A 144,179-nucleotide genomic window follows, 5' to 3' on the forward strand; every position below is an offset into this window, starting at 1 on the left:
AACATTCATAAGCAGAACAATGTGCTATAGAAAAAAAATAAAGGAGAGAAAAAAATGAATCTTTAGTTTATATAAGATTAGCTGTGTGTGGTGTCAGACATTGTATAGCGTCTGGAGTTTTGGGGGGGAGCATCTGTTTTCTTTTGTTGGGGAAGTCATTAATAATTTTAAATGAGATTTTTCAATGGATAGGAGGAAGTGTTGTGTACATGTTTTCATTGGAAAGGTATTCAAGAAAGAGAGTGTCTGTAATTCCAGCACTTTGGGAGGCTAAGGTGGGTGGATTACCTGAGGTCAGGAGTTCAAGACCAGCCTGGCCAACATAGTGAAACCCCATCTCTACTAAAAATACAAAAATTAGCCGGGCATGGTGGCAGGCACCTGTAATCCCAGCTACTTGGGAGGCTGAGGCAGGAGAATCGCTTGAACCCAGGTGGTGAAGGTTGCAGTGAGCCTAGACGGTGCCACTGCACTCCAGCCTGGGCAACAGAGCAAGACTCCATTTCAAAAAAAAAAAGAAAGAAAGAAAGAAAAGAAAAGAAAGAAAGAAAGAGAATGTGAATAATGAGGGAAAATTATCTTCTCATGAGTGAGAGTACTCAGGAAGCAAATAATGATGAAAACTGATGAAAAACAAAAAGATTGGCCACAAGTTCCAGAGCTGTTTGGAGGTCTAGAGAAGGAAAGGGCATGACTTCAGGGGAAATGGATTATCAACAGAAAAATTATGAAAGAAGAACAAATATCTTTTCTGTATTCTTTGACTCAGTCCTATAAATTGCTCCTGCAATTGCTATCTCTACAAGATAGGAATAACAGATTTCTCTACTGTATAACTAACAAAACTAAGTGTTGCATAGATTTAACAATTTCCCTTAGTTGACAAATGATGAGACTGAATTTCAAACCCAGGGAGCATCATGGTTGAGGATGACCTGTGATCCAGAATTATATTTGTACCATTTGGACTATTTCAAAAATCACAGATCAAAGTTGTATTGCTTTAAAAGTAAAAAAAAACAACAACAAAAACATATATGTGAAATTATTACAAGTCTTAAGTAAGTAAATGTTGAAGTACTATATAACATATCAGGAGAATTAGAATGAAAATAAACTTCTGATTTAGTTGTCAGAGCACTTCTTTAAAAGCCAAGCAATCTCAGGATTAATTAGGTATAAACAGGATTAGGGAATTATTCAGCTATAAAGTTATGATACATTTTCCCTTTCTTTGCATTAAATAATGATGCAAACTTCTTTAATTTTGCATATTTTCAAATTAATTTTCACAGTCAAATAAAGGCTATTTCTACACTTATCTATCTGAGCACTAAGACTGCCTGGAATATTATTATTGAGGTTCTAGAAATAAAAGGCAGAATTTTGCTTTCTCATACCTATCGTTCCTCTGATGGGTTGACCTCATAAAAACGAATGTGCAAAAAGGAAAGTGTACTTTGAAGTGATTTATTAATTGAGCTTGTGTGAGACATAGTTGTTTAAAGCTGTTTTAAAAAATTCAGATTTCATCTTGCTTTGTTCAATTTTCATGCTGGTAGAAATGTTTAAAGCTGAAAGGTTTTCATTTGTGTTTCTGCTGACTTGGACATTTCACACAATAGGCCTTGTTATCAAGGGTCCGATCATGGTCAATGCAATTTGCAGTGTTAGCTAATTTTCTAAACTAGTAGTGAATTTAAAATTAATTACAGACCATTTTTGGCTCATTAGTGTCCATGTTTTGTGCCTGTTTGTTTGTTTTTAATTGAGTACAGGGGACAAAGACAAAAGTGCAGCTTTCTCTCATATGCAGAAATAAAGTGGTACAATCTTCAACTGAAACAATGAATATAGTAGCAGCAAAGACAATAGAGTCATATGATTTGGCAATGGGAGAACCTATGCATCTATCCTATTTGCTACTTGTACATCTTAAAGCATGGAGTAAAGTGGGAGATATTAAAATAATCAAGTGAAAAAAAAGAAAATAAGTTTTGCAATTTCATGCATATTTACTAAAAGGGGTCAAAGTTCTAAGCATTCCATATAATCAAATAATTTATTAGGTTTGTGAGGTTAACTGCTTACAGCTAAGCAACTTGTAGCTTAATTGCTTCTTATACTACAGGAGAGTTAGAAATATCTTTCTGGCCCCTATCCCCAAAGCGGGAAACCCAGCCCGAGGCACTGAAAGTGCTATACAGGAAACAGTAGGTAGCATAATTCAGCCATGTCAAATTAATGTTGCTATCCTGGGAAAATAGATAGCATAATGAAGGAAGAATAAGGACATTTAGGAGAGAGAGTCCTTCAGTAGGACATCCCTATTGGTTTCTATTTACGTGCAGAAAATAAGGATTTGTCTCCCATTAAAAATAATATTCTGGAAATTAATTCTGAAAGACTAGATATACATTTTAGATTTACCCATTCCTACTTTGTCTTCATTATCTGGTTACTTTTCTCTATTGTAGCTAAGTTTCCAAAAGGAGACAGGGAAGGAACATTATATATAACTTGAGCAAGGAAATGTTGAGTTGAATATATTTCTCTGTGTGGAGTTCAACTTATAAATCTCCTTGTAAGCCAAATCTGTGACTGCTCTTTGCTCCTGCGGTTTGAAGCCATCCGCACTCCTGGAAGATGATAGATTATCAGCAGAGAAAAACAGCAGGTTTGTGTTCACAGTGATAGATAATGGGTGGAATTAAAGTGTGTTCCTGAACTTGGTTGAACAACCAGCCTCATCACTTGAGACATTTAAAAATACCCTGTATAAAGAAAAAGAAAATGCCCTTCAGGGTAAATCATTTCCTCTATGCATAGATAATCTGTCTTTTCAAGATTGTTCTTTGCATGAAAAGTGGAACTAATGGTATTTCAACAGGAGTATAAGAAATCTCTTTAAACTCACAAAAGAATAGCTAACAACTATGAAGTGAGTGACAGTGGAGAAATGACAGTCTGTCCTCTAACACTGGGCATGCAGTGACAGGACTAGGAAAGGCTCAGTTTTACCCATTGCTTGTCACTTAACTGAACATCTAGTGGCGTGCTCTATACTATTTTTTAGCACCATTTTTACAGCTCATAGAAAAATAATAGAAGCTAGAGGTCATGCCAATAATTACAAAATGATCTATTAATAAAATGGCAAATAGAGTGAATTTTATTATTCTATAACTGATCATATTTTTCCATAGTGTGATGACGTGTCAGAATTACCTCGTTGATGTATTCAACAAAATACACAGTCTTGATAAGTGAGAGTTCCTAAGTCACCACTGCAAAAATACTCAAAGTAACAGTTTTCAAACTATTTCATATGATTAGTACAACTAGAAAATTATATTTATTCAAGTATTAAAGTATTAGTTCTATTTCAAAAGCAGTCTTAGACACAAGGGCAGTGATAAAATAGGCAGAAAGCCATCTTGTCCTATTATTTGTTTTAATCAGCAATAGCAAATGAGATATGACCTGTTCCAGATATTTGGATTTCTTAATGTGTTGTAGTAAATAGATTGTTGTTCATATTATAATAGATTGGATTCACTGAGCAGGGAGGGGAGACTGCATTATAATTAACATGTTGCCAGAGGGATTACCACAGAATATTTCCCCAGGTTCTTAAATTCCTTGAGCCAGAGAGTTTATTGTGTTTTGAAAGATTTATTTATTATTAGTGAGAAAACTTCTCAGGGGGTTTGATGTTCTATTTTCCTTTCTGAGAAAAGCTCTAGGGCATTTGATACTACCTGTTCAAATGCATGGAGGTATACCTATGGCTAAGAGGAGCTTAGTTCTATAGTCCAAGGAACCACCAAATGCTGCAAACATATGTCATCAAATTTGTATAAATTTTAGAATATTGTATATAAACACATTCTCAAAAAACTTTGTAGTCAGTCAGTTTCTGAGAAAGAAAGTTTGTATTAGAAAAACTTGTTGTAGCATCTTTTCCTGATACCAAAACTTGCTTTTACTTCCCATTCTCACTTTCCACAGTTCTAATCCCAGTTACTTTGCCAGGGATAAGGAGAATTTATCCAGGGCAAGGATCACCTTGCTGTTCCATATCCCTTCTTACCATTCATCTCTGGGATGACCCTGACTCCCTTCCAGGTTAATGACTGAAAGAGGAGAGATATAAGAAACCGGAAGGAGCTTATTGACAGGCACAGGTGTAATCTAGTGGATGGTGCTCTCTGGATGTGTTTGTTTGCTAATACCAATATGCCCTGCTAGATGCCTTCCTAGATTCCTCAGGTACATGCACAGCTGGGAACTTCTGATTGAGGTGCCTTTGAGGTGGGCAATACTGTTCTCACGTAGTCCATTTCACTCCACATATGACCCCTCCTTCAGGCCACTACCATGAGCATTCAAAGGCCCATCACTCTATTGGGGTCATATAAACCTACTAGGCAGTCACCTGTAGTAGCATTTAAAAGGGCTTCAGGCTGCACATGGTGCTTATGTTACTCACCAGCCAGAGAGCATCACATACCTTTCTTCTGCCTTTAATGAGATTTGTTTCCATTGTAGCCTCTTACCTCTGCCATTCAGTCTATTCCCTGTGGACTTTTTAAGGCACACATCTGGCATCAGCTTCTGTACCTAACAAACTTTAAGGGCCAAGTCCTATCACTTGACTTATATCAAGAGGGGAGAACCACCTCTTTTTCTTTCCCAGTGCATGGGGGTGTGTTTGTGTGTGGGTGTGTCTATGTATATCCAGCAATGGAGGGAGGGTGGATGGTAAAGCGCTCCAGAAAATTTATCTACACCCTCAGCTTGGAAGAGGGTGACAGGCTGAGTTGCAAATCCAGTCTTGCCACTCTCTTAGTAAGTCTACATACATAGTGCATCACCTCATATTGGAATGTGGCCACATATAGCATGACGGGAGGCACCTCTTCACAGAGCAGCAGGAGAGAGAATGAGTGCCAGCAGGAGAAATGCCAGATGCTTATAAAACCATCAGATCTTGTGAGAACTCACTATCACTAGAACAGCATGGGGGAAACCACCCCCATGATTCAATCACCTCCAACTTGTCCCTCCCTTGACACATGGGGATTATAACAACTCAAGGTGAGACGTGGGTGGGGACACAAAGCCAAACCATATAATTCCATCCCTCGCCCCTCCCACATCTCATGTCCTCACATTTCAGAACACAATCGGGCCCTTCCAACAGTCCCACAAAGTCTTAACTCATTCCAGCATTAACCCAAAAGTCCAAGTCCAAAGTCTCATCTGAGACAAGACATGTCCTTTCCACCTATGAGCCAGTGAAATCGAAACCAAGTTTGTTACTTCCAAGATACAATGGAGGTGCAGGCATTGGGTAAATACAGCTGCTGCAAATGGGAGAAATTGGCCAAAACAAAGGGGCAGTCATTAAACCTTAAAGTTCCAATATTATCTCCTTTGACTCCATGTCTTACATCCAGGGCACGTTGATGCAAGAGTTGGACTCTCATAGCCTTGCATAGTTACACCCCTGTGGCTTTGCAGGGTAAAGCCTCCCCTCCTAGCTGCTTTCCCAGGTTGGCATTGAGTGTCTGTGGCTTTTGCAGATGCGCAGTGCAAGCTGTCAGTGAATCTACCATTCTGGAGTCTGGAGGATGGTGGCCCTCCTTCACAACGCCACCAGGCCCTGTCCCAGTGGGGACTCTGCATGTGGGCTCCAGCCCCACATTTCCCTTATGCACTGCCCTAGCAGAGGTTTTCCATGAGGGCTCTGTCCCTTCAGCAGACTTCTGTCTGGATATTCAGGTGTTTCCATACATCCTCCGATATCTAGGCAGAGGTTCCCAGCCACCAAGGCTTTGGGCTTGCACCCTCTGAAGCAATGGCCTGAGCTATACCCTGGCCCCTTTTAGCCAATGCTGGGAGGCAGGACACCAAGTCCTGAGGCTGCACAGAGCAGCAGGGAGTCCCTGGAGTCAGCCCATAAAATCATTTTTCTCTCCTTGGCCTTCAGGCCTGTGACAGGAAGTGCTGCTATGGTTTCTGAAATGCCCTGGAGACATTTTCCCCATTGTCTTGGTGATTAACATTGGGCTCCTTGTTACATATGCTAATTTCTGCAGCAGGCTTGAATTTCTCCTGAGAAAATCTTTATTTCTTTTCTATCACATCATCAGACTGCAAATTTTCCAAACTTTTATGCTCTGCTTCCTCTTGAACACTTTGTGGTTTAGAAATTTCTTCTGCCAGATACCCTAAATCATCTCTCTCAAGTTCAAAGTTCCAGAGATCTCTAGGGTGGAGCAAAATGCTGCCAGCCTCTTTGCTAAAGCATAGCAAGAGTGACTTTTACTCCAGTTCCTAACAAGTTCCTCATCTCCATTTGAGACCCCCTCAGTCTAGACTTCATTGTACATGTCACTATTAGCATTTTGGTCAAAGCCATTCAACGAGTCTCTAGGAAGTTCTAAACTTTCCCACATTTTCCTCTCTTCTTCTGAGCCCTCAAAACTGTTTCAACCTCTGCCTGTTACCCAGTTCCAAAGTCACTTCCACGTTTTGAGGTATCCTTATAGCAGCACCCAACTTCTGGTACCAGTTTACTAGCCCATTCTCATACTGCTCTGAAGAAATATCCAAGACTGGGTAATTTATAGAAAAAAGAGATTTAATTGGCTCACAGTTCCGCATGGCTGAGGAGGCCTCAGGAAACTTACAATCATGGTAGAAGGCACCTCTTCATGGGGCAGCAGGAGAGAGAATTTGTGCCAGCAGGGGAAATGTCAGATGCTCATAAAACCAAATCTTGTGAGAACTCATTATCATGAGAACAGCATGGGTGAAACCACCCCCATGATTCAATTATCTCCACCTGATCCCACCCTTGACACATGGGGATTATTACAATTCAAGGTGAGATTTGGGTGGGGATACATAGCCAAACCATGTCACTAGGTTATTCATTATAGACAGGGAATAAATGAGAGAAGACATTAAGAAAGAGTTCTAGGTTTCCGTCTTCAGTAACAAGACAAAAAGTGGTGCCATCAATTGAGATATGGAATATAGGAGGAAGAACAAGCTTGTGTGAAAGATGATAGTCAAGGATCCTTTTCATTGTGTAACAAAGACAGATATGTGTTTATATACATATGTGTGTAATCTACACTCACATTAACTGTATACGATATAGATTTTTCTCAACTAATTTTTTCTCTCACTTTTATAGAGATCCAAAGTTGAAAGACTTTCACAAAGAAGCACAGGAATTGGAGTCTTATCTTCATTGTAAACTGCAGGTAAGATTCTGGTGCTTAGAACAGAAAAACAAATAGTAAGCATTGACTACATTTCAATGGAAATGACTGGAGTCTTCTAAATTGTTGCATAAAGACTTTTAGCTACGGATTATAGGCACATAGCTGAAATACTAGCTTAATACATTATTTTGCTTCAGATTGGGAGGGCAACTCAACTGAAGCTCGATAGAGTCAGTATTTTTAAATGAACACACTTTACCATTGCAATGGCTATTTCCATTCAGCTAATTTAAAATAAAGGAAGTATAGGAATTTGACTTATTAACAGGGAATCAACAGTCTTTAGTCTGGAAATCTTTTCTTGTGAATTAACAATTAAGTGGTTTAGTTGAACCATGGCTAAAAAATCTCAGGGCATTCTGAAGACAAGGGGATTGGCCCCTTTTTTCATACTTCCATCATCTCACTAATATTGCATATGGTTTCTGACTTACAGTGGTTTGATTTAAAATTTTTTACTTTACAATGGTGTGAAAGCAATGTGCATTCATTAGAAACCACACTCTGAATACTTATACAACCATTCTGTTTTTTTACTTTAGATATAGTATTTCATAAATTATATGAGATATTCAACACTATTGTAAAATAGGTTTTGTATTAGATAATTTTGTCCACCTCCACATTAATGTAAGTGTTCTGAGCACGTTTAAGTTAGGCAAGGCTAAGCTATGATGCTGAGTAGTTTAGGTATATTAAATCCAATTATAATGTTTTATATTTTGAGTTTATGATTGGTTTATTGGGATGTAAGCTCCTCATAAGTTGAGGAGCATCAGTATATAGAGAAGGTCTCAGAGGCAAAAACAAAAAGAGCAATTTGTTGATTATAGAGCTCATTGTACTTAGATCAGGAATGAGCTCAGTTAAAAAATAATATTTATTCCTGAATTACCCAACATGTCAGTGCCTGATTGCAGAAATGACCTTAATTCTTTATAGCTACTCCATTCAAGTGGTGAAGTTTATTCTTCCATTCCTCTAATCTGGTTGGCTTTGTAATTTGCTTTGGTCAACAGAATTTGGCAGAAGTGATGTACTGGTTCTGAGCTCAGCCATCAGGATATTGTGTGTGTTTTCTCTCCTTTCACTATTGACCAGCATTTGAACAAGCCTAAACTAATTTCTGCATGATGAGAGAATGGTTTAGTTATTCTTGTTGCCCCCGAGAGATGTCAGTGGTCCAATATTCAGACATGAGTGCTACACTATCCCAGCTAGTCAGAACTAGCCATCATACTGGCTGACTGCAGATACATGCATGAACCTAGCTAAGATCAGCAAAGGCCAGCCTAGATCAGCAGAATCATTCAGCCAACCTGTGTAGACTCATGAGCAATAATAAACAGTTGTTTTAAGCCACTAAATTTGGGCGTGGTTTGTAACATAGCAAAAGCTAACTGATATAGGAATTATTCTTACCACATTGTTGCCTTGCTTAATTTGCCCCAGTCTGCTGCTTTTGGAGGCATTTAGACTAGGTCTTATTGCATATATATATAAATGACGGCTATATGAGCCAGTTATCAGAATAGGTACAAAGTGGCAGTTCTCACGTAAATAAAACATTCTTATTTTGACCACAACTCTAGCTTTTTAAATTTGTGTTTTATTTATAATTTATTCTAAATTCAGCAGATATAACATAAATAATCGGGGTGTTATTTTCTAACTTTAGAAACTTAGAAATATAATTTGACTATGGTATCAATATTCTTAAAACATGAAATAAGATAATTTGTTTCATTGTTTGCCTTATATTTTAGAATTTATTTAAAAAACTGGGGAAAATTAAGGAATTTTTGTCCATATTATTTATTACAGCTATGTGATAATACATTTCATCCTAAAATTGTATTCTGACCAATATTAAAGAAAAAAATGTGCATTGAAAGACATTTTTAAAAGAATAGATGAAGAGATAGAGAGTAATAGGGCCACTATTTACACTCATGTTATACTGTCCCTTATTAGTAGTTTAGATTTAGCTAATTTCTATTGGGATCAGCAAAGAGCACACTGTGACTAATTATCTAATCTATACCTCCAGGGTTTTAGTTATGGTCTCTTGTTCAATTAAAAATACTCACATGCAATTCAAGATTTTTTTGTAGCTTTTCAAAAAAGTATTTGGTACATTGACTAATAAGCACAGTTAGTTATATCAATTGACACAAGTCTTATTTGGAACACTTCCAAAAAGCAATTGCCAGTATTAAAACAGATATTCTCTTTCAGCGGAAAGCATTCCTTTTTATTTATGACAAAACTGTGGATCAAATTCAACTGAATTCATTCTGACATTATTAACACAGTAAAATTATTTTGGAAATAATAATAAAGCAATAAAGATTTTATGATTAATTAGCATGAGTATATCTTTGGTCATCTTTCACAGTTTCAAGTCTAAAATGAGCTAACATAAGCATATTATAATTTATTCCATGGCAGACACTATTATAAGTGTTATTAATATTAGCTGATTTAATTCTCATCAACAACCTTACAGTTACTGTTATTATGTTCATGTTACAGATGCAAAAGTTAAGACAGGAGAGAGAAAAATTAAGGCAAAGAGAGATAAAGAAACTTGACCAAGGTTGTATGGCTAACAAATAGCAGAACATGGACGTTAACTCAGGAAGTCAGAGTCTATCATCCATATTTTTAATGACTATTCCTCAAGCATGTTTGCTTCCTGAGTTCATCAGATTGTGGGTATCATTAAATATTTGGTCTCCCATTCCAGAAATGAGACAACATTTCTTTTTAAAACTAGGAGATAATATTTTATGTGTGGGCTGCTTTTACTCTTTCAGCTTTTTAATGCTAGTGTTCTCACAATACTCAGAATTGATTTTATCATCTTTATAGACATAAAAGGAATGCTGGATATTAGATGAAGCCTGGAAATATGTTTCAAATGTTTGAATATTTAGTCTAACCCATGTTAGGTACACAAAAGTTCTTGTGTACTTGAGTAAATAGCATTATCTATTTGCTGTAGTACATAATGTATATGCATATGTATACACATGTATTTATTTAAAACAAAATGTAACAGCACCAAAAACATCCAAATACTCAAATATTCGATTTGCCTAAAACTGAAAGTGAAGCAACAGATGGAGGGGAGGATACAGAGAGTCGCCAGGGGTGCTTACTAATTATCATGTACTACTCTAGTCACCAGCACTGTATATAAATTGTCAGTTGTGTAGTATATTTATCACTAATGGCATCCTTTATCTGCAGGCTGTTTTCAGAAGCTAAGTACTCTGCCCAAACTATTAACCACTTCATTTAGCCCAAAGTGGAAAGGGGGCTTTGATGAGTACAAATATATAGAGGTAGCAGTCAAATTCATAATTTAGTAATGCATCATGAATCCTTAACTTTCCCATTTAAATATTCTACTTTGAGGGCAAATATAGGTTCTCTTTCAAAAGTACAGCCATAAAATATTATCTCCAGGAAATAAAAAATTATTCTAATATGGAATAGCACCAAGGTATTATTTCTCAGTCAACTTTCAGCTATATTTTTCCTTAGGGTAATATTTAATGTTGTCATTATAAAATACTTTGACAGGACATAATTTATGTAAACCTAAATGCTGCAAGGGATTTTTTAAAAAGATATACTCAACTTTATTGTGGAAAAATCAAATTGGCTTTTTTAAACATAGGAAGTTATGTATAATAGAAGGAAATATGACTAATATCTAGACAAAACAATACATTTTTGGTTGAAACAACATGATTCCTGCAATATTATATTCAGAACACATCCAAACTTTGTATGTTAAAGTGGAAAATGTAGCCAGACGATGGCTAGAAATACAAATGTAGAATCATTTAGAAACTAAATATTTTTTAAGAGATTGATACTAAATAGCAAAAGAGGTCGTGTTTGGAACAGTGGGTATTCTGGAAACAAGTGTTCGAAGACTCAACTCGGTAAAAGTAAGAGCAATAAAGATCCTGTTTGGGTAGTATAATAACAGTGGTGGAGGGATGCCTGTCTGTTCTGCCACTTGTGGCAGGAACAGCCTCAGAGTTCTTGCCTTTTTTCCTATGGCTTATCTCCTGACTTGCACCTTTGAGATCAGAATTAGGAGGAAAGAATGAGAAGTTTGCTTACCTTTAGGGACATTATACATCCCAAACACTCAGAGAGAAGTTAAGCAGATTGTCAGTGTTTCAGAATTTCTTTTTTTTCTGGTAGTATTTGTAGCTTACACAAGGATCAGTGTGGCTTATATGAAGTCGGTTGGGTTTATTCTGATGGTTTACGAGCTTATAGTCTGCCAGAGCAGTCAATAACAAGTAATATAAATTTGCTACAGCAAGCTGGAGCAAAACAAAAAGCAAAGTTGTTATTGTCTACATTTCAGGAGAAAACCTGAAGAAAGATTTTGAAACGAACAATGAGAAAATGTGAAAGATAAAAAAATCAACATGAGGAGGGAAGCTCACTAAAAGGGAGACACAAATAGCTAGGATTCAAGGAAATGCAAATTAAATCATAAATGATATATTGTCTTTGCCCATCAATATGAAAATATTTTTAAATGGTAAATTAAAATATTAAGAATGGTATAGTACAGGGGTTCTCAATGATTGATCCAGGAACCTTTGGGGATCCCCAAGAACTTTTCAGGAAGACTATAAGGTCAAAGTATTTTCACAATTATATCATGACACTATCTGCCCTCTCACTCTCATTTTTTCCCAACTGTTCTGTAGAGTTTTCCAGAGGTTACCTAATGTGTGGCGGGTCATCACTTCGACAACTAACAGAACGTGAGCTTGTGTGTTTATATTTTTCTAATTTGAATTTCTATAATGGTAAACAAAGACAGTAAAATCTCACATAAACAAAAGCCCCCTGGGGTCGTCAATAAATGTTGAGTGTGTAAGAGACCAAAAAGATTGAGGGCTGCTAATGTAGTTATAATGAACACATGATTTTGTAGAGAGTGTAAACTACTTAATTTGAATCAGGAATCTTAAAAATAATCATTTCCTTGGCCAGGCATGGTAGCTCATGCCTATAATCCCAGCACTTTGGGAGGCCGAGGCACGCGGCTCACCTGAGGTCAGGAGTTCGAGACCAGCCTCAAAATGGAGAAACCCCGTTTATACTAAAAATACAAAATTAGCGGGGCATGGTGGTGCATGCCTGTAATCCCAGCTACTCAGGAGGCTGAGGCAGGAGAATTGCTTGAAGCTGGGAGGCGGAGGTTGCGGTGAGCTGAGATGGCGCCATTGGACTCCAGCCTGGGCAACAAGAGTGAAACTCCGTCTCAAAAAATAATAATAATAATAATAATAATTTCCTTGACCTAACGTTCACTTATAGCAATCACATCTAACATAATAATCAGAACATAGACTAAATATTATTTATAATAAAGACATCACAATATTAAAATAGTAAAGTACTGCGATTTTCAGAAAAAAGGAAATGTTTTAAGAAATGTTACTAACAGAGAAATCAAACTTTCAGGGATTTAGGAAATGATTTAAACAATTGTTTTAAAATAATTATGCATTAGTAAAATTATTGTAGTTTATTTGCCTATCAAGGAAACAGAATTCTGTAGTGGTTAGAAGCATGCCCTTGGTAGGCAGGGTGCCTGGGAGCTTACCATAGCTTAAACAGTTGGCTCTAATGTGACATCTAACATGCAACAATCTCTTTAAAGCTCAGACTCTGTATCTGCTAATTGGGAACTATCATCATAATGCCTATCAAACAGGGTTGTTGTATTAGATGAGATGCTGCATGTAGCATTTAGCATGAAGCTTGATATATTGTTCAATAAATGTTAACTATTGTAAATACCCATGTAAAATATTGGAAACTAAACTAAAAAAAATTATTCATTTGATAAATGTTTATTAAATACCACCAATCTTCCATGCACTGTTCTAGGTACTTGGCTCAGATCTTTCAACGAAAGAAACAAACTGCTATGCTGGAACACACATTCAATACAATTTTCTTTAAATGATGGGGTTGTAAGTAATTTTCTTTTTCCTATTGATGTTAGTATATTTTCCAAATTTACTTCAATGAACAGTATTAATTTTAGCAGAAACTGGAAACATATATCCAACATAGAAGAGGTGAGTAGCTTCTGTTCTTGATCCATTTTTCCATTTTTAAGTTCAAAAATCTTAAATCTGTAAAAAAATTATGTGGTTTATTTTCAGAAAAAGAAAATATGTATATATATAGAGAGAGAGTAAGGAGTTATGATTGGCAATACTACAATCTCTAGTCTTTTCAAAATGTTAAAACCAGTGGAATTAAAATAATTATATCAGACAAATCCAATTTAGTGATAGGTGTATTCTATGTTAAATAAAAATCATATGGCTAATTAAATAAGAACATGGTATTTTAAGCTTTCTGAAAAACAGTTTTCAATATTGACAAGATATGAGAAAAGTTTATACCCTCTGACAAAGTAATTCAACTTCTAGGAATTTATGACAAGTAAATTATCAGAAAAGTTTGAAAACACTTGGGTAAAAAGATATTTATCAAAGCACTGATGTCTAAATGGAACCAAAACACATGCACACACAAAACAGAAGTAGGTAGGTAAAGAAACAACCTAAATATCAAACAAAGAGGGAAAAGTTAAATTAATTGTAGGACAGCCATAAAACAATCTAATATAGCCACTAAAATAAACTTTGATGATGCTGAGGAACATTTCTAAAGATAGGTAAATGTTCGTGATATAATATTAAATAGAAACTCAGATTGCAGTATGGTATAAAATGGGATCTCTATTACACAGAGATGTAGAGATGCATACTCATTAACTGTCCCAGCCCCATATGCTTGGAAAGAAAGCCTGAAAGAAAAATGCTCTCAAATATAACAACTTTCTTTTCAAATGTTTTAATGTAAGCATATATTATTTTTATAATCTGTGGGCATAAGAATGAAACCACCTTTAACACATCATTTATCCTGAAGACTATGTAGTTCTCTGATTTTTATGTTAGAACTATGCAATAGATCTTTTTGAAGGAAAAACAACATCAGGGTTGCAGTTCCCATGACAAGACTGTTATCTACAATCCATCTTTCATTCTAGACATCCATAGCCAACATGCCACTAAGTCCTGTCATAACCTTCTACATATTTTCAAGTAGCTCCCAGTTTTGTCCTCTCCCCACCCTATATTCTCCTGGTTAGCATGGATCTAAAGCCTCAGCCTTTTTCATCTGATGTATTGCATCTAACTACTCTCCCTATCACATTCTCACCCTCTTCCATCCCCAACACCAAGCCCTCCTCCATAGAGTTCTCAGGATGACTTCTAAAACACACCCATCCACTCATGGCTCTGCTTCACTCCCTTAACTAAAACTCTTCAAACATTCTAATTACATCTGGAATAATGTTCATGCAACAAACAAGGCTGTTCGTAATCTGATCCTTGCCTACTTCCCCAGCTTCATGTCTCTCTTTCCCTACCTGCAGTCTACCAAATTATTTGCTTACCCAATCAAGCCATATCTTTCACTCTTCCATGCCTTTGTCCTGCTTATTACTTCTCCTGGAATGTGTGTCAGCACCAATTTAGCTTAATTAACAACAGCTTAGTGTCTAAGATTCAGGTAAAAACTCCCTTCTCCATAAATGCTTCTGGGACACCTCCTAGGAGTAATGTGGGTGTTCTTTCTCCAGAAAACACCACCATCATAACTTAGCGTTTTCCCTGTGGCATTATGATTGTTTACTTAGCAATCTCTCTTACAGCATGTTTAAGCCTCTTTATCTCTAGAACTTGGAAAAGTATCTGGTGCTTTGAAGGTGCTCATGAAGTATTTTGACTTCATAAATATTTTACATTTTCTCTGCTTTGTTTCTCTTCTGAGCCTCTTCCTCTGGGAGAAGGTACTGCTATCAAAATATACCAAAAATATGGGTGCATGGTTAAAACAAGCTAGCTCCCTTAAAATATGCAGCACCACTGAGGAGGGGAGAAAATGGAGGGACTTCTTAGTGAGTAGGGACTAGAGGCACCAGAGACACTGGGGTGAAAACTTCAAATATACAAAAATAAACAGACAAGTTTAGACAACTCTAAATAGGGAAATAATATTCACAGGAAATATGATGAAGATTTTATATACTCAACTTTAAAACCACTTAGTACTTAGAAGAATATAGAGCAGGAAGCCCTTAAAAAACTGGTAAGATGCCACCATAAACACTTTATGTTAAAAAAAAGAATTAGTAAACATATGGAAATACGTTGACTCTCAATAGTGATAAAATAAACACATTTAAAAAAAGTCATAATTTTTTGGTAAGATACCAAAAATCTGAAATAATTAATATGTTCTTTGTTTATGGGAATGGATTGAAATTTTTAACTAATACATTTTAAATTGATAGAACTCTTTGGCAAAGCAATTTAGTCTTGTGTTTAACATTACAAAAAAAATGTTTAGTCTCTTACCCAATAATCTTAGTCTTCAGAAGTTCCTTGCTTGAGAAGGGGTGAAAAAGAGTCTCAATATATACTCATTAAGTATTCTAACTAAAGATGTTTCTTTTATAGAGTACATGCATTATGCCTTTGTCAAATGACAAGAGAACATCCTGTTTTCCTTATTTTTTTACAGGCATACCTTGTTTTCTCGTGGTTTGCTTTATTGTGCTTCACAGATCCCATTCTTTGTTTTTTTAAATTTTTTAAAATAGAAAATAAATGATAAAAATATTTTTTAAAATTTATAGGCCTGGGTGAAGGGGGGCTTCTCATTACGTTGCCTGGGCTGGCCTCACAGTCCTGTGGTTAAGCAGTCTTCCTGCCTCAGACTCTGGAGTAGCTAGAACTACAGGCAAACACCACTGTACCTGGCCAGATACTGTTTTTTACAAACTAAAGGTTTGTGGCAACCCTGCATAGCCAGTCTGTTGACATCTGATATGGTTTGCTCTGCTTCCTCAGTGATAATGTTGAATTGCAATACTCAGTGTTGGGGGAGGGACGTGGTGGGATTGGATTATGGGGGTGGATTTTCCCCTTGCAGTTCTCATGATAGTGAGTGGTTTCTAATGAGATCTGGTTGTTTACAAATGTGTAGCATTCCCCTCTTTGCTGTCTCTCCTGCTGACCATGTGAATATGTGGCAGCTTCCTCTTCACCTTCCACCATAATTATAAGTTTCCTGAGGCCTCCCCAGCCATTCCTCCTGTATAGCCTGTGGAACCATGAGCCAATTGAACCTCTTTTCTTTATAAATTACCCAGTCTCAGGTAGTTCTTTCTAGCAGTGTGAGGATGGACTAATATAGCACCGTTTTTTCCAACAGCATGTGCTCAATTTATGTCTCTGTATCACATTTTGGTAATTCTTGCAATATTTCCAACTTTTTCATGTTATATCTGTTATGGTGATCTGTGATCAGTGATCTTCGAGGTTACTATTGTAATTGTTTTGAGGCACCACAAACTACACCCATATAAGATATCTAACTTAATTGATAAATATTGTGTGTTCTGAGTGCTCCACCGACAAGTGGTCCCCTATCTCTCTTCTCCTCAGGTCTCCTTATTCTCTGAGATGCAACTGTATTGAAATTAGGCTGCTTAATAACCCTACAATGGCCTCGATGTGTTCAAATGAAAGGAAGAGTAGCACATGTCTCACTTGAAATCAAAAGCTAGAAATGATTAAGCTTAGTGAGGAAGGCATGTTAAAAGTCAAGATAGGCTAAAAGCTAAGCCTCTTGTACTAAATAGAGAAGTTGTGAATGCAAAAGAAGAGTTCTTGAAGAGAATTAAACATGCTGCTCCAGAGAACACATGAATGATAAGAATGCAAAACAGCCTATTACTAATATGGAGAAAGTTTTAGTGATCTCAACAGAAGATCAAACCAGCCACACAATTTGCTTAAGACAGAGCCTAATCCAGAACAACGCTCTAACTCTGTTCATGTTCTATGAAGTTCTATGAAGGTTGAGAGAAGTAAAGAAGTTGCAGGAAGAAAGCTGGGAGCTAGCAGAGGTTGGTTCATGAGGTTTAAGGAAAGAAACCTTCTCTATAACATAATATTGCAAGGTGAAGCAGCAAATGCTAATGTAGAAACTGTGGCACATTATACAGAAGATCTAGCTAAGATCATTGATGAAGGTGGCTGAACTAAACTACAGATTATTTTTATTTTTGTTTTCTTTAAGAGACAGTCTTGCTCTGTAGCCCAGCCTAGAGTACAGTGGCATGATCATAGCTCACTGCAGCTTCAAACTGCTGAGTTCCAGGGATCCTCCTGCCTCAGCCTCCCAAATAGCTGGGGCTACAGGTACATATTACCACATTGGGCTAATCAAAAAAAAATTGTAGTGATAGGATCTCTTCATCTTACTTAGGCTGGTCTTGAACTTCTGAGCTCAAGCAATTCTCCCTTCTTGGCCTCCCAAAGTTTCTGGCCAGCAACAGGTTTTGAATGTGGATGAAAGAGGCTTAAGACGGAAGAAAATGCCATCTAGCACTTTCAGTGCTAGAGAGGAGGTCATTGCCTGGCTTCAAAGCTTCAAGCACACGCTTACTCTCTTGTTGGGGTTAGTAAAGCTGGTGACTTTAAGGTGAAGTCAATGCTCATTTACCGTTTTGAAAATCCTGAGGACCTTAAAACTTGTCCTAAATTTACTCTGCCTGTGCTCTCTAAATGGAACAACAAAGCCTGGATGGCAGAGCATCTTTCTAGAGCAGGGTTTATTAAATATTTTAAGTCCTTTGTTGAGGCCTACTGCTCAGAAGAAAAGATTCCTTTCAAAATATTACTGCTTACTGACAATATATCTGGTAACCAAAGAACTCTTATGGAGAAGTACAAAGAGAAAAATGTAATTTTTATGCCTGCTAATACAACATCCATTCTTCAGCCCGTGGATCAAGAAGCCATTTTGACTTTTGAGTCTTATTATTTAAAAAAGGCTATAGTTGCCATAGATGTCGATTCCTCTGATGGATAGAGGCAAAGTAAATTGAAAACCTTCTGGAAAGGATTCACCATTCTATAACAGATGTCATTAAGAACATTCATGATTTATTGGGGGAGTTCAAAATATTAACATTAATAGGAGTTTAGCAGTTGATTGCAAATATTGTGAATGACTTTGAGGGGTTGAAGATTTCAGTGGAGAAAGTAACTATAGACGTGGTAGAAATAGCAAGAAAACTAGAATTTGGAGTGAAGCCTGAAGATGGGACTGAATTTCTGTAACTCATGATTAAACTTGAGTAAATAAGGAGTTGCTTTCTATGGATGAGCAAAGAGAGTGGTTTCTTGGGATGGAATCTACTCCTGGTGAAGATGCTGTGAATATTGTTGAAAGGACAACAAACAATTTAGAATGTTACATTAACCTAGTTGATAAAGCAGGGTTTGAAAGGATTGAACTCTAAGTTTGAAAGATTTTGTACTGAGGGTAGTTTCATCTAACAGCATTGTGTGCGATGAAGAAACCTTGAAATAGGCTATCAATGCAGTGTTGTCTTATTTTAAGAAACTGCCACAGCAATAAAGTTTTTTTAGAAATAAAGTATTTTAAATTAAGGCTACACATTTTTTTAGACATAATGCTACTGCATGCTTACTAAACTAAAGGATAGTGTAAACATAACTTTTATATGCACTGGGAAACCAAAAAAAATTTGTGTAACTTGCTTTATTGTGATATTTGCTTTATTGCAGTGGTCTGTGATCCAACTCACAAAATCTTTCAGATATGCCTGTAATTTAATTTGTCATTATTTCAGATTAGTATTCAAGTGGCTTAATTAGACTTTCCTAATAAATTCAGGATGAAAATCTTTTTTGTGTGTTTTAAAACTGTCTATAAATTTCCATTTGAGGACTATACCATTACAGACTGAATTTCTTTTTGTAACATTTTAAGAAATCATCATAATTGTATTTCTAAACTAGATTGTGAGCTCATTGCCAGACTATCCCCCTCCAGACAACAAAGTTTCTCTCATTTATCCTTAAACCTTCTGTGCCTAGCCAGCTGTCATGGAGAACACACATAATACGTGTTTGTTGACTAACATATGAAGAAACAATTTCTAAATATTAATCTCTTCCATTTGGAAATTTTGCTTCCTATTTTCTTCCTACAATATATCTTTGTATTTTAGAGTGGCTGTTCCTATTTAAATATACTCAGTCCCTAAGGAATTGGTTCTACCTAATTTTATTCAGATGGTTCCAATCTTAAAAACAAACACAATTTTTCAAGTCATCTACCGTTACTAATTTTTGGTAATTTTCCATATTTCCTTTTCTTTATCTTAACTTCTGAGATATTTTAAGGCCTAGTTTTTTTTAAGTCAGAGCTTTGTCGACAGAATGAAGATTTGGGAAGGATTTTAGAGTCCCAGTAATTCAAATTTAGAGATGTAATAACTGGGTGTCAAATAATTTGTTCACAATTTACAAACAACTTGTGGCAAAGTCAGAGCTAGCGCCCAGATCTAGATAGCATTGCTGCAGTCTTCTTCCCACTAGAATACTAAATATTGAGTTGTTCTCTGATTTTTTTCTTTTAACTGTTCTTTTATTCCAGAACAATATATAGAGGGCATATTATTGCTTGGCCCTGTGAGGGTCCCCAGTGTTAAGCAAGAGCAGATGGGAAGGTCAGCATTTGATGTGAAGAGACCCACTTGGCAGTGAGGTATATGGAAATGTTCTCTCTCTCATGTGTCATACTTCTCAGATCTTTTCAGATCCGCTGTTTGGTGTCTTAAGCTGATTTAGCATAGTGTTCTACACTGAGTTTCTTCACTATTTTTTAAATTATAGCCTTCCCTTGAGAAACTTGATTAATTCCTGTTGCTGAAATTATCACCTTAGTGCAAATGACATATGGTTTCATTCTGTTTCTAGTCTCCCTGGTTTGGAACATATTTTTGAAACACTAATAGATTTTTTATATTAGAAGCCTCTTAATACTTTGACATTAAACACAGGCATTAAAAAATGTAGCAGTGTTAATTGAGAATGGTAATCAGGATGTCACCACTGGGTCCTATTTCCTGCGAGTTAATGTTACTCAATTATGTCTGCTGTCCTTAGAATGAAACTTTAACAATGAGCTATTGTTTTAATTTCATATTATTTCTACATAAAACTGTGCTCTTTATAGACTCACAGTATTTAAAGTTTTCAAAATATAAGAAATACTTAACTGCTACTACAGTTGATGTTAGTGTCTATCAACATTCTCAATGTCTTTATTTTTAAGCTTCATCTTTCTAAAGGGGTATTTTAATTGTTAAAGGCAGAGACTTGTTGTAATATTCGCATTTTTATTATTTTATTGTATCTATATTATTTAAAGAATAATGTTTGCTCTTAAGTTTGAGAATTCAATTAAATATTTTTTAAATGTCAACCAAAAAAACACCAAATAGTAATAATAATAGCTGATTGCTATTATTTTTTAAATATGCAATTTAAAAATTAGAACTTAAATATAAGACCCTTCTATAAGAAATTCACTTTATCTTCCCCTATTCTACCTTACTGTTTACATCTCTGAAGTATAAAACTGGTGCCAAGGGTAGAAATATCAGCGCAGTTGAGAGGACTGTTCAAAAGAGACATTGAGTTCATTGTAATGAAAATCATCAAGGTCAATGCTATTTGACTATAGTAGAATATTCTACAACCTGTATCTTTAAAACCAATGATGACAATGGAAATGGTGGGTACAAAATCCACTCCTGGAATTCTGTGAAAACTGAGTTTGATCCCAGAAAATCATTTGGGCTGATTTTTCTTTTCAATATTTGACCCTGGCTCTTGCCCATATTTTTCCTCCCTTCCATTATAGTTTTGTTTTGTTTTTAGAGGGGGACTTAGGCATCTCATGCTCTGCTTCCTCAGTGATCATTTTCTTTCCTCTCAACTTTATTCCTTGACTTATTGCCATTTGGAGTCGGTCTCTCTCTTTACTTGCCCCAGTTCAACTCATGCAATGTTTTCTAGCTTTGTGCCTTCAAAGACCTGTCTTTTATTTAGCAAAATTAACCTAGAGAACAAATACTTTGATTCAGGTCCCAGACTGTGTAACAGTTCAGAAACTTTCAGCTACAAGTTACAGAATACACCAATTTATAGTGGCTCAAACATTAAGGAATCAAGAATGTATTTCACATAACCACAGTTCCTAAATAGAACAAGACATGGTGCAGCATGATCAGATGCCTAGGTATCTGTGTTTGCTCCAACATTCTGTCACGCTTAGTGTCAACTTCACACTGAGGCTAATTTCCTTTGTGCTTGCATAATAAAAGAGAACGATGGTAACATTTTTGGAAAGAAAAACTTTCACAAATATGCTCATCTGACTTCTCATGTCTCACAAATCTAGGCTGGACATTGGGAATAGGATTTCCGTGATTGATTTAGAAAATTCATTGGGGTATCAACGAATAGCATAAGGACTCCCGAGAATAGACAATGTCTGACTAGTTCATGACTGTATTCTCAATGCTGAGATTTTTCTGGCACATTTCAGGGCTTCACCATATCATTTGAATAGATATTCAGATCCCCATGACTACTACATATGGTAGGTAACTACAAGACTTCCAGATAGATGATAATGCTCTCAGGAAATCGGCTGAAAGCCGTCTGTCAGTTATCTCCCTGTGCAATACTTAGCTTTTCAGATCCCTATGCATACATTAAGCCCTGCCTTGATTCCTAGACCAACATGGTCTTAAGAGTTTAATCCAGCCTTTCTTTTGTATTTGACTCCTTCATCATCATAATGGAAGTAGTAATGCCCACCCAAAAAGTGCTTGTGAGGATTAGAAAAAAAATGTGCACAAAGCAATTGGCACAGCAGACATATAGAACGTAGCATTCTGATAGATGGTAGATTTCCTCTCTGAATTTTTTAGTATTGAACTAAGCAAGATCGCTATGTCCCCACAAGCTCAATCTCATTTTACCAGTAATATTTGTGGGAAACTTGACTTGAGACCATGGACGACAGAGCTGACACTTGGGCCTCACATAGTTTTGAGCCTTCTGTGATGTTGTTGCTCCAAAGATGTTTTTGGCGCCAGAGCATCTATAGCCAAGGTCCTGGCTATACTTGTCATTGACCTCAGCTTCTGATTTGGTTTCCATTTTAATTCATGCTCTCATTGCCTGTGTAATTCCCTGGTTCCTCTGGGACAATAGCCTTGCTTTGCTCCTATCTGCTCTATTATGTGGGAGCTGGACACTGCCTTAGAACTCAGTTGGTGACTTGGGCTTCATATTCAAGGACTGATTTCCTGAAGGCCATATCTTCTTCTCTACCTGTTCTTTCAAGTGCCATCTAGTTAGATTTCTCATCCTTTTGAGTGTCTATCTTGCTGGTATATCTTATGACTAAAGCGTCAAACCTCAAGCCTAGGTATTGTTTGAAAACCACCATAGTTTGTAACTCTAAGCACTATGGACTCTGCACAATGGTTAATAGGTACCAAACTGAATTGTTGCATTCAGCTTTCCATTGGGGATATTTAAAATTTCAGTTTTTGGCTCTGTCTCAGTTTGGGTTGTTATCTAGGCATTCACAGCCCGTGTCTTATCACCAGTTTTGCATACTTGACACACTCCACTCTTTCTTTAAATGTGCATTGATGTAAAGTTATAGAAATTACTTCTCAAGGCTTACTTTTTAGAGAAAATATGTAAGACTTCAAGTATGGAAGAAAAAAACATAGAAAGAGACAGAGGGAGAAGAAGGTAGAAGGAAAAAGGGAGAAATCTTATAGTTATAAACCTTGTAGTTTTTTTTTTTTTTCCTGTTGTTGTTGATGTTGAGACAAGGTCTCACTCTGTTGCCCAGGCTGGAGAGCAATGGTGGCTACAGCTCAATGCAGCCTCAAACTTCTGGGCTCAAGAGATACTCCCAACTCAGCCTCCCAAGTAGCTGGGACTACAGGAGCACACCACCACTTTGGGCTATTATTTTGTAGTTTTTGTATAGAAGGGGTCTTGCTTTCTTCCCCAGGTTGGTCTCAAATTCCTGGGCTCACATGATGCTCCTGCCTTGGCCTCCCAAACTGCTGGGATTACAGGTGTGAGCCACAGCACTTGGTGGTAAGGCTCGTGGTTTTTAGTATTAACAATTATGATCGGTAATCTCCAATGTAAGGCAGTTTTTAATTATTTCTATCAATGCCTTTCTTGAAGATTTTTTTGGAAGTGAAGACAATGCTGAAAAAATAATTCTGCATATCTTAGTTACAAGTAGCTGAGATTTTCTTACTGTGTAGGGAAAGCAGATTTAGGGTTTGTATAGTAGTAAATAGCTGATAACTAAAGGGCATCTCATCAGGTATAGTACTAACTACGGGTACTTTCTGCTCAGTACTAAGGACAGAAATATTTGATATATCTGCTTTCATAGTATCTGATAATGTATTGATTTGCATTTTATGTATCCCTCTCCATCTACTTTTATTTTTCTTTATTATCTTGTCAGGAATCTGTTTCTGTGGTTTGACTAAAAGTATCTTTTGGATTGCTATGGGTTATAAGAATTATGAGAGAGCTTCAGGAAAATCCCCTACATGTGTCATAAGAGCCTTTCTTATTATGAAAGGTAGACTAAATTGACAAGGCCATGACTCTTGTTCTCAAATAAGGTGACTTCTGTTTGTCTTCTAAGATAGTCTATACAGAAACCACACATACTCTGTGAACATAGCTGCATGTATGCATATATATAAATTACATATGAATGTACATGAATAATATATATTAATTGGCATGCTTAGATTGCGTATATATCCATATGCTATTTCTGTAGTTAGACCTATTTATATATGAAGCTGCCTTAAATTCTGTTTCTTTCTTTTGTACATATTTGCTGTCTTTCCCAGGCTAGTCTCAACTCCTGGGCTCAAGTGATCCTCCTGCCTTGGCCTCCCAAAGTGCTAGGATTATGGGTGTGAGCCACAGCACCCAGTGGTAAAGCTTGTGGAAACACACTGAGTAAGAAGCAAATAGTTCCAAATAGTTCCAAAACTATTCCGTGAAACACACTGAATAAAAAGCAGCTGAGGCGAGGCGTGGTGGCTCAGGCCTGTAATCCCAGCACTTTGGGAGGCCAAGGCGGGCGTATCTCGAGGTCAGGAGATGGAGACCATCCTGGCTAACATGATGAAATCCTGTCTCTACTAAAAACACAAAAAAATTAGCCGAGAGTGGTGGCACATGCCTGTAGTCCCAGTTACTCAGGAGGCTGGGGTAGGAGAATCGCTTGAACCCAGGAGGCGGAAGTTGTAGTGAGCCAAGATCACGCCACTGCACTCCAGCCTGGGCAACACTAAATCTGTATCATTTTTAATATAAGTACTCTATGGAGGTCAAGGGTCTTGCTATCTTTGTTCATTAATAAATCCAAAATACCTAAGTAAGTGATTTATGTACTTTGATTGAAGGAAAGAATGTTGTCGGTGCTTTATAAAATGTTTGGAAAAGCTTGTCTATCTGTGTTCTAATAAAAGAGAAAGGAGGTTGCGATTGATATATTTTTACTCTTAGTGAAATGGTGGTAGTGGTTAGAACATCTCCTCCCTCATCCCAGCCATCCAGTCTTCTCACAGGAGCTTAACCTATAGGTCTAGGGGAAAACCCACTGCTGCCAGCCTGTAGTGCACTTGGAACCCACAGGATCTTGGATCTTGAGGCTCTTTAGAGAGTGACTGACTCTTACTCTCAGCGACAAATCTGAAATCCGTGTGGGACATGCCTGTCTCTATGTTTAATAGAAAACAAAGGGAAACTAAAATCTCCTGATTTTTCTATTTAATTATAAATGATTTTTGTTGATTATGATTAATCAAAGTAAAGTCTAACTCAGGGTGGATAGCCTTAATATTGTTAAATTTATAAGTAAATTCATATATAAAAACAAAAGGTTTGCATTTTTGAATGGGTGATGGAGTATCCAGGTATTTCTTAATAATGGCTATGGATTTCAGAATATTCCAGATCTAACTGTGTGATGGGAAAAAAAAAACAGACAGAAAACAGTGTCAAAAGTCTAAGTGCAACATTAGAAAAGCAAAGCTAGTAAAAATAATACACATATGAGTTCCTGGGACTTCTGGTGCCAATTGAAAAGAAAACAAAGTAGATAAATATGTGATTGGAACAGTCAGCTGCTTCTTATTCAGTGTGTTTTTTTTAATTTAATGTACAAACTTAGTTCCAATTACAATACCAGAACCCAATTAAATATAGGTCACTCTTGGTGGTGGGAATTTAACTGGTAAGCTTATGTCTAACTTTTCATTTTCAATACAGGAATTTGGAGTATTTAAATAACCCTTTTCCTTACTCATATATTGCTCAATTACTAACTTTATTTGCAGAGGTCAACCCACTTCTGGTTATACAGATAGGAAATGGTAGAGCGCTGCCTGCAAGCTTGCATTCTTGATATGCAGTGACTGCACCCTCTTCCTTTTTTTATGGCTGAGGACATTGCTGGGCATTCTACAAAAAATTCGACTGGAACCGGTCCTCAATCGGCTGTCTATATTTGACTTTAGTAACACACCCTGATTCCAAAAAAAAATGCTGACATGTGGAAGATTAGCATGAAGGTGAGAGGGAGGAAAGAAATCAAGCCAGTAAGCCCTAAACTTGTGTGTGTTGAATATTTCATGGGGAACTGCATATGGGATTGTGTTTTTTTAAAGTATGTGTAACATCTGTTTCTTTTTTCCACTGAAATCATGCGCAGTGATTTTTTTTCCTACTTAAAAGCAGATTTTCTATTGTTTCATAAATAATTTTGCATTTGTACCAAAGGCATTTCTATTAATTCAATATGGTGCAATAAAAGTATTCTGTGGAATGGATTTGACCATATTGTTTATTGATCTCTTCTCTTATTGGCTTTATGTTCATCTTCTGCCAAATATCACATTAAGTTTTTCATATTCCTCTGAACACAGATATTAGATATTAAAGGAACCCCTACTATTTATGTCCTTACCTCCCCCTCCCACACACCTGAGGTTTTGGAAATCAGTAAGTGGGAGGAGAGAAATAGAATTTGAGGCAGCTTCATTTTTGCAAGGCCAGAACATATATACATACACACACACACACACACACACACACACACACACACACGTTTCTGCTGCTACTCTCCACCTAACAAAGGAACAACATTCTTGTATCTGAGACTCTCTAGGAAATAAAAGACCAGCAGAAGGACTCAGTGCCATCCTTGAGGTTGCATTTTTGTCACTCAAATTGACTTAAAATGGACTTGAAGTCTTTTTGAATATGTGGGAAGAAAAAATGGATTTAAAGTTCAACTTGTCAGTTTTTAAATTAAAAGATCTATTATTGTTTCAATTTTATGATAACTCTGACTTCTTTTTACACTTTCAGTCTTCACTTCCGTTATGATTCAAGATGAGGACCTGAATCAAATGGCTTTGCTCCATGATCAAGCTGAAGACATGTAGAGGGTGCTAGGACTGTAGTGTACATGTAGGTACCCTTGGGGATGCCAGACCTATATGTCTACCTGTATGCTAAACTTCTCTTCTGCTCCACTGTTAACTCAAAATTAGCAGGCCTTAAACTGAAATCAACATTATTTCCCACTAAACTAATATTTTCTTCAACCTTCCTTAATTCTAACAATAGCCTCATTACTTCACTGTTTCTGCTACCACCACACTTCATCTAATCCTCATGACTTTAAGGCTTGAAAAATTCACCTCATTCATACATTCTTTCCTGAACACCTAATCCCATTCTACTATGTAATATTTATTGTCAAGAATCACTTATTTAGCATTACAACTTGTTGTCATGAATTGCTATTTATTTTTGTACTGATGTGTGCTATTGATTAGATTGTTCATCTTGAGTAATAGGATTATGTCTGATATCATTTTGCTACCCTCCATTTTGTACAATCACTTTGCCCTATGCATATTACAGATATCCAGTAAATGTTTGTTGATGATGTTAATGATCCTTTAACTTCATCTGTGGGACTCATGGTCAGCTTTTGATGACTTTTCAGATCTGCCTTCTACAACAAATGTTGCCTTACCGTGAAGCCTAAGTAGTTTCTATGTCCTCTTAAATTTTTTAATACTTTTAACCAGTCTAACCTTTTCTTGACACCACTCTTGCATTATAAATAATCTCTTCCTCTCTCTGTTCTTTTAAGTACTCTGGGCACAAAGTATAGTAGTCTGTTCTCACACTGCTGTAAGGAATACTGAGACTGGGTAATTATAAAGGGAAGAGTTTCAATTGACTTCACAGTTCTGTAGGCTTAACAGGAAGCATGGCTAGGAGGCCTCAGGAAACTTACAATTATGGCAGAAAGAGAAGGGGAAGCAGGCACCTTCTTCACAAGGCGGCAGGAGGGGTGTGCAAGAATGCAGAAGTGCCACGCTTGAAAACCATCAGCTGTCATGAGAACTCACTCGCTATCATACGAACAGCATGGGGGAACCGCCCCCATGATCCAATCACCTCCCACCTAGTCACTCCTCTGACACATGGGGATTACAATTAGAGATGAGATTTGAGTGGGGATACCTAGCCAAACCCTATCACGTAGTGAGTGCTTATAATAAGTATTTATGATTAACTGGCAACTACTCCCTTGAAAACATCTAAGTCCTTTTCTAGTTCACCAGTCTGTAGACAAATTGAAGAGTTGTGCTGTGATACAAGTAGGTTATCAATATCTGAAAAGTAACAGGAGTGTATATGAAACCATTGTGTATACTCCATAATTCCAAGAAAGTATGTCTAGATAAAACTCAAACTAAAGGGCTATTTGGAAAGCTCAATGAGAGTTTGCCAACCAGCTGGAGCAGGTGACCTATCTCCACTACGGGTCATTACTTCACGTACTGTGCTCCTATCCTGTATGCATCACTCCTAGGTATGTGAAGCTTGATACACATTTTTTCAGGCCAACCACTAGCCTGTATATAGAAAAGATAATTCAAAACCAGTAGGACATACTACCAGATTAACAGTCTCCATCATCACAGACCTAGGCATCCCAATGACTAGACAGACATTTTTGCATGACTTCATTCACTAGTTCGTGCCAAAGAAAGACAACAGAAGAAAAGATCCCATGTAGACAGCTATGCCAAATGGATGTGGCGCCACTGCTACCCAGGAGTGTCGTCCTGGTAAACAGTCCTACGGAGACAGCCAAAGGGTGGGGCAGCCTAACATAAATATAGATAATATTTGTGGTTTGACTCCCACACAGTTATGCAGAAGACATTATGGACTGGCTTGCCATGTGGTCTGGTATTTTTAAAATTACTAAGACATAAATAAACATATGACCTAAATGCAGAAATAGGGGTCTCTGTCCACCATGTGCTAGAAAAATATCTCAGGGTCTCAGGACTAAAATAAACAGAATTTCTACCATATGTTAAAACTATTGAATTTTGCCCAATTCAGAATAAGGCAAAGCATGAGTAATTACTTTTTTCTCTCTTTTCATTATAGCTACAGGGCAAGAGTATGAAAGATGAACAATTATACGATGCTCTTAATTGATACAAGAAGTCAATTGAGTTAACTCATAGAAAACCAGTTTCTATTTCCCCCACACTTCTTTGTAGAAGAAATTTGTATGTTGAAGATAATTACTTGAACTCTCCTTTTCATTTCTATACTATAAAAATATCAATAGATTTTTAAAAATATTTTGAGAAGATGCGTAAATAGAAAAAGGAGCAGTAAAGAAACAAATATCTCCATGTAGAAAGACTTTAAAATGTTTGTGTTGGTATTGTTTAAGTTATTTTAAGAGTATCTTTTGAAAAGAAAAACTAAGAATAAAATGGAATAAACTGGGGAGTGAGCATAGGCATCAATTAAGTATGGTTTCCTAACAGATTAACAATAAATACATCAATTAGTATTTATGAGGGTTATTTTGCTCTAAAGGAATAAATGATTTTTTTCATTAAAGTTCGAAGAATATATGTAACATCTCTAAAGCAAAATTACATTTCCCTACATAGTTTGTAAGTAATTGGAGTATGTATAGTGTCTCCATTGTTATCCCCCTAATCCATCTTCCTAATTTGGTCCTCATGTTTAGATCTCTTCTGCCTTAAAGAAATACCACTTTTTTTTCTTTGGTGGTAACTAGTCTGAGCACGTTATCTTTCCTAGGGCCTGAAACAGCACAGAGAATGTTGGCATTTTCAAGTTATAGATTAGATAATTACCACAAAATAGTATAGTGAGAAAAGTTCAAGTTTTGCACCACACAGAGAAGAGTTCAAATACAAACATCACACTGTGGCTTTCAGCATATCATTCCAATTCTCTGAATCCTAATTTTTTAATTTGTACAATGATGATAATAATTTGCAGCTTTGTTGAGATAATTTATAAAGTGTATGGTACATGATAGGCCCAAATAAATAGTAGCTCTTATTATGGTATCGGAGAGAAGTATGCTGTAATTATTTGCTTTATGTGTGGCTGTGGGAAATTTTCTCATTATTCCTAATTTCTGTGTTTATACAAACAGGAAAAATATATTAATACCACGTGAAATACAAAGCTGTTTGTAGAAATTCAATAGGAATATGGACAAATCAACTGGCGAATAGTCCTATTAATACAATCAAAAAAAGAAAATAAGTTACATGTTAAAAGTAGAAAGAGTAAGAAAGTAACTATGAAAGTCATGACTAAGAATTCATTTTAGGGATGGAGTAACCCAGTTTTTATACTATACAATCTAAAACTTTCAGAAAATCATTTAGCTTTTCCCTTACATTTTCTACTGGTCTAAGGTTCCTTTTTTATTTTTCAGCCCCCCCCAAAAAGTAGATATTAAGATGATGGTTATGTTATCAATGTGTGAGAGAGAGCTTTTTAAGAAGTATAGCAAAATTTATACTACTGAGGAGAGAAGATAAAGCCTTTTAAATTATTCATATTGATAGAAGTTTGGCTACGCAAAAACTTTGCCAAAATAAATTTAGAGGCATTAAATCTAAGATTCTTTATTGCAATTTTAGAATTAAAATTCCACAAGAAAAATATTAGAAAATTTAGACTTCCTTTTGGAGATAAAGAAGTTCATTTTGGTTTGCCATTCCTATTCATCCTCCTGTCTTTTGGTCACTTATATTGTGTTGGTATTACACTATTTTTGTGTTTTGAAAGTATTATTTCACAAATGAACACATTAAAAGTGTCACTTGATAACTATATTATTTCACTATGCATTCAAATAACAGTGAGAAATATTATGACAATATGTGAAGTGTTTCTAGAGTTGTAGAGATAAATTGATCAAAATAAGGAGATCTCTGCATCTACCCAGCATGAAAACACCTTTTAATTTAAGCTGAACCGATCTTCTAAGCATACCTGAGACAATTTGTTCTACTCAGATCTCAGTCATGCTCTCATCCCAATTAAAATGATGAATGACAGAAGTTTTACAATTGTGAAAGAAAATACATATTGTAAAACAATATATGTCTAAGGTATGTTTTTATTGTAGTAAAAAAGCCTTTAAAATACTTAGTGCAATACGACATGGCTTTTTTCCATAATTGTTTGGAACTTGTGTTTGTGTTATTCTTCTCCGTTGGCACACTACAGTATTTATATCAACTTGACTTAACCTGTGGGCAATTTATCAGCAGGCATAGGCTTTCACACAGTGAGTGCAACCTTTAATGGGGAGTTATTATCAACATTCTTATTAGTAATATTTATATAGTGCAATAAATATGCTTACTTCTAAACTGACGTCAGCAAAGCAAGTCCTTGCCCTGATGATCTAGCTTTAGGGTGCTGTTATTCATTAGAAATCACATTTGTATACATGATTTGGACAAAGCCATGCAAATACTTCTCTATTTATCCTTCTGATTTAAGTATCCAGCAGCCAGTTATTTGAGGTGCACACAAAGTAACTTGAATGAAACCCACTACTTCTAAATACCCTAACTCACAAAGAATGAAGCCCAATTCTGGTTGTTTATGAATTATCCTGGCTAGCTTACTATATGGAGGTGAACTGTTTTACTGTTCAAGCCAGGACAATGTTGATAGTGCAAGGGGCCCTCTCATTAACAACCTGGAAGAAAAACCATAAATCAGACTGTCTCATGCAAATCAGACACCTTTTTTGTCGGCTTTGTCATCTTTGCAGCAACTTTATTAATAAATGCTTCTTCACCTCTCCTACTAGTCATCGTGTGAATTCAAATTAGGAAGCTTCAGCTCCACCATTTACTGGTTGTACAACATTGAGAGCTCAAGTCCTCTAAGATCTCTTCACTCATCTTTAAAATTGACATGATAGACTGGAATTGATGGCTCATGCCTATAATCCCACCCAGCACTTTGGTAGGCCAACGTGGAAGGATTGATTGAGGCCAGGAGTTCAAGACCAGCTTGGGCAACATAGTGAGATTTCGTCTCTGCTAAAATAATAATAGCAAAATGAACATAATAATGTGGATGTTGTTGTATGCAAAGGGCTTATCACAGTACCTGAGATACAGTGAGTACTCAACTGATAGTGATTACGATTATGACCATTTCCCTTGAGGATCTCCAAACTGGAGGTATTGATGCTGTCATTGAGCAATGTAGTTTATGAAAGTTGTAGTCCATGGCACTTGCCTGAAAGACAGGAGGTAAAATCTGGATGGTATTACTTTAGAAAGCACTCATTTCTTTGTGTAACATTAACAAAAGAATAGATGTCTAAAAAATTTTTTATCAAATACAGATATTCCTAGAGAATTCCTATGGCTTTTCCCCACACTTTCAAGACACATGTGTTTTCTAATACCTTAGGAGGCTGGCCCTTAATAACACAGCAAGATAAGGTAAACACTAACTAAGCATCTTTCCAAAATAATAGTTTATGATGAAAAATATGAATCTAATATTTACAATTCATACAATGACATGGAAAGTTTATTTAACTGGCCCTAGTTTCTGTCTATAAAATGTGGCTTATTAGAGTGCCTCTCATGATTCAGTATAACAATGCATGCACTTATCATAGCATCTAGAATATAATAAGTAATCAGCAAATATTAGCTATTCTTTATTATCTGTTCTATGTTTCATCTCACGGGATTACTTCTCTGTTTAACAAAATGATGCTTACTATATCAACATTTCTTTAATTTAAGACACATCATTATGCTATATGCCACTAAAGTAAAATAAAAACCACTATTACTAACTAAATTATCTGACACTATAGATTATAGTACACATCACAATTTCAAAAATGTTAAATATGAATTTAAAATGTGCATTTTTGAATCAATGAATGTAACAGACAATTATGCCAAACAATCTGTTTCAATGCATTAATGAAATCAAACTAGAATATCTTCTTAAACATATGTGAATATATATATATGTGCTTATATTAAATGCATCTGAAGATCTTTTAAAAATGCAGATTAGGAATCTGAAAAATCAATTTCTAAATTAGATTCCGACTTTGGGGTTGACTATGATGTTCTGCTTAAAAATGCAGATTAAGAATCTGAAAGAAAACCTATTTCTAAATTAGATTCTGACTTTAGAATTGACTCTGATGTTCTGCATTCTTAACAAGCAGCCAGGTGCTGCTGATACAGTTGGTTGGGGTCTACACCTTGAGTAACAAGGAACAACAATTCTGGCCTCCTAGCTAATGGTCATTTTCTGAAGATAATGCTCTCATCAGAATGATGGAAAGGGTGTTTTCAAACTGCTTGTGCCTCATAGATAGACTATCTACTACATATGTTCTTATCCTCCATCTCTTTCTACCACTCATCTCTTTCTCTGCCTCCCTGTCTCGGTCCCTGTGTGCCTCCCTGTCCTTTTGTCTGTCTCTCCTGCTCTCTTGCACCCACGCCTGCATCCACACACACACACCCCACACAGCATATACATACAAATACACACACATGAAAACATAATGACCCACAGATACTTCAGTTCTGAGCTACACTGTTTTTGCAGATCCCTTTGTGTCAAGATGTGAACATCCTCCCTTTCTTGAACAGAAAACACTAGGAAAGAACAATGCACTGGGCAGAAAGCTCATTTTAACAGTAGCCTTTTGTTTGGTATTTAGTTGATATTCTAACAGAATCTGGTTTATTCAGGGACAGCTAAGCTGGGGTTACTACGAGTCCTTTGCATACTTTCAAAGGTTTTGCCTAACAGCAAGGCAATCAGTTGACCAGAGCTGACGATGTTTTATTTGACCAACAGATGGCAGTAGCAGTCTCTTTTTTTCCCTGTTGAAATAATCAGAAAATTGAAACTAACCTGTTCATAAGGTTTTTCGAAGAGCACTCATCAACGTTTTCTAGGTTCTTTGAATTCTTAGCTGATCTCAAAATGTTATCTCATTCTTTGAGCACTGGACCACTTAATCACTCTTATAAAATGTAACCATATTTTCAGGAGACATGTTACCTACTAGATCCATATTTGTCTAATTCAAATGGAAAACTAGGAGACCGAGACTGTCTCATTTCGCATATGCATAATTTTTTACTTTATGCATCGGGATATTCTGACTACACTAAAAATACATTTCTTTAAAGCAAAAAGGAAAACTTACATTTCTGAAAATTACATATATTTGCAAATGAGACAGTGTAAATCATCTCACCAATCTCCATCAAGATCAAATTTTCAGATCTAATCAGTTGTAAACTTCAAGGATATCTAATGTGTTTCCATCTATAGTGTGTCTGAGAATATGTGTTACTTTTATTAGTAAATTTTGACTTGATGTATCTTTACTGAAGCATGCTCATACTCATTTCACCACATCTTTTATGTAAAATTTGGAAGGACTATATTTGAATATCTTTTTGTGGAGTTTCACATAAGAGATATAGAAAATATTTTTTAATCTTCACTGTTCTATAAAATGGGGCATGTGTAAATACAAATGTTATAACTGTAGAATGCTGTATATATACATATAGATAGGGCGTTTTAAGTTAAAAATAGCAAACTTTTAAAATTATAGACGGTTAAAATAAATTATACATATATACAAAATTCCAGAATGACATACATATAAAACAGTTTTCTATTTAACATTTAACTACCACATTTAAGAGCATCATAATTTACCTGCTAGCCTTAAATTTAAACTCAGAATATCATTAATACATTTAGATTCATTTTCATTCTCTCCTTTAAGCAAACCAGTAAATATTTATAATTTATCTGTCTTGATACCTTCTCTCCTTGATACCTTCCCTAACTCCTGGCTAGAGCTTTGTGTTGTTCAGTTTTTGTCTTCTACATTTTCCATGTCTTTATGCACTTGTCGGTTTTGGGGCTCAGTCTTGCTTTTAGATAATTCAGAAATGAAAATAACACAGAAACTCTTATATTTATTCTCCATGGATATCTCAGTATAGGTTAATGGAAAGACTGAATGTTGTCTTCTGAAATTGTGAATAAGATAAGGCTGTTCATTTTCACCTCTCTCTCAAGTTAGTACTGGAACATCTAATCATGGCAATAAAGCAAGAAAAAGGAATAAAAAATACACAGATTAGAACAGAAGAAATAAAATTGTCTTTATTTACAGATGCCATGTTTATCTACATTGAAAATTCCAAAGGAACTATAAAAAATGCTCCTAGAACTAACAAGTGAGTTCCACAAAGTTGCAGAATAAAAAATCAACACATTTCTCTGTTCTACAATTACTATGAGGAAGCTAAATTTAAAACACAGTGTCATTTATAATTACTCCAAGGAAAGTAAAAAAAAAACTTTTTATGGTAACAAATCAAAGAGACATACTATGTTCATGGATTGGACAGCTCAACATAATAAAGATGTCTATTATTCCCAAATAGATTTACACATTTAATAGAATCCTGTAACAATCTCAGCAAAGTTTTTTATACATTTAGACAAACTCTTTGTAAAATTTACATGGAAAAGGCACATGGTCTAGATTAGCTAAAACCATCTTTAAAAAGAAGAATAAAGTGGGAGAAATTACTCTACCTAATACATAAGGCTTATTGCAAGACTGTGTGGTACTAACAGAAGGACAGACACATAGCTACATAGAAAGAATAGAGAACACTGAAAAAGACAGACAAAAATAATGCCAAACTGACTTACACCAAATGTGCAAAAGAATTCAGTGAAGAAAGAACAGCCTTCTCAACAAATTATACTGGAGAAATTGGACATCCATAGGCAAGGAAGTGAATCTCAACCTAAAAATCACACCTTTTATCAAAAATGAAATCAAAATTGGCCATGGGCCTAAATGTAAAATTGAAAAGTATAGAACCACTAGAAAAAAAATAAATGAAAATTACTGGGATCTACAGCTAGGCAGAGTCATCTTAGATATAATACCCAAACATAAAATATAAAAAAATATTGGTACATTGAACCTCATCAAAATTTAAAACATTTTCTCTACGAAAGACACTTTGAAAGGATGAAAAGAGAAGCACGAGACTGAAAAAAAAACTGGTATGTGAAATACAAGAACTTTCAAAATTCAGCAGTAAAAGCCATCCAATTAGAAAAAGCCAAAATCAATAAACAGACATTTCACTGAGCAGGATATGTAATTCTACGATTATCTCAGAATTAAAAGTTTAATTTTAAAAAGTTACAGGAAAAAAAAGGAATTTAGCTAGAGAAGGTCAATTTTTTTCTAAATAAAAAATATCACAGAAACAACAACAAGAAAGCTGATTAATGATATAATAGGCATAATATTAAAACCTTGGTTATAATAATAAAAATAATAACTTTCATGATCTTCATGATTTATAAATGTATTCACATAAAAGATCTCATTCTAATTTTTACAGCAACCCTAAAAGTTATGTGGATTTTTCCTATTGAAACAGAACATTGGAAAGGTTAAGGTCAAGAATCTTGTCCTGAAGTCAGCAGGTAAAAGAGCTGAGATTAAATCCCAAAAAATTTTGGTCCATATATTCTTCCTAGAATAAAATGAAGGTATTTCCACTTCAAATTTAGTTGCTTTTGAATCAAGAAGGAAGATACTAGTAGTAAATTGAAACCTATGAAATAACTGCTAAATAAGTTAGGTACAAGCATCCTTCTCCAAAAAGTATATCTGTATTAAGTTATTTTTACAAAAACATCAGATGTCTATTATCTACTATTGTATGGATGCTGTGGCCAAATCAAAAAACAAGTATAAAATAATTTGCAGTCTATATAAAATAATTTAAGGAGGAAAAATAGATCCTTTCACACAAAATATCTTTTTACCATCCTATTATTATTTGTAAAAATCCTACCATTCAATGTATACTTTTGATTATAACACTGAAGTCTTCTCCAAAAAGTAATGTCCTCGTAAATGTTACTTGTGTCTCATACGTTTATCTCTTGGGAAGGGTAATATGATATACCAGTAATGTTAGTATTCTCAGAAGAATTTATTTTTTTCTATAAAGGAGTAGGGTATTGAAGAAATAAGTCATAAAATTGATAAGTTTGATTCAGGGAAGGAGCCAAAACATTTCCGTAAAGTTTAGGAAGATTGGCAGAAGCATAATGGACCAATGAGAAGACTTAAGATCTGCGGCTTTCAAAATACTGTCCTCACCTCCAAAGATCTAAGTCTTTGTTTGATTCATGTAGGCCAGTAAAGAGTAACCCCATAGAACTTCATTTGTTTGTATTCTAAGGCCAATGTACTTACTGTTAAGGACAATTAAGGGAGATATGTTGAATTGAGGAGGATAATTACCAGTCTTTGAAATAGGATTACCAAACTACTTTACAAAGCTCCTACTACAAATACTTATCGATCTTCGGAACTACCATTTTCTGGAAGCACAGTTTGTTTTATTAGTCATCTTGACCTTTAGCTGGCTAGGGTCTTCAATTTTTTACAAAATGTGTTTGTGTGTGTCTGTGAATGTGTTAGGTTACAGTGAGCTTAGCTTTTTCTTTATCAGTTTAGGCTTATTATGGATTATCATTTGATTAACAATACATGGTGAGAATTGCATATTTTTGACTTATAGTAATTGAAATTTAAGACGTATACATTGTGGTTAGAATATATATATATATATAAAATATACATAATAGTGCCAAGGTAAATAGATACATCATCTCTTCCACTTCTACCTCTATGAATTTGTGCCACTTAAAATGTATTATGAAGATAATTAAAATAAAATTCTTGAGTTTTAAAAAAATTTTTATAGAACACTGTTTCATAAAATAAATGCGAGTGATATGGTTTGGCTGTGTCCCCACCCAAATCTCATTTTGAATTGTAGCTCCCACAATCCCCATTGTAGCTCCCACAATGTTGCGGGAGGGACCCAGTTGGAAGTAATTGAATCATGAGGGTGGGTCTTTCCCGTGCTTTTCTTATGACAGTGAGTAAGCCTCACGAGATCTGATGGTTTTATAAGAGGGAGTTTCACTGCAGATGTTCTCTCTTTCCTGCCACCATGTAAGATGTCCCTTGCTCTTCCACCGTGATTGTGAGGCTTACCCAGCTATGTGGAACAGTGAGTCCATTAAACCTCTTTTTCTTTATAAATTAACCAGTCTCAGGTTTGTCTTTATCAACAGCGTGAAAATGGACTAATATAGCAGCACGTAAACGGAGTCGAAATCTTCCTTTGTAAATTAAATAATGATTAAGTAAAAATAAGCAAAAAAAAAAAAAAAACAAAACAAAGACAACCACTGAAATGAGTTGTTAGGAACAAGTTTATTACAATTTCTTTTTTTTTATTATTATACTTTAAGTTTTAGGGTACATGTGCACAATGTGCAGGTTAGTTACATATGTATACATGTGCCATGCTGGTGTGCTGCACCCATTAACTCGCCATTTAGCATTAGGCATATCTCCTAATGCTATCCCTCCCCCCTCCCCCGACCCCACAACAGTCCCCAGAGTGTAATGTTCCCCTTCCTGTGTCCATGTGTTCTCATTGTTCAGTTCCCATCTATGAGTGAGAACATGCGGTGTTTGGTTTTTTGTCCTTGTGATAGTTTACTGAGAATGATGATTTCCAATTTCATCCATGTCCCTACAAAGGACATGAACTCATCATTTTTTATGATTGCATAGTATTCCATGGTGTATATGTGCCATATTTTCTTAATCCAGTCTATCATTGTTGGACATTTGGGTTGGTTCCAAGTCTTTGCTATTGTGAATAGTGCCGCAATAAACATACGCGTGCATGTGTCTTTATAGCAGCATGATTTATAGTCCTTTGGGTATATACCCACTAATGGGAAGGCTGAGTCAAATGGTATTTCTAGTTCCAGATCCCTGAGGAATCGGCACACTGACTTCCACAATGGTTGAACTAGTTTACAGTCCCACCAACAGTGTAAAAGTGTTCCTATTTCTCTACATCCTCTCCAGCACCTGTTGCTTCCTGACTTTTTAATGATTGCCATTCTAACTGGTGTGAGATGGTATCTCATTGTGGTTTTGATTTGCATTTCTCTGATGGCCAGTGATGATGAGCATTTTTTCATGTGTCTTTTGGCTGCATAAATTTCTTCTTTTGAGAAGTGTCTGTTCATATCCTTTGCCCACATTTTGATGGGGTTGTTTGTTTTTTTCTTGTAAATTTGTTTAAGTTCATTGTAGATTCTGGTTATTAGCCCTTTGTCAGATGAGTAGGTTGTGAAAATTTTCCCCATTCTGTAGGTTGCCTGCTCACTCTGATGGTAGTTTCTTTTGCCATGCAGAAGCTTTTTAGTTTAATTAGATCCCATTTGTCAATTTTGGCTTTTGTTGCCATTGCTTTTGGTGTTTTAAACATGAAGTCCTTGCCCATGCCTATATACAATTTCTTTCATCTCTCTTCTTTATACTGGAAAATGAGAACATGTAGAGTAGGCAGGTCTCAGAGTCTTTTACTGTCCTTCATTGGACAGTAGTCAAAACTTTTGAGTCTTCTCTCATCCCAGGAAGCCAGGAGGCAACAAAATGATACAGACCCACAGAGAAAAAGGAAGCTTTCAAAGGGAAAATGGTGAGCACAGCTCAGAAGAAAAGTCTACATAAGACAAACATGAATGACCTGTGGTTTGATACGGGGTTGACTGATCACTTATTTCTAAACTTTCATATGATATTGTAATTTCCATTTGACTTTTACTTAATATCATGCAGAACATTAAAAACTGAGATTATCTTGTGGATATAGGAAAAGGAGATTTATAGTCCAGGTTAGGGAAATTAAAACGGATTTTGATAGAGTATGAGGATGCTATAAAATCCAGTTAGGATTGAATATTATACAATGACATTAGAAAAGGAAACCTGTGTACATGTATGTAGATAGCCCTAAAGCTTTATATGCATGTATATGTAGATCAAAAGAAGGAATTCTGTTAAATATTTAATTCCTATTTTCAAAAGATATAGCAAGTTCTATTTTATGCATAAGAAAACTGAGGCAAGGACCTCTATTAATATAGATGTTATTTGTCGACATTATCAATTCTAGAGCAGTGTCACTCAGGGCCACTAAGCACCTCTAGCTCTCAAGCACATTTGTCATATAATTTGACTTTTAACTCCCACAGGTAGTGAGTTCTTATGGATATGGATTGAGAAAAGTATAAAACAATACTTTGTCACACAAATTTCCATTTGTCAAAGATGGAAACAGCTCTGTGTGTTGTAAAATTTGCTTTGCCTTGGAAACTAGTTCAACAATGCTTTCATGTTAGCATTCTTTTTATATCTGCTGAATGGAAATATAGGGCTTAACAACTTAAGCAAGATTCAAACACATTTTTTAAAAGAAATGGTGCTTATGGCATGTAAGAGTTTCTTGCTACTAATTAACTTGAATCAGAAAGTTCTGCCATACATACCACAAATTTTCAAGCATAGTGCATTTTATCAAAGATATGAGAATTTAACTATGTCAAATTAATATCTATCTTGGTAATTGAAAAAAATTAAAAGAGAGTAATTAAAAGAAAAGCAACACAGAAAAATGATTAGGCTGAGGTAAAATTAAACCTTCCTTGCCATTTTCTTCTTTTTTTTTTCATTTTGGGGCAGAGAAAGTGCTGAAGACAAGAGAAACTATGACTTCTTATTCATTGACAGGTAATAGGTATTGTTATTCTAATTGTACATTAAATCAAATTACTCTGGAAATATTAAGACGATTGTCATTTAACTTTTAGAAGAAATCTAAAAATTAAATAATATCTGAACAGCAGATGGTCTTGTATAACATGGTTCTTTAGGGTTATCAACTTGAAAAGGAAGTAGGATGGAAGAGAGGGAGGATAAATGGAGGAGGGGTGGATAGCAGGTGAAGGTCCCTGGAGTATTGTTTTCCCTTAGTCATAAATCTCCAGGACTAGCAATGTGGTATTACTGCTTTAAACATGCTATTGAAAATATTCTCTCTGCATCACAAAAATGACAAAATCCAACTTAGAAGAAAGAGCCATTGAGAAGGTTGATTAATGATTTATCTTCCTGCGTACAATGTGAAATCGTATTGAGATAGGGAGTTCTATGATGACAGCATCTTATCAAAGGAAAGTTCTATCAGAAAGTAATTGATTTTCACTTGTTCAGGGAAAGAAACTGCTCTCTGCATGAGGCCAGATCCTTCACCTTTGAGCAGATCTTTAGGTTCTTTATTATTTATGCCTATCTAGACTGGCAAACTTGTCCTAGGGAGAATGTGTAAAAAGGTCTTTTGTTTGCCTTAGCAAAATAGCCAGGAATCATGGTATTCAGAGTCCTGAGGATGCTGAGGCCATTCACTTTGTATGACAAACCTGAAGATGAATCCTCAGAGCTAGAAGGGAAAGTACCACTCCAGCTTACCTGCTCCCTTCTCCTCTCCATTCACAACACAAACACAGATATATAAATACTTCAGGAGAACTGAGGGATGAGGGACTTGTGGTCTGTCCCTAGCATTAAGTCAGAAGAAGAGAAGAAAGTGTGTGTGTGTGTGTGTGTGTGTGTGTGTGTGTGTGTGTGTAGGGTAGGGGGGCTGGAAGGGGGTTGGTTCAGACTTAATCCTTCTGGGGTCAGCTTGCACCTCAGAAGGGGCAGGGGCTGGAACCAAAAGTCTTCATTATTAGGGGTTAAAAATAACTAATGACTCAGAGGGTCTGGAGTCAGCGTGGCAGAACATTATTGAAACACATTAGCTTCCTTGATAATTGTTCCTTCCTGACAACGGACTCCCCTTGCTTCTCGGAGGCAGCCTTACACCACACAGGTTTAGGCAGTAGAGTTTTTTAAAAGCTTGTATTCGCTGGCCAATCAGCACAAGAGCTCCCCTTGCTGAGAGTAAACACAGGGGGCACGCAAGTCCACTCTAGATACTGCAGGTTTCAGGGCAGCATCTCACCTGAACTTCTCTGAACACTGGGTACACTGGGAAGAAGTTGTAAAGGAGAGCACGATGCCATAATAGCAAATTTAGACAATTTGGCATTTTAGATAAACAGCAATATCCATTTGTCGGGATATAACTTTCATAACTGGGTTATAGAATCCTTAACTAGTTAACAATCCATAACTGGGGAAAGCCAAATTGTAACTGGAGACAATGCAATCAGAGATTAAATTGAAAGCCACCAGAACTCTGGTATTTCCTCCACCTTTGCTTCTTTTGTGTGGTGACTTCAGCCTCACCTACTGCCACCTTTGTGAGGCAGTTTCTAGACACCATTTTCCAAGCTTTATCACACAGGGAAACTGAGCTTTCTTCTCCAGCTTTGACATACATAAACACAAAAATAAAACCCAACAACGTCTTGAGAAAGAATTGTGATTGCCTTTGCTTCATTTGTCTTTGGGCCAGGGTTTCTCACATCAGCACTATTGAGCACTATTGACATTCTGGGTCAGATAATTGTGTGTCATAGGTGGTTGTGTCCTGTGCGTTGTAGGGGGGTTAGCAGCATCCCTGGCCTCCACCCACTAGATGCCAGTGGCAACCCTCTTACCCCAAGTTGTGCAACCAAAACTATCCCTAGAAATTGTCAAATGTCCCCAGGTACCCAGGGACCAGCCAGTTCCCTGATTGAGAACTATCGCCTTAGACTTATCACCATGCTCACAAATAGAGGATCACATTATATCAAGCCAGCAGGTTGAGATGAAATTGGGAAGCAAGATCAAATTCTCAATTTGCCGTGAGCTAGGTGGCCATCCCAATTTGAGTCTTCTCCGTACCTGAAAATTTCCAGCCTTGTTTTTATTTCCACCCTTTTGTCACACAGTTATTTCATTACCATAAAGGCTATTTACAAGATTTCGATGGAGTGAGAAATGAGAATTAGGACTAGGTTCCCATTTTCATAATATTTACCCAGATTGAAACATCATAATATGCATGTTCAAGCAATTCATCTCAAATGTAACATAAGAAAAGTCATTGGCTATAATTGGGTTTATACTTCACATTTTTCTTTTCATGAGGGGGAAAAATTATTCAATGTAGTATTTTTATCTTTATTATTTATTTATATATATATTTTTGAGACAGAGTCTTGTTCTTTTGCCCAGGTTGGAGTGCAGTGGAGCAATCTTGGCTCACTGCAACCTCTACCCACTGGGTTCAAATTGTTCTCATGCCTCAGCCTCCAAAGTAGCTGGGACTACAGGTGTGCACCACCATACCCAGCTAATTTTTTCTGTTTTTTAGTAGAGATGGGATTTCAGTCTTGTCAAGGCTGGTCTTGAACTTCTGGCCTCAAGTGATCCACATTCCTTGACCTTCCATATTCATTGTTTTTAAAGTTTCATTAAATCAAGGAAAATCAATTTTTATTGGCTAAAAGGGAGGCATAAGAGAGCCTACTTCTTATGATTGCAAAAGCTAAGTAAAGTAAATTTGTAATATAACATAGAATAAACATTCTTATGGTTATTCATAACCACCGAACAAGCTCAGATGTTATTTATGTATCATTTTCCATGTTAAGGTCTATTTATTAAGTAAGTTTGTAAGATCCTACTTGATTTCTTATTCATAGATGTTGCAATTTAATCTTAGGAGTCCATACCATATCATTTCATTATGTGTATTCATTAGACCTTGTGATTATGGACATAACAAGGAAGAGAAAAAGATAAGCACTAGAATTCTGGCTTACTGACTTAATAGAATCGAGGAAAAAACCTGACCCACCCAAGAAGGCCTCAGAAAATGAGTAGAGCATGTGTTTTGCCCTTGAAATTTCTGCTATTTTTTTGATTTATAAGCAGTCTGAAAAAGAATCCTATAAATTAAAACATATACTCCTGCATCTTAATTTTCATAAGGACCCCAGTGGTAGATTTACAGTCATTCAGGACCTACTCCATCATAATTAAATTGTACTTGTCAGCATTTTATTGCTCTTCTTGAAGATAAATTCTTGTCTCAGAGGTTCCCACAGTGATTATCATCATGGCCTCTTGCTTTATCATGGATGGGGATTTTGACAGAGCCATTACTCCTGCAGATCTTACATGTTTTACCTTCTTCACAAGATATCATTATTTAGTTATCTAAAAATATTCTGATTGCTTTTGTTTCTTCAAAGTTTTCCACAGCTTTTTTCTCTCTTCCTTCCTCTCTCTCTTTCTTCTTTTCTATCTTTTCTTCTTTCCTTCTTTCGGTTTCCTTAAAAATAATGTTAGTTTTTCTAGATCTTATTTTTAATTACATAATTTTGCATTCTGCCATATTTGATAACAATTTGCCTTCATGTTACTCATTAGAGAGAAATAAATACTCTCCCTAAGAATGTAATATTCAGTGAGGAATAAAAATATTCTCTATCCTTAACCTGTCATTCATAAAATTAAAACTACATATGCACTGTTTTTATTCTTTTTGCTTCTAAAAGACAGACTTCAAAGACTTTTGATAATATTTTGATATATTTCCAGGAGAATCTCATGCTGATGGTGGTGGTGATGGTGGTTGTAATTTGACAATCTATTCTTCTTAAGTAAAAATATTCTACAAACATAAAATTATTTCTGTTTATTTTATATATTTAGGAAGTAAGTTATATGAAACCAAAAACTAGAGAAAAACATTTGTAATTAATGTGATGGATAAAAAGTGATATTCATAATATATTGATTAAAAAGAACACTAATGTTACAATAACTGAGAAAAAAGTATAAAAACATTGTGAGAAAACTGATAGAAGTAAATGTCTAGTATTTAAGACAAATATTTAACTTCAATGAAAATCAGAACACTGAATACAATCTTTATATTTTAAGTTAGCAGATATTTTTGAAAATCAGAACAATTAAAAACCAATGTCTTATAAATTAGCAGCACTTTGAAAATAATGGTGTGTTAATTTCCTAGGGCTGCCATAATAAAGTATCACAAACTGGATGGCTTAAAACTACGTAAATTTATTTTCTCATTTAACATGGTGTCTCACGCTGTAATCCCAACACTTTGGGAGGTCGAGGCAGGGGGGTCACTTGAGACCAAGAGTTTGAGACCAGTCTGGGCAACATTGAAAGGCTCTGTCTTTACAAAAAAATAAATTTAGCTGGGTGTGGTGGCGCATGACTGTAGTCCTAGCTACTCGGGAGGCTGAAGTGGAAGGATCTCTTGAGCTGGGGAGTTTGAGGTTGCATTTAGTTATGATCATGCCGCTGCATTCAAACCTGGGTAACAGAACAAGACCCTGTCTCTAAAAAAAAAATGTTTTAAGAGTTTGACATTTCTAATAGGATTCTGTAAAGGGACAGAACTAATGGAATATATATACATATATATGGAATATACATTCCATTATGTATTAATATATAAATATTAATTTATTATTAAGTTTATTAAGTATTAACTCACATGATCACTAGGTCCCACAATAGGCCATCTGCAGGCTGAGGAGCAAGGAGAGCCAGTGTGAGTTCCAAAATTGAAGGACTTAAGAGCCTGATGTTCAAGGGCAGGACGCATCTAGCACAGGATAAAGATGTAGACTGGGAGTCTAGGCTAGTCTCTCTTTTTCACATTTTTCTGCCTGCTTATATTCTAGTCATGCTAGCAGCTTAGATTGTGCCCACCAAGATTAAGGGTGAGTCTGCCTTCCCATCCCACTGACTCAAATGTTAATCTCCTTTGGCAACACCCTCACAGACATACCCAGGATCAATACTTTGTATCCTTCAACCCAATCAAGTTGACACTCAGTATTAACCATCACATTAGAAGTCAAGTTGTTGAGAGGGACATATTTCCTTTGAAGCTTCTAAAGGACATTAATTTTTCCTTGTCTCCTCCAGCTTCTGGTAGTGCCAGGCATTCCTTGGCTTGTAGCAATATAACTCCAATCCTTGCCCCATCTCTGTATGGCAGAGATATCAATCTTAATTTGATAATATTAGCAAAGACCCTATTTCCAATAAGATTACATTCAAAGTTTCCAGTGGCTATTACCCCAGCATATCTTTTTGGAGACACAATTTAACTCATAACAGATACTATTTATTGCTGATAAATGAGTAAAGTCTTTCTGAAAAGAAATTTGGCAAAATTCTTTCTTCTGCTAATTTCTTTTGTGGGAATCCACTCTGAAGATAAACAGAAACATAAATTTTAGTCATATGCAAAAGGTTACTTGCCACATTATTCATTATTTAGAAGCAATTCAAAGTAAAAAATGGGGAATTAATGAGTAATTTTGGTACATCCCAATAATATTATGAAGCCACTAGAAATGTTTAAGAGCTTAGCATCACAGAAAATCCAAGAGATACTAACAAATAGCAATTAGATTACATTTTCTACTATAAAATTAACCAAAATTAAAACAAACAAACATACAGCCTCAACAACAACAAAAAAAACACCACTCGTGAATGTATGAGAAAATGAGCATTCTTTTCCACTGCTGGTGGGAATCTAAAGTGTTCAAAAGCTTCCTGGAAGGTCATTTGGCAATACATGTCAATACCTTAGCAATGTTTCTGTATTTGGCTTACCAATTCCACTTCCAGGAATTTACTTTAAAGAGATAATCTTGGATATGCACAAAAATGTATCAATGAGAATGTTTACTGGAGTTTATCACATGGAAAAATAGCAACCTAAATGTTCAATACCAGGATATTGCTTAAATAAATAATAAGACATCTAGGTGATAAAATACCATATATTTAGTGACATGGAAAGATATTGCATATTTCCATTTAAAAAACAGAAAACGGATTATAAAACAGTGTTCATGGCATCATCCCATTGGCATAAAGTTTAAGCCACTCCCTGAATGTAGAACTAACCACTATGGACTTACAAATCAACTTTTACAAGAGTGGCGAGGTTATAGGTGCTACACAGTGCTCTTGTGAGTTAAACAAGTTAAAACAGTTTTCAAAATTTCTCATTTTCTCTTTGGAAGTTGTTCACTAACTCCAAAAAGGATTTTGTCACAATTTCATCTTGGATACATCTGCAATATTGAAGTAGATGAATTCTTGAAGTATCCTGATATTCAGAATTAGGGAGGACCTAGAAGAAATTATTCTGCTGTCAGTCCTCAAGAAGACACATGAGATTCAGTCAGGAAATGGGAAATTTTATGCACATAAAATTTCCTTTTACATATATAGACACAAATAAATAATAATGTAAATCTGACTAGTATTACATTGAAAAGACTGCCCTATTGCTAAATATCTGAATGTTAGAAAAAGACATTTTAGAAATAAACCTGTAATAGAGTACAAAAATTAAAATATATTAGCCTAAAAATTACAAAGTTTTTTGGGGAGTTGGAGATTACTTGATTAAAAAGTTGTATTCACAGAAAAAAAATGCAAAAATGCAATAATTTTTTTTGGAATAACCAAGTTGGCAATGTGTAATATCATCACAATGTTGGAACTTCTTTTCCTGTTTTGGTAAATTTGTGGCTCAATCATTATACTTCCCAATATATTATACTTTATTTTTATTCTAAAGCCCTTTCTGTGTGGTTACGGTTTTAACATTACTCTCTTGTTCCAAGACACATAAGCTCCAACAAAATTAAATAACTCCTTAGAAGACAGTTTCACTATTCTTATTCTCTATCCCTTGCCCTTAAATAACAAATCCCTTCTTGTAAAGTCAGGAAGTTGGCAACATATATTTTAGAACAAGCCAAAAGATGGCTCAGTAGATGCATATAGCAAATTTTTACGTGCACAAAAGTTTTATTTCTTCTAACAATTTGTTTTGTGGGTAGATGCTGTAATTTTTAATATGGTTTGTTTGTGTAGACATGTCCTTTCATAAAATGAGAGCAAGAAGTGAGTATTCCTTATTGAACCTGTTAATCCTGATTCCTGCCTAAGTTGTCCAATGAGATTTTTATGCTCAGGTAAGGCTTATCTTATTTTTTCCAACTACTTGGTTTATGGCAGTTGGTCTCTTACCAGGTGGGCTTTTCCATAGGCCTGCCTCTTGACATGGAGGTCGTATGTTTTTGAGTAAGTAATTCAAGAGAGTGGATGAGAAATATTGGCAAGGTGAAAGCCATGGTCTTTTCATAACTTCCTAACATCTTCGTACTGCTTTCATTTTCTATTAATCAGAACTGACTCAACAAGTCCAGTTCACACTCAATATGAAGGAATTACACAAAGGTGTGACTTCTAAAACAAGTGAATCATTGAGGTCATCTTAAAGGTTGCTTACCACATCAACCAAAGTTTGAGAACACTGCTTTACAGGTGGCATTCAAAAATCAAGTGGAATGGATAAATTGCTTAAAAGGTATTTAGATGGAAATAAATTTCAGTTGATATATTTCAGGACCCAGGCAGAGGGACTAGCCAGAAGAAGGTGTAACTCTGGTTGCAGAGCTCGCATTGTGGAGAAAAGCCTCATGTCTAGGTTACTGCCAAGAGTACTAAAAAAGTAAGAACCTTAGCCTAGCCTGGGAACTGGGCACATGGACAGGAAGAAGTTATGATTCAGGAACTCACATAGAAGCCATTTGAATCTGGAAAGGCAACTTCTGCTAGATTCCATTGTTTCAGCTCAGGAACTAGGTAAGAAAGGAAGACTTGAATCTGGAAAGCTTCATGAGCTCAGCTTTGAGAACCAAAAATGGGAAGAGCTGAAATAAGTCATAGAACAGCGGTTCTCAAACTTTGCTTGGTGTCTGAAGCACTTAGCAACTTGATAAAAATACGAAGATTCGGGCCCTATTTTACTTCAACAAGCCTGCCTCTGTGTGCTTCACAAACATTCTAGGTGTTCTAATACAGACCAAAGTTTGAGAACCACTGCCTTAGAAGGACTACTTATGTTCCCCAAGGAATCTGCTATGTACTGATTTATGATAATTGACTCACTAAATTAAAAAACCAGTGCTAAACTCTAACACAGTTCATGGCATAAATATGAATGTGCACACTTGTAGACAGAAGTGAAGTAAAAGATTATTGTAACTAAGAACATTCCAAGGAAAAGGACTGTGCTTTTATGTTGAAAGAACAAATCATGGCTGGCACTGATTAATAGATTCTGTTCTCTCAGGCTGGCAAAATGCAAAAGAGTTTTCTTTGCCAGAAACAGCAAAATGCACACCCAGGCCAGCATCTGGAAGTTATTCTTAAAGAAATGTGACATTAGATAAAATGAGAGTGGTGGGTCAATTTCTATTTACCCATTTCACTGGTCCATGCTGACTAAAGGTTAATGCAACTTCAAACTAAAATCTTCACCCTGTTTTTCATTCTCTTCCTTCTTGTTGCATCATGTTTATTTCCAAATCCATTTGAAAAATAGATACTGGTGGCATTCTACTAAGACTTAGGTGAACTATGGACCTTAATTATTCTTTTTATAAAATTTGCTTAAGTAAAAGGGATCCTAGAGTGGAATATATATAATATTTGAATTCAGAGCCAACTGGCTGTAAATACAAGTGACTATGAAACCTTAAGCAAGTGTTTCAACTTTTCTAAAGTTCTTTATGTGTGCATAGGTAGATCACCTAACCATTTTGAAAAATTATAATTGGAGTAATAAATGATGTATACAAAATACTCAACTCTAGTAGGCACTCAATAAACTGAACTATTATTACTACTAATCACTGATACTTCCTAATTTTATAAAGATCAAAAGACATTAGTAACACAAATTTATGTTCAGAATCAGGTGCAGGTTATATCTAGTAGGTATGTCTGATTTTCTGTTTTGAAGTTAGTATTATAGGGTAGTAGTCAAGAGCACAGATTCAGAATCCTGCCAAGTTCAAATTTAACATTGCCATTCATTAATAGTGTATTCTTCGATGATTATGTAGATAATTTACTTAACCTCTGCCTTGCTTTCCTAATATGTAAAATGGAGAAAATAATGATGCACCAACCTAATGGGAATTTGTAAGAATGAGGTTACTATTTGTAAAGCAATTACAAGAAAATATACCACGTGTGTTAGTTATTGTTCATAATAATCACTTCAAAAAAATTTCATCCTTTACCTCAGCTACAAATTTTGGATGTTGTTTACAAAAGAAAACAATGGGTTGAAATGTCTTTTTTGTGCAGGTTTCAGCTTTTTGATGGGATGATATTACCATATCCCTCTAAACTGTTTTATAAGGTTTTATCCTGATTATATGATATAGCTCTTCCAAAGATGTGAGCTGCTCCTTGGGGTGCCAGACACTTTTGGGAGCTGCAATTAATTATTTGAGGGAAGATAGATCCATCCATAGAATTACTCTCCTCTCAATAAACTAATTAGTACCCATGTGATCTGAGCATGTGAAGGCACTAACCAAACGTGCGTGTCTGGCCCTCAAGGACTGACATTCCTTATGAAAACTTTGCTCAGAATTGAAATAATGGGAGAGAGTGGTCCAATTTTTTTCCCTCTCTGACAGCACATAGTAGTAGGATATTCTGAGTAGTGGATGACAAATATATGTGATTAATGATAATAGTAAAAATAGAACAATATTTTCCTACATATTTGAGAAAGTGTCATGTTAATTCACTTATTTTCTCAGGTTGTTTAAAAGACTTGTTTACTTTGAAGGCTGTCTTCATCTTAAAATGAAAACTGGTATGCCAGTACTGATGGAGAGAGCAGCTTTGGAGATGCGTATATTTGTTGTCATGGTTATTTGGGGAAAGTAAAGGTGACCTCAGGTAACCTCAGATGTGGGAATGTTTTTCCTGACTATACTATTACTGATGTTAATTTATTTGCTAGGCTGACAGGTGAAAAATCTGCTACCTTGAGAGGACTTTATATAAAGCATCTTCCCTATTCCCGTGTGTTTTTGAGCATTCACTCTTTGAAACTATTAAGATGCATGTATAACACACATCAAATTGACATAAAGTATCAAAGTTTGTCTGATGTCTGCACAGCCCTAGGGACAGAGAGCCACTTTGATTTTATCTCATAGCTGTGACATGAGCACTTCAAATGAATGGAAAATGAAAGTATCATGTGTAGAGAATTTTTTGGATTCCCAACTCCCAGGAAGAGATTTGGTGGCTCTCACTAAGAATTCATAGGCTTCTTTCTATGAACACTGTATTATCCATGATTGAGAATCTCCTGCAATTCAAAGCATGGAAAAGGTCTGAATAGGGAAGGTGGAGAACAGTATGGAAAGGGTCAGATCACTGAGTGGGAACAATACCTTGCTGCTTGTTTCTTGGGGGGTCATAGGCACAGAGAGAGGCACTAGTACCAGAACAGGAGGCACCAGAAGGGCAAGGAAAGTAATGACAGTATTACAGAGACCAAAGTCACAGACAGAAACTCAAAAGGAGGAAACAGGCTCTTTAGAAATGTATCATGCTGTCCAGTGTGTGCAACTGCAGAAGAGATAGACTGTAAAAGGAGAAGAGCAAAAGAACAAAAGTACAGAAGTAGTTTATCTCGAGTCACCCCCAAAACTACAGGACCCTGTTCATATGGTTTGGCTCTGTGTCCCCACCCAAATCTCATCTCAAATTGTAATCCTGACCTGTTGAGAGAGGGAGCTAGTGGGAGGTGACTGAATCATGGGGGTGTTTTCCTCCATGCTGTTCTCGTGATAGTGAGTTCTCATGAGATCTAATGGTTTAAAAGTGTTTGGCAGTCTCGCACCTTGCTCTCTCTCCTGCTGCTATGTAAGACATGCTTTGCTTCCCCTTTGCCTTCTGCCATGATTATAAGTTTCCTGAGGCCTCCCAAGCAATGCAGAGCTGTGAGTCAATTAAATCTCTTTTCTTTATAAATTATCCAATCTCAGGTAGTTCTTTATAGCAGTGTGAAAATGGACTAACACAGAAAGTTGGTATGTAGAGAAGTGGGACATTGCTATAAAGATACCTGAAAATGTGGAAGCAACTTTGGAACTGGAAAACAGGCAGAGGTTGGAACAGTTTAGAGGGCTCAGAAGAAGACAGGAAGATGTGGAAAAGTTTGGAACTTCCTGTAGACTTGCTGAATGTTCTTGATCAAATGCTGATAGTGATATGGACAATGAAATCCAGGCTGAGGTGGTCTCAAATGGAGATGAGGAGCTTATTGGGAACTGGAGCAAAGCTCACTCTTGCTATACTTTAGCAAAGAGACTGGTGGCATTTTGCCCCCACTCTAGAGATCTGTGGAAATTTGCACTTGAGAGAGATGATTTAAGGTATCTGGCCGAAGACATTTCAAAGCAGTAAAGCATTAGAGATGTGACCTGGCTTTTTCTGAAAAGGTACAGTCATATGTGTTCACAGAGATGGTCTAAAATTGGAACTTGTGTTTAAAAGGGAAGCAGAGTGTAAATGTTTGGAAAACTTGCAGCCTGACCATGTATAGAAAAAAATCTATTTTTGAGGAGAGGAATTTAAGCCCAAGCTACCTGCAGAAATGTGCATAGGTAACAAGTATCCAAATGTTAATAGCCAACACAGTAGGAAAAATGTCTCCAGGGCATTTCAGAGCTCTTCGAGGCAGCTCTTCCCAACACATGCCCAGAGGACTATGAGTGAAAAATTGTTTTATGGGCCAGGCTGTGGGCCCAGCTGCTCTGTGCAGCCTTGGGCCACAGCAACCTGTGTCTCAGCATTCCAGCTTCAGTCATGGCTAAAGGTGCCAAGGTAAAGCTTGGGCCATTGCTTCAGAGGGTTCAAGCCCCATGGCTTGGTGGCTTCCATGTGGTGTTGGGCCTGGGGGTGCACAGAAGGCAAAGGTTTAGGAACCTCTACCTAGATTTCAGAAGATGTAGGGAAACACCTAGGTGGCCAGGCAGAAGTCTGTTGCAGGGGCAGAGACCTCATGGTGAACCTTTACTAGGGCAATAAAGAGGGAAAATGTGGGATTGGAGCCCCCACACAGAGTCCTCACTGAGGCACTGCCTATCGGAGCTGTGAGAAGAAGGCCATCGTCCTCCAGACCCCAGAATGGTAAATCCACCAATAGCTTGCAGCATGCAGCTGGAAAAGACACAGACAGTCAATACTGGTTCATGAAAGCAGCCACAGGGGTGGTACCCTTCAGAACCACAGTGGTGGAAAGCCAAAGGCCTTAGGAGCCCAGCTCTTGCATCAGCATGGCCTGGATGTGAGACCTGGAGTCAAACAAGATTATTTTTCAAGCTTTAAAATTTAATGACTGCCCTGTTGAGTTCCAGACTTGCATGGGGCATGTAGCCCCTTTGTTTGGGCCCATTTCTCTCATTTGGAATGGGAGCATTTAACCAATGCCTGTACCTTCATTGTATCTTGGAAGTAACTAACTTGCTTTTGATTTTACAGGCCAATAGGCAGAAGAAACTTGTGTTATCTCAGATGAGACTTTTGGAGACAAAAGACTTTTGGATTAATGCTGGAACGAGTCAAGACTTTGGTGGGCTGTTGGGAAAGCATGATTATGTTTTGAAATGTGAGAAGGACATGAGATTTGGGAGGGATCAACAGCAGAATGATATGATTTGTCTCTGTGTTCCCACCCAAATCTCATCTTGAATTGCAATTCCCATGTGTCTAGGAAGGGACCTAGTGAGAAGTGACTGGATCATGGGGGTGGATTTTCCCTTGCTGTTCTCCTGATAGTGAGTGAGCTGTCATGAGATCTGGTTGTTTGAAAGTGTGTAGCACTTCCCAATTTGCTCTCTCTCTCTCCTGCTGGCCATGTGAATATGTGCCTGCTTCCCCTTTGCCTTCTACCATGATTATAGGTTTCCTGAGCCCTCCCCAGCCTTGTGGAGCTGTGATTCAATTAAACCTCTTTTCTTCAGCAATGTGAAAAGGGACTAGTACACCTGGTAATATTGTAACTGAATATTGAGTAAATACAATGGATTCTCAATCCTATGGAGACACATATACAGATTCAATAGAAAAGGAGAGTACATGACTGCTTTTCAAGAGCAGGAATGACATACTGACCTAGTTAATCATGGCTAGATGACATTTACAAACTCTCCTTGTGAAGCAGGTTTAGTATTCAAAGGTAAACTCACATTATCTGATATGTTTATAATCACGGGTGAGGTTTGATTTAACTATCCAGTAAAATCAGTCAATTATTTATTTTTAGTATATAATTAAGTCACTTTTAACAAATCCCATTGGTTTTACAAGTTTAAATAAAGTGCTATACAACAAATGTATGCATATATAATGAATGTTTCATCATCAGCACCCTCACCAGTAAAAACTGGTTGTTAAACTTGACTGCAGTGTGACTCTATGTTAAAATACAGGTGTTCAAATATAACAAGCAGCATGGGAATATCTACATTTCTAAAACTTCTCAAGGGGTGTTCTCTGAAGTAGAGCTGTTTAATATTTCCAAGAGCTCTGTGGGAAAAGAATATACTATCTAGTACTGTTACCAGGGGAGAGTTTTCAGACTCTTGGTGTTTTGAACAAAGAATTGGACAAAAATGCACAAATAAAGCAAGGAAAGAATGGAGCAACAAAAGCAGAGATTTTTTGAAAATGAAAGTACACTCCACAGGGTGGGAGCAGTGGAGCAACCAATCAAGGGCCCAAATACAGAATCTTTCTGGGTCCAAATACACCCTAGAGGTTTCCCATTGGCCACTTGGTGTTCACCCCATGTAAATGAAGTGGTGATCTGCAATCAGCCTGGTTGTGGAAAGCAACCAATTAGAGGCTGAAGTGAAGTTACAAAGGTCACACTCCTATGCAAACATCTGAAATGAAGTTACAAAATGAAGTTACAAAGTTGCACTTCTATGCAAACGAAAACTTGGCCTGCAATAAGTCTGATGGGTTGCAAACCACAACCAATCAGAGGCTGAAGTGAAGTTACAATGTTACTCTCTTTTTTGTTTTTGTTTTTTCTTTTCTTTTCTTTTTGAGATGGAGTCTCCCTCTGTCACCCAGGCTGGAGTGCAGAGGTGCAGTCTCAGCTCACTGCAACCTCCACCTCCCAGGTTCAAGTGATTGCCCTACCTCAGCCTCCTGAGTTGCTAAGACTACAAGCAGATGCCACCGCACCTGGCTAATTTTTTGTATTTTTAGCAGAGATGAGGTTTCACCACATTAACCAGGATTGTCTCCATCTCCTGACCTCGTGATCCACCAGTGGCAGCCTCCCAAAGTGCTGGGATTACAGGTGCAAGATTGGTTGCAAAATGCAATTGCAAAAAGCAAACCAACCAGAGGTACTTTTAATTTCCCATCTGCTGCACAGAAAAGGTGGTCATGCAGAACGGGTGCCATGCAGAAAAGTTGGCCACACAGAAGAGCAAAAGCAATAAGCCACCAATCAGAGGTACTTTCAATTTTCCATCTGCTGCACAGAAAATATGGCGGTTTGCAAAGGGAGTAGCCTCTGGTCCTTTTGTTACTTAGCTGTGGAAAGTTAGGGTTTTCCTTTCAATTTAGTTGTAGGAATTCAGAGTGAAATGGCTTTAACTTCCTGCCTCCAGACCCTATTCTCCTACTTCTCAGTACATTCCACTCTCATTGTATTAAAATGGCTAGAGGAGACACCTATTTGTGATGAGTAGATTTCCTTCCAATGATTCATCACATCATTAGCATATTATAAGAAACAACCTTTTAAACGTTTTATCTTTACTTATGAGGTCTGCTTATGAAAGAACATGATATGTAACTTTACACAAAGTCTTATGGGAAATATTTTTCTCAGCGCTCAGTACCCAGAAAAGTACTGAGTAACTAGTTGGACTTTATCTTGTGGACAATTAAATCACATAATGTATTGTGTTTCCCATTTTTCTTTGGCTTCTAGAGAGGTTTGAAAACAATATTGGGGTCCATCTATATCAAATTCAACAGATCTTATTGTGTGCATTTCATGTACTAACCTCACCCCTAATTTCATTTTTTCTACCCTCATTTGTTCTTTCTTCTAATTTCCTCTAATTAAAAAAAAAATGTTGAACACTCTTATTCTTCTTGGGAGCAAGGTAGACAATAAATAGAATAGATTAATGTATAGATATATTTATTAAAGTCTAGGTGGATCCCAGCATCCTATTTGCAGGGCTCCTGGTGTGGAGGAAGAGGGTGAGGGTTAGCAGTCCAGAAAATGTCAATTCCACATCCACTGCAGTTGTGTTCATTGATACTATTTCTGTTGTCACCCTCCCCCTAACTCACCACCCTCGTTGCTGCGGCTTTTTCATTGTTAGCTTACCATGTAACTTGCATTTTTGGAGTAGATTTTGCTGACCTTTGGTAACCTGGAGATGATTGTGTTTCTTTACGAAGTGAAATATTCATGGGTTTTGATGAGGCCATTTTCATCTCATAAGCATTTGCCCATAAAAGAACTAGGAAAAACAAGAATCAATGCTACTCTCCTCCCTTTTCATATAATATTAAAATGCTATCAAAACAAAGTAATGTATCTTTGATTTAACAAACTTCATAATTTAAATTCATTTAAATAGATGTAGATTTGATACATGTCTTAAGTAAAGAAAAGGAAAATATGTCCAGGCTTATGAAACAGGTGGCCAGGGGGAATAAAAGTTAATACAATGGAGTAAAGTGTATTTGGTGAATTTTTCCTCAGCAAATTCAATTAATAGCACCAAGCTTAGATAATCATAGTTCAGCAAAAAAAAAAAAAACCATTTTACTTAATGGTAATAGATTTAGTAGAGTTACTCTGAGGACCAAACAAAACTAGGTTGCTTAAGTACGTGTTTAAAAACAAAGAAAAACAAAGTCCCAACTGTGTTGTCCTGCTCTACAGAATACCTTTAGGATATTAAGAAAGCATATACACAATGTGTTCCTGTTACAGGACTTTCCCTTAATTCAGCTAAAGATGGGGTTCTTTCCATCACCAAAATTCAGGCTCGCAGACAATTTGGGTGGTGAGTGAGACAGAGTTTTATTGGGTGAAAAGGAAGAAAGGGGAAAAACGGGGACTCTTGCTAGGCCAGTGTTCCTGCTACAGTGCTTCCCACCCACAGCTTGGATCCCGGGTTTCACCCAGGAAGAGGAGAAACCGGGCTCGTCCCTGCTGCAAATGTCATTAACTTCCCAAGGCTCCACCTCAGCGGGAAGGCTGGTTGGAGTTTCTCCAGGGACACCTTGCCACCTGGCTGTCTCTTTCCCACCTGCAAAGAAGTACATCTAACTGCCCTTCAAATAAGGATAAGGATGAAGACCGATCTTAACTGCTTCCTGCCAAAAGAGGGCACTGTTTTGGGGAAACCGCAGTCAGAGCTTCCCTAGAGGCCTACCAAACGGTTCCTAGCAGAAGGGACCATGGTCAGAGGCTCTGGTTGCATGACTGTTTGGAGTTTGATGGCCTGAAGGCAAGAACAGACAAACCAGATTATTAGAAAACATGTATCAAAATAAAACAAAGGGGACATAAGGACAGCTCAAAAATTATGAGGCCTTTTACCAGTTTGCATGGGGAGAGGGAAGCCAAAAACCTGACTAGTTAAAAAAAACTTGTACCCTTTTGCTGGCATGTTGGGTTTCTGGGTTCCCTTACTCTGAGCCCAGTCCTAAGCCCAGTCCTAAGCCAACCAGTTTAAGGTTTGGGAAATTAACTCTTTCCAGTTTGGAGGATGCATCTGAGGGGAGTGTCTCATAGTACAGAGACACAATTACCTATCAGTGAAGAGAGAACCTAGGAGGAGAGAAGAAAAAAGAAGGCGTTTATTTTTTTCAAAGAAGTCCCAGGGGTTCCGGATGCATTTTAAAGGGATACAGACTGAAGATGAATGACTACCCATCTAGAAAGAGGGGATCAGAGGTACCTGGTTTGCTTCTCTTCCTAGCAGACACCCAAGGTACATGACGGAGAGAGGGAAGAGTATCCTCTTTTCTCTCTTCTGTCCTTGCATCCCCAATTTCTGGTGACACTGGCAGGTCCTGCCATGAGTGCCAAAGTGGCTTGTACCCATGAAGCAGGGGTGCCTAGAGAATAGGAATTATCTGTTCTCACCTAGGTCTCTTTTCCACCTACTGTCAGTAGCCTTGGACTTCCCTAGACCTCGTTTATGCCACGGATACTAACATGGCCTTTATCTATGAAACGGAAAGCTTGGGGTTGGTTTAATCAGCAGGAATCAGCTATGCTCATCTGTGCTGTGCCTTTTAACTTCTGTTGTCATCTGCCTCTGGATCCCTTATATCCAGTTTTCTTTCCTATGGCTTTGACCTGAAGCTTGAAATTGAGTCTGGGACAAAAATGTGTCTCAGGGTGGGGGGCGGGAGGTTGCATGGGCCCTTTATCATAAGCCAAATGCTAAGGTGAAACTGTGGAACTGAGTCCTCCTCCCACAAAGGAGAGGAAACGATGTCTTGTGATACACTCAGATACCTGGCAGCTATAGTTATGCTTGCTGGTATTTGGGTGCATGGCGCTTGGTTTTGGTTAGCTCCCTTGGTTTTACTTTCCCAAAAGGAAATCTCCAAGTGATGAACATCCTATTTATTCCCATCACCTGGCAGGATTTGCAGGATAATTGCTCAGAAATAGAATATTGATGTGGATTTCTACATTACCTATCCCTCTTGTTCTTTCTGAGCTGCAGCCAGAGATTGCTGGTAGTTTCATAGGAACAAGCAGGGTAAGTCTAAAATGTAGGCATAAACTTAAAAACAAGTAGTGAGTTTAGAATTTAATTAAAAATATATGCAAGTTTTGGTACATAATTTCTCTCTTTTTAGTCCTCATTTTTGTTAAAAAAACAAAGTATAATAGGACTGAGCTGTTTGCAAAATAGACTTTAGTTTTATGCTTGGCCTGATTATTTGCATAAAGTGTATCAAGAATAATTATTTCTATATAGGCCTTTTGGATTGGCTTTGATAGAAGTTTGTTCCACAAGGAATCTCAGATAAGACCTTTTAAAGCCCAGCCCAGCCATCAGTTTTTATCCTCAAACAGCTGTGAGTTGGGTAATCCTTTCCTCTTAAGGTCCCACAATAAAGTTGGAGCTCCTGGACCTGTTAGTGACATTCTTACTGACAACAAGTCAAGAACCCTGTACAGGGACTGTGTAGATGAGGGTATGAGGCCAGTCTCCCATTGGTCTTTTATCAGCTCTGTAAGTCAAGCTTTACTCCTTAAAGGGAAGTATACCCTTCCAATCAAAGCCTTGGTAAAATAACCATTTTTCCAATTGTGTCCTGTTGCAAAAGAAAAATGGATTTTTATTGCATTGATGCAAACAACTACACTGCCATAAGTTAAGAATACTCAGAGATAGTCTCCAAATTCTAGAGGAACCAGGCAGAGAGAAACAAACATGTTCTAAATTTTAATAACAGGAGTGTATAGCTTACTTAATGATTAAAGTCTACAAATAGTTCAAAATAAGTTTCCTTTACTCTTAAAAACAAAACAAGGATCAGCAATATTCCAAACAAGGTTAAAAGGATTGCTTCAGTTTCTGAGTTTAGTCCATTTAGTTTTTTTTTTTTTTGCTTGTATTCATGAACATTTCAGCTCTTTATGAGTCCTATATGTTTTTCTTTATTCCAATTTCACAATCTCCAAAGTTATCAGAAACCTGTATTTGAGAGCACCTGTTACAGTTCTATAGCTTATTATAAACCATCTTTTGAAAAGGATTAAAACAAAACAACAATTTTTGAATAGCAAAATATCCAGGGTAGTTACAGTTAGAAACACGATTGACAAAGAAGTTTGATTAGCTCTGTGATTTACAACAACTTAACAAAAAACCTTAATTATGATTGATAGCTATACTCAGATATTAGAATTTTAGAAACCCCATACAGTTTTGGAACATATATTAGCATTATTCACCAAGATATAACCTAACCTAAAGAAGATTAAGCATCATTTTGTCAATCCCATGTACCTAAACATGTTAAATAATTCTGTTTACCTCTTTTTCTCTGGACATTCCAGGGGCCCTCTGGACTATCCACAAACCCAGGTGTCAAGGAAGACAATTTTAAAACTGAAGTTTGATTTTGGGAAGGCCGTTAAATGTTCATGGTTTAAGACACTTGATATTATGAAATAGAATTCCTGATTACTGTAAGTTATTTATTTTGCCAAAATGATGACTCACAAATTTTAAAGAAGCAAAAACCTTTTATAACCCTTTATAAATTTTGCCAAAGAGATTAGCATTTTAAGAATTTCTTGTTGTGTTTTTATTTCAATGCTCAATTTACAGAAAAAAATGTTTAATACCCTTTTGAATTTAGCAAAAATATTTACATAGAGACCTTCTTCTGCAAGATTAATTTCCACAATTCTTCCACCTCTTCTTTGAACCTTTAGCTTTTTCCTAACTTAACTCAAAACAATCATTTAACTCTAGGCAAAAGTTTACATTTCCAAGCCTTCTTATAACCTTTCACTAAAAAAACACATTTTACTGTTCTTACACACCTTGCATGTAAATCTATTTCTAGTAGTTTCAATGAACTCCTAGCAATTTGGTAAAACTTGGTAAGTTGCTTTAATTGTGTGATGAGTGCAGCCAAGATTTGACTCCAGCATAATTAAGGGTGTGGTTAGTTCCACATGTCCCCAGACCCTACCAGTGATGTAGCTGACAAGTAAAATAGTTCTCAAAACCCAAAAAGCAGTTTGTAACCTCAAAACAATTAGCAAACTTTGCATCTGACCTGCATTTTACCAATAGTCTTTAGGGCAGTTTTTATTTCTTAAAGATTGAAGTCATGTGAAATGAAAGGTACCACAGCTTTTAACTTTAAAAAATATTAGATCCAAGCACTTTTCTTTAGCCCAAATTAATTAGAGTTATTTTTACAGACATCACATATAGTATACACAGACAGGCAGAAGAAAACCCAGTTGCTGGGTAGGGCCTTTTAAGAGACAGGGCTAGAAAACATGTAGATTACTTAACCTGAGAGGGGCATCCCCTAAGGTAGGGCTGCTAAACAAATCCTTGCCAGGCAGTTACTGGCCACACCCCTAGGATGTAAAACAAGATGGAGGCTTGATTTCACAACCAAGACTTTGCAGAGAATACAGTGATAGTTGGTGGGTGGGTTGTGGGGGTGCAGGGCTGGCCTAGTAAAACATCTCCTAAAAGAAAAAACAAAAAAACTTTAAAAGTTAACTTGCTGACAGGGTGGAGAAGAGGAAAGAAGAGAAACAGTTTTCAAATGCCTGGGGGAGAACCTCTTATTTTTAGGCAAGTCGTTCCTCCACCAGGGAGAAAAGTTTAATTACTGTCCGATGGAGCTGAACCCCTTGGGTGGGAAAGGGAAAGGCTGCAGTGGCCCCTGGCTGGGAACCAGCCAGCTGGCTGTGTGAGACTCTTGAGCCATGTGTCCCAGCCCCAGCATGGAGGGGAGGGGGAGCAAGGAGCCCCTGCTCCCCTGTCCTGAAAAAGGAAGGAAAGGGCCTTTCCCCCAACCCCAGGGAGCCACAGGGTTTGGGGGTATGTATCCCCAACCCTCAGAAGTCCAAGGATAAAAGTGCTTAGAAGCGACAGTGGGAGGTTCTGAGTCCCCATTTCACTCACTGCTTCTTGAGCCCCACGTTGGGCGCCAAAAATGTTGCAGGACTTTTCCTTAGTTCATCTAAGGGCAGAGTTCTTTGTCCCACAGCCATGAAAACTCAGGCTTGCAGATAATTTGAATGGTGAGTGAGACAGGATTTTATTGGGTGAAAATGAAGAGAAGGGGGAAACAGGGACTCTCGCTAGGCCAGCGTCCCTGCTAGAGTGCTTCCAGCCTGTAGCTTGAATGCCAGATTCCACACAGGAAGAGGAGGGGCCAGGCTCCTCCCTGGTGCAAATGTCATGAACTTCCCAAGGCTCCACCTCAGTGGGTAGGCTGGTTGGAGTTTCTCTGGGGACCCCCTCCAATGTGGCTGTCTCATTCCCAATTTTGGTTTAACCCTGAAAATTTAGCCTCTTATTTCCAAGTAATTACATGACTTTCTCACTGTCACTATTGTGCCTGATATTCAAGTCTATATACTTCTTATGCCGTAAAAAAAAGGCACCACTTCTACAGTTCCTTGGGAATTCTGGTTGCCTACTGTGGATAATAGAATAGATTGAATTGGAAATACATTCACATTGGGACAGTATTTCCAGTGGTTTCATTGACAGACATTGATGTGTGTCTCTCACCAAAGTTTTTGCCATGAGAGAGAAACCCTTAGGATGGAGGGACCTTTTTGATCTGTCTATTAAGAAACAGGTAGTGAAGAGCTAGAATGGTCTATTTTTTGTCAGGAAGTTTTGAGGGATCAGTTTGACACGTGTACTGCAATAAGTGCAAGCAGTCCCATTTTTAATATGGAGTCGATAATCACAGATAGAAAAATACCAGAAACAGGAATGGAGTCAGGGATTCAGAAAGACAGGCATTAAAATAAGTTTCATATATACAAATAGATTTGAATACTGTATAAAACAATGTCAAAAGGAAAATCTGGGGACTTGTGAGGCCATTAAAAGGGAGACAATCCATGTGGAAAAGAACAAGAGGAGCTCTTTCTTATCACCCTACCCTCTCTACTCCACCTTTGACAGACGTGCTTAAGTACAGTCTGAGAAAAGGTGAGTTGAGGATCTGGGAGATGAGACCTACTCAGAGATTCATCATGGTGGGTTCTAAGGTCAAAAAAATAGCATGGTTTATGAGAAAATCCCCATCTCTTCCCAACAGCTATGTCCATTTCTTCCTTGAGTTTATCCCCTAGATGGAGGCAGAGATATTAATGAAAAGATCTAAAATTATGACAGACATTACAACCGCCTTGGTTTGATTGAAAATAGGGTAACAGACAGCAGGAACAGAAAAGCTGCAAGGGAAGTCTATGAGGGTTCCAGGTTTCACTTATTCATGTTTCCTGAGGCCAATTCATCTTCATTGGTTTGACTAATATTATTTATTGAGCAGACACTATATGTTTTAGGTACTGTTTTAGGCACTGGTATACAACAGAGAAAAACAGATAAAGTAGCTTATCTGATGTGGTTTATGTTTCATGAGGAGTAACAAACAATATACAAATAAATATGATGTGAGTAGAGATGTGTTATGAAGAAAAATAAAGTGGAGGGAAAAAATAAAAATGAGACAGGAGGATGAACTAAGAAATGTCCTTTGATAAGGTGACTTTTGAAACTTAAAAGAGGGACAAATCTTTGGGGAAAAAAAATTCAAATCAGGATGTATATTACTGCAAGGGCACCAATTACAAGTCCTTCAGTAAAAGCTGAGCACAGGGTTGGTGTTCTGTGGAATCGTATATGTTATGCAGGTGATAAGAGAGAAATGGTGAGAAACTTTCACTTGCACATATTTGTATAGATTGTCAACCTGAAAAAATACAGCCAAATTTGTTTTAAAAGTGAACTTCTTTGAAAGTTCATTTGTTACCCAATGCATCATCCTTTCTCCAATTAGTCATTTTCATCTTGCATTTCCAAACATATAAAGTGAAAACACAATTTATGGGGAGAAAGGGCAATCAGGAAAGGAAAAAAACTGTAGCATTTTGTGATATTCATGAACTAACATCCTGAATTTCTTCAAATTCTGAATAAAAACTGCAAATACCCCTAAAGTGACATTAAATAACATTTTCATGACCATTAACCCTTTTAGTTGATCCTGGTGATCAGAGTCAGGGCCCCAAATATATTTAGTATGTTGGCAACAGTGAACCTGCAGAGCTAAATCACATTGGTTATGTTCAGAGAATGATTTAAAATGCAGTTAGGTAAATCCAACATTTATGCAACTCATCTGGTTCTTCTTTCTATACTTAAGCTTAATCAAGGTAGCAAAATTATCTGCAGGGGGCCATATGTATATTATGGTTCACACAGTGCATGCCTGGAGCTGGGAACATGAAACTCAGTAACAGATGTCCCCAATATCACAACTTACTGACTTTGTATCTCTGTTCCCAAGAAGGCTGGTGGTCATGTTTCTTTTAGTGTGAGTTGCAAGGGCTCCCACATTTCTACAAGTTGGATATCCATCTGTCAGACTGAATTGAACCAGATTTCCATGATGTGGAAAAAAATGCTCAGGAGAGGTATAGATAAAGCCATCAAATTATGTTCCACCTGTGACTAGAGCCAAGCAGAACTTGCCAATTTCATCCCACGGCAGATCTACTGACAGCTCTCATCACTTAGTTTGCCTGCTTTGTTCTGCCCTCCTAAATTTCACTCTGAGCTGGATTTTCTTCAGGACTGCATGAGCTCAAACATCAGGTGAATCCAAAGGATGGGAAATTCACTAAAAGAAATTTGAGCCTATTTCACATGCATAATTCCCATTTGTAAAAGTATCATCTAGGTGGCTTATTGAATTCTTTTGAATATATTAGGGTTTGTGTGTGTGTATGCCTTAACAGAAATGGATTTTTCTTACACTATATAAATATTCTAAATAAACTATCAAAAATTGTCTCAAACTAACAAAAATAATTCTAAAATATATAGGGCAAAGTGTTAGAGAGAATACACAATTTAGAACTCGTGGATTTTCCTCTTTAATTTTTATCTTTTGAGAGGAAACTTCGAGATTTTGTATTTTTTTCCTGTCATGGATATTATGTTAATAACTTGCCAAGCAAGAGAAAGATTAAGAATATGGAATATAGTTGTTTTTTATAGCATTTGGGAGTCATAAAGAGTCTAAAATTCTAAGGTTGAAAGATAAAATTAATTCAATTGCAGAACTGTTTGTTAATATGAGTATGTTATTTAACACACACACACACACACACACACGCACACAAACACTTATAAGGCCAGTGTGGTCTGATAAATAGGAGACAAACACCTTAGGAATATTTAATTCTGGTTCTGTCTTTAATGCTAAGCTTTCTATTGACATGTTCTAATTGCTCGTGCCTTATTTTTTTATCTTGTAAACTAGAACTAAAGGAATGGAGTGCTATTGTAGGGATCAGTATTATTACATAGGCACATAAGTTGATAAATATTGATGGGGTATTTTAAAGGCCATATTATGTATGAGTGTCTGCTGATTATCCTACCACTATGAAGCTGAATCTTAAACTCCAAAGATGAAACAAAATTCAAATATTATCATTTATTATCTTCAGGTAAGCTTCAGTTCTCTATTATTGACAGATGTCTTCTTAAACTCTGCTGGAACAAAGAACAAAATAAATAAACACATCCATAGATACAGATCCTTCTGAACTTAAAAGAATTTCAGGCAAGAGGCCAATTTGGGATTTGGACTGGAATTGACAATATGTCCCTGATAATGTTAATAGCTAGCATTTATTGAGTTTTTACTATGTGCCAGAGACTGTTCTAAATGCCACATCATGTTTACCCACTTAATCCACACAAAAACAATTTATCTCTATTTTATAAATGAAGAAACTATGGCCTAGAGAATTTCTATATAGCTCTATATAACCCAACATTCCCATTTATATGTATTTACCCTGAAGAAATGAAAACACAGGTTACCACAAAAAACTTACCTGAATACTTGTAGATACTTTATTCATAATCACCCCAAACTAGAAATAACCCAAAAGTTCATCAACAGGAAAATGGATTAAAAAATTGTGGTACATCTATAAAATACTATATTTCTCAGCAACTAGGAATGAATTCTTGATACATAGTTTGTATAGTATTGATAGAATAATAAGGATGACTCTCCAAAACACTATGCTAAGGGAAATAAGTCAGACATAAAAGGCTACATACTGTAAGATTCCATTTATTTGAAATTCTGGGAAAACAGAAAACTGTAGGGACAGAAATCAGATCAGCAGTTGCTAATGTCTGGTACTTGAGTTTGGTGGAGGGAACTGATTATAAATGGCCACCAGTAAATTTTTTAGTTTGATGGGAATATTCTATGTCTTAATTTTGGTGAGGGTAACATGACTATATATGTTAGTCAAAACTCAGAACTATACACTCAAACAAGGTGAATACTACTATTTGTAAATTAAAGCTCAAGAAACCTGATGTTAAAAAGTATTTAGCCAAGTTCTAAGTATCTAATAAGGACACTAAGCCTAATATATTCTTATTTTTCTTTTATAGTTAACCTTCCTTTTATGACACTAATATGCAAAGACTGGATCTAAATTAAAGTAAAATGTTTGATTAAATGAGTGCTATGAAATGGTGAGGCCCTCCAAAGTACTTGGTATAGGACACTTTGAACAACCATGAATTGATTTTGATTTTATTTCTTCTAAGTTTTGGGCCTACATCCTGAAATTCTTACTCTACTAAATACCTTTAATTGCCTGACTTTCACCTTCAAATGGTGACATTTCTGTTTCTTCAGGCTGCACACTGCTTTGTTATTGTTCAGAAAATCTTTCTTAATAATAATCAGGTAAAATATGCTTCTCTGTATTCTCTACTTTCTGCTCAATCAGATTTTATTGACTTCTTCTTTCCCATCTTCCAGGTTTACTGTCTCAGTCAGGGACTTAAAGACACCACCAAGACCATGCTGTACTCCAGGGATAGCAAAAACACAGAGCCATCATCACTGCTAGATCTGAAGGGGGAAGGGGAAGAGGTGGTTCCTGGAAGAAGAGTATAAGGAGAGCGCTAATAGCCTGATCAGAAGGAGTCATTTGAGGAACTACACAGCCAAGCCACAAGAATCTAGCAGTAAGGGAACAAGGGGCATAAATACCTGACCTAGCACTCTTTTGCTCCAAAGCCTGCTGGTAACTTCCATTGATAGAGGAAAAAGAACCCATGTGTGAAGAATGAATTTGGAGGATGTCTGGATCAGTTTGGGCTGCCACAGCAATAATGCCATAGATGGTGTGGCTGAAATAACAAGTATTTATGTCTCACAATTCTGCAGGCTGGGAAATTCAAGATCAGGTGTCTGGTGATGAACTACGTCATAGCTTACAGACAGCTGCCTTGTAGCTGTATCTTTGAATGGCCTAGATCCAAGGGAGAGGAAACAAGTTCTATCCTGTCTTTTTTTATAAAGCCTCTAATCCCATCTTGAGGGCTCCACTCTCATGACCTAATTATCTCTCAAAGACCCTATCTCCAAATACCATTGTTTTGGGGGAATAGGATTTCAACATATAAATTGTTGGTGGGTAGGTGGAACAAACATTCAGTCATAGTAGAGAGGCAACTAGAATATAACCAATATATCATTCCCCAAATATTCAAATCCAGAAAATTTTCTCTTCTTCTAAAGATTGTCTCTTTTGCAGATTGATTTCCCCCATTCTCCCCTTTTATGTTTGCAAGATTTCTCCCTCTCCTCATTATTTATCTGTCTCTTTTTCAGATTCTGTTGTTGATCTAAAACTGCGACTCTCTGGCCTAGCCCGTATACTTCAGGACCTTTCTACTTTGGCCAAATGGCCTAAACCAAAGTCAAGGTACACCAGGAACGTTGCCCAGGGCTGGCCTGTGGATGGAGCAAATAAAATATTGGATCCCTGGAGAAAGGCACAGGTTTTACAAGGGGGCAATTAGAACAAGAAAAGTGGAAATCTATGATACTGAGAGAAAAATAACTTTGCACAACTTATTTTAACTCAGTGGATGTTGGTCTCCTTATCTATAAAAGAAGAGCCACCAGATGTTCTATAGCAAGGACAGTATAGTGTAGAGGTTCAGTGTGGGGGTACAAAAGCCAGTCTGGCTATATTTTAATCCTGACTCTGCCACTTACCAGTTTTATAACCTTGTGCAAATTACTTAGCTTCTATGAACCTAAGTTATCACAAAGTATTCATCTGGCATATAGCAAGCACTTAATGAAAATTTTATTAATATCCCACACCTAAAGGTTGATTACAGTCATGCTAATCACTAGCAACATAACTTAGATCACAGATGCTGGTGTAATAATTATTTGGTAAATGATCAATAGCATTTGGACTGTGAATTATTACCTGCTACTTTTTTAAGTTATAGAGTATTTCTTATGAATAAAGTCTTCAAATATTCAGGTGTTTAGCAATAAAAATTTTTGATAAAATGTTGTTCTTTAATATAAAAAATTACTTCCAACTTTTAGGATTTAACAGTTGGAGAGACAGAGAATAGGAGAAAGATGGAGGGGGAGAGACTGTCAGGACCCAGGTGAGGGGGCAAAGGATGGGATAGAGTGCTATTTTGTACACTTTCGTGGTAATTCTATTAGATTTCTTTTAGCAGTGAAATATTTCACTGTTACAATGGCATAAAATGTTCCCAAAAATTTACTATGTGTCTCTCATATATTTATAGTAAAAACATCTATGTACTATAGTGCATGTTTTTCTAACTGGGGATCTAAAGATCTATGTGAATAAAGCCAAGAAAACCTATTTATAACCTCCATTTTGGCAGTTTGTTTCTCCCCATTCCTCAGAAATATGGCTCCATTCAGATATACGAATATGTTTGTAAATTTCCTGTGGTTCATTATACAAGATTTGAATTTCATCTTAGTACTAATAGGTTACAATGCATTTTTCAGGAAGAATGAATAAAATATTTATTTTTACTTGATTAACAAAAAAATGACTCCTCTTTGAATTACATCCTTTACACTTTCCTCAAGATATTTGGGAATCAAATCAGGTCTGTTCTACATGCAGACTATAATAAAATTATAAGAGATAGAATGATTACTCTAGATAGTATTACAATTGATACAATTATTATTAATTGGTGCAACTGGAATTATTGGAAAGAATTTGCTCATTTTTTGTACTTAACAGTAATAATAGTTAACAAAATGAGGCTAATTTCATAATGTTTGCTTACTAATTTATAGAATAAAACTATTAAGACCTTTTTGTAAGGTCTTATTTCAAAAAAAATTATGAATTTGCCCTGAATAATAGTCTATAGCAATGTTATATTTAGTACTTTATATATGGCTATAAATATCTGTGAATTAACAAATTTGTTTTATTTGTTCTTGTCTTAGCATTCTAGACACTGGGGGTTCATTTTTTGAAGTTCTGATATTAATTTCAACACTTTTTATGTGGTATTTATACATATAAACATTTGTTTTATTTGCTTTTGAAATTAAGCTAACTTTGTATGTGTTTTATGAAGTATACACTCAAAATTTCACTTATAAATTTCTTTAAATGACTACAGATGATCCACACCTGTTTTATATTTTCTGAAACAAATTCCAAAAACAAAACAACAAAACAGTCCCAAGAAAACATTTTGCTGCAAAAAGGGCTTTCAATAAAATTCAACATCCCTTCATAGTAAAAACCCTCAACAAACTAGGCATTGAAGGAACATATCTCAAAATAATAAGAGTCATCTATGACAAACCCACAGCCAGTATTATTATACTGAATGAGCAATAGCTGGAAGCATCCCCCTTGAGAACTAGAACAAGACAAGGATACCCTCTCTCACCACTCCTATTCAACATAGTACTGGAAGTCCTAGCCAGAGCAATCAGGCAAGAGAAAGAAAGAAAAGGCATCCAAATAATAATAATAAGTCAAACTATCTCTGTTTGCAGATAATATGATTTTATAACTAGAAAACCCCATAGTCTCTGCCCAAAAGCTCCTAATTTTTTGTATTTTTAGTAGAGGCGGGGTTTCACCATGTTAACCAGGATCATCTCGATCTCCTGACCTCGTGATCCACCCGCCTCGGCTTCCCAAAGTGCTGGGATTACAGGCGTGAGCCACCGTGCCCAGCCCCTACTAAGACATTTTTTAAAGAAATTTTAAGAAAGCAGGTTCTGACTCAGGAATTGGTCTGACACTAACATCTAGGCCATGTTGTTCTGCTGTTGGACAGAAGCTGGATATAAACAGTCATACAGAACATCAACATTAGACAATGAGATCGTGATAAAGTGAAATAAAAACTAACATTTAATAGTTTTGCCTAAACACAGACAAAAACAAGGTCACTGTGCAAACCACCAAATACTAAAAATCGCTGTTTCTTGGCTAGTATGAGGGACTGCTATTTCTTTAACTTAATTACAGCTTTATCCTTCCTGAAGTTTTTGTTTCTTTTAGATAATATTTCATGAGATACCCAGTCATATTATTGCCACCACTTTCTTATGGCATTCAATCTAGAGCAAATCACTGCTTTCTTAGAACCTATCAAAACTCACCCAGTCAAAGCCCAAATCCTATAATAGGCTCTTTCTAAAACCGTCTTACTGAGACATTCCATGTTTCCACGTTGGGTGTTCTTCCATGCCTCAATGTGTAATAAGCCCAGCTTGTTCTACTACACATGTTCCTGGTCTTTGGCTGGAGGGAATAGACATTACTTAAAACTCTGACCCAGATTCCATTACAGGGTAACATGATCACATTTGTATTTGTTGAGATATTTTGTAGCTGCTATTATATTTAAGAGTATGAGGTCTGGATCCAGATTCCCTGGTACCAAGTTTCAGCTCTGTCACTCATTAGCAATAAGATTATTAGTCAATTCTTAATATTTGAGCATTTGTCTTCATCTATAAATTGAGGATATTAATGGTACTTCTTTTATAGATTTGTTATGGGATTAATATACCAAAAGCATGACAATTTCTACAACTTTGTTAATCCTCAGTGAACATTAGCCATTATTATTGGAAATGATCAATATTGAAAAACAAAAACTTATCCCTAGTATAAGTATTGCAGTAGTGATAGTAATGTGAAATCTTATTTACTAAAACATATGTATGTTAATATGTACTCATAAATACAAAATCCAATATAGTTGGGTATTATGTAAAGTAATCTTAGACACTGAATGAAATTATATGTTTTAAAACAAACTGGACCCTGAATCTGTAAATTCTTTAAATTTGAATTTTTTTATATAAAATTTATCTCTGGCTTTTCATATAAGGTTTTAATTTGAGGTCTGGTATCTACTCTTCAACGATGTATTCCTTCCCTTCCTCCCAAAGAGACATGCCACCTTGTATTCAGGTCCTTGTGTGATCCTACCTCTTGAATTTAGGTTGACACAGTGACTCACTTTTTGAACAGTAAAATATGACAGAAGTGATGCCACATGACTTCTGAATCTGAGTCATTAATAAACTTGCCATTTTTTGTCTGAGTACTATGGACACTCTCTCTGGAAACCAAACTACCATACCATCAGAAGTCCAAGCCACTAGGAGAGGCTTGTCTAAGTGCTAAAATTTGAAGCCCCAGCTGAACTCCCAACCAACAGCGCTCATCAACTCTCAGTGATATGAATGGGCCACTGTGGTTATCTAGTCCTGTCGAGTCATCAGATGGCTGCACTTCCAGCCAATATCTCACTGCAATGCACAAGAGACTCCAACTGAGACCACCACCTAGCTGAGCGTAGTCAGTCACAGATCCACTAGGATAATTATAAAATGTTATTTTAAGTCAAAAACTTTTGGGGTGTTTTGTTGTTCAGAAATAAATAACTGGAAATGAGGTATGGTTTTAACTCTTTGCACCTATTTGAATTTTTGAATAGGATGATATATAGGAAAAATTTTGCCAGCTAACATTTTTGATATGGTCACTACTTTAATAACAAAAACACAGAAACCCCAACACCTTTGAACGTACTTCTTAAGCACTTCCTTCATGGTCAGTGTTCGAAGAGTTTCATTCTCGTTTCTCTAGTACTCTGATATTTTAGGTTCCGGTATTTATCTTTTCCATGTGGCAGAAAAGAAGCACATTAACGGTTGGAGAAAAGAAGGAAAAAATCCATGACTTAAGCAACACAAGAAGTTGCTTATCATTCTTGATAGTTCTACAAGAAACAGATGTCACCACAGCGACTTCCTGCCAGGGAGAGTGAGAAGTGAGAGGAATTCTGGGAAGGCAAATTAGATAACAAACTTGTGTTTGCAAAAGCATGCTAATGAATCAAGTGATAACCTGCGTATTAATTGCTAATGAAAATGATAAATTCTTATTTCTTCTTGTGGAATAACTTGATTGAAATATTTCATGTCTAATAACCTCAATCGATTTCATGTGTGCCTTCTAGATGCTCAGGGGAACAAAGTACTTTGCAGATGTATTTAAACACAATGGGGCTTTCTCTGAAAACTACTTCTTAAATTGTTGGTCTGACTTACTACCAAATTATATGAGATTCATTTTGACATCAGAGACCACCTTATGTTGCATGGATGGGAATCTGGCTAAGAGCAATGCAGTACTAAAGAGCCTGTAAAACCTCAGAAATTAGACAAACAGGAATTAGTAAAACAAGATGAAGATATTTAATAGTAAAAATATATTGGAGATCATTATTACAGTATTATTTTCAGCAATTACCACAGAAGTAACAAACTCTAGGATGTTTCTGTCTCTCTCTGAAAGCAAAGTTTGGAAACGTGACAATAGGTAAAGGAGATTTTGTGTTCTTAAAGTGACAATTTTTTAAATAAATATTTCCTCTTATTTTATCTCCTGTATCTTTGTTATATTTATCAAAATTGACAATCTCTCTCTCAGTTACGAACCTTTCTCAAATAAGTAGCACTTTTCATGATTCCATCGTTGGTACTATTCTTCTATTTCTCTTTCTTAGAAAATCATGTTGCTTTAATCTAGTTTGGTTTCCCCAAACCATATATTTATTTTATTTTTTTGGCTCACCCCTTGGATTCTCTATATCTGTGAAACACTTTCCTGTTTACAAGCCCCGAGTATAATTAAAGGAACTATGGGTACTTTCAGGAATGCAGAAATTCTGGCTTCAGTTTTCAGTCATAGGTTCACTTATTTTCCATGTTTCTTGAATGTTGTGTGAGAGCTGATATGTTCTTTTAGAGGGATCTCAGACTGAGAATCATATATACATGAAAATCAGCTAGGTAAGGAAAATAACACAGACTTACTCCTTTTCACAAGAGCTGGGCACCTGTGCTCTTTCAGATGAATGACAGTTCTTAAAACAACTGACAGCAACCACTTCTCTCCTTCTCTTCTTGTTTCACACTCCCTTTTATTATCACACAGATGAGCTTGCTCACCTGGTCCCCATTCTCAGGCCATGGGTCATAAAGACTTAGATATGACACTGTGTTTTTCACTCTGGACTGGATTACTATTATGTCACACAGTGAGAAAAATCAAAACCCACACACTACTGAAAATTTGGCCAAATTTATTGAGTCTGGTCTTTTTAAGTGTTTCCGGCCACACATGGCCTTAATAATGAAACAGTTCCTTGCTTGATGCTTGTTTGCAAAGATTAAAGATTCGGTCTCACTAGGATACATGTCATTCTCAAATCTTCTCCCCCTGATTTATGTCCCCAGCGCCCATGGTATCTTTCAAAGCACGTGTGTATACTGCTTTGCATTTGGAAGTTATAACATTTTACAAATTTGCAATCCATCAAATACTGCTGCCTGAGTTATTTTTAAAAACACAGATCTTATTTTTTTTCTCTTCCAAAGTTGAAGTCCCTTATTGATGCTTCCTATAAACCCCTTACTTGGGCTGTTAAGACTTTATATACTACAGTGATGGTAGATCTTCTCTTTATTGTCCAAACCAGGACATATTTAAGAGTAAAGCAGGCATTCCCAATTATTACAATAGGACAGTAGGTTTAAACTTGGAATTACACACATGCTAACTATTTAGGCTACTATGCATCCCATAATCTAACACTGGACTTCTCACTGTTCTACAACCAGACATTTCAACTTCCCTGGTAGTTGTTCTTTTTCTCAAAGCAACTATCATTGCTAATATTTCAGTATTGATTTATTTTATCTTATACCAATTCTGTGAAATAAGTGCTCTTATTATTCTTTCTGTACGTATGGGAAAACCGGGGCACACAGAAGCTAAGTAACTTGCCTAATTCATGATAGACCCAGAATTTGAAGAGGCATATATCTGGCCCCAGGGCCTTTGCTTGTAAACACTACTCCATACCATTCATTCTGTTTCTTTTCCTGAAATGTATTTACATTGATCTACTTTCTAAATTCCCATTCTTTAGGAAGAATAGCATAGTATTTGAGAACAAGCCTTGACGTTAGAGTCCCAGGTTTGGACTCCACTATCTCCTTGGTCTTGGGTAAGTTACTTTTTCTGTGACTTGGTTTTCTCAGTTGTTAAAAAAGGGATTATAGCATCTATTTCAGGGTTTTTTTTTGTGATAATTAAGTGAATTAACTCATGTAAAGTATCTGCTATACAGCAAGTTCATGAGCATTCTCCATTAACATTCAATGCTCCCTATTCCTCAAAACCATTTCTTTCCTCATTGTCATAGAACTTTTATTGCTGTTAGAACATACATTAAAGTTGTGCTTCCCAGTCCCAGAGGCACATTAGAGACTTTTGCGTGGGGAGCACTTGAAAAATTCTGATGCAGTTCTTGGGGAACCCTCATGCAGTTCTGGGGCCAGCCATCAGCATTTTTTAAAACTCTCCAGGTGATTGTAGTGTACAGCCAGTGTTGAAAAAAACTGCATTAAAGCCTTTCTGATACTAAAAAATCTTTGCACATGAATTTGTCTCTTTTCACAAATTTCAAGCTCCTTGATTGCAGACACTATATCCAACTCACCTTTGTATTTCCAGTAGCAGCTAGGCTGGTGCCTCATATACACTGGCATAAATAAGTATTTTTTTAAAAAAAAATTAAGCATAAATCTCCCAAATATGTTAATTGTTATAAAAAGGGAGAATCTTTTTGTCATCACGAATGCACTGATATGTGTGTGTACTAATGCTCAATAGGTATCTTAATCAGAGGTTGGCAGGATCCAGGTAAAATGGGTTGGATGGGTAGTGGCAAGAATATAGTAGTAAGAAAATACACCTACTTGTTGATTTAAAGCAATGGTCTGCAAACTTAGCTGCATTTTATAATCACTTGAAAAGATTTTACAAAAAAAAATTCCGAGCCCTTTTGTTCCCCAGGAAACTCCAATGTGCAATTAAGGCTGAGAGCCACTGACTTAGATGAATCAGGATAGACCCAAGATCTTCCTCCTTCTACCATGATATCTGAAACTCAATTTCTGAGTTTCACAGCTAGGTACCATGAGAATGAAAAGAATGAAGAACGCCCGCACATGTAAAAGTATCTGAGAGAAGCAGGGCTCAGGATGGGGAAATATGTACGCTCACATATACAGACACATATAAGCTTATTGGTTTTAGGTTAACCTTTGTAACAATTATGTGTTGAGAAAAGGCATATAATATCAGTCTATAATGCCAATATGTCCCTAGACATCGTATTTTTGAGATAATTCTTTTTTGATGAAGAAATAAAGGAGATAGTTTGGCCAAAACAGCAATAAAATATGCAGAATCATCTTTTAAGATCGGGCTTGCCTCTTTCTCATATAATAAAGTGGCCTGAATCCAGATAATTTAGAGATACAACATTAAGTATTTCTAAGTACTAAGCACCATTTTAGCCATGTTTCAATTACAATTAATTGCCAAATGGAAGAATTTTATTATATTATTTTATTGGCCTTGTTTAACGCTCCTTGGTATTTTAACGAATAATAACAGCTAAAGGTTTAAAGATGCAAAACAAGTGTAAAACAAGAACTTGAATGTTCTATAATGTACAAGTTGTTAGCATAGTCATAGTAGTGCTTATATTTTCAAACTAAGATAAAACACTGCTCATTTTTTATTATCTATGCTGTTTTAAATTTTGGTAAACTTTTACAACGCATCACAATATTTATCCAAATATCTATTTAAACTATTCTTTATACTACTTATTTTATCTTTCTCAATAAGACAAAGGAAAGCAAAGGGGATAAACATGTGTAAGTAATATGTTTTAGTCTTACAAATTGTAATTTTTTAATTCATTTTCAAAAATATTCAAACGCATTACCAAAGATTGCTGGTCTTCAAATAATGCTTTTTGGATAACAGACCAACTATACTTTGGATGAAGATGATGTTATTGATCTATCTGTAAAGTAACAACTCAGCTATGTTTAGTAATTTCTATCTACCAGATACTTCTTAGTGCCTTAACTGAATTTATGCATTAAATCCTCAAAATAATCTTATGTAAGAGTTACCACATTAGTTTGCACCTTAACAGCTAAGAAATCCAATATTTGAACCTAGGGAATCAGGCCCAAAGCTGTGGGTCTGTGGTATTCCATTTAAATTGATATTTCCCCTCGGTATTGACTACAGGAAATTGGTTTTATCTGCTTCATTCTCATCATTCCATTGAAATCCCTTTCTGAACAAATGATCTGGTTACCCTTAGTACAGTCTGTGGCTATGAGAACACGATCTGTAGATACGTGTGGCAGCAAATGTCTAGTGCTCTGATGATGACGTTCTAGCATTTTGGAGTCATGGAGAGAGATCATCAGCTTCTTCACATTTTTTCCTTCACTTTTGTCCTTCTCACTTTCTCCATTACACCACTTTTAGAGGTTTATCTGAAATTTTTTCCTTATTTTGATTTTTTAAAATGATTCTATCATGAAGTATATAAAAGCAGAACTCTGAGTAAAGAATAGACACTGAAATTACTTAAGTGATGGATATAGAGTACCAATAAAATAGTTGAAGCTGAATAACACTGATCTGTAATGGGATATTCTAACCACATTACTTATTTATTAAGAATAAAAACAAGTAATACATAATTTTAATGAAATTTCCAAAGTCAGCTTCAGATTTGACATGCAAAAAATCACTATTTGATTATGTTTCCTTCCTCTGTGTATCCCAAATAACATTATTTGCACTGTTTTAGTCCTTATTTAATGATTGTAGGTTGTATACTAAGTTATTGTCATGCTAAATCCGTATCCACTCCAGCTGGTATGGGACCAGCTTCAAGAGGGTGAAGAAGAGACGCAGAGCCAGTGAATGACACGTGGGTTTTTTGGGGGAATTATGTACAGGATAGTCCAGTGGCAGCAGGCTGGACAGGATGATTGTACGGCCCAGTGGTGGTAGGCTGAGCAAAAGAACTGCAATCCCTTACAAAAATCGTGCACTTTGTATAGCATTTTCACTTAACACCCTTACCCTAACAACCTCCACCTAGAAAACTTCATTTAACCCAAAACACATGGCCTCCATTCCCTGCATGGCCCACGTTCCACAGAATGGTGGTTGTGGTGAGGGGCTGAGATGTTCCTCACAGATAAGTAATGGATCTCCGGGTTGGCCACTCCCAGATTCCTGAGCTTGGAACTCAACACACATTCGGTTGTGTCTGCCATACAAGATCATTCTCAGAGAATGTGCAAGTCAAGTTATAGCTGTCAGGCATGTCTACTGTGTTATTAATTTAAAACCCTTTGAGAAGAGAGACCATTTTTTTTTTTTTTTGGAACCATAACAAATGCTTTTACTCCAGGTAAGCTGTGTTGAACAAGGCCAGCTTTGTGCTTCACATGTTCTATTTGATGAGAGACCATATTTTAATCATTGCAGGATTTCTTGAAATTTCCAACAGGGTGATTTATAGATATTATGTGGCCAATAAATGTTTTGTTGAATTAAAGTATGAAGCAGCTTTAAAAGACTGACATATTCTGACTTTTTACTAAAGCAACGTAACTAAAAATGAAGGGCGGCTTCGGCATGCTTGTGAGTTTGTTAGAAATATAAGTTTTCATATCCCACTTCAGATCTACTGAATCAGAATCACTGGAGTAAGACCCAGGAACCTACGTTTAAGTGGCTCACCAGGTGATGTTTACATCCTTTGAGGTTAGAGAAAGACTGTTTCACAACAAATTTTACATCAATTATTTGTAATAATAGTTAATGCATACAAAATTTGCAGATGATCCAAAAGCTGGGAGTAATAACTAAGAGACCCAGAATTATTTCTGTGGGGGAAAAAATTAAAACCAGAACAATTGATACATTTAACAGAATGCTAGTTAACATGGATAAACAGGGCCATTATACATTAACTATGCATTTATTCAACAGCAAAAGTACATCAAATACTATTTCATATAATGGAATGAACACAAACGTATTTTCTGCCTTCAAAGAGAAATTTTTAGGTTAAAAAAGCAGTTATTTATGCAAATAATTAAAAACACAGTAAAGTAAGTGTGTCAGTTATTAAGCTATTATCTCTCAGTTTCAAAACCCACCCCATATGCTTCTCCATAAAGCTTGGGCCGGGCCTCTGCAAACCACATTTCTGGTTTGGCAGCTGGCTCCCTGTTAGACCCTATGAGTTTGGATGCTAAAAGAAGGCTGAAAGGCTAGAAAAAGAAAAGGGGATTCTGTTTGCTCCTATTGTTTTTCTGTTGCTGTCCCTGTCTCTCCAGCTTTGCTACTTCTCCCTGCGGTGTTGGTTTGTTCCAATAGCAGCAGTTGTTGGATTGTTTGCAGTTTCTTCAATACTTATAAAGCCAGCCTCTTCAAAAACACCAAGCTGGTAGGCTAGGACCCCCTCCTTAGAGGTCTGAATTCCAGCTCCCTGAGGTCCCTCCCCTAAGCTGAGAACTGGTGCCTGCTCTAAAGCCCTTTCTTGAAACTTTTGAGCTACTAAGTTTTAATAACTCCATGCTCTTTTGTTTCTCCACTCGTGCAGGTGGCAGCCACTTTCTGCAATCGTTGGCTCCATGATGACTTAGTGTTCTATTTTTGCCTTTTACCTTCATCAGCTTTATGCCTATTTAGAATTCTTAGGATTAAATTATCTGTTAGTATAACTAGTGAGTTCTCTCTTTTCTCACTGAACATTGACAAATACAGTAAGTGATAGTGGATAGTAACAGTGAGGTGGTTAAACAGCAGGCAAATTTCTAAACTGTTTCAATCAGGGAGCATGCTCAATTGAATTAGATTCTAAGACTCATGATCATCACATTTGTGGCCAGTTGGGAAGCCACTTTTGATTCTGACCTCAATTTGGAAACTGCTTTCCTTCCCAAATGCAGAAAACACCCATAAAATAAGCATTGTACTGTAGGTGAATCAGACAGGCCACTATTTGTTTTTCCGGTATGTAAAAAAGGGAATAATAGAAAAAAATGGTTTATTTTATGTTTCTTCAGAGGGCAAAACTTGAACCAACAGGCTGAAGTTAAAAGAAGAAAGACCTTTCTAAAAATCAACCATATCTAAAGATAAAATTGGCTTCTGGGGAAGGAGCAAATTACCCCTCATAAGATGTGCTTTAATACAGGTTGAGAAATTACTATTTGATATTATTATAGGGGACATTCTTCGATTGGAAAGGTCATTGAATGAGATAGCTTATTGCACTGTGGCTCTACGGTGTTGGCTTTAGTGTATTAATTTTATTATGCCCCTTTTCAATGAGAGAAGTGTTTACTAAAGTGGGTAAAACATGCAAATGAAAGTCAGGTAAGGGAGCAAGGAAAAAGAGACGAGCATTGGAACATGTGATTGACTGAAGCCATCAGAGGTAACAAGGTACTAGATCAGTGCAATGTATTAGGAAAGTAATTGTAAAGAACTTGGACAAATAGGCTGGAAGAAATCCCTCCTATTCCTGGACCCTTCAATCCTAGTAAACGAGCAAGGTCAAAACCTGCTGCAGCTGAGGTTTTGTCCTTGCCTCAGGTTTCATAGACCACATTTGAAATGCTCTGTTCCAGAACATCATGTACACATGAAAAGGGCTTATTCCTGAGATGGTTACTTTTTCAATCTTGGGTTTTTTTTTTTAAAGTTTGCTAAGATATTTGTAATAACTTTGAAACTTTATGTTATATTAGAACATGATACAAAATGCTATTGACATTTCTAACAAAAATATTAGAAAATTCTCTGTAATATTATTATCAGTCATGACAACGGCACAGCTTATTGAAATACAGCCTTTTAAAAATCTACTCAAACCTAATAAATAAACAGCAGCCTGAATTCTTGGTGTTTATGAGCTATTAGAAACACATGGATGACAATTTCTATAAATAATGTCAAAAGAAGAATCTTATATAAGATTGGCAAGTGTTCTGGAATGAATTCGAAAAATCTGCTAAGTTTTAGATGTAGTAATTTTGGAACCTTCACATGTAAATATATTAGAAGGAGTGAATTCATATTTAGGGAAGCTGTATTATTATTATTTCTACTTTTTGACCTAGACAATACAAAAATATGTATATTAAGATGAGGGGGACAGTCCTCTCAATTGTCTATAGTATATCAAATATCACATTACCTAGAAATATCTACGTTTAATGTCACTTAGACCCTAATGTACAGTTAATAAACAAACTTTTTATATCTCAGTGTTTCAACCTTATACATATAAAATTATTGAGGCAAAGTTTTAATTTTCCAAAAACCAGAGTGTATAGGTGAGTTTGGATTACTTCTACATGTAAGAAAGGGTAACAATTTTTGTTATAATTAGGACCTGGGATAGAATTTTCCAGATACTGGATATTTATTGCTATACATATAATTTTTCCACCAATCAAATCCTCCAACATGAATTAATGACAATAGGTACAGAATTATTTCACTTGTATAGATAAAAATTTAATACCCAGAAAGAATTTCAAGAGGTAGGATTGAATATTTTCACAACAGCTCCTAAAAACTGCCAAATCAATATATTAGGAAGAAAAGTCATCTTTTCCAGTTTACGTAAAAGTGTAATGCATAGTCTAAAGATTCAGGGAAACGATGTCACCTGGGCTATGGCCAGGAGCCTGTTTATTTAATTTCAGTTAGCATTATTTTTAATGTAAAATTATTTTGATACTGAGATGTCTTTGCCGCCAGGTAGAGATCTGGAGTGAACAATTATATACTTTGGCTATATTGGTCATTTTACCATACATTCCTAATCAAATAATAGAATAGAATTAGTTTTCTAGACTTCTATAGAGTACTGAATCAAACTGAGAAACTTTTTCAATCTCCGTGTCAATGGTTAAAATGAAGCATAACTTGACAAAGTCTGTGATAGAACTGGAAGTATATTCCAGTGAATCTAACTTGGCATAAACCTTTCAAGACAATACAAATATAATGGAAATGAATTGTTTTTTACTTTTTCATGGATTCTGATTACAAAAGTACCAAACATGTTTACTTCTCAATGGGAGATCTGGTTTCCATGGGGACCAAGCCAACCTCATCTGCTGTTTTGCAGTCCATGCTCCATGCACCACCTCCACTTTGGCAGAACTAAAGAGGGGCTGGACACAGCTACCCTGGCAAGTGTGAGCAGCCATCTATACAGTTTCTACTCATTTTCCACCCCCTTTCAACAACAGAACCTAGGAGGGGGTTTCAAGGATGTGCAGCTTTCCTCCCACTTTCAAGTTACATCACTTGTGATGCTCTTTGAAACTGGAACATTCTACATGATTGTGATAAACATCCGCCATGTGTCACAGTGTTCCTTCAAGTTAAGTGTCAAATTAGCTGGCAATATAAATAGGTGCCTATTTTTTATTGTTTCATTGCCCTTATCATACATTCTGTACAGATCAATGGTATTTCTTACACAGTTGATCAAATATCTGTTACATACTGGAATTTGTCCTATTTAATATACACATATTCATGTGCTTATCATGTGCTTATCAACAGGTGGACATATGCCAAGCACTGGGCTGAGCATGAGGGGTACAGAGATGAGCAAAACCGAGCTCTTACTCTCAAGTAGCTCAGAATTGAGTGTAGAAGAATCTGTTAGAAGCATTATTTGTAAATCACTGTGGTGAATATAATGTTAAGATATTTGCACTGGATGATATGGGGTAATAAGAAGAGACAATCTCATCTGGAGGCCAGAGAGGGCTTCCTTAGGGGTAATGCTTTGGTTGTTGCTTAAACAATGACTATAGATTAGCCTGGTGAAGAAGCACCAGCTTAACTAGTAAACAAAAGAAACAGCAGCTTCTGGCTTAGGAACCAGAGACAATTCCGTGCTTTACCAAAAACTGCAAGGTAGAGAGTAGCAAAAGTGTGAGCTAAAGACAGGTGATCAGTTCCCCTGTGAAATATTAGAAACTTTGGATCTTATCCAGAACAATTTAAGAGATACAAAGAGAATACATAAAGAGGACAATTGTTCAGTTGTGTATTTCTGAATAATTATTCTGAAGGCTGTGTGGAATATGTGTTTGAAGAAAATGAGATGTTTAAGTAAATAGCTTTTTTTGTTTGTTTAGGGCAAAACAGCTCTAACGAAATCTTCAATATCTAAAATTTACTGTTTTACTCAATGCAATCCATGTGTTTTCATTAAAATGGATGTATTACATTTTTATTTATTTTTCCTTTTATTTATTTATTTTTTTTGTTTTTATTTTTACTCCACTTTGGCAGAACTAACTTAGCTTATAAAAGAGAAGACTTGTGGGGGAAAGGACACATTAGCAAACTTGCAGATATGTAAAAGACTCTAAGAGAGAGTATGCTTAGTGTTTCCTGAGTCACTGACAGAAACAAGTGATGGATAAAAATATAGGAAGCCTAGAATATTATCAAAATTTGAATTTTACAGCAAACTATAACAAATGTAATGAGTTTACCACTACTAGAAGCAGAAAGGCAGAAAGCTAGATATTTGAAGGGACTCAGAGATTTCTAGATCAATTATTTTGTGGAAATGCAAACAAAAGCCAAAATGGTGAAATGACTTAACAAAATTCAGTCAGTGACCATTGCCGTTTGCTTAGAGTTCTTTCCCCCTACCATAAAATATAGAAGATTAATACTAATAATTTTTTTCCATTGTGTGTCTGTGAGTTATATCCCTTTTATGGTATTTTCTTAGTCTAAAAGTCTATGTTTCTTTTGAAGAAGATATTCTATTTTAACAAATTCAAGATAAAATTTTAGCAAATGAGTTGGAAACTTTCTGACTCTTCTCAAGTTAAAGTTAATATATTTGAAATAACTACATTTTCCACCACTTCATCCTTCCTACCTTCTTGTATGCCATTACCATGAGCTTATGGAGTGTTTAGCGTTCTGTTTAGTAATTATGTGTGGAGGGCCTGCATTGATAAAGTAGTGTCTTTATTCTAGAGGACAATATGGCCTAATAGTGTGATCATACATTATTAACATAACATAAATTTCATTGCTTAGGAAATTGACTTTAAATCACTCTGCTAATCACTTGCTTCAATGTTTTAGAATAAAGTAAGTAGAAAGATTAAAAAAGCATCATCAAAGATCACGAGTAGTTTAAGACAGTTTTAAGAAGATTTTTGGCTAATGTTGCTAGAATATTAACTGAAATGAAAAGGTAAAACATTTGTCTTTTATCTAGAATAGTAATAACTATTATTCAATTTTTTAAGTTACAAAATGTGTAGACATTTGTGTGTGTGTGGGTGCCATTCAATCAGTCCTAGGCAATTGAGATGGCTAAATAACACCCATATGGTAAACAGCTTGGTACGCCCAGTATAAAGGAAAAGGTGTTGGCAGTGAATCTGTGAAGGAGGCATTATTATTTTCACTCCTAGAGGTGATGTAAATGTCCAGCCTCCAGGGCTTTATTTCTCTTCTTTAGTTTTTCTTTCTTCTTTCCTTTCCTTATGTTCTAGACTTTAGCTGGGTTAATTATAGAATGAAATATTTTTCAATATGAAATGCTCATTCCTAGGGAAAAATAGTTGTCTTGGAGAGTGATGTGAAACACAGTCTAAATATTTAGCTTCATATATTAAAAAGCAATTCCATTTCAAAGGAGAAGAAAAACCAGAATATATGACTTCTGTCTGATAAAAATTTTGTTTTTTTTCATGGAAACGTGACTTGAAGAAAAGATAGCTTGATAATACTAGTTAATTAACAATTAACATACATTATTTATTATGTTCTAAGGCCCTTTTTTAGTAATTTTTATGTATTGTTGGATAGGTTTCATTTCATAACCATAACAGGTTTATAAAATTAACATTATAATTACACCAATTTTGCAGATGTATAAACTGAAGAACCGAGAGTTTAAGTAATTTAGACCACTGGCTGGTGGGATCAGGAATCTGCTCCACAGCCCACACTTGTAACTACAATGATATGGTGCCTTTATTTAGTAAGATGACAATGTTTTAAAATTTTGTGTAACATTTCACAAGTTGTAGTACTAGGGAAGACATTTAAGACCATGATAGTTGTAACGGATGATGGTTGTAGGGGGTAGAGCTCAAAATTTGGAGTCAAGAGGACTGCAGCTGAAATCTCCATCCTGCCAGTGGTGTGAGGTATTTCGTCTCTAAAAGCTTCACTTTCTTCATCAGTAAAATGACATCACTCATTGAGTCATTTTAAGGATTAAATGAGATTATACATGTAATGTACTTAGCCAATAGTGAGCATATAGTATGTTTTAAATATATGTGGAATTATTTTCTTCATAAAGTGAAGATCTAGTGTCTAAAGAAAAAAGTAACAGATCTAGTGTCTGAAGAAAATATGTTGTGATAGATGAGTCGTCTTCATTTAAGAAGACTTAAGAAGTTTCAAATATCAAATAATTTTTGAAGTTTATTTTTCTGAAAAAGAAGTAAGCATTTAGAAAGCACTGCTTTATTTTTATATTATTTTATAATTTACTGGTATACAGTCATCCCTTGGTATCTATGGGGGATAAGTTCCAGGACTCCTTATGGATACCAAAATCCACATGCTCAAGTCCCTCATATAAAATGACATAGTATTTGCTTATTACCTATGTACATCCTCTTGTATATTTTAAATTATATCTAGATTATGGATAATACTAAAGGGTCTACACATCACTTCATTTGCATGGATTCAATGTAGTACACAGTGTGCATCAAATTTAAGTTTTGTTTTTTAGAACTTTGTGACATTTTTTCAAAGTATATTTGATTTAAGGTCAGTTGAATCCATGGATGTGGAACACACTGATATGAAGGGTTGACTACATATAATTAATTCTAGTGTACTGTAATAACTTTGAGTCTAAATTTTGGAGCTTAGAGACTTCAAACTGATGTTTATCAAAAGGGTAGAAACTGAATTATTTGTCTATGTGACATAAAGCATGGTTTTGTACATACAACCTTGGACTCCTGATATCAAGGGACTTGAATAATAGATTTATATCTGTAACTTTTTTTGAGTTAAGTGACCTTTTCCATAGAACTTATTTTTTTTCAATTAAATGTTCATCTCTAAAAAAGTTCCTTAATAATTTCCAAAGAGAGTGATGTGTAAGTCAGCTTTTTGTGTGTTGTTTTTATATACTAGCAATCAAAATTTAATATATCACAGAAAGTTGATCTGGACTGCTCATTTTTATGTTTTAAAATATAACATTTCTAAAAATGATATAACTTTGAAAATGAATACTATTCATTATTGAAAATTATCTAAACCGTTCATACAATATCATCTTAAAAGTACGTTTTGCATTTTATTGTATGATATTGGTTTGGCTGTGTCCCCACCCAAATCTCATCTAGAATTGTAACTGCCGCAATTCCCATAATGTGTTGTGGGAGGAACCCGGCGGAAGGTAATTGACTCATGGGAGCGAGTCTTTCCCATGCTGTTCTTGTGATAGTGGATAAGTCTTAGAAGATCTGATGGTTTTAAAAATGAGAGTTTTCCTGCACACACTCTCTCTTTGCCTGCTGCCATTCATGTAAGATGTGACTTGCTCCTCCTTGCCTTCCACCATAATTGTGAAAACTCCCCAGCCACATGGAACTGTGAGTCCAATAAGTTGCCCAGTCTTGGGTATGTCTTTATCAGCAGCATAAAAACGGACGAATATATTCTATTTCTGTGAATTTTTATACACTTTTTGAAAAGCTCATTCAGGCTGAATCAGGTAATGATGTCTGTGCTATAGAAACTATTTCTTCTTTTTTTTAACTTGTTTTCCCATTTTTATTTGTTTCAAGAAATTTAAAAATTTCCTTCTTAGTTTCTTTTTTTCTTTTTATTATTATTATTATTATTATTATTATTATTATTATTATACTTTAGGTTTTATGGTACATGTGCGCAACGTGCAGGTAAGTTACATATGTATACATGTGCCATGCTGGTGCGCTGCACCCACCAACTCATCACCTAGCATTAGGTATATCTCCCAATGCTATCCCTCCCCCCTCCCCCCACCCCACAACAGTCCCCGAAGTGTGATGTTCCCCTTCCTGTGTCCATGTGTTCTCATTGTTCAATTCCCACCTATGAGTGAGAATATGCGGTGTTTGGTTTTTTGTTCTTGCGATAGTTTACTGAGAATGATGATTTCCAATTTCATCCACGTCCCTACAAAGGACATGAACTCATCATTTTTTATGGCTGCATAGTATTCCATTGTGTATATGTGACACATTTTCTTAATCCAGTCTATCATTGTTGGACATTTGGGTTGGTTCCAAGTCTTTGCTATTGTGAATAATGCTGCAATAAACATACGTGTGCATGTGTCTTTATAGCAGCATGATTTATAGTCCTTTGGGTATATACCCAGTAATGGGATGGCTGGGTCGAATGGAATTTCTAGTTCTAGATCCCTGAGGAATCGCCACACTGACTTCCATAAGGGTTGGACTAGTTTACAGTCCCACCAACAGTGTAAAAGTGTTCCTATTTCTCCACATCCTCTCCAGCACCTGTTGTTTCCTGACTTTTTAATGATTGCCATTCTAACTGGTGTGAGATGGTATCTCATGGTGGTTTTGATTTGCATTTCTCTGATGGCCAGTGATGGTGAGCATTTTTTCATGTGTTTTTTGGCTGCATAAATGTCTTCTTTTGAGAAGTGTCTGTTCATGTCCTTCGCCCACTTTTTGATGGGGTTGTTTGTTTTTTTCTTGTAAATTTGTTGGAGTTCATTGTAGATTCTGGATATTAGCCCTTTGTCAGATGAGTAGGTTGCGAAAATTTTCTCCCATTTTGTAGGTTGCCTGTTCACTCTGATGGTAGTTTCCTTTGCTGTGCAGAAGCTCTTTAGTTTAATTAGATCCCATTTGTCAATTTTGGGTTTTGTTGCCATTGCTTTTGGTGTTTTAGACATGAAGTCCTTGCCCATGCCTATGTCCTGAATGGTATTGCCTAGGTTTTCTTTTAGGGTTTTTATGGTTTTAGGTCTAACATTTAAGTCTTTAATCCATCTTGAATTGATTTTTGTATAAGGTGTAAGGAAGGGATCCAGTTTCAGCTTTCTACATATGGCTAGCCAGTTTTCCCAGCACCATTTATTAAATAGGGAATCCTTTCCCCATTTCTTGTTTTTGTCAGGTTCGTCAAAGATCAGATAGTTGTAGATATGTGGCATTATTTCTGGCGGCTCTGTTCTGTTCCATTGATCTATATCTCTGTTTTGGTACCAGTACCATGCTGTTTTGGTTACCGTAGCCTTGTAGTGTAGTTTGAAGTCAGGTAGCGTGATGCCTCCAGCTTTGTTCTTTTGGCTTAGGATTGACTTGGCAATGTGGGCTCTTTTTTGGTTCCATATGAACTTTAAAGTAGTTTTTTCCAATTCTGTGAAGAAAGTCATTGGTAACTTGATGGGGATGGCATTGAATCTATAAATTACCTTGGGAAGAATGGCCATTTTCATGATATTGATTCTTCCTACCCATGAGCATGGAATGTTCTTCCATTTGTTTGTATCCTCTTTTATTTCCTTGAGCAGTGGTTTGTAGTTCTCCTTGAAGAGGTCCTTCACATCCCTTGTAAGTTGGATTCCTAGGTATTTTATTCTCTTTGAAGCAATTGTGAATGGGAGTTCACTCATGATTTGGCTCTCTGTTTGTCTGTTATTGATGTATAAGAATGCTTGTGATTTTTGCACATTGATTTTGTATCCTGAGACTTTGCTGAAGTTGCTTATCAGCTTAAGGAGATTTTGGGCTGAGACAATGGGGTTTTCCAGATATACTATCATGTCATCTGCAAACAGGGACAATTTCACTTCCTCTTTTCCTAATTGAATACCCTTGATTTCCTTCTCTTCCCTAATTGCCCTGGCCAGAACTTCCCACACTATGTTGAATAGAAGTGGTGAGAGAGGGCATCCCTGTCTTGTGCCAGTTTTCAAAGGGAATGCTTCCAGTTTTTGTCCATTCAGTATGATATTGGCTGTGGGTTTGTCATAAATAGCTCTTATTATTTTGAGATACGTCCCATCAATACCTAATTTATTGAGAGTTTTTAGCATGAAGTGTTGTTGAATTTTGTCAAAGGCCTTTTCTGCATCTATTGAGACAATCATGTGGTTTTTGTCTTTGGTTCTGTTTATATGCTGGATTACATTTATTGATTTGCGTATATTGAACCAGCCTTGCATCCCAGGGATGAAGCCCACTTGATCATGGTGGATAAACTTTTTGACGTGCTGCTGGATTCTGTTTGCCAGTATTTTATTGAGGATTTTTGCATCAATGTTCATCAAGGATATTGGTCTAAAATTCTCTTTTTTTGTTGTGTCTCTGCCAGGCTTTGGTATCAGGATGATGCTGGCCTCATAAAATGAGTTAGGGAGGATTCCCTCTTTTTCTATTGATTGGATTAAGAATCTCACTCAAAACTGCTCAACTACATGGAAACTGAACAACCTGCTCCTGAATGACTGCTGGGTACGTAATGAAATGAAGGCAGAAATAAAGATGTTCTTTGAAACCAACGAGAACCAAGACACAACATACCAGAATCTCTGGGATGCATTCAAAGCAGTGTGTAGAGGGAAATTTATAGCACTAAATGCCCACAAGAGAAAGCAGGAAAGATCCAAAATTGACACCCTAACATCACAATTAAAAGAACTAGAAAAGCAAGAGCAAACACATTCAAATCTAGCAGAAGGCAAGAAATAACTAAAATCAGAGCAGAACTGAAGGAAATAGAGACACAAAAAACCCTTCAAAAAATCAATGAATCCAGGAGCTGGTTTTTTGAAAGGATCAACAAAATTGATAGACCGCTAGCAAGATTAATAAAGAAAAAAAGAGAGAAGAATCAAATAGATGCAATAAAAAATGATAAAGCGGATATTACCACCAATCCCACAGAAATACAAACTACCATCAGAGAATATTACAAACACCTCTACGCAAATAAACTAGAAAATCTAGAAGAAATGGATAAATTCCTCAACACATACACCCTCCCAAGACTAAACCAGGAAGAAGTTGAATCTCTGAATAGACCAATAACAGGAGCTGAAATTGTGGCAATAATCAATAGCTTACCAACCAAAAAAAGTCCAGGACCAGATGGGTTCACAGCCGAATTCTACCAGAGGTACAAGGAGGAGCTGGTACCATTCCTTCTGAAACTATTCCAATCAATAGAAACTATTTCTTAACATGTAAGTAAAAGATTATGCATTATATTTAGTGGAAATAGTCTGTTATAGGCAATCTGAACAATGATCCAACTTTAAAATGATACTCTATAAGTGTGTTAAGGAAATGAAAATCTGGGTAAAATTGATGCCCTGTGTAAACAGAAAAAAATAAGACATTTCTTTTTAGCTTTATTAAAGTGTAGGCTTTTAATGTATTTTACATTTATACAAAATAAATAATCACTGTCGAATTTCTAAGCATTTAAGGATTTTTACCCACAAATAGTCAAAATCCTGGCACTTTTCAGAATCATCTGTCTTTTGACATAGATTTGGAAATTTCAAATAACTTCTCACTCAAGTCTATGGAAACAAGGAAATAATTACTGTATGCAGAATTATCAATATTATTTAACTAATCTTTTGGACACATATAGAAGCAGGCTGTGATGTGGCTGAAGCAGCTGGATCCCTTGTGGCTTGTTTTCAGCATTTATCACTGAGGTAGATGAGTGTTGCCTTGAAATGCAGCCAGAATAGTCTCTTCAGTTAGTGTGCAGAAAGGCTATGTGGCTGGTTGAAATCAATATTCACACATGGCCTGTGAAACCAAATTGATTCAAAGTTTTCCCTTCCTGATATTAGCAATGGTAAAGGATGATTTTTCAAGCTTCATAATGACTTAGAATTTATAAAATTCTAATTAAAATATGAGTCTTCTGTAGTAAATAAATTGATCTTTGGATTCTTATGCCATTCTCAATCTGGAGCCCATGGATGGACTTCAGGGGACCCAGGAGCCTGGGACCCTAGGAGTTGTATTTTGTATTATGTACAATACATTTTTATATATTGAGGACTCTTTATTTTCATTACATTCTCAAAGGGATCCATAAACAAACAAACAAAAAAAAGTTACAAATCACTGTACTGACAAAAAAAGGAACTATAAACTTTTGTAAGTTTTAAAGAGACTTTGAAGAACTGACTTAAATTGAAATTTTGTGTGCAAAAAAAATTATTTTGTAGTAGTGTTTCCAAACAGTATTTAGAAATGCCATGATGGGGTAATCTGAGAACTATTCTCCTTTTTATGGATAAAGGATTACTGATTATGTGAACAGGAGACAGGGAAATACTGTGTAGAAGAAGGTGATGCCCCAGCAAAGGCCCCACCCTCAAGCCTGGAAAACCGCAGCCCTTAATGAGAACACATTTGGCTTTAGAAAGAAAGGATGTAAGAGAAGGAAATTTGCATTACTATATATTTCAGACATTGCTTAACAAAATCATACTACTTACTACCCTTGTTTACTATATTCTTTTAATGTAAATTTCTACCAACTGAAAGGAAAGAGATTGTTGGGTAATGTTAGATGTTTTGTATCTTACCAAAATATATCGTATCAATCAATGTTTAAATAGCTGAATCAGACTATGCCTGTGTGCCACCCAAAGGGTTGGTTAAATATATGTGTTTGAAAACCCAGTAATTACTGAGAGAGAGACAACTCTAAGAAAGAAGTCATACACACTGGGCGTGGTGGTACACGCCTGTAATCCCGGCACTTTGGGAGGCCAAGGCGGGCTGATCACCTGAGGCCAGGAGTTCGACACAAGCCTGGCCAATATGGTGAAACTCTGTCTCTACTAAATATACAAAAATTTAGTTTGGCATGTGGTGGCATGTGCCTGTAATCCCAGCTACTTTGGAGGCTGAAACATGAGAATCACTTGAGCCGGGAGGCAGAAGTTGCAGTGAGCCGAGATGGTGCCATTGCACTCTGGCCTGGGTGAAAGAGCAAGATTCTGTCTCCAATAATAATAATAATAACATTTAAAAAAAGAAAGAAAAAGAAAGGAATAAGTCATATGATGAGAGTGGCATTACCCCCTTAACAAGAGTCCTTGATGTTTGCAGATGTCCTGCAACTCTGAATTCCCATTATGTTTTAAATTATTATTGCTTCCCTAGCACCCATCTGGGCTGCTATCAGCAGAGGCTTATCACTTCCAGAGAATAATAAATATAGAGATACATGAATTATTTGGAAGCTCCAATTCTGCCTTCATGCATATTTCTCCGTAATAAAATAATGGAGTGAAGCATTAAAAAAAATTCCACTGAAGCAAATATCTTTAAATAGATTATTTCCCACAAAGAATCAGTGGGTGCTGATGTTCCCTTGTTGGCTATAAAATCACTGGGAGAGAAATTACAATTACAGCAATCACAACATAGTTTAACCCTATGAACTTAGATACTGAGAAAAAAATGAAAAAAAAAAATAAAAGACCATCTTTAAGAAAGCAACACAATTGAGATTTCTATTCACAGCAGCTTTCAGCTACTTCACTCTCTCTCCAGAAGGGGCTCCACAGTGTCTATGGATACCCTTCAAGGCATAACCATATGCTTTTCTATTCATGGATTTTAGAGATTGAATATGTTATCAATCAAAAGAGTCACTGTAGTTTCATTGCTTCTAGAATCTCCTGAGGCATTGTATACAGCTGCATTCAAAGAAAATGAACTGTTACAAACTTGATCATATTCATCCCTTGGGCTCATCTGATTATGAAATTGCCCAATGAGCTGTTACGGTATTTTCAACTAATTAGTTAACCCATACATCAGGATTTCTTTCCTTATTTTCTTTTTTGCCTTTAAGTATATATTTTCCTTTTCTTTCATAGTTTACTTGTCTCAGTGTTTGCTGCATGGCCAGAACACTCAATCACATCACTAAACATACCCTTTCTCATATCATTCTTCATGTGATGGAAATAAATGGTGCACATTTCTCTTGCCATTTTATTGATTTTAAATCTGAGACATTAAAGAGCAATGTGATTCAACTGGGAAACTCAGAGAGCTACGTTTGACTCCCAGAGCAGACCTAATCAATGGGTGAAGATCCAAGGTTCCTTCTGGACATAATTATGCTGAAGAAAAGAAACAGAGATGCATTTTCAATAAAAGAAATTGTCATATAAAGGTTCAAGTGAATTCTTCAGAAAGCGTATTTCTGCCTTTGTGCAAATTTCTTCATAGAATTAAGAAATGAAACATTAAAGAAAGGATTCAACGGAACCCAAGCATTATGGATGGACTGTGTCCCCCTAGTTCATATGTTGAAGCCTTAACCCCCAATGTGACTGTCGTATATTTTGATATAAGGCCTTTAATGATACAATTAAGGTTACTGAGGTCATAAGAGATGGTCTTTGATCAAATAGGACTGATGTTCTTATAAGAATTGGAAGAGATGCCCAGAACTCCTGCTCTCTCCTTTCCCCCACCACCCCAGCCATGAGCATGCAGAAGAAAGTCCGTGTGAGAATGCATTGAGAAGACAGCTATCTGTAAGCCAGGGAAAGGACCTTCAGCAGTTTACAAACCTGACAACACCCTGATCTTGGACTTCTGGCTTCCAGTGCTGTGTGAAAATGACGTTTAGATTGTTTAATTCACTCAGTCTGCAGTATTTTGCTATGTCAGTCCTGGCGGACAAATACAAGTATCTCCAAATAGATTATTCCACAGGACAGAAAGCATGGTTTTCCTAATAAAAAGAAATAGGGAGTGAGAGGTAGAAGAAGTATATAATTTCAAAATAAGTAAATAGAAATGAAGTAAGAGCCAAAATGGTTTATACAAGTTATATTCTGGCCAGGATAATAGTGAGAATAGGGTGCTGTATATTACTGCCTGTTTCACTCAAGTCAGCAGTGAAAACAAAGGGCTGTGATGGCACATGTCACAGAGCTTTTCAGAATCCAGCATACTTCTCTGGTGTGTTTTAACTGCCTGCAAATGACACCATCCTCTTCTTTTGTGCATTTTGAATGAGATGCTGTGATGGACAGCACGATAATGGCCAAAAAGCTCTTGGTGCATTCTGGGGCTATTAACTAGTTTAGAGAAGCCTGGGTGCCTGGGAGGTCACAAGCCACCAAGGGACAATAGTTACATCATGAGTTCACACTGTTACATATGGAATGATGTTATGTTTAATCTGCTATCAGATGCTGAAGTGGATTTTTATGTCGAGTTAAAAACAACATTCCAATAAAATGGCAAGTGTGAAAGTTGCAAAGGTGTGTAAAAGTAAAGAATATGATTGCTAGAATTAGATCTATATAAATGCATATCCCAATAACATATATTTGACTTCATGGAAAAAATTCTACTGTATAAAGGAGTTTAGACATCAAATAATTTAAATGATGAGAATAATGTTTGTGATGCCCACAGTGATTATCATTGGCATAATTCAGAAAAAGTAAATTAGAATTAGGTTTTGTAGTTGCATATGTGTAACCCAAGTGTCTCCAGATCCCCTAGCCTTTTTGGGCTACCTTTCCCTTGACTAGATGTAAATGTGCTCATTTTATGGGAGATGCAACATTCATCAAAGTGTTGTGCAGGATTCCTTGGGAGGAGGAGTGGTTATTTTCCATGCCCTTTTTGCTACTCTATATTCTCAATTCTCTCTCACCATCTCATTTCTTTCAGCTGCTGTTCTATGCACATGTCTCTGGCAGCTAGCTACCATAAGTGGACAGAGGCCATTTCTTCTATATTCATTAAAGTAACTAACACAAAACTTCTGCTCAAAGTAGAATTTTCATTAAATAAGTGGAAGTAATAAAAGGGAGATATCAACAACAAAAGAGGAAGAAATTTACAATCTGATAGTTTTATGTTGGTTACTTTTGCAGCAAGGAATTTTCTCTGAGCAAATTTCTTCTTAGGCCCTGGCCTGTCCCATATTGCTGCCTTGTTTTTTTTTGTCAGTCCTTTCTTCTCTCATCTCCTTTTCAAGTCTTCCAATGTTTCACTTATGCAGCTGGAAGATAACTACCAAATCCCAATTGTTGTATTATACATAGCAATTTAGCTCTAACTATTTTCTTATCCAGTCTAGCCCAAAAACATATTCTTTTAATTCAGTAAAATTACTTTTTTGGGATGTACAATTTTATTCATGTGTGTGTGTGGGTGGTGTATATCTGTGTGTATGTACGTATGCATGTGCACACACACACACAAAACTATATTCAGGATACCACTACAGTCAGGATACAAAACAATTCCATCACCCCAAAAACTCTCTTGTGCTATTTCTTTATTGGTACCCCTTTCCCATCCCTAAGTCCTGTCAACTATTGATCTATTCTCCATCACTATATCTTTTTGAGAATGTCATTTGAATGGAATTGTATTAGTCTGTTCTCACACTGCTGATAAAGACATACTCAAGACTGCATAATTTACAAAGAAAAAGAGGCTTAATGGACTCACAGTTACATGTGGCTGGGCAGGTCTCACAATCATGGCAGAAGTGAAAGGCACATCTTACACAGTGGCAGGCAAGAGTGAATGAGAGCCAAGCGAAAGGGGAAACCCCTTATAAAATTGTCAGATCTTGTGAGACTTATTCACTACCATGAGAACAGTATGGGGGAAAACAGCCTCCATTATTCAATTATCTCCCACCAGTCACTCCCACAACACATGGGAATTATGGAAGCTACAATTCAAGGTGAGATTCGGGTGGGGACACAGCCAAACCATATCATTCCATTCCTGGCCCCTCCCATATCTCATGTCCTCACAATTCAAAACCAATCATGCCTTCCCAACAGTCCCCCAAAGTCTTAACTCATTTCAGCATTAACTCAAAAGTCCACAGTCCCAAGTCTTATTTGAGACAAGGTAAGTCTCTTCCACCTATGAGCATGTAAAATCTAAAGCAAGCTAGTTACTTCCTAGATACAATGAGGATATAGGCATTGGGTAAATACAGCCATTCTAAATGGGAGGAATTGGCCAAAACAAAGGGGCTACAGGCCCTATGCAATTCTGATATCCAGTGGGGCAGTCAAGTCTCAAAACTCCAAAATGACCTCCTTTGACTTCATGTCTCATCTCACATCCAGGTCATGCTGATGCAAGAGGTAGGTTCCCATGGTCTTGGGCAGCTCTGCCCCTGTGGCTTTGCAGGGTACAGACCCCTCCTGGCTTCTTTCACATTGAGTGTCTACAGCTTTTCCAGGAACATGGTGCAAGTTGTCAGTGGATCTACCATTCTGGGGTCTGGAGGATGGTGACGGTCTTCTCACAGCTTTACTAGGCAGTGCCCCAGAGGGCAATATTTGTGGGGGCTTCAACCCCACATTTCCCTTCTACACTGCCCTAGCAGAGGTTCTCCATGAGGGGCCTGCCCCTGCAACAAACTTCTGCCTGGACATCCAGGCATTTCAATACATCCTCTGAAATCTAGGCGGAGGTTCCCAAATTTCAATTCCTGGCTTCTGTGTACTTGCAGGCTCAATACCATGTGGAAGCCAACAGCACTTGGAGCTTGCACCCTCCGAAGCCATGGCTTGAGGTGTACCTTGGCCCCTTTTAGCCAGGGCTAAGATGCAGGGTACCAAGTCCTGAGGCTGCTCACAGCAGGAGGGACTTGGGGCTGGCTCATGAAACCACTTTTTCTTTCTAGGCCTCTGGGCCTGTGATGGGAGGGACTGCCACAAAGGTCTCTGACATGCCCTCGGGACATTTTCCCCATTGTCTTGGCAATTAACATTTGGTTCCTCATTACTTATGCAAATATCTGCAGCCCGCTTGAATTTCTCCTCATAAAATTGGTTTTTATTTTCCATAACATCATCAGGTTGCAAATTTTCTGAACTTTTATGGTCTGTTTCCCATTTAAAACTGAATGCTTTTTTACAGCACCCAAATCACCTCTTGAATGCTTTGCTGCTTAGAAATTTCTTCCACCAGATATCCAAAATCATCCCCTTCAAGTTCAAAGTTCCACATATCTCTAAGGCAGGGGCAAAATGCCACCAGTCTCTTTGCTGTTTTAACAAGAGTCACCTTTGCTCCGGTTCCCAAGTTCCTCATCTCCATTTGAGACCACTTCAGCCTGGATTCCATTGTCCATTATCAGCATTTTGGTCAAAGCATTTAACAAGTCTCTACAAAGTTCCAAACTTTTCCATATTTTCCTGTCTTCTTCTGAGCCCTCCAAATGATTCCAACCTCGGTCTGTTACCCAGTTCCAAAGTCGCTTCCACATTTTTGGTTATCTTTACAGCAATGCCCCACTCTACTGGTACCACTTTACTGTATTAGTCTGTTCTCACACTGCTGATAAAGACATACCTGAGACTGGGTAATTAATAAAGAAAAAAGATTTAATGGACTCACAGTTCCATGCGGCTGGGGATGCCTCACAATCATGGTGGAAGGTGAAAGGCATGTCTTACATGGTGGCAGGCGAGAATGAATAAGAGCCAAATGAAAGGGGAAACCCCTTCTATAGTAATCAGATCTTGTGAGACTTATTCACTACCACGAGAACATTTGGGGGAAACTGCCCCCAATGATTCCATTATCTCTCACCAGGTCCCTCCCACAACATGTGGGAATTATGGGAGCTACAATTCAAGATGAGATTTGGATGGGGACACAGCCAGACAATATCAGGAATTATAGATTATATTAATATAATATTTTGAGACTTTTTTATATTCAGCATAATGCCTTGAAATTCATCTAAGTTGTTGCATAAATCAATAGTTTGAGCTTTTTATTGCCAAATAATAGTCCAATGCATAGATGTACCATAGTTTTTCAGTTCATATGTTAAAGGATATTTTCATTGTTTCCAATTTAGGATGGTTATAAAAACTACTATAAAAATTTGCTTCTGTATGAAGATAAATATTTATTTCTCTAAAATAAATACCCAGTGGTGGGATCACTGGGTCATGTGATAAGTGAATATGTAACTTTATTTTTTAAAAAACTGCCAGACTGTTTTCCAAAGTGGGTATACTATTTTTGTATTCGCGCCAACAATGTATGGAAGTTCCAGTTGCTCTGCATCCTCAACAGCACTCAGTATTGTCAGAATTATTTTTAAGTCATTGAAAAAGGTATGTAATGGCATCTCATCATGGATTTAAATTGTATTTCCCTAACAGCTAATGATTTCAAACAGTTTTTCAAGTGCTTATTAGACATTCTTATACCTTCTTTGGTGAAATATCCACTCAATTTTTTTGCCCATTTGAAAACTTGTAAATTGGGTTGCTTTCTTTGCAATAAGTTTTGAGGTGTCTTTATACATTTAAATTGGTCCCATGTACAATATTTTCTGAAGATTAATCTCAAAAAAACAGTGATTCTGATATTTTTCTTCATTACCATTATCTCTAAAACTTCTAGCACAACAGAAATAAACCCGCTACTTTCTAAACCTGCATCTGCTGTGTTCATCTTTATCATTTTACTTGACTCTGCTTCTATCCTTAACCTTCTATTATGTATCTTCTTTTTGGTATCTCCAGACCTGCTTTTGCGTAATCCATTCTTTCCTTTAATTTATACATGTTGAAGTCTCTGTATTTAATTTTTAAGAAGAAGCTAATCTATGACTCCTTTCTAAATTACTACCTGTCTACTTTCCATTGCTATTCTGCTTCTTGAAAAATGTTCTATATTTGCTAACTTCTCCTGTCAGTATCCAACCTGGACTCTTCTTTCATTATCATCCTGAAAATATTCTTACAATTGTCACCAGTGACCCCAGTTGCCTCTAATGGTGGCCTCTTTGTGTTCATTTTATTTACCTTTGTGATACTATGGCATTTTTGCCCACCACTTTTCTCCAGATAATAACATCACGCACACAAAAAAACTTTATCATTATAGTCACAGAGAAAGGTAAAGTAATATATATTTTTGGAAGCAGGTTATTTTATTATGTTTTTTGGAAAAAAGTATAAGAAATTTCATGAGAATAAAGGATGTGGAAACACTCTGAATTTAGCATCCACATATAATTTAACTGGGTTATTTATATAACATGAAAGAAATTTGTATTCATAGTATCTTGTTTCATTTGAGTTCCGCCTTGTTTTTGAAATATGTCAATTAGTCTACTAGTCTTTCAGTGCTCCATTTTTCTAATTTGTAAAATAGAGATAAAAATAGTAGTTGACTCCCAAATTTTTTGCAAACATTATGTGAGATGGTGGACACAAAGCATTTAGTAGAGTATCTGAAATATAGAGTAATTAATAAATAAACTAGTTTTTTAGAATCCTTTCCCTCCACATTTCTGTAATTAAATTTTAAAAATGAATTTTAAAGACAAAGCAATTTATTCAGCTTGAAATATCATTCAGTTTTAATACTGGAAGCTTATAAAGCAAATTTATGGAGCTTTAGGCACAGTTTTTCTTTTGATTGTGCATGTCTGAACACAGAGTTGATGATCTGTGGTGTGTCTCTTACCTAATTTGGGTAAATAATCTCCTTGTGTCTCTGCAGAGAACCTTCACACAAGCCAGATATATGGAGTTTAACCAAGTAAATGGGATTCTGCCCTATGAGTGTAATTTTACTGATACAGAATCATGAAGAATTAGTTCAATCATGACTTGGAGTGCTAATTAACAGCAAGCTAATACAAAATGCCTCTGCTTAATCATCTTTTCTTTATTAAAAATCAGTTACTTATAACAAATGATTGCACAAGAGCTTGTGCATATAGTTTAGTTCCCAAGATTTCCCTTGATATTTCTTTCCACATAATTCTATAAAACATTCGGCATTAACAACTTAAAGTCTTATTCATTTATTCTCTATTATGCACTATACATTAAAATACTTTCATTTTATCTTGCTTTCTTCCATAAACTCTAGTGCCCAAATAATTTAGTTGAGAGCCTTTTGCATAATCCACATCAACGTTTTCTTTATTTTTGTTGTTGAATATCCATCTATGCTCTTACAATTCCAGTTTTGCAAAGAAACAAGGGCTACTAACCAGATTCAACTATAATGACTCTTCTTGGACAATCTTTTGGCAACAGCAAAGAAGTAAACCGTGGAAAATGAATCTATTAGAATCATCATACTTAGGAAATAACATGGCTATAGCTAATTATAATAATGTCTCTTGGTAATGTCTTGATTTTTATACTGGAACTCATAGTAGAAAATTGCTCAATGTTCCTATTTGTCTTCATCCATTAAAGATGGAACAGTTATTTCAAACTGACTTTTGTGTGCTTATGTAGTATTGTGTATGTGGGTGTAGAGAGGATATGCAGTCTTCTTTCTTTCTAAAAATGTTACATGGCATATGTTTACGTAAAAACTGTTTTCAGTGTAAGTTTGGTTTGTTTTTTAAAGTTGTACAAGGATTTTTATGATATATGGTATAATCTCTGAGTCAATTAAAATCTTCAAGTTTTAATTAGTGTTAATGTTGGTTTCAAAATTTGCACAATGGAATTTAGTTCCTTGTTTCAGTGAAAATGTTTTTGTTATGTAAGAAATTTCATCCATGCTTATTGTAAAATATTTAAACAATACAGAGTAGATGAAACCAATGGGTTTTATTATATCAATTGTAGATAATAGTATATGGCTCTATCTGTGTCCACATATTAAAGTTGATGAACTGCAGTAGGAATGTTCTTACCATTTAGCTGCTCCCTCAGATATGAAAAGCTCAAGTGGGCAACATTGATTTGAAATTAAAGGTACCTCACCTAGGTAGTAGGGATCTCAGGTCAAACCCTCTCTACCCCTTCTTTTTCAAAATTTAATGTGTATATTTATTACTCTGGGATCTTCTTCAATGAAAGATTGTGATTCAATATGTTTGGAGTAGCGTCTGAAATGCTGTATTTCTAACAGGCTCCCAGATATACTGATACTGCGCTATTAAGTGGGGGAAAGAACTACACAGAGGGAAAATGAAAAAGTAGTTTACAAAAGGTGAGGGAAGGGACTTTCCTGACCTCTACTGAAAAATAGAAAGCAAGAAATATTGAAAGCTAGTAATGCTCTTGCTATGTTTGAGGTATTTCTTTTATTTTTGTTGCTGTTCTATTTTGCTTTGTTTTCCCAGAATGGTTTGTTATTTGTAAGTAGTTGTCTGGAAACGATAGGAAATTCTTTTTATATTGTATACATGAATATGCTACAAAGCTTTTCATTAGGCACTGATTTATCTAAATTTCTTTAAAACTATTGAAAAGGAGCCAAACTCAGAGTTTGAACTATCCAAACATTTCAAATAGTCAGAAAATCAGAGGTTCTTTCACTTATAAACACAAGGACTTGCTTAATAGACTTTGTTTTGCAAGAGGTTACTGCATAATTTACTCTCTAGTAGAATTTAGAGAAAGATATGTTCTACCCTCCTCTGTAGGAATGTTTTAAAGAAAAAATAATCAACAGTACCTTTCAAATACCACAAAACTACAGGAAAATCCGAATGTCATCATCTATGGCAGACACATCCCATGTGCTTTCTATGCTAAGCTCATCTCTGGTTAGGAGAGAATGTAAGGGGTACCCTGCTTTGGATTTTTGTTAAATTATTTGTGAGAAACAGTGCATTTGCCTCCCACACAGCCATAGTTCCTGGGCCTTTGTATTTCAAAGATGAGTAAATAGTAAATAAATAAATAGAAAATGAATAAGAAAGGAAATGAACATATGCTGACAAAAACAAATTTAACCAATATACATACATTAAATAAATCAATTACTAGCACCGTCATTTCTAAAAAGAAAAGACATGATAACACAAAAATGTAGATACGGAAAATGTCTAGTATGGTATAATACCAAAACTCAACCAGCCTAGTATCTTTCACTTATACATAAATTGTTCTTCTCGAACCATGTAAAAGATTTATGCTTTACCTTTGCCTATTTTTATTGGTTTGTTTGTACATTTGTTTGTGTTTTCCAAATGGAATATAACTAACTGGTTATACTCCTGGTAAATGCTTAATTACAGACCATAGTTCCAGAATAACACATCAGGAACTTTTGTTTGTTAAAGTGGTCAAGTGGCTAAACTTTCTTTACTCAATTTAGAATTCAGGCTATGGATATTCTAGAAAACTAAAAGTTAGCATAGTTTGTGGTATAAATCGTAAATTCAGTGAGAAAGAGTTATGGATTTTATATTTTTTTTCTTTATAATGAAGGTCTCTTCAGAACACTTTTCTAAATCAATAATAAAATAAATTTATCATTAATAAAATGTACACACAAAGACCAACATCTTCCATGGAGCCTTATGCATCACCTTGTTAGAGAATCCCAGAGTCATGCTTACCTGGAGGATGTTGGCATTTCTTGAGTTAACCATGAACCTCAACTGCATTATGAAATATTAATGCTAAATCATGTCCTCAGTTGTTGTTATACTGGCTCCTTCTTAAAACTTCTTCTGCAAAGAATACAGGCACTTTCAAAAGGGTAAAGAAAATGTCATTGCAATTTTTTCACTGATAAATGTATTGTATGTATATTTAATTAGTCATCATTATTTGAAGATATCTGAAGTAATAATTATGCAATAATGTTTGGTTCATATAAGAATAGATCCCTTGAGGTCTCATAAAATATGATCCAATTTAAAGTATATTAAATATATTTATCTTCCCGGAATAAGAAAACATACTGCAAAACCTAAGCTTAAAGCAAAGGCCTGTTCAAGAAATTAGTTTTTAGAATAAAATTCAACTCTACATGCTCAATGTAAAAGATAACTAAAAGTAAAACTTGAGGAAGAAGAATAAACATTGACATTCTTTTATAGAATAGTTATTCGATATGAGGAAAATAAATAAAATAATATTATAAATTATGATATTTGAAGCACACATTTAAAAATGATAACCCATTTGGTTCCATTATTATGAAACTTATTAAAATCAATAAATTATTGAATAAGAATAAGGTGATACAATGACTATTATTTGGCTGGATTTAGCATCTAGGTCAGTGCTGGGCATTTGGTACTTATTCTTTAAATGCTGACTGAATATATGAATTAAAAAGGCAACAGAGTCCTTGAGCTTCTGACTTACCTGTAGTGGTTCTGAGTGTATGGATATAACATTATATAAATGATCTGGAATTTAAAGTTGATTTTCAAAGTTTATTTATTTATTTATTTTTATTATTATTATTATTTTTGAGATGGAGTCTTGCTCTCTCGCCCAGGTTGGAGTGCAGTGGCGTGATCTCGACTCACTGCAAGCTCCGCCTCCCGGGTTCACGCCATTCTCCTGCCTCAGCCTCCCAAGTAGCTGGGACTACGGGCGCCGCCACCACGCCTGGCTAATTTTTTGTATTTTTAGTAGAGACAGGGTTTCACCATGTTAGCCAGGATGGTCTCGATCTCCTGAGACCTCGTGATCCACTGCCTCGGCCTCCCAAAGTGCTGGGATTACAGGCGTGAGCCACCGCATCACGCCGATTTTCAAAGTTTAAAGACTTAAGATGAGCATGTAGATACACCTATTCCTAAGGAAAATATTATACAATTTGTAAGAGTGGAATTGACAAAGTAGGGAAGTAATGTATTGCTGTTATCAAAAACTTAGGGAATTTTCAGTCCATAATATATATCATGTGATAGGTGTTTTTATGTCTATATCCAGTAAACTCCATAAGCAAATATATGTACATTGCAAAATTAAAAATTCAGAATTTGTTTAGAAAAGTTGATCACATGGTAAACTCCACATCAAAAAGAGACAAAGGAAGCAAAATAAGAAAAACAATTCCTGCACTCTGGAGTAGGGTAAGAAGTGGTTTATTGCCAAGAGAAATATCAATTATAAGATGTATGTATATATTATTCCCTAGAACATATAGATTGGTTTGCTGAAAACAGCAATCATATAAATCATAAAGTCCTCAACTAGCACAGCTTTTGAATGCAAAGTGAGAGATTTTTTTCCATGAGAAAACATTTCTAATTTCATCTGGGTCAGGGGTTACCTTTCCAAAGCAGCTTTGTTATAAGAATATACCTGGAAGAAAACTTTACAGGGAACATGAAAGCAATTTGTCACAATGCAATGACTGCTTATAGACTGATACTGCATTTTGATACATGGCCTACTGATGTGTAATAATATATATTAAACTTTGGATGAAAGTGGCTAGAAAGATTGAAATCACTCTTACAGATTACTTCTACATGATACAGGCATAATATATGTCAAGAATAATAATAGATATTATACCAGTTAATATTTTATTTCAAACAATATTGCTTTCTTTCATTATTATATTTTAAGTGGCCATATATCTAATATCAAGTATTTAAATATAAACTGAATCTATATCATATATTATTGTACTAGACTTTTTATAAAATTTGTAAAATTTTTTTTTTTTTTTTGAGATGGAGTCTCGCTCTGTCACCTAGGCTGGAGTGTAGTGGTGCGATATTGGCTCACTGCAAGCTCTGCCTCCCGGGTTCACGCCATTCTCCTGCCTCAGCCTCCAGAGTAGCTGGGACTACAGGCGCCCACCACCACGCGCACCTAATTTTTTGTATTTTTAGTAGAGACTGGGTTTCACCATGTTAGCCAGGATGGTCTTGATCTCCTGACCTCGTGATCTGCCTGCCTTGGCCTCTCAAAGTGCTGGGGGGGTGCAAAATGTTTTATTTATGATTACCAGCAGCAATCAGGTAAGCAGAGTGTTTTTGTAAAGAATTCTAAAGGGTCAATTCATACTTACTAATTTTATTTTCAAGTAGATCAGCAAATTGTTTTAAGGGACCAGATACTACATATTTTAGGTTACCAGGCTGAAGGCAAAATTAAGGATAATATGCAGATCCTCGTATAACAAGAAAAATTCTTGCTAGTATTATAGATGAAACACAAAATAGAAATCAAGTACAATTTGATAATTATTTTATTAACATTTTATGTAATCAGTGTTCAAAGTTGTGCTCATCATAAATAATTGCTCATCTGTTAATGCTGATCTGAAACGAGATTTTACAGATTTTGTCTTTGAAATAGCTTTTCACATTTAAGAGAACTGCCAAATACTGATATCAATCCATTAGCATATAATTTCGATTGTACATATTTATCCCTTAAAAGGCACATAGAATTCTGTCAGACTATTTTCTTGATATTTGTATTTTATTATGTCATTGCTTTACAGAGTAATCATTTCCAGTTGAAAAGGTAGGTGGCAGCGAGGATGGAGCTAAGATGGCCAAATAGGAGCAGCTCCAGGATTTCTGCATTTCCAACTGAGGTACCAGGTTCATCTCACTGGGGAGTGTCAGACAGTGGGTGCAGGACAGTGGGTGCAGTGCACAGAGCATGAGCCGAAGCAGGGCGAGGCATCACCTCACCCGGGAAGCACAAGGGGTCAGGGAATTACCTTTCCTAGTCAAAGAAAGGGGTAACAGATGGCACCTGAAAAATTGGGTCACTCCCACCCTAATACTGTGCTTTTGCAATGGTCTTAGCAAATGGCACACCAGGAGATTATATGCCATGCCTGGCTCACAGGGTCCTAGCCCACAGAGCCTCGCTCATTGCTAGCACAGCAGTCTGAGATCAAACTGCAAGGAGGCAGCGAGGCTGGGGGAGGGGCTCCCGCCATTGCCGAGGCTTGGGTAGGTAAACAAAGCAGCCGGGAAGCTCCAACTGGGTGGAGCCCACTGCAGCTCAAGGAGGACTGCCTGCCTGTGTAGACTCCACCTCTGGGAGCAGAGCATAGCCAAATAAAAGGCAGCAGAAACCTCTGCAGACTTGAATGTCCCTGTCCGACAGCTTTGAAGAGAGTAGTGGTTCTCCCAGCACACAGCTGGAGATCTGAGAACAGACAGACTGCCTCCCCAAGTGGGTCCCTGACCTCTGAGTAGCCTAACTGGGAGGCACCCCCCAGTAGGGGCAGACTGACACCTCACACGGCTGGGTACTCCTCTGAGACAAAACTTCCAGAGGAATGATCAGGCAGCAACATTTGCTGTTCACCAATATCCGCTGTTCTGCAGCCTCCACTGCTGATACCCAGGCAAACAGGGTCTGGAGTGGACCTCCAGCAAACTCCAACAGGCCTGAAATTGAGGGTCCTGACTATTAGAAGGAAAACTAACAAACAGAAAGGACATTCACACCAAAACCCCATCTGTACGTCACCATCATCAAAGACCAAAAGTAGATTAAACTACAAAGATGGGGAAAAAACAGAGCAGAAAAACTGGCAACTTTAAAAATCAGAGCGCCTCTCCTCCAAAGGAACGCAGCTCCTCACCAGCAACGGAACAAAGCTGGATGGAGAATGACTTTGAAGAGTTGAGAGAAGAAGGCTTCAGACGATCAAACTAATCTGAGCTAAAGGAGGAAGTTCGAACCCATGGAAAAGAAGTTAAAAACCTTGAAAAAAAAGTAGACGAATGGCTAACTAGAATAACCAATGCAGAGAAGTCCTTAAAGGACCTGATGGAACTGAAAACCAAGGCACGAGAACTACGTGACGAATGCACAAGCCTCAGTAGCTGATTCGATCAACTGGAAGAAAGGGTATCAGTGATGGAAGATCAAATGAATGAAATGAAGCTAGAAGAGAAGTTTAAAGAAAAAAGAATAAAAAGAAATGAACAAAGCCTCCAAGAAATAAAGAACTATGTGAAAAGACCAAATCTACATCTGATTGATGTACCTGAAAGTGATGGAGAGACTGGAACCAAGTTGGAAAACACTCTATAGGATATTATCCAGGAGAACTTCCTCAATCTAGCAAGGCAGGCTAACATTCAAATTCAGGAAATACAGAGAACGCCACAAAGATACTCCTTGAGAACAGCAACTCCAAGACACATAATTGTCAGATTCACCAAAGTTGAAATGAAGGAAAAAATGTTAAGGGCAGCCAGAGAGAAAGGTTGGGTTACCCACAAAGAGAAGCCCATCAGACTAACAGCTGATCTCCTGGCAGAAACTCTACAAGTCAGAAGAGAGTGGGGACCAATATTCAACATTCTTAAAGAAAAGAATTTTCAACCCAGAATTTCATATCCAGCCAAACTAGGCTTCATAGGTGAAGGAGAAATAAAATCCTTTACAGACAAGCAAATGCTGAGAGATTTTGTCACCACCAGGCATGCCCTAAAAGAGCTCCTGAAGGAAGAACTAAACATGGAAAGGAAAAACCGGTACCAGCCACTGCAAAAACATGCCGAATTGTAAAGACCATCGAGGCTAGGAAGAAACTGCATCAACTAACGAGCAAAATAACCAGCTAACATCATAATGACAGGATAAAATTCCCACATAACAATATTAACCTTAAATGTAAATGGGCTAAATGCTCCAAGTAAAAGACACACACTGGCAAATTGGATAAAGAGTCAAGACCCATCAGTGTGCTGTATTCAGGAAACCCATCTCACGTGCAGAGACACACATAGGCTCAAAATAAAAGGATGGAGGGAGATCTACCAAGCAAATGGAAAACAAAAAAAGGCAGGGGTTGCAATTCTAGTCTCTGATAAAACAGACTTTAAACCAACAAAGATCAAAAGAGACAAAGAAGGCCATTACATAATGGTAAAGGGATGAATTCAACAAGAAGAGTTAACTATCCTAAATATATATGCACCCAATACAGGAGCACCCAGATTCGTAAAGCAAGTCCTTAGAGACCTAGAAAGAGACTTAGACTCCCACACAATAATAATGGGAGATTTTAACACCCCACTGTCAACATTAGACAGATGAACGAGACAGAAAGCTAACAAGGATATCCAGGAATTGAACTCAGCTCTGCACCAAGGGGACCTAATAGACATCTACAGAGCTCTCCACCCCAAATCAACAGAATATACATTCTTTTCAGCACCACACCACACCTATTCCAAAATTGACCACAAAGTTGGAAGTAAACCATTCCTCAGCAAATGTAAAAGAAGAGAAATGATAACAAACTGTCTCTCAGACCACAGTGCAATCAAACTAGAGCTCAGGATTAAGAAACTCACTAAAAACCACTCAACTACATGGAAACTGAACAACCTGCTCCTGAATGACTACTGGGTACATAATGAAATGAAGGCAGAAATAAAGATGCTCTTTGAAACCAATGGGAACAAAGACACAACATACCAGAATATTTGGGACACATTCAAAGCGGTGTGTAGAGGGAAATTTATAGCACTAAATGCCCACAAGAGAAAGGAGGAAAGATCTAAAATTGACACCCTAACATCACAATTGAAAGAACTAGAGAAACAAGAGCAAACACATTCAAAAGCTAGCAGAAGGCAAGAAATAACTAAGATCAGAGCAGAACTGAAGGAGATAGAGACACAAAAAACCCTTCAAAAAATCAATGAATCCAGGAGCTGGTTTGTTGAAAAGATCAACAAATTGATCGACTGCTGGCAAGACTAATAAAGAAGAAAAGAGAGAAGAATCAAATAGATGCAATAAAAAATGATAAAGGGGATATCACCACTGATCCCACAGAGATACCAACTACCATCAGAGAATACTATAAACACTTCTATGCAAATAAACTAGAAAATCTAGAAGAAATGGATAAATTCCTCGACACATACACCCTCCCAAGACTAAACCAGGAAGAAGTTGAATCTCTGAATAGACCAATAACAGGCTCTGAAATTGAGGCAATAATTAACAGCCTACCAACCAAAAAAAGTCCAGGACCAGATGGATTCACAGCCGAATTCTACCGGAGGTACAAGGAGGAGCTGGTACCATTCCTTCTGAAACTATTCCAATCAACAGAAAAAGAGGGAATCCTCCCTAACTCATTTTATGAGGCCAGCATCATCCTGATACCAAAGCCTGGCAGAGACGCAACAAAAAAAGAGAATTTTAGACCAATATCCCTGATGAACATTGATGCAAAAATCCTCAATAAAATACTGGCAAAGCGAATCCAGCAGCACATCAAAAAGCTTATCCACCATGATCAAGGGGGCTTCATCCCTGGGATGCAAGGCTGTTTCAACATATGCAAATAAATAAACGTAATCCAGCGTATAAACAGAACCAACGATAAAAACCACACGATTATCTCAATAGATGCAGAAAAGGCCTTTGACAAAATTCAACAGCCCTTCATGCTAAAAACTCTCAATAAATTAGGTATTGATGGGACATATCTCAAATTAATAACAGCTATCTATGACAAACCCACAGCCATTATCATACTGAATGGGCAAAAACTGGAAGCATTCCCTTTGAAAACTAGCACAAGACAGGGATGCCCTCTCTCACCACTCCTGTTCAACATAGTGTTGGAAGTTCTGGCCAGGGCAATCAGGCAGGAGAAGGAAATAAAGGGTATTCAGTTAGGAAAAGAGGAAGTGAAATTGTCCCTGTTTGCAGATGACATGATTGTATATCTAGAAAACCCCATCGTCTCAGCCCAAAATCTCCTTAAGCTAATAGGCAACTTCAGCAAAGTCTCAGGATATAAAATCAATGTGCAAAATTCACAAGCATTCTTATACACCAATAACAGACAAACAGAGAGCCAAATCATGAGTGAACTCCCATTCACAATTGCTTCAAAGAGAATAAAATACCTAGCAATCCAACTTACAAGGGATGTGAAGGACCTCTTCAAGGAGAACTACAAACCACTGCTCAATGAAATAAAAGAAGATACAAACAAATGGAAGAACATTCCATGCTCATGGGTAGGAAGAATCGATATTGTGAAAATGGCCATACTGCCCAAGGTAATTTATAGATTCAATGCCATCCCCATCAAGCTACCAATGACTTTCTTCACAGAATTGGAAAAAACTACTTTAAAGTTCATATGGAACCAAAAAAGAGCCCGCATCTCCAAGTCAATCCTAAGCCAAAAGAACAAAGCTGGAGGCATCACACTACCTGACCTCAAACTATACTACAAGGCTACAGTAACCAAAACAGCATGGTACTGGTACCAAAACAGAGATATAGACCAATGGAACAGAACAGAGCCCTCAGAAATAATGCCACATATCTACAACTATCTGATCTTTGACAAACCTGACAAAAACAAGCAATGGGGAAAGGATTCCCTATTTAATAAATGGTGCTGGGAAAACTGGCTAGCCATATGTAGAAAGCTGAAACTGGATCCCTTCCTTACACCTTATACAAAAATCAATTCAAGATGGATTAAAGACTTAAATGTTAGACCTAAAACCATAAAAACCCTAGAAGAAAACCTTTATGGCAATGCCATTCAGGACATAGGCATGGGCAAGGACTTCATGTCTAAAACACCAAAAGCAATGGCAACAAAAGCCAAAATTGACAAATGGGATTTAATTAAACTGAAGAGCTTCTGCACAGCAAAAGAAACTACCATCAGAGTGAACAGACAACCTACAGAATGGGAGAAAATTTTTGCAATCTACTCACCTGACAAAGGGCTAATATCCAGAATCTGCAATGAACTCAAACAAATTTACAAGAAAAAAACAACCCCAACAACAATTGGGCAAAGGATATGAACAGACACTTCTCAAAAGAAGACATTTATGCAGCCAAAAGACACATGAAGAAATGCTCATCATCACTGGCCATCAGAGAAATGCAAATCAAAACCACCATGAGATACCATCTCACACCAGTTAGAATGGCAATCATTAAAAAGTCAGGAAACAACAGGTGCTGGAGAGGATGTGGAGAAATAGGAACACTTTTACACTGTTGGTGGGACTGTAAACTAGTTCAACCATTGTGGAAGTCAGTGTGGCGATTCCTCAGGGATCCAGAACTAGAAATACCATTTGACCCAGCCATCCCATTACTGGGCATATACCCAAAGGATTATAAGTCATGCTGCTATAAAGACACAAGCACATGTATGTTTATTGCGGCACTATTCACAATAGCGAAGACTTGGAAGCAAGCCAAATGTCCAACAATGATAGACTGGATTAAGAAAATGTGGTGCATATACACCATGGAATACTATGCAGCCATAAAAAATGATGCGTTCATGTCCTTTGTAGGGACATGGATGAAGCTGGAAACCATCATTCAGAGCAAACTATCACAAGGACAAAAAACCAAACACCGCATGTTCTCACTCATAGGTAGGAATTGAACAATGAGAACACATGGACACAGGAAGGGGAACATCACACACTGGGGCCTGTTGTGGGGTGGGGAGAGGGGGGAGGGATAGCATTAGGAGATATACCTAATGTTAAATGACGAGTTAATGGGTGCAGCACACCAACCTGGCACATGCATACATATGTAACAAACCTGCACGTTGTGCACATGTACCCTAAAACTTAAAGTATAATAATAAAAAAAAGATACTATGTGAAAAAATAAAATAAAATAAAAAAGAAAAGAAAAGTTAGGTGGCAGCTTCTCAATTGGAAAATTAAACAGATTCTGAGATATGGGAATTTCCTTTGTCCCTTCCTAAAGATGAGAAAAATGTAATTGAAGCTGTAGCTTGATCTGGGAAATTATAGCTGCTTCATATAGTATGGCAGTGGAGTTCATTTTGTTTTCACTTTTTCCAACATAAGAAATTTATAGATCAACTCAACATTACTAGGGATTTATATAACGTTCATTATCTAAAGGATATATTGTAGTATAACTTCCATATATAAGCACCATTTTGCCTTGTATATATACAGGTTGGATTCATTAAGAAACATTATCAAGGCCAGGCGTGGTGGCTCATACCTGTAATCCCGGCACTTTGGGAGGCCGAGGTGGGCAGATCACGAGGTCAGGAGTTTGAGACCAGCCTGACCAACATGGTGAAACACCATCTCTACTAAAAATACAAAAATTAGCTGGGCATGGTGGCACGTGCCTGTAATCTCAGCTACTCAGGAGGCTGAGGCAGGAGAATCACTTGAACCCAGGAGGTGGAGGTTGCAGTGAGCTGAGATCGAGCCACTGCACTCCAGCCTGGGCGACAGAGCAAGATTCCATCTCAAAAAAAAAAAAAAAAAAAAAGAAAGAAAGAAAGATAAAAGAAACATTATCAAGTCTGCAGCAAAAGCTAACTTCCAAAGTCATTCAGCGGTTGTTAGTACAGGCCAAGGAAAATTCTTTTCATACAGAAAAATATTTTGATCTCTTCCTTAAGCTCAAAAATTTCAAAAATATTGACCCCTAACCCTTCAAACTGCCATGCAGTAGGACAAGCTCAGGGTATTCATCTTCCATTTCTAGTCGTCTGAACTGTTCACCAGAGTGAATGTAGTTCAGCAATGACAATGCTGGTTTAAATAACAAATGATAGATTAAAATATTTTCGGTAAAGTACTACTGATGAATAATAAAATGAATAAATAAATAAACACCGTATATTTTCACAAGCTTTGTAAATTTTTTCAAATTAGACTTTTTCTGTTCCACATACTGTCTCAGATTCAATTGAAAGATACCTTAGCAGATTGTACTTCAGGTTGTACTAAATTCATATTTTCTCAACTTCTTTAAAAATATTCTCATGTATAGTTGTTCCCAGCAGACTATTCATAGGAGATGAGTCTTTAGTGACTTCAAACTCAACATTAACTCCTCAAGGAAATAACAGCATTGCTGTCAACACATCTAAACATATTGGATATTTGCTTTGTTCTTTAGTTGTCTATTGTTGCTACTGCCAATACCCTCAACTCTTCAAGCAACTGTTCATGTGGAAAAGATAATGGTCTTTACAGTATTAATGTGTAAAATCCATACATAGCTCCCTGGCAGTACAAAACTAGGTGGCAAGCTAGAGAGATCTAGCCTATTGGCAGTAGTTAGCTGACACTTGCACTGGATGATAATGATTCTGAGAGATGTACATTTCTGTCAGAGTAGGCCCTCTGCAACATGACTGTTAATTAAAAGTATATATATACAGATACATACATATATTAAAAATATATCATATGTAAAAATATATACATAAAGTATATATACATATATACATGTATTAAAGTGTGTATTCACATATATATGTACACATATAAAAGTGTATGTATTTATATATGACAGTACATGTTAATTTTGGTGGGATTTTGTTCTGTATTTGAGTTCCAGTAAACTTACATGTATCTAAAAATATAAGCCATAAAACTTCTCTTCATGGGACAGGATTATGTGCTGGAGCTAGCTCACACCCTAACTAGTATCAATTGTTCAAATTACTAAAATTTTGAGTTAAAATTCAATTGCATACACTTGTTTGTAATACACTTGTTAGATAAATTTTACTGGAAAAGTAATGGAGACTCAAAATTCATTTCTTCCTAATTTGTTGCTACATTTTGCTGTTATCTGTGTTCTTAGAGTTATTTATGTCTATTGTACCTTTTAGGTGGAAAAATATGAAAAAGTGTGCAATTGTGACTCTCTCCAAATCTGTATTCAACGACTACACATTGTAACTTAAAATTGGCTATGATGGGTAATTTAAACACAGAAGTCAGCAAATGCTACAAATCAGGATTTGGTTTATGGCTTTGTTTATTGTCTAGGCTAAGACATTTACGGAGTGAAATGCCAATAATGAAGAATAGATGTAAATACGTGTTGGGTCAGTAGCCATTGCCTTGTGAATAGCACATATACACTCACAAATAGTTTTTGAAAACTATTATCCAAATGAGGATAAAAGTCGCTCAAGTCAGAGTGAAGTTCTGTTGTCCATCTTCGTTTTTTAATTTCCTCTTACTTGTTAATACGTATGTTAGAAAATACCAGAAGGCCTGTTGATCACGCCCTGTCCTACCACCGGCCTCTGAGCTGCCCGCTTGGCACTGCTACGCTGCCCCTGGATTGGTTACAATGTGGGGTTTTCTCTGGATTACAGGCGGAGGAAGAATAGGGAAGCCGCAAAGCAAGAGCCTTGCTGGAGTTGGCCACTCCTCTGTGCAACAGCCTAAATAGCGCAGCACCCAGGACGCACCAGGCCCTCCATAAATGTCAGCTTAACAGAAAGTGACTATTACTCCAAACCTGAGGCGAGTGAGAGGCGCAGCTGCAGGATCAGTGGGTCCTAGGGCTTCCTGAAACGCAGTCTTGAGGCCCCTGTAGGAAATTTTCTCCCTCTCCCCGCGGGCATGGCTTTTGTACCCTGAGACGGAATGAATGTCAAGCTCAGGTACAACTCGCGCTTTGGAACCTAGGAGGCATCCTCAGCGAGGCCTGATGGAGGACAGGAGGGGCTGGCCGAGGGTGGAGAGCGAAGGGATCGCCGGAGCGGAGCGAGGGTCTCATCCCCCCTGCAGGACCCTGGCAGACCCACACGTGCCCTCCTTTCGCACAAGTCGGTTGCTGCCCTCTACTCTTCGGCAGGGAATAAGAATGACTTCCTCCGCGGAGATCCAGCGCTTCCTTCCATTTTGCCTCCTGGCTCCTTCTGGAGACCGCAGCCCCTTTCCTGGCAGCTCCGCACCCCAGAACAGGAACGCACCGGGACGCGGTCACATTTCAGCTTTGGTGGCTGCGCCCGCGCCCCCGTACTCCGGGCAGGGGATCCAGGCTGCGGGCGCCAGGCAGAGCTGGCATCTTCCGGGACCTGGATGTTGTTGCGTAGGGGGTCCCAAGCTAAGCTGGTGTAGGAGCTCTCAGAACTCCCTTTCTGGCATCCCACGGAAAAACACATGAATCAGAAATTCCTCTGCTTGGTCCTCCTGTAGGGGCCGAGTGGCGGGGAACTCCCAGGTACTCGCGTGGGGATCATAACCCAGAGATTGCGGGGCGACCCTCGGAGAGAAGCCCCCTGCAGCTGCACTTGGCCTCCTTTTGAGCCCGACTGCCTGTCAGGGACCCCGAAGACTGCAAGGTCAGGGGTACAGACCTGGGGTGTGCTGGCGTCCCCTTTCCATCCCAAAGTGCTATTTTCTTTTCCTTCCGTTTCACTCTGGGTCTCAAGCCCTTTCTTTCAGTTTCTCAGCAGAGCAGGCCATTTCGTCTAATCCCAAATATCTTTTAAAAGTTCATTTTGTACCGCAGTCTCCCCACAATGCAGAATCTTGTACTTATCCTTTGGTACTATTAAAATAAGATAACCATTCACCATTAAATTAGTCCAAAATATCTTTAATGTTAACATTTAGGTCGAGAAGGGTTGATGGCTCTTGCACAGTCTTGTGTGCAAGGGAGGGAAAAGTAGTACAACTTCTCTGGAGAATAATTTGATAAAATATGTAAATAACTTTAAAAATACTTTTGAACTTGATCCGTCTTTTTCCAGGATCTTTCAAAAAATTATATGAAGTCTTCATAACCTACAAAGATCTTCATCACATTATTATTTGTAAAAGAAAAAAAATGAAAACAACTTTATTCACAGCAAGAAACATTAGATAAGTTACGGTATGTTCATCCTATGGGCCATAAATTGTCATTAAAAAGATTAACTAATGCGGTCAAAGAAAAGCACAAGAGGTAAAAAAACATGTCAAAACAGAAACAGAAACAAAACAAACACAAAAACAAAAAAACAAGAAACAAACAACAACAAAACCTCTGCTTGTCAAAATATTCAAACCATTTAAAAACAAGTTGGTAAATGGTTAAATTATATATGGCAAGAGTATCACAGATTTAAAAATAAAACATAAAAGAAAAAATAAAAAAAACACAGCCTCCAAGAAAAGTAAATTAGGTATTTATACTTAGATTGTTAATATAGAAAGCCCTTTTATCAATGCTAATAACACTCCCAAATATTGTGTACATTATTAAAACCATTCTGGACGACAATTTGTCAAAGTAAGTTTATTCACAATACCTAGTTAGTCATTATTGTCTAGCAGGCACTAGGAAGGGTTCTCTATAGGAGCAGGGTAAGGGGAGAAGAGTTTTGCTATCAGCCCCGTAGGGAACTATATGAATGTAGGGTATTGACAAGTGGGTGGTTTAGCTCCCTCCTTCACGTGACTTGCTTTAATTAGTGGGAGTGAGCAGAAGTGAGAACATGTCAATTCAAGTTGAGGCTTTAAGAAGTATGCTGTCTTCTGCTTGCTCTAGTGTGCTTAGGGTACCCCTCATGAGAAGAAGATGATTCTGTAGCTATTGTTCAAAATTTTAGCCTGGGCCCTTGAATAAAAAACAGACCAGACTGACGACAGCAAACTTGAAACTCAGACCTAGCAAAGCCCAGAGGAACAAGTGCTGATCAACAGAACTGCAATTAAAAAGTAAATCTTTGTCATCGTAGCCCCTAAGTTTTGAAGGTCATTTGTTATGCACGGATATTGCACAAAACCTACCTAATACGCATGCACAAGGTAGAACTGTCCTATCCAAACGCCCTACGCACCCTTCATCCCCTGCCCTAAAAACATTGGAAATAGTGAATGAAGAAAAAAGCTACAGTCCCTGACTATGTGGAGATGTGGGATGGATATGTACATCCAACACATAATCGCATACATAGTTATGTAATTACAAATTGTCGTAAATATTAGCCAAGAAATTTGGAAAAGCACAGGATGCAAAGAGGAACGGGAGGAATTAATTTCAATTGGGAAATTTAATTGAAATTAATTTCAATTGGAAAATGGGCAGAGTATAAGCAGAAAAGGATTTCAGTTCGAAAGAACAGAGTGAACAAAAGAGAAGAGCAGCGTGGGGCCTTGGAGCTTCTGGTAGGTGGTCAGGGTGCCCAGAGCACAGAGAGCTCTAGATGAGGTCTGGGGGAACAGCAGAGTCCAGCTCACATAGGGCCTCATGGGCCATAATGCGGATTTGGGTCTTATGAGAAGCTCAATAAGAGACATAGATATGTATTTCTTTTAAACTAAAATTTATTCATGTAAACATATTAGTCTGAAAGCTAGAGCAAATTCAGCCCTCGGCATACACAAATGGACTTTGAATTTTGAAAATATCCAAAAGTGAGACTGTTCCTATAAAACCCTTACTACAGTGCACATTACAGGGGGCTTTTTAAACACCATCCATTGAAATACTATCTATTCACTAGCTACAAAATAGAAGAAAAGGGAATAATTTACTCATGAAATTCACTTTTAAATAAATGAGGTATATAAAATATTCTCAACAATATTTTTGTCACCTTTCCATTTGCTTGTATAATAACAGTGAAACTAAACAAAAGGAAATTCTTCTTTTGGAAGAGAGGCAAAAAAACTGCTGTGTTTCTGAGCCATAGAAAAGTCTTGCTAAATATCAACCAAAAAATATAATTACATGATCTAAAATTAAAATAGAAACAATTTACAATCAGATTCACATATATATATTTATGCATTATAGATTTACATTTATAATATAAATTAAAATATGTATACATTAATAAAGTACTATGCTAAGAATTATAACCTTTAAAATTTCTATTTGCACTATCATATAATCCCTTAAACAGTGGTCCTTAATATTGCCAAGATACAAAAACATTAAAATTGCTTTAGAAGATTAAAAAAAATACCCATTTGCTGTAGACTCATTGAGTAGACTAGTCGAGGACTAGCCTCTCCATTTCATTTGGGAGAGTTAAATGAAAAGAAGGTCCCCAGCAAATGCCAGTACAAGGTGCATCATGATGTACTCTGTCTTTCCCTTGTGGAGCACCTGGTACATCTCCTTCTCCTAGGGTTCTAACCCTGGGAGGGAGGCATCTTGTCTTTAATAACCACTAGACCCTCATTTTCTACACCATCGCAGCTTTGTGTACTCCTTCCTTGAGTACTCCTTTGTGTACTCTAGAGAGCATTCCCTGGTGGGCTTCTCGGGCCTCTGCCAAATGTCTAATTTAGAACACCAGGGATATCAAGATACTTCTTAAAATGTTCATGTTCAATTATAACTCAAAAACTTTCCATCTAAAGTTGCCATTTTTCCTTCCTGAACTCATCAGTTACTCTTCATTATCAGAATTCTCAACCCGCTAGCATGAGCTTTTCTCTCATGGGAAACAAGCTGACGATGATACTTGCCAGTAATCATTTACACTTTTTCTGACAGATTTTGGTGTGTCTAGCTCTTAACATGAAAGGCTGTTTTTATCAATTGGTTTGGTAAGAGTCTTCTTTATTTTTTTTTGGGGGGGGTAAATTTACTCTAAATTGTGTATTTCATGAAAATCCATTTGTTTTTCTTGATGTAGTTGAAGAAGGACGTGAAAGGTCTTCTGGAACTATTGCTTTTTATTTTCTGACCATGATTTCCTAGTTGCAGCAAATCTGCTCAGTTTAATACTTTTAACATAATATTTAGGTACATTGATTATTTTATCTTCTTCAGTTGTTTTAATGTACATTTCACTTATTTCTTCTCTGTTAAAATAAGTGTGTTAGTTTTCTATGCCTGTTGTAAAAAATTACCACAAACAGTGGCTTAAAACAATGTAAATTTATTATCTTGCATTCTGGACATCAGCAGTCTGCAGTCAGGTTGCCTGGGGTAAAGTCAGTCTATCAACAGGGCTGCAGTTCTTCGAGCAGCACTATCGGAGAATCCATCCCTTCTCTCTCACAGCTTCTGGAGGTGGCCTACATTGCTTGATTCATAACCACATCTCTTCAACCTCTGCTTTCATTGCATCATTTCCTTCCCGGACTTGGATCTTTCTGCCTCCCTTTTACAAGAACCTGTGTGATTACTTTGGAGCTCACCCAGGTAACCCAGGGTACTCTCCCCATCTCAAGATACTTAAATTAATTATATCTACGAAGTCTTTTTTGACACGTAAGTGAATATAATACATTTACATTTTTGTTCTGGGACTTAGGACGTGGACACCTTTGCCAGGGAGAGTGTGGGACATTATTCAGCCTTCCACAGTAAGTTTTACTAGGCCACATCAATCCATTTCTTCAAAACTTCTAAGAAATCTCCATTTCCTGAAACATTTGTTTTAGGAAATTCCAAGTTCCCACCATCCATGTCGTCTTCTCCAATAACAGCAGTCAGATCACTGAGCTTCAGCAAGGGTTCACCTAGAAATTTGATCTGATTTTTACTTTTAGAACTTGTTCCATACCACTTTAGCATTTTGTAGCACTGAATTTCATTTAATGTTCACTAACTCTTCTTTCCCATCTTTCTGCTTATAAAAAAGTCTTCATACTTTCCTCATGATTAGAATTTTTATCAAAGCATTTTAATGTCTGAAGTTGTGCTTCATTTTGCTGATGTATAATGAAGAGTGTTTTAGTTGAAATTTAGTTGAAGCAGCTACTTGATATTTTAAATGTTTTGATGCATCATTTGCCATTAAAACACTGAATCTTTCTTGTTACATTTGTTATCAGCCCAGCTTGTTCTAAACATTGAGATTTCTCTTCTTTCAGTCTTTTTTCTAGGTAACTTTTAAAAAGCCAACATAAAGAATTGGAGATTTCCAGGTCTTTGTATTTCTGTTAAAGTGTTCTCAAGTCTGGCTTTCATTAAGTTGCTTCAATTCCTGAAAATTCCTTTTTATGAACCTCAAGCATCTCAAAGATGTGCTCTCTTTCCTTCAGAAGGGCAGAAACTTCAATGGCCAGTCAGGGATGCCACCAGGATGGACCAGGGTGATGTAGAGTTTCATGGTCATCAGTGGATCTATAGCTGAGCCCCATCGTGTTGCCAGACTGGAGAACTCTATGAACATTCTGTCTACCAGTGTCTGGCAACTAGGGTAGACCATAGTGGAGGTAAGAGAGAAGGAACAAGCACTGTAGAAGAAAACCTTCCAACCTTCCTCAAGCAGTGACAAACGTAGATGGGATAATATCACATTACCCTGGGAGATATGGACTGGGCCTCTAGAAGCATGTGATGATGGCTGGGGGCTCTGAACACCCTAGCCCTGCCATTGGTGCCCCAAAGGCTCAGGGAATCTGTCTTGCCTCATGTGTAAATCATTTAGAATCACTGGTTGAGATCTCCACCAGCTGTAGAGTACTAGTTGAGAGCATTTGCAGGCTGCTAAACCTGGCCAATATTTCATTTCTCTTAAACTTTTCATTCTGTGATCCTTCTAAGATTGTCAGATTTAGCAAATGAAAATACATGTGCTCAGTTAAATGTGAATCTCAAAAAAAAATTAATATAAAGACGTCCCATGTAATAGCTGTGATATACTTATAATAAAAAAATTGCCATTTTGTTTGCTATTCAAATTTACCTGGGGAAATTTATCCAGCTGCTCTATTTCCTGGAGGCATCATTCTCTCCATAATGATAACAGAAAACTCACTGCTGTCAGTGCTCCTGCTTATTTGTTTGTTTGACTAGCTTTGAATATGTATCAAGGAGAGGGTTGTAAAGGGCTCCCAAAAAGGGTTTCAACCAATGGTGTACTGGAACCAGATTGCACCCACTGGCTAGAGCCGATGATAACCAATTTTTTCCAACTCTGCATTCAGGAATGTCTCATTGACATGGCTTGAAATGCCATGGTTGGCATTTACACCAAAGACATTTTGCACCCAATAAATAAGCGAATACTAGAGATGAAGGTTTCTTCTGCCTTTTGCCTCTCCACCCCCAGCCCCCAAAAAGCAGGTTAAACATTGACTTACGCATGACCAATAATGACCAATTCTCTTGAACTATAAACTCTGCCAGTCTTAGCATGTGGAAAGCAATCTTGGAAGCCAGTTTTCTCCCCTTTAGAGTAAGGGTGAATGAGAAATACCATTGCCACCAGGGGTCACTCTTAACCTCTTGAATCCAAAAGCACTCAAGCTACACAGAATCACCTCTTGACACAGAATTCGGAAGGACATTTTCTATACCATAAAGTAAGTGACTTAAAATTAATTCTACATTTTAACCTGTCTAACTCTATGGAGTTTCCATAGAACATAAACATAGAATATAAAATCGTTAAAGCACTAGTAATATAGGTATTATTTATTATCACTTTTCTATTAATTGCCAAACACAGAGACTTATTTTATTCAGTGAAGATCTCCTTATTTCAGTGCTATCAAAAGAAATATAGAATATTAAAAGATGGAGGAAATGGTACTTTATTAAGTTTTAGCTTTACATACACATTCTTGGACATAGAGTAAGTTCAAAGAACTAAGAAAATTTTAGCAGGAGTAAAACACCTTGAAGACCACGTGATCAGTGAGAGGTATTCATACAATTTGGCTTAAAACACAGCTCTGCTTAAAACTTAGCTATGTTCAACTATATTTGCTTAAAGATGTAATAAAACTACAAATATTTGATGGACACTGTCTATACAGTATATGAAATGAATGGAATATTACCATTCTTTAAGGTAAGGGTCTAATGGAATACTTTACATATATATATTAAATATCAGATGTATATATTTCCAAATAGTAAATTGTATAGCAGAATTTTCAACAAGTTGCTATGAGAACTTTGAAAAACACAGCTAGTCTTTTAAAATGCCTCTTTTCTCTTAAATTTATTGGCTGATTTATGGCCTAGATGTTACCTTGGTGGTGAACAAGAGGCTTACATTCTATTAAAGAAATAAATAAATTATAAAATTATTTCAAATGGTCCTAAGCATTATGAAGAACATAATAGAAGATGATGAAATATGGGAAAACTGGGGTGCAATTCGCATGGTCAGGTAAGTTTCTCCTGGGGGGGATACTGAACTGAGTCCTGAATAAGGAGTTGCCCTTATGAGATTTAAAAAGAGAATATTCCAGGCAGAAGAGTGGAAGTTTAAAAGGCCCATGTGATGAGGATTCTGAAACTCTACAGACATATAAATTAACAGAGTCAGTACAATAGTTAAAATACAGGATTTGTGGGTAGGCTTGCCTTAAGGAACATCTTTTCACATGTAATGGATGGACCTATTGAATAATCCATCCTCTTTGCAATCTAGACTGCACAGATTATTTTGTTGCTAGGTACAGCCAATCTCCTGCAGGCGCTGAGAGGGGGGTTCAAATGTGCCCCTGAAAGGAAATGTAGAGACACCGTTGTAAGAGAGCAGCTTGCTCCAAAGCACGCCAACCATGAGATCTCAGCATGGAAGACTTGTTTCTTTTTAAACAACATGTGGAGGGCTGGGTGTGGTGGCTTACACTTGTAATCCCAGCACTTTGGGAGGCCGAGGCTGGAGGTCTGCCTGGAGCCAGGAGTTCAAGACCAGCCTGAGCAATATGATAAGAACCTGTTTCTACACAAATTATAAAAAATTAACCAGGCATGGTGGTGTGCACTTGTTGTCCCAGCTACTCGCGAGTCTGAGGCAGGAGAATCACTTGAACTCAGAAGTTGGAGGCTACAGTGAGCTATAATTACACTACTGCACACCAGCCTGGGTGACAGAGTAAGACACTGTCTCAAAAGAAAGAAAAAAAGGAAACCATACAGAGCCTCAAAACCATCAAAATTTGCCTACCAACTCTGGGAACAAATCTAACTTTGCACCAAAACAGAATGACATTATAGTTAGAAAAGGATTTTGCCGAATATTTGAAGTGTTGAAAGATTTTTAAATTTTTCAATCCTTGAGAGTGTAATTATATAAGTCTATAAAACTGATTAGACATTTTAAGACACTGTAGAGAAGGAACTTAAAAAGTAGCAATCACAAGTAAGTGGCTTTTAAGATTTTTTTTTTTTTTTTTTTTTTTGTGATGGAGTCTTGCTCTGTCGCTCAGGCTGGAGTGCAATGATGCTATCTTGGCTTACTGCAACCTCTGCCTCCCGGGTTCAAGCGATTCTCCTGCCTCAGCCTCCTGAGTGGCTGGGATTACAGGCATGTGCAAACATGCCCGGCTAATTTTTGTATTTTTGGTAGAGATGAGGTTTCACCATGTTGGCCAGGATGGTCTCGAACTCCTGACCTCGTGATCTGCCTGCCTCGACCTCCCAAGGTGCTGGGATTACAGGCGTGAGCCACTGAGCCCGGCCTAGATTATTTTTAAAAGATATATAAAAGTGAATTGTTTTCTTGATTACAGCTGACGAGGCATTTTTTTAAAAAAGAGGAAACAATATAATTTTTTTTGTTGTTTAGACTAGATTTCGTGAATACGCTTCTGGAAGCAAACATTTTCTTTGTACTTCCATGTGATGTGTGGTGCAAGTCATTCTTTCCATCTTTCCTGGTCCAAGAGGGCTAGAATGTGAGTAAAAGAGACTTCACACACGAAAAGCACATACCTAGAAGCCAGAGAGCAGGATCCATTTTAGGATCTGGCTATCTCTTCCTCTGTCACGTGTGGGCTTAACTTGATTGAATAACCCATTTGTTTCATTCATTCATTTATTCATTCAGTTTTGGCATCAGACTAACATGAGCTCATATTCATCATATGATGCAGTACAAGCTATTTAACTCTAAAATTCAGCAATATCAACAGTAAAATGAAGATACTCCATAAATTATTTAATGGTTATTGAGGTTAAATAAGATTGTGCAATTGCTAACACACGCCATGGGCCAGTGGCCTTAGTAAATAATAGACTGCTATTACTGTTGTTTTTATTGTTCGTTTACTAATTCAGAAAACTATTTATTAGCTACATTCTTTATTATGAGGACTGTGTTAGATTCTGGGGATAGGGACAATACATAATTGAGTTTATTTGTCTAATATATGCATATATGTGTCTAATATTTGTCTAACATATTATATATACATACATATATATGATTACTAATCAGATGCTATGTAGAAATATATACAAAACAATAGCTATAATATTGATATCTATCATGAGCAAGCTGAGGTTCAGAGAGGGTAATGACTTTCTCAAGATGGCACAGCTCATATCAGAGCCAGGGTTTGATGGTGGCTCACGAGCCCCATTCTGTTCCTTTAACAAGTAACACCAAAGTGCCTGTCACCTTGGTACAATCAAGAGGGGTTAGTATTTTTGTAAGCTAACTGTTGTTGGGTGTTAGAGAAGGCTCTAAAGAGTGGTGTCCTTTAAGTTGGCTCTGGAAAGAAAAGTATGTGTTTATCAGATGGGGAATGGGGAAGAGAGATTGGGAGAATAAGCAGCAGAAAGGGAGGTTAGCATTTTTTTTTCCCAGAAGTGAAAAACAAAAAGCCTAGTTCCAGTAGTAGCCATGGCATATAATTATATATTAATGTCTTTTTAACTAAAGAAAAGCAGAACACTATTAAACTATAAAAATCAGTTATAAAGTTATCTTTTACACTCTTGTTAAAAATCTTGTAGAAAAGCACGCAGTAAATTCGTATAATAAAAGACAAACTCATGATTTTTAAGAGTATAGAAAAATAAAAAGGAGATTTTTAAAAAAAAATAGAGTTTGCTTTACTGAATGCTAGAGCTCATATTTCATCCATTCTTAGTATGTGCATTTTTTTTGTTGTTGTTGGTTGGGGCTGCAAAATGACAACTTTCTGACTGGTAGTTCAATGTAATATGTTATTTACTTTTATATTCCGAATTCTGATTGGTTATATGAGAACTCTGTGGAGGAAAAATTGTTGTTGCTGTTGGTGAAGGGTTTTAAATCATTCATTTAAACAATAAGTGCCTATGATTGCAGAGCTAAAGCAAAAATGTGAAATGTTTTGTCAGAAATATCTTTTTGATAAAGATTATTCCTTTCGTGTTTCTGTAACCTGTCAGTTCTTCATACTTTTACTTGCTTCCTACCCAACTGAGAATACATGGTCAACTATTCCAACATTGTCTGCTCTTATATCCTCTTTGATCTTTCTGTGAATATCTTGAAAATACCCAGTCTGGATTGCTGTCACCCTTTATTCTGTCCTTTAGGTAAGAAGTATTACCACAGCATATTAATATAGCCTCCCAAATAGATCTGCTGGAATCTCATATTCTCTGATCACAGATGGGTTCTCCTTATCAGTATGGCCCATTTATTTCTGTTTAACTCCAATCTATTACCCAAACTAATCTTTGCCAGATGTGTTCATTGAACCCAAGCCCCCTACTCTTTTCTTCCCATTTCTGCTTCTGTTACTCCTCTCACTCCATTGGTTTTTACGTTTTTATCAGAAATCTTTCAGGGTATGTTTCACTATCAACCATTTTCTCTTTAATAACTATAATTTGGTTTCCACATATTTCATGGCTAGCGGGAGGCAGCATAAGATAGAAACTTTACCTGGATATTAACTGCAGCCGCACCCTCTCTGGCTCAGGCTTTTAGGCCCTAAATCATCTCATGTATAGAATAATAGTAGTAAAAATGCACTTCGTGGTTTGTTGTGAGAGTGAAATCAGATATAGCATGTAGAGGATCTATCATATGGCTGATAGGCACAAGGTGTACAATAAATATTAAATTATTTCTTTTTCCCCTATTGGGTAATACATGTTTTGCTTCTTTTCTTACTAGTCTAACTAGTCTAAGCTTGTATCTCCTTTGTGGATTTCCTCTCTCGCCTCAATGTTTTCCTTATAATCTTCATCTCTTCATTGTTTTCTATAATAATTTTACTTGCCAAAACTTCACACCTCATTTTATGCACATCAACCCCAATGATATATTTTTAATTTACCAAACTTTGGATTTGAAAGTAGCCTTATTGATCATCTGATTAAACTTTAGTATTTTGATGAGAGACCCAAGCTTCAGAAGCATTAAGGTACTTTTCCAGAAACACAAGAATCAGTGACAATAGAACCTCCATCTTTTGACTTTTGGACAACTGATCTGCCAATTCTTTCTCCAAAGCTCAATGTTTCATTTGAATCAACTGTTCATACTGCAGGAATCTGACATTTTTCACAATTATCAAAGAGTTTTTCACACCTATTATCTCAGCATCTCCAGTTTTCACTTGAGCATACTGAAGGTCAGTAAATGTAAATACTTTCTCAGGTTGTATGATTAGTTGTGACAGAGCAAGGATTAGTTCCAGTCTTTGACTTTATTTCTATAAAGTCCAGGTACTTCATTTGCAAGAACTTAGGCCTGAGATCTCCGCTTCATACTTTTCATGCCTTTTACATGGTTTAGTCATTGTTCTCAACACTGAGAAAATTATTTCTTACTACTACTCTGCTTGGCTGTAAATTTAAAAGATTACACCAAAATCACACGTAAATGTGTTATTAAAATACTTTAAGAGGTTTCTGATTATAATGCATTATGCTGTATACATAAGCACAATATACTATTTTTTGTTTCATTAGTAATCACTTTGCATAATATATACCATGTCAATTTATTCTAAGTCAAAGGAAGCATGTTATTCTTTTTTTTTTTTTTTCTTTGCCAGGATTCCTTTGCAGGCAACGTAAACAATGAGTTGCTATGTGGTAAATCTTCTCGGGGATGACTTAACTACCCAATTCCCAGACACTCTCATGTAGCACTCAGATATATCATAATGTGAAGGAATGGCAAAGATATCTCTACACAGGCTGTTATAAAGTGGCACGAATGAAATATAGCTAACCATGGGGACTATATTGGGATGGTTTATGACTAGAAGGAGGTTGTAAAAATTATAAGTAGTAGAACCTGTTTGCATTGGAATAGACAAGCCAGCTTCAACAAAAAATGTCTTTAATATAAATATACCTAAGTGTAATATGACATTCATTAGCATCGTGTTCTCCAAATACACCTGTTATTATGTTCAGGGTGAAATCTTAGAGTCATTTTATTTGAAAATATTTTTATTCTCTCCAAACTAAAGTTGTATGTATTATATTGTCTATCATTTACATTTCACTAAACATGATAAAATATTATGTAACTTGAGATCATTTTCTCAGGTAGATCATTATACATATGCACATAAAAGAATATATGATAACAAATATAATTTTGTCATTAATATATTACTTATGATTTTAACTAAATAATTTATATATTTGACATATAATTTATATAATTTACTCCAAATAAGTATTCATTCATTATTGACATACTTAATATATACTTTATTATATATTAATTTATGTATTTATGAAATATATAACCTGACTAGTTACAATCAGGAAAATTATTCTAATATGGAATATGGGATTTGTCAAGAAAGTAATAGCATTCAATTTCAAATATTAATTACACAGGCACCTACATAATGTGTTATGCTTGCCGATGAAGCAAACATGATATTAAACCACATTAATAAATGCATTCAAAGTTTTAAATGAAGTAGGCAATAGTGTCACTCTATACAGCACGTAGACCATGTCTAGGTGGTATTGTCTCCAGAAACCACAGTTTTAAAGAAACATTGGGCAAATCGTAATGACTTCTGGGAAAAGCAATGAGATGAAGATATTTTCTGATTAGAAGTGATGGATGGCATGGAAAATATTCAGCCTAAGCAAAAATTAATGCTAAGGTGGGTAGGCAGGGAGAAGACAGGGTTGAGAACATACTGGGTATAGTTAGCTTCAGAGATATTAAAGGCAGAACATGAAACGAGAAATTAACTTTATTTGTATAGCTCTGGAAGACAGATTAGGATCACAGGAATTTTTGGATCATCTTAGCAAGTCAGACTTCAGCTCAATCATATAAAGATGTTTTTGACAATTAGTGATGCCTAAAAAAGAACAGGCTCCATATGAAATTACTAGTTTTTTATTGTTGATTGTTTTAGACAGAGGTTTTAATACAACATGGTCTAGGGTGCAGGAGAGGATCAACATGTACTGGATTTAAATTTAGTGTAATAAACTTTTAAAGAAGGCGATCATATGTCTTATAATCCCAATAGGACACATTTAAGAATGAAAGAGGACAGTAATAATATGTAGGTTGGAGCTGAGGGTAGTGGAGCTGAGGCAGGCTGATCACTTGAGCTCAGGAGTTTGACACCAGCCTGGGTAACATGGCAACACCCTGTCTCTACAAAAAAATAAAAATAAATAAAAAAATTAGCCGAGCATGGTGGTGAGCACTGAGCATGGTCCCAGCTACTCTGGAGGCTGAGGTGAGAGGATCACTTAAGTCCCAGAAGCAGAGGTTGCAATGGGCCAAGATTGTGCCACTGCACTCCAGCCTCGGTGAAAGAGTGAGACCCTGTCTCAATAATAATAATAATTAATAATAATAAAAAAGCAGGTTGGGACAAGAGTCCTAAACAGTAACTGTCTCTGAAAAACTGTTACTCTAAGGCAAATTCTGAATCAATGATTCCATGAATCATGGAATTCATAATCTTGATAATGATAATGATGATGATGATGATAAAAACATTTTAATAGCACTTCTTATATGTCAGAAAATGTATTAAATTATTTACATGTGACATAAGGAGTATTATTATCTACATTTTGCAGATAAGGATAACTGCAGTTAAATTTCCTGGATTTATCCAAGGTCATACAGCTGGTAAGAAATGAAACGAACTGGTAAAAGATAAAGCCAGGTTTCCAATCCAGGCAATCTGTTTCTAGAGCTCATGAACTCAACTACTACACTATAGTACATCAATTATAGTTTTAAAACTTTATTTTGAATATTATTATTTTGAAATAATAATTATAGATTTATGGGAATTACAAAAGTAGTACAGAGAGGTCTCATGTTGCCTTCTACCAGTTTTCCCCCATGGTTACATCCTACAGAAGCAGAGTAGATATAAGCCAGGAAATTGACATTGTACAATGTGTGTGTGTAGTTGCTATGCTGTTTTATCATATGTGTAGATTCAGATAACCACAACTGCAATCATGATACAGATTCAGTCAATCACCACAAAGAATTTCTTCATGATTAGCCTTTTATAGTCACACATGTCCTCCTTCCCTCACCATTCCTAACACCTGGCAACTACTAGCCTGTTCATTTCTATAATTTTGTCATTTGAGAATGTTTTATAAATGGAATCATATGGTAAGAGACTTTTGAGATTGACATTTAAAATTTAGCCTGATGCTGAATAGAAATGTAAACATATCGATTGTATAATTTCTATGCACACAATCCCATTTGATTTCATAATAAAGAATTTTAATACACAACATGATGCAGGAAATGTATGAAAATTTATAACTTTTTTGGAATAAATATATGAAGAACACTGGATGAAAAAATAAACATTCAAATTGGGTTTACTGTATAAGAATTGACATTTTGGTTGTGCTTATGATTATTTTTTAATGATTGGCTGTTTACTTTGAACATCTTAAATGACCTGTTTCCTTGTCTATAAACAGAAACAACTTGATGTGCTGATGGGGAAGAATATAATTTAACAATCAACATTCAAATTTATTTTAAATTACATTCCCAGACATTGGGAAATATTAAAAAGGAATTAAGAATTTTTCTCCATTAGAGCTTTAGTTAGAACCACTTCATTAAATGGCAACTTCAAAGTAAATAGGCAGGCAATTATGTATCTCCACTAATCACACTGGCTGGTAAAATTGTTTCCCGCTTCTCATTTCCAGTTAGCTCCACAAAATAATGTTATCTATAAGATAATGCTTTTGACTGAAGAAAACAAGAAAGGCAAATAAGCGAACCTAATTGCCAATAACATTTACATCTAAAACATTCTGTTACAAAACAGCTTAAAAATTCAACAGCTAACAAGATGAACACTGATTTTTGGAACCATTTTCCTAGTTATTTATTTATTTTTAGTAAAAGAATATGCTAATGCACTCTAAGCTCTCATGCACATACGTGTAAAAATCAATTGACTCTCCTCCAGAAATGCAGTCAAGCAGACGCTGTCATCTGCATGATGCCCCACAGCATGGCACACTGCTGTCCATGTAACCTGTGTTCAGGAGGTGTTTGGACAACAAAATAGAGAAAACAAAGAAAAAGTACAATCGAAATTTTTACTGATCTTTTCATCTAAATCCCATCAATGAAAAATTATGTATTTCTCCACATAGAAGATATGCATGAATTGTACGGATAACTAATAGCAAAGATAATGAATATAAGTATTTGTTTTCCAAAGAGTTCATTATGGACAGACAGTCCCACAGAAGTCAAATTCTCTTTTTATTTTTCAAAATATAATTAAGCTACTTTATCTTGTATATAGAAAAATACCTAAAACACATGTATAAATTCATTATGGGATAACATAAAAATTAAGCCAATGAACGGCCAATGTGAACACAAGATGTCTTTTCATACTTATATTTCAATATGAACAAAGAAAGAAAAAAATGAAATAAGCAAATAAAAAACAACCAGCAACAAAAAACAAAGAACAAACTCCCCATTCACAAATGTACTCACTTTCAACTTGGTACACAGATGTCTTTGTGTCTGTCTACACTTGTTAAAATAAAATATATCCAGAAAAGGAGTTTTTCTCTTGAATTGGACTGATTATTATCCTGTTAATAAATATGAATTATTCCCTCATATACAGACCAACATTATATAGTTATATGTAATCATTTGTTAGTCAACAAGTATTCATTAAGTCTTTAATTATACACAGACATTGGGAACATAAAAATATTATTTGGTTTGCCCTCTAGAATATAACAGATACATATTCTAGAGGGCAATAAAATTAGAGTTAAATAAAAAATTTAACTCTAATATATAAGTGCTAGAAATAGAGTCCTTTTGATTTTTTGAAGTTAGAGTAAAGTTGTTACTACAGAGTGAGGAAGAATGACAGAAAACATAATACGATCTCCTAAGATTAGTATCAAAAGTGGCTACCCAAATAATTAAGTCCAAATGTCTAATTTTACTGATAGGGAAACAGATTTGAAAGCATGCCACAGTGAGTTAGACTATATCTTGACTACATGCCAGATTTTTAAATATCTTGACTGCTGACTTTACAAGGTTACTGTGAAGAATAAATGAAGTGTAATATATGAAGTCTTTGGCATATAGCAAGGCCTCAATAAACATCTGGGAAGAAGTCTGCTGCAGTGAAAACAGCATGAACTTGGAATAAAATATACGTGGATTAAAACTCCATTTCTTCCTAATGTGGCATTTAACTTACCACTGCTTGGTCTAATATTACTCTTCTTTAAAATAGAGATAAGAAAAAAAAGATAATCATTCTAATATTTCATGATCATTTAGCTATGTGAGAATTTATTAAGTTTATCATTTAATAAATTTATCGTATCATTAATCATTTAATGGCTGATAGATTTTTGAAGAAGAGATTTTCTTTTTGGAGGAAGATAAAAACTTGATAAATATTTTGAATTGGAAGATTGTATTCCTACTAATACAGCTAAAAGAGAGTTAAGTTGTACAGGATAAGAAAATTTGATGTTTTGATTATGTTTTGATTTTCTGCTTTCTGAATGGAAATTGACCAAGGAGAAGGAGGTAACCACTGCACACACCCTTTCCATGTCTGCCCGTGTCCAATCAAAAGCATCTCATTCTTGTAACTCCTGTTACAATTACTACATTGTAATTTTTCAATGCATGAATTAAAGGACCATTGATGGCCTTATTAAAAATCTCATGAGAGAAATTACAATGGGATTTCCTGATGTTTTGCTGTTAGGCAACTTTTTCTATATTCCTAAACACTTCGTATGGAGCATGATGTATGTAAATAGTTTTGTTTCAGTGAAAATTAAATAAGTGATTGAGCTTTACAGTTGGGTTAGAGTACAATGGAGCAGAGACACATGTATGGAAACAGGACCCTGTAGATGGAGAATATAAGTCTCTTGAGAATTTACTGACATTTTAGGGGAAAAAAACTTTGAACCTCCACAGAGCATGTAATTGGAGCTTCAAGTTAATCATATTTGTAACTCAAAGGGCAAGAAGTTCTCAGTTAACACCTCGGTTGCATTTTATGTGAAGATTTAATGAGATAGTGAATATAACTACGTGGGTGTTGAGACAAATAGACAATGATGACCCCTTTTTCTCTTTGGCTTCTGGCATTGATTAGTGGCACCCTGGCCCCTGCTAATAAGATTGGAGTTAGAGTCTGATGCCAGCAGGAACACTCAGATGTGCTTTCCTAAGAATTTGCAATCGGAACTAAAAGTTTATATATATACACATATACGCGATAGCTTCATATATGGATAAGAAGGAGGAAAAGGCAGGCAACAGAGCTGAGATGAAGCATACCACAAAAAGGTACCAATTTTATTTCCATCAAAATATTGTTGTATTTCCTAACGGAAGCATTCTTTTCTTGGTAATTAGTTACATTAAGGTATCAGCATCTAAATTTCTGGGATCAAGAGAAATTTTTTTGAGCGATTTAGTAGGTGTGCTAGAGATAGAAGCCACTCCTACCAGCTTCCACTCCTTGGTTCCAAGACCCTTTTGTTTTAGCTTTAGAATAAACAGCTCCTTTCATTGTTTATGGTGTCAAAATAATATTCAAAGTTTATTTTGCATTTGTAGGACAGCACCCTAGAGACACAGTGTTCTTCCAACTGGACCCATATCTGAATCTTGAACAGGTCTTCTGCCACTGTATAAGGCAGACTATTTCTGGATGATGGGATAGATGTTAGAATTGGAAAGCATTAGACAGAAACAATGTTGTGTAAATTACCATAATCATGAATAAGAGAATGGGTAATGGTGCTGGAAGAAGCATTGTGGACAAGGCAGGTATATTCACATCCGGATTAAGTATGTTTTACAGTGAAGAGAAAATTTGCTTCCTCCATGGTATAAGGATTTTAATTTAATTGTCCTGCCCCTAGGTGACTGGTCAGTCCTTTAGGTAGTAGAATTATATTAGAAACTTAGCCTTGATCTCTGCTGTTGGCAGGTTGGAAATACAGCAGGAACAGGAATCAAATAAGGCTTGTTAAAAGGAATGTCTTATTGCTAAACCTATACGTAACTTTAACAGTCTTGCCAGTATAGGTGCTTTTTTTCATGAACTGTAGAAAAAGACTGAGTGATAACACTCAAAACTGATTATATTGTCTACCTGATTATTAAGAACCTCCTCTCTAGTAGGGAACTTTGCTGAATATTGGTTGATACGGGTGAAGTTTTTTGTTTTTTTTTTTTTCCTTAACCTTTCAGTGTTCATGGGGAGTTACAAAAAGGAGCCGTCTGAGAGTGATGGGATAATGCGGGAGAAACAGGTGCCACAAGACTCTGAACCAAATATATATGAAACTTTCTTGTGCTCTCAGACACTGCTAAAGCCTTATGTAACTCCTCTTGAGAATGGAGTGTTGCGATGCACACGCAACTTTATGATTTGGTGGATCAGATAACAATGAGTTTATAGACAGGCAGATTAGTTTCAGATGCACTTGGCATTTCACGACAGGAATGCCAGGAACCCAGGCTTTACCAGATCTTAGGAACATGCCCAGGAGCTGCTTTTCAAAGTGTAAATAAGTTATGTGTGTTAAGAAGGCATAGCTGCAATCAAAAGCTGTAGGAGCCTGCATCATGATTCTTCTATCAGGATTCCCAGAGAGTCCATCGCATTCCTATCTGCAATAGACATTTGGAGCACATTTGAATCTGCTGGGTTTTAAAGCCCAAGCAGGAAAGCAGCTGCACCATACCTGCTCCAGCTTTAGAACATATTTTTGTTGTGGCCCTGTATTAGTTTTCCATTGTTTTGTAGCATATTACTACAAAGTCAGTGGACTAAAACAACAAAAAATGATTTTTATCTTACAGTTCTGTAAGTCAGAAATTCAAGATGGTCTTCTTGCACTAAAACCAAGGTTTGGCGGGGCTGCATTCCTTTCTGAAGGCTCTAGTTGAGAATCATTTCCTTGCTTTTCCAGCTGTTAGAGGTTGCCCACGTTCCCTGCTTTATGATCTTCCCTGATTTTCTATCTTCAAATCAAGCCTTGCTACATTTCTGACTATTCTTCATAGTTGCATGTCCTTCTTTTGCAACAGAAGGAAATAGTCTCTGTTTTTAAGGACCCATTTGCTTAGACTGAGCCTGCCTAGATAATCCAGGATAATCTCCCCCAACTCAAGGTCCTTAACTTAATCATATTTGCATAATCCCTTTTGCCAGATAATGCAACATATACACAGCTTCCAGAGGACCTGGACATCTATGAAGGGCCATTATCCTGCCTAATGTCAAAATTTCCTGTTGTATGATTCGGAACGGCATATTTTATGAAGTGCACACTGCCTGCAAAATCTAAAGAAGCTCATTCATCATCTCTTTCTGTGTCATACAGATGCAAGGCAAAGCACCTTGCTGTTCACTTTAGAAGAAATACCTGGGAATTCCTCAATCCTACTGGATTCCTAGGACCTCGTGAAGATGACAGATCTCTGAGTTTTCACGGGATTTATTTCTTCCCTTAGGCATGGATATATCTTATCAACATATTTAGGATATTTGCTGCTTCCTTCTTACCAGGTCTGACCAGAATGATGTCATAAATGTATTGGACCAGTATAATATCCTGTGGGACGGTGAGTGATCAAGTGCCCTGAACATTGGTGTATGAAAGATAATCAGAAAATGGACACATTCCCCAAATAATAGAATGAAGTTTTGCTGCTGCCAGTATGGTCTAATAATTACAATCCTGGTGAGGGGGCACTTGCCAGACCAAAATCTGCACATTTAATGAGAATGGGTATCTTAATTTGCTGTAGCAAAGAGATCACACTTGGAACACCAACTGCAATTGGTGTCACTGCCTACTCAAAGTAGTTTGCTATTTTTTCCTATGACCTACCTATCTTGTCATAGACTAAAAAGGCAAGTATATAAAGATGTCTCTTTCAATAATTTGATATTAATTGCCCAGTTTGAAGCAAGGAAAAAACAATTAGAACCAGTATAATGGATAGGGCCAAGTATAAGGATCTGGAAATTTTTGTCCCTATCAAAATAATAAAAACAAATGTAATACCACATTTCTGGGGAAAACACAGATTAATGCTACCTTTAAAGACTTGGGAGAGAGAGGCTGACAGATCATCTGGATCCACCTCTGATGGATTTGAGCTAAATCTTCATCACATGACTCCTGGAAATCCCCTTTTTGACTGGTAGAACATAGAGGCAGTTTCAGTTCCTGGGAAATAGTGTCAACTGAGATTAAATATCCAATAATGTTTCGAAAGCTTGAGTATTTCCTCCTCCTCAGTGCGCAGTGACCATGGCAAATGTCTATGGGTCCCTTTGGGGAAGGTTAGGAGGATGACTTTCAATAAATACTTTTGGCAGATTCTCAGAGTTCATTCAAAGGGCTTCAGTTGTTTGAACTGGTTGACGTATAGAATGTAAGTCAAAGGCTGAGAACTCCCATGTGACAACTCAGGTTCTGTGCAATGTGTTCTCTTTCAGGCACATAGTGTGTGTTTGATCCTAAGCCATGTTCCAATTATGGTTCTAGAGACAATGAGAGGTGATGAGTGGATGTTGAAGAGATTGGCCACTCTGTGAGATAACTGCTTCAGATGAGATAGGGAAGGATTTGTCACCTGACTCAAGGAAGAAGGGGCTGCTTCCTCCAGGACACACAGTGGGACTTAGAGGTTCAAGTTTAACAGATTTATCTGTCAGCTGAAATATCCCGCATCCAGCTCCCTGTGTCTTATTCCCTTTATTCAATGCAAAAAAATTCAAATAAGAGGCCTATTAATATTCTGAATTCAATTTACATTGTAATTTTTCAAACCCACAGTGTTAAATTTTGGATCTGGTCTTTGCCATATTGGCCATCCTATCTCTTGTAAATAAGAGATAAGAGATTATTTTAGGGCGGTAATTGAAATACTCCAGTTCTCTGCTCGTAACTTGACAAGTAGAATTTAAAGCACTGAACCCAAAATTTTCTTTATGTCATTTTCCAGTGTAGCCAGAGTCCACCACAGAACCCTGGCAATCATTCACTCTAGGCTACTTTGTCTAAATGCTATGTATGACTGACATCCCATTTTATACTGGAGTCCAGGTCATAATTTTGATCAAACCCATCCGGGACAGAAAATCTCTCCCAGGTTCCCATCTTTGCAGGACGATTTCTTGGAACTACTACTGGACAAAGAAAAATACTGTATTAGTCAGAGTTCAGTCAGGGAAGAAAATCAGTCTATATATTTCAAACAGATTTAATCCAAGATCAGTTGTTTGAAATAATGTTGGTGAGGGTAAAGAAGTCACTGTAAGGATTGGGGATGCCATCTAGAAACTACGAAACTGCAAGAAGTCGATGCCAAAATTTCACCCACAAAGCAGGACAGGGCAACTAGAGTTTGGATTTTAAGAAGTGTTCCACTGCCACCACTCCAGGAATCTGAGCTGCTGCACTACTGCAGAAGAAATAATGAATTATAACTCTTCTCCTTCTGAATCTTTGTCAGTGCCTGGAATAGGCAGAGTCTAAAGCACAGACTTGCTGGTGAGGGGCTTGGGGATAAACCACAGTACGGGTAAGATGGCAGAAGGAATAACACATCAAAATAACACATCACAAGATAACCACCAGCACACACCCTTTTCATGGCTGCCCAAGTCCAATCAAGAGCATCTCAATCTTGTACTCCTGCTGTAGCTTCTTAGCAGAACTTTCTTTTGACAACTCATAAGTCATATCCAAAGCAGGAAGAGTAATATTTTAAAAATGTAAGCCTCAACTAAACATTTTATCCTTATTTGAAACTTTCTGGATAGATTTCATTGCAATTGAAGTAAAATCCAAACCCTTACTATGCCCACAAACCTGTATATTTTTGGCTTTTGCTGGGCCTCTAACTTTGAAACCTACCATTTTCTACCACAACTACTGCACTTCTCACTCATCAGGGATAACTTCCTAATGTTTCTCAAACACACCAAGCTCATTCCTGCCTACTGCTTTGCACTTGTTATTCCTTCAGCTTGGAGGGATCTTTCCTCACATACTCCTCTATTTGGCTCCTGTTCATCATTTATATTTAAGCTTAAAGGGCACATTCAGACCTTATAACTCTTCTACTCTCTCTATTTTTTTTTGAGACAGTGTCTCACTCTGTCACCTAGGCTGAAGTGCAGTGGCGTGATTTCAGCTCACTGCAACCTCCACCTCCTGGGTTCAAGTGATTCTTGTGCCTCCCGAGTAGCTGAGATTACAGGCATGCACCACCACGCCCAACTAATTTTTGTATTTTCAGTAGAGACAGGGTTGGCCAGGCTAATCTCGAACTCCTGGCCTCAAGTGATCCACCCACCTTTGCCTCCCAAAGCGCTGGGATTACAGGAGTGAACACCCCACCTGGCCTCTTCTACTCTATACTTAGGTAGCAAATGGTAGAGCATTGGTTTGAGTTAGCTCTTTTCCATTCCAGAACCTTAAATACCGACAGATTTCTTCCAAGAAAGAGGATTTCTGTCCTGTTCAATAACACTTATATCTTTGTTTATGAAACAATGAGAAGGAAGACAATAAAGATTTTTGAGATTTTATTTTATTATTCTAGTTAAATTACAGATTTTTATTAATAACCACACTGTTCCTCGTTTTCAGACGTAATTATTTTTTGCATCAAAGCATTATTTTTCAAAGCAATGAAAAATAAACATAGCATTCTTATTTTTCAAAGCAATTAAAAATAATAAGAATGAACTTCGTTTCTTATAGATTATGAGTTTTGAATGTTTTAAGAAAGGTGATGGTTCATATATAAAATTATCTTAGGTCTGATATCAATAGAGAAAAACTGATCATTATAAGAAAAGATGAACAAAATAAGCAATTTTTTTAAAAAACATTTCAAAACTTGGGAATGTGAGTGGACCACATTCTAATGGTGCATGTTAGAGGTAATCCAATGGCTTACTTTTCTGTGACACTTACCCTTCATGACTTTAGAGATAATATGGTGCTTCTAATATTAATGTGTGTGCAGCAATGCCTTCCTTAAAATTTTGCTCTAGTTTATGATTCTGTAAAATCCTGATAATACATCTAAAATGTACATTGGTCTAAGGAAACAAAAATTCATGACTTATTAGGTATAACTCCCTGACAGATACGTTTAGCTAACTCCAGAGGCTTTTCTATTGGCTTGTATGCTATGCTGCTCACTAATTCATTCATTCATTCATGAATTATTCATTCATTCATGAATTATTCATTCATTCATTCATGAATTATTCATTCATTCATTCATTCATTCAACAAATATATATTACACATCTGATATGTGCCTGGTTCTAGAAACTAAATATAGAATCGCAATAGAATGTAGCATATAACACTTTACAGAGTGCTTTGGAATATTCTTCTCTGTATAAATACTTGAATCATAGCTCATTTCATATTGAAGTTTGTTTGTCTTCTCTGTGTCTCCATCTGAAATTACTATCTTTCCTTACAGGAGACAAAACACCCTGTAAACAATCACCTAAGAAACCTACTAAACAAGAAAGAGAGAAAAATTCTATAAAGGAGGTGATATAAAGATGAAATTGTAAAGGAGAAAAGAGAAAATTTAAAACTATCAAGTGAAAAGGAACATTATTAGACAACAGAAGCAAAATATATGCATCTGCTCTTAGCAGCAAAATATATTGAAGCTTCACAACTATAGGTTGTTTGAGGGGTCTATCGTACAGCCCAGTGTTTCTCAAGTCTGATTTCTCTGTGCTTTTCTAAAAAAAACAGATTTCTGTTTCTTATCCCTGCCCCACTATAGTTGGGGCCCTATCTTTTGCATTTTTAGTGTTATTGTAATGATTCTTACACAAACAGCTAACCATAGATTTCTTGTATTTTACTTATTTTGTGTTTTATGTATTTTTGGAAACACTAGGCTGAAAATTATAATATTTCTATAAAAATAACATGTCTCTAAGAAAAAAGAAAATGAACCTATCATCAAAAATATCTCATGAATCTAGCAAACTGGTCATCACTAAGAATTTAAGCATATCTTATTGTAAGACCTTTAAAGGAAGAAAAAATACCATCTGAATATAAACTACCAGTAATTCAATAAACTATACCTTGTTTACAGACTTGCAAACTATTTAGCATCCTGTAATTGGCCTAATGTTGGACAATTTATGGTTTGTTTTCTTCTTTTGATAGGGTTTCCATCTCACTTACAAAAACAACAAGAAGCAACCATAACTTCAGATTTAAAAAAACCCATTGCAATGCCACAGCTCAAATAGGTCACAACGATAATATGGAAACCTGGAGTTCTCTCAAGATCTTAGCTATTCAGTTAAGGGTATGTGTTAAGCTCTTCTACTCCATTATAAAATGAAAGCTCCATGGATTTATTTTCCTGGACCTTGTGATATATCTGCCCTAGAAAGAGTAATGGAACTGTGGAAGAGATGAATGACAGTTCTGTACAAATAATTCTGTCCCTTTCATGAATATACCAAAGTATAACCCAGTTGTGCCCTCTGGCATTCAGTGGGAGCAAATTTTTCTTTAATTCTTTAATAAAATAATTTGAATTCCAATCTCACTTTAGACTAAAAGAAATTTATATTCTTCCCAAATATTTCTGTGAATTCTTGGAGATCGTGCTTATATATCTCGGTTGTTAACTTTTCAGCTCCACTGCCAAATTTCTGGTTTTGGCTGGTTTCTCCCCGACCATTCTGGCTACCTCTCCAACACTCTACATATTCCTCCAGCTTTTCTGGTCGGCTTCACCTCAAATCATAAATATAGATTTTAGTCTCCAAAACAAAGGGAAGAGACAGCCATTATTAAGTTAGTAGTTGATAAAGCTGTATTAAAGATTTGGGATTAGGGAAATTACAGCACAGAAGAGGAAACTGCTCTTTCTAGATTTACTAATCAACACTGTCTCAGGGAATATTAAAATAATATTGTAGCTATGTTTTTCCTTTGGGCTTGATCTGTACCCATGTTGCTGGGACCCATTCTGTCTTTGCAAATTCTTCTCTCCTAGTTCTTTTATACTATCCATCCACAACCACTTCATTCCTTCTCCATCCTCCAACACCACTGCTGACCCCACACCCAGCAAAGCTCCAAAAAAGAGGGGAAGAAACCCCCCCCACAACAAAACAACAATGAAAAACAAACTGCAAAACAGACAATCCAAACACACACACATACACGCATACATGCACACACACACACAATCCTGCATTTGGAGCTACCTGTTCAAAGCTGAAATTTTTATACCTTAAAATGATCTCTCTATATCAGCAAGAACAAATATGAACTTTATTATGGAAAACATTTAATTATGGTTATCTGTTTCCTCATTCAAACACTGCCTTATGCCTTGCCTTTCATAATGGAAAAAAAAAATTCTTTTCTAAAAGAAAAAAGGCTTTTTCTACCTAGGAGTAATTATATAGGTCCCCCAAAATATAGAAAAGTGTGCAATATTTTTCTTTGTTTTAAAATAGCAATATTTCCTTATAGCCATAAATGAATAGTGTATGCTTTTTCTTTTAACCCAGAATGCACCAGGAATGATGCATAGAGGCTGATACAGAAAGTGAACACAGCACATTAACTGAGTCAGCGACCGAATCCTTCACATATTTTCAGAACTCAGAGGAATTCTCAACATTAGATGTTCCTTAGAACCACCTGGGGAACTTTAACAAATCCCAATGCTCAGGCCCCACAGCAGATCTATAAATCTGACTCTCTGGGGCTAAAACCCAGGCATAAGTAGTTTTACAAGATGCCCAAGTGATTCCAATAGGCAAAGTTGAGAATGACAGAAAAGAAATATTTGACACAAGCATGAGTCGCCAGTGGCCAAGCGTGATCTTGTCAACAAAGCCTCAAAAACTAGTTCAAAAGTAATTTGTGGGATGAAAAGTTGGAGGAGCTTTCTCATCCATGTTCTTTAGGAAGAGGAGAAATTATTTCTTTAAAAATCCCTGCTTATCTATGGACTTTATAATATAAATGACTAAGAATTAAGGAAGCCATCAAAGACGGGTGGCAGAGGTTCGGAGCTGGGTGAGAGGGGGTATATAGTTGCTTTTTAAGTGATTCTCTTTTTCTGAACCATGTCAACTTTCTGATACCATTTGAATAAATATCTTGTTTTTATCTTTTGCTTTTTTTGGAGTCAAAATCATATGATACTAGTTACCAATTCTGGAAGACAGACCACCACTACAACTTGTTACTTCATTCACTTTGTAATAATATGGAAATAATATAATTTTAGCCTAGGAACGAGCCTCTGTACTAAAATTCAACATTCCCATTTAACAGATGAACAAAGTAACTTTGCCACACAAGTGAGAAATGGAAATGAGAGTAGACCCAGATTCATTGTCTTTAGTATGTGTTCTACAACATATACCTCACTTTTTCTCTAAGTAACTTTTTTCTCTTTCTAAAACTTGAGCAGTCTGTGTAAATATCTAGTGAATTCATATTGGAGGACTCTAAAATCATCTTTCAACCCTGGCTTAATAATGTCCCATTATTATTATTACATAGAAATAGAAAAAAATGTAAAGAGAGACTGACAAGATTAATGCATTACCAGGTCTTAGTCTCACTGCCTGGATGAAAAAGTATTAATTAAATCACTGGGAACCAGAGTTATTCTCACATTTTATTATGAATATAAAATGAAAAGTAATGTTAAAAAGGAAAACGGATGTGTTGAGTCAATTATTATTGTGTTTAATGTTCTTGTTAGTCAATGTTTGTTTCAGGACTAAGACGGTATCCAAAATCTGTGCTCAATATCTACCAATGGTAGAATTGTTGATATTCTGTGGGGATAGGCTTGGAATGAAGGGCAAGGTTTTGGAGGGTTTTTTTCATGTGTGTGGCAGGTGAAGACGTGAATCACAAAAAATGCTATTCAACTGGTCTGATTGATAAAAGAAGAAATAGGATCTTGAGAGGTGCTAGACAGACGAATAACTAACTGAAAGATTGTGGCAATATAGAATCATGACTGATATTCTGTAAAATAGCTTTGGGTCAAGAGTATTGGGGTTTGAATTGAGGGTCTATCGCTTATTATTCCTATAACTTAGGACACATTGTTTGACCTTGCTGTACCTATTTCTTCCTCTGCAAAATGGAGGTATATTAAACTTTACTTTATAAGAGTTAATGTGATGTTTAAATAAGTTTATATCTAAAAATCAATCTACTTTTATCTATCTATCTATCTATCTATCTATCTATCTATCTATCTATCGTCTATCTATCTAATAAACTTACACCTATACTTACTAAACACTCAGTATTAGCTATTATTGTAGGGTAATGCATTTATATTTAGAATGATGTATACTCTATTTATTATGAGAAGTTATTTAAGAATGTGGAGAAGTGATCTTTTCTATATAAATAAAAAGTTTATAATGTAGGTAATAAAATGTGATATATTGTATATTAAATTTGAAATTAAGATGTGACAAACTGCAGGGGTTATCATTTTTGCTGCAGCCTGATTTTCAGGTACATTTCAAATGGTACTTGCATCTCTGGTTTCTCTCTGTCTCTCAGACTTTCACTTTGGGGGTGAAGAATTTGTATGTGGAAATAAAGTTTATTATTGTCTGCATGCAACATATCTAAGGAATCACATAGAATCAGATGCCAGGACCACTCAAGGTTTGTAGGTAATAACAGGCAAGAAGGATGACTGGTTGAACTATGCTTCTCAGTTTTAAATCATCCCTAATTATAACTCTCCACGGAAATGATTATTTGAAAACCTTTATCAGAAAGCCCCTTTGGGATTGACTATACCTATGTGACTGAAAGAATAAACCAAAATTATTTTTCCAGCCAGAAAATAACTGAGAGCTTGAGTATCACTGTTAGGTGTGATTCCACACACCTAACACAGTTGTCTCAAAGCTTCTTTTTCTGTAACATGAATATGTAGCCCCACGTGGGTCTCATTCTAACACTAGGCAGGCTTGAAAGACCATAATCTGGAAACTAAGAATGAAGGAGAATAAAATGTGCCAACTATAATAAAGATAAATACCGAATCTACGATGAGAAAAGTACATTGCAAATTATGGGAAATATTTGCAAAACAAAAGAGATTTTCAAAATAAAAATTCATAATATTCTAATATAAAAATATTTTCTTAATTGCAAAATTTAAAAAAATTATTTTGCACATGAGTGTAAATAAAGAACAATCTGATATCCTCATGGCTTAATCTCAAATTTTCTGCTGATCTCTGCTCAAATGTCAACCTAACATAAATCTTCCCTGATTTCCATATCTAAAATAACTCCCCCATTGCTCTTTATTCCCTTACACTGCTTTACTTTTCTTCATATCTTTTAGCACTACCTGGCATAGAAATGTATTTATTTTTAATACTTTAGATTAGCTTTTCTGTCATTAATAATTCTTGGAGCATTGCATATTCTTAAAATTAAATCAGATAATTTTTAGTTAATTTATTTTAAAACGGAATCAACTAGTAGTTATAATAAGATTAAAGTGAGTAAATAGATCAAGGATAACGAGTATGCAATACTTTGAAATGATTTTGTAGTTTGATACAATAACACAAATTATAAATCATAGGCTATGCCTTAAGCATTTTAATAATGTTTATCTCAGTTTTTTTTTTATTTTCTTACGCTCATTCATTCATTCAAATAATATGTATTGTTTATTTATTAATTAACTAGAAAATATACCTGGCACTGTGCTACAGCTGAAAACAAGACAATCCTGTACTGCTCTCAAGTTGCTTACAATCTAGTATGATAGACAAAGCTTAAACTAGTAATTTTATTTATTTATTTATTTTGAGACAGAGTCTTGCTCTGTCCGCCCAGGCTGGAGTGCAGTGGCGCGATCTTGGCTCACTGCAAGCTCCACCTCCCGGGTTCACGCCATTCTCCTGCCTCAGCCTCCTGAGTAGCTGGGACTACAGGCGCTCGCCACCACGCCCGGCTAATTTTCTGTATTTTTTAGTAGAGACGGGGTTTCACCGTGTTAGCCAGGATGGTCTCAATCTCCTGACCTTGTCATCAGGCTGCCTTGGCCTTCCAAATTGCTGGATTACAGGTGTGAGTCACTGTGCCCGGCCTTTTTAAAATTTTTTTGAGATGAAGTTTCGCTCTTGTTACCCAAGCTGGAGTGCAATGGTGTGATTTCAGCTCCCTGCAACGTCCACCTCCCAGGTTCAAGCGATTCTCCTGCCTCAGCCTCCCAAGTAGCTGGGATTACAGGGGACTGCCACCATGCCCGGCTAATTTTTGTAGATACAGGGTTTCACCATGTTGGCCAAGCTGGTCTCGAACTCCTGACCTCGTGATCCACTCTCCTTGGCCTCCCAAAGTGCTGGGATTACAGGCATGAGCCACTGCAATGGCTGTAATTATTAAAATAGATTTAATTTTAATTAATAATCAGAAGAAGAAATAGAGAATTTTGGTGAGTGAGTGTAGGAGATCAAATCTTGTTTGGGAGATTAGGAAAGGCTTCTCTGAGAACCTGACATTTAGAAAGAGACTTGAAATTTAAATTGGGAGGGCAAAAAGGAATCTGGAGGAGGCCAAGGGAAGAGCATGCCTAGTGGATCAAATAGCAGGCATGAGGACTGGATACTGAAGAAAAAAAAACAATCTCAGCTTGCTCAATGACCTAAAGAAGGCCACTGATATGGTTTGGCTCTGTGACCTCACTCAAATCTCATCTTGAATTGTAACTCTCACAATTCCCATGTGTTGTGGGAGGAATCTGGTGAGAGGTGATTGAATTATGGGGGCGGATCTTTCCTGTGCTGTTCTTGTGATAGTGCATGATTCTCACAAGATCTGATTTAAAACAAACAAACTAACAAACAGGAGTTTGCCTACACAAGCTCTCTTTCCCTGCTGCCATGCATGAGACTTGTTCCTCCTTGCCTTCCACCATCATTGTGAGGCGTCACCAGTCATGTGGAACTGTTGAGTTGTCCATTAAACCTCTTTCCTTTGTAAATTGCCCAGTCTTGGGTATGTCTTTGTCAGCAGTATGAAAACAGACTAATACAGTAAGTTGGTACCAGTAGAGTGAAACACTGTTGAAAAGACATCTGAAAATGTGGAAGCAACTTTAGAGCTGTGTAACAGGCAGAGGTTGGAAAGGTTTGGAGGGCTCAGAAGAAGATAGGAAAATGTGGGAAAGTTTGGAACTTCCTAGAGACTGGTTGAATGGCTTTGACCAAAAGCCTGATTGTGATGTGGGCAATAAGGTCTAGACTGAGGTGGTCTCATTTAGAGATTAGGAACTTGTTGGGAACTGCAGCAAAGGTAACTCTTGTTATGTTTTAGCAAAGAGACTGGCAGCATTTTGCCTGTGCCCTAGAAATTTGTGGAACTTTGAACTTTAGAGAGATGATTTAGGGTATCTGGCGGAAGGAATTTCTAAGCAGCAAAGCATTCAAGGGGTGACTAGGATGCTGTTAAAGGCATTCAGTGTTATAAGAGAAGTAGAGTATAAAAGTTCAGAAAATTTGCAGCC

The 144,179-nt window shown here is 36.5% G+C and overlaps 1 long non-coding RNA gene across 1 annotated transcript; it reads right to left on the reverse strand.

Annotated features, from left to right (window-relative positions):
• Window positions 1–45,788: 45,788 nt before the first annotated feature.
• LOC129033487 (uncharacterized) lies at window positions 45,789–113,250 on the reverse strand. The gene is made up of 3 exons (XR_008501591.1): window positions 112,922–113,250; window positions 48,393–48,454; window positions 45,789–45,995 (listed from the first exon to the last, which is right to left on the reverse strand). It is a non-coding gene; the product is annotated as an uncharacterized LOC129033487 (long non-coding RNA).
• Window positions 113,251–144,179: the final 30,929 nt, after the last annotated feature.

This window comes from Pongo pygmaeus, chromosome 2, assembly GCF_028885625.2.
Source record: "Pongo pygmaeus isolate AG05252 chromosome 2, NHGRI_mPonPyg2-v2.0_pri, whole genome shotgun sequence".
Lineage (NCBI taxonomy): Eukaryota > Metazoa > Chordata > Mammalia > Primates > Hominidae > Pongo > Pongo pygmaeus.